General features: G+C 43.9%; 8 protein-coding genes across 14 annotated transcripts in view; 3 read left to right on the forward strand and 5 right to left on the reverse strand.

Annotated features, from left to right (window-relative positions):
- The first annotated feature begins 365 nt into the window (after window positions 1-365).
- On the forward strand, window positions 366-5837 carry fam124b (family with sequence similarity 124B). The gene is made up of 7 exons (XM_030108859.1): window positions 366-523; window positions 901-932; window positions 1957-2166; window positions 2460-2855; window positions 3070-3266; window positions 4055-4217; window positions 4316-5837. Exons 1-7 carry the CDS (start codon window positions 462-464, stop codon window positions 4909-4911), a joined length of 1656 nt encoding a protein of 551 aa, XP_029964719.1. The 5' UTR covers window positions 366-461; the 3' UTR covers window positions 4912-5837.
- On the reverse strand, window positions 5822-21124 carry mmp28 (matrix metallopeptidase 28). Its single transcript, XM_030108861.1, has 8 exons — window positions 20880-21124; window positions 19378-19454; window positions 18642-18829; window positions 11767-11988; window positions 11414-11659; window positions 7775-7924; window positions 7446-7613; window positions 5822-6719 (listed from the first exon to the last, which is right to left on the reverse strand). The coding sequence occupies exons 1-8, from the start codon at window positions 20961-20963 to the stop codon at window positions 6322-6324; spliced, it is 1533 nt and encodes a 510-aa protein (XP_029964721.1). The 5' UTR covers window positions 20964-21124; the 3' UTR covers window positions 5822-6321.
- Window positions 21125-21299: 175 nt separating this feature from the next.
- On the reverse strand, window positions 21300-30009 carry taf15 (TAF15 RNA polymerase II, TATA box binding protein (TBP)-associated factor). Of its 2 annotated transcripts, none has more exons than XM_030108862.1 (16): window positions 29915-30009; window positions 29203-29227; window positions 27940-27973; window positions 27773-27854; window positions 27600-27663; window positions 26685-26896; window positions 26379-26571; window positions 24614-24648; window positions 24023-24055; window positions 23793-23902; window positions 23550-23679; window positions 23271-23363; window positions 23118-23184; window positions 22903-22991; window positions 22576-22723; window positions 21300-21658 (listed from the first exon to the last, which is right to left on the reverse strand). In XM_030108862.1, the coding sequence occupies exons 1-16, from the start codon at window positions 29922-29924 to the stop codon at window positions 21619-21621; spliced, it is 1365 nt and encodes a 454-aa protein (XP_029964722.1). In that variant the 5' UTR covers window positions 29925-30009; the 3' UTR covers window positions 21300-21618. The 2 variants fall into 2 exon arrangements, with proteins under 2 accessions (XP_029964722.1, XP_029964723.1); XM_030108863.1 differs by having other exon boundaries at window positions 27773-27851; window positions 29915-29993.
- An 822-nt stretch (window positions 30010-30831) lies between these two features.
- On the reverse strand, window positions 30832-50334 carry porb (P450 (cytochrome) oxidoreductase b). 3 transcript variants are annotated; one of them, XM_030108852.1, is made up of 16 exons: window positions 50306-50334; window positions 45042-45233; window positions 39405-39453; window positions 38130-38258; window positions 37475-37627; window positions 36773-36897; window positions 36413-36502; window positions 36094-36192; window positions 35730-35846; window positions 35476-35594; window positions 34337-34518; window positions 34027-34176; window positions 33619-33886; window positions 33052-33197; window positions 32585-32670; window positions 30832-32342 (listed from the first exon to the last, which is right to left on the reverse strand). In XM_030108852.1, the coding sequence occupies exons 2-16, from the start codon at window positions 45209-45211 to the stop codon at window positions 32198-32200; spliced, it is 2028 nt and encodes a 675-aa protein (XP_029964712.1). In that variant the 5' UTR covers window positions 45212-45233; window positions 50306-50334; the 3' UTR covers window positions 30832-32197. The 3 variants fall into 3 exon arrangements, with proteins under 3 accessions (XP_029964712.1, XP_029964711.1, XP_029964713.1); XM_030108851.1 differs by lacking the exon at window positions 50306-50334 and adding an exon at window positions 49473-49572; XM_030108853.1 differs by lacking the exons at window positions 45042-45233; window positions 50306-50334 and adding an exon at window positions 42644-42962.
- Window positions 50335-52911: 2577 nt separating this feature from the next.
- Window positions 52912-56194, reverse strand: LOC115400824 (transmembrane protein 120A-like). Its single transcript, XM_030108874.1, has 12 exons — window positions 56126-56194; window positions 55788-55906; window positions 55484-55600; window positions 55000-55059; window positions 54690-54785; window positions 54477-54566; window positions 54107-54172; window positions 53962-54023; window positions 53790-53882; window positions 53579-53643; window positions 53256-53324; window positions 52912-53025 (listed from the first exon to the last, which is right to left on the reverse strand). The coding sequence occupies exons 1-12, from the start codon at window positions 56192-56194 to the stop codon at window positions 52912-52914; spliced, it is 1020 nt and encodes a 339-aa protein (XP_029964734.1).
- A 2520-nt stretch (window positions 56195-58714) lies between these two features.
- gdpd1 (glycerophosphodiester phosphodiesterase domain containing 1) lies at window positions 58715-67996 on the forward strand. 2 transcript variants are annotated; one of them, XM_030108870.1, is made up of 11 exons: window positions 58715-58852; window positions 59813-59962; window positions 60562-60604; window positions 60921-61056; window positions 61626-61671; window positions 62318-62439; window positions 63192-63281; window positions 63527-63660; window positions 65097-65156; window positions 65867-65918; window positions 66399-67996. In XM_030108870.1, the coding sequence occupies exons 2-11, from the start codon at window positions 59827-59829 to the stop codon at window positions 66531-66533; spliced, it is 954 nt and encodes a 317-aa protein (XP_029964730.1). In that variant the 5' UTR covers window positions 58715-58852; window positions 59813-59826; the 3' UTR covers window positions 66534-67996. The 2 variants fall into 2 exon arrangements, with proteins under 2 accessions (XP_029964730.1, XP_029964731.1); XM_030108871.1 differs by having other exon boundaries at window positions 58823-58852; window positions 59820-59962.
- A 1069-nt stretch (window positions 67997-69065) lies between these two features.
- On the forward strand, window positions 69066-84417 carry ypel2b (yippee-like 2b). The gene is made up of 5 exons (XM_030108886.1): window positions 69066-69262; window positions 78161-78392; window positions 80104-80147; window positions 80551-80659; window positions 84282-84417. The coding sequence occupies exons 2-5, from the start codon at window positions 78276-78278 to the stop codon at window positions 84369-84371; spliced, it is 360 nt and encodes a 119-aa protein (XP_029964746.1). The 5' UTR covers window positions 69066-69262; window positions 78161-78275; the 3' UTR covers window positions 84372-84417.
- An 11398-nt stretch (window positions 84418-95815) lies between these two features.
- The window catches only part of hip1 (huntingtin interacting protein 1), a 39477-nt gene continuing 1493 nt past the window's right edge, over window positions 95816-133799 (reverse strand). Inside the window, exons 1-32 of one of the 3 annotated variants that reach the window (XM_030108845.1) lie at window positions 126209-126534; window positions 117059-117122; window positions 116463-116605; window positions 116292-116348; window positions 114478-114558; window positions 113179-113255; window positions 112425-112486; window positions 110970-111110; window positions 109157-109214; window positions 108848-108923; window positions 108328-108471; window positions 108008-108105; window positions 107711-107783; window positions 107450-107633; window positions 107206-107294; window positions 106895-107011; window positions 106700-106801; window positions 104997-104999; window positions 104481-104675; window positions 104245-104392; window positions 104064-104150; window positions 103394-103501; window positions 102175-102311; window positions 101534-101644; window positions 101284-101342; window positions 100292-100385; window positions 99928-100028; window positions 99551-99656; window positions 99344-99467; window positions 99121-99182; window positions 98434-98551; window positions 95816-98350 (exon numbers count right to left, since the gene is read on the reverse strand). In XM_030108845.1, the coding sequence (XP_029964705.1) occupies window positions 98340-98350; window positions 98434-98551; window positions 99121-99182; window positions 99344-99467; window positions 99551-99656; window positions 99928-100028; window positions 100292-100385; window positions 101284-101342; window positions 101534-101644; window positions 102175-102311; window positions 103394-103501; window positions 104064-104150; window positions 104245-104392; window positions 104481-104675; window positions 104997-104999; window positions 106700-106801; window positions 106895-107011; window positions 107206-107294; window positions 107450-107633; window positions 107711-107783; window positions 108008-108105; window positions 108328-108471; window positions 108848-108923; window positions 109157-109214; window positions 110970-111110; window positions 112425-112486; window positions 113179-113255; window positions 114478-114558; window positions 116292-116348; window positions 116463-116605; window positions 117059-117122; window positions 126209-126226 (3048 nt within the window). In that variant the 5' untranslated portion in view covers window positions 126227-126534 and the 3' untranslated portion in view covers window positions 95816-98339. Of the gene's footprint in view, window positions 98351-98433; window positions 98552-99120; window positions 99183-99343; window positions 99468-99550; window positions 99657-99927; window positions 100029-100291; window positions 100386-101283; window positions 101343-101533; window positions 101645-102174; window positions 102312-103393; window positions 103502-104063; window positions 104151-104244; window positions 104393-104480; window positions 104676-104996; window positions 105000-106699; window positions 106802-106894; window positions 107012-107205; window positions 107295-107449; window positions 107634-107710; window positions 107784-108007; window positions 108106-108327; window positions 108472-108847; window positions 108924-109156; window positions 109215-110969; window positions 111111-112424; window positions 112487-113178; window positions 113256-114477; window positions 114559-116291; window positions 116349-116462; window positions 116606-117058; window positions 117123-126208; window positions 126535-133799 lie in introns of those variants that run through there. The other 2 variants (XM_030108843.1, XM_030108844.1) reach the window with 2 other exon arrangements.

Raw genomic sequence — 133799 nt, forward strand, 5'->3', positions numbered from 1 at the left:
GGTTTAGAGGCTCCCCTCCACACGTCCGCGGCACTTTTCAATCTGTCCGGGCCGTCTGGAGCGTCTCCTTTGTCTGCTCGTGCTGTTAGACGCACGCCATCTGCTCTCTGTTATTATAGGCGGCTTGAGATTTAGAGCTGCTCCCTTTCGCCCGCTGTTTAGTCTGTCCGCTAACTGCCTACAATTACTCTCTTCTCATCTGAAAAGCAGGGAATGATTTTGTTTTATGGTTAAATTTGAACCCAAACTATGATTTATTTCAGGGTTTTTTTTACATAACGGTGTATTGTAGTCCAGTGACGTCATCGTCCCAGTAAGAGTCCCGTCTTTTTTTTTTTTTTTCTTTTTTTGGGACAGAAACCAAACAGGATGCTTTTCACCGCGGGTCCGGACCGCTTCAAACTACGCTCAGACTTTCCGCCCGCAACACTTCACCTCATGTGAAAGTGTGCCGCCGGACGATGCTGCGGAGAGTCGAGCATGAAAGCCATGAAAACGTGGACTCCGGAGCCGAAACAGCCGAGTGAGTGACTCCTTTAGCTCGGGGCTAACGCTAGCTAGCCAACTTCGCTTTTCGGCCACAATGGAAATTAATTTTGCCCCAGAAAGTTAGAGGTAGAAGGAGCTGACACGTCACGTCAAGAGGGTGGACATTGTTTAAACAACTCGCGTATTCAGTGTGCGTTTTTTTGTCCCCATTTTTGTCGTTTCTGCTGTTTTCTCGGTTAATTGGACTTTTTAAGCTCGCGCTAGCTAACAACAGATAGAGTGTTGTCATGGTGACCGCAGGAGAAGGGCAGCTTTCCAAACCAGCGACCGCAAGATGGAGACAGATTTTTGCCTTTCCTCCAGGACAACAATCATCCATGTGCTTTGTATTTTGTGTCTTTTTATTTCCAGGTCTGACTGCAGCAGGATGTCCTCATCTGGCAGTGAGTATCCCTTCACTCAAACAGACATCAAAGAAACGATTTGTTTGTGTGAGATCAACAATAGAAATTATTCAGATCGATGCAACACAAACAACAAGTTTCTGCACCTGCAACTTGTTCTAGTCCAGTGTCATTTTTGTTTTGACCAAGCATGTCAAACTCGCATTCAGCAACATTTGATTCTGAATGAAGTGGACCAATATACTGATGATTGAACTGGAAGGTTTTATTGTCACTGTTACAAGAAGATAACAAGTAAAATGTATTTCATTCAGCTGCAATTGGCTTAGTTTTGTGGTTCTAGTCTTTATCAGTTATATCAGCTCATGTTTCTAAATCAATGCTCTCAAACTCTAACGATACCAACAATTTTGTCCACATCTGTGATAACCTTAATTAGAATAATTTCATTATTTCCTCAAGGTACTTTTTGTGTCCTTGAATCATAATAATGTGAAGCCTTCTTTTAAAATATATACAAATTGGAAATAATCACCCAAGATAATCAAAAAATCAACAGGTAACTCAGCTCAATTCATGTATCAATCAGCATGGGAGCAATCAAATTGGATAGCGAGGCCACCTTTCATTTAGATCTCATTAGTAATCAAAAGCCTCACGTAAGACGCTGCCAAAATGCAACATGTTATTTCGACTTTTCTCAGCAATAAGTTCAGTGTAGCCTCTTTGTTGAGTGAAGTTCCAGACAAAAGATGAGATTACGCAGCTTTATAAAGCTTGATTTTGTGACGATACTACATCAGCCTTCCCCTGGATGAAACTGCCTCTCTTAAGCTCTCATAAGTGGATCACTTTTTGTTTTGGCCCACTGAATCAAGAAGAAAGGGAAACTCTGGCTGCGACCGAAGCTGGCTGGACATTACTTCAAAACACATAGTTAATTCTGGAACTTTGTCTTTGTTGTGATGCAGGTTAGCCAGTTTTACTGTGTGTCGTGTATTTGCACGTTTGCACCTGTGTAAAGTATCTCGGCACAGCTCACACGTGGCCCTGTTCCTTTCAGTTGAGTTCATGACCAGGAGGGTGAGGCCGCAGCGGCAGCAGCAGTCCCTGCTGATAAACCTGCATCTGCTTGCAAATCCCGGAGACTCGCTGCTGTTACAGCACAGCCTGGACCGCCTGCTGCGCTGGCTGTGCCCAAGCCTCCGCATCTTCCACGTGTCAGAGCGGGCCTCCCCGTTCAGGAGTTACAAACGCGCCTGTCCCGTGGCAGGTAAATGAACCGTTCAGCCCTGATCAGACATAGTATGATGATATATTATGTGCAGGTTACTTTATTTTGTGTTATGGTGGTATTTCTGTTAAGTATTTAAATTCTTATATCCGTAATTTTAACTTTTCAAAGAATGTTTTTTGTTTTGTGTAATAAATCAAGGCATGCTTACAGAAATCAAATGCTGCTCTTAAACGGCTGTAAACATGTCATCCCAGAGTGAGTTCCTGCTAGACTTGTATCTGTTTTTTATTTAGAGCTGATTGGGAATGCATCTTTGCCAAAACTTCCAGGCTACCCGTCTGTGGCCATCACTTTTTTTCTCCACGAGGCCTACGGAGAGGAGCGGATCCTCAAAGTGCTGGACTTCTTCCAGCGGCCGCCCTGGCAGTACCACCACACGGAGAGCTGCGGCAGCAGGACCACAGGGATCCACATCACCTCCGGCGGCTCCCCGTCCAGCGCCCTGCTCAGGCCCTACCTCCTGCCCAGCAGGGACTTCTACAGTCTGGGGGCAGGAATGCCCGTGTGGGGGGTTAGGCCTGTGCACTGCGGAGGGGAAATCCTGCGCGTGACGCTGTACAGCGGATACGACAACTACGAGGACAGCGTGCGGCTCTATGAAACCGTGCTGCAGCGACAGGCGGAGGAGCAGAAGGCTGGCTTCTGCTGGTTCACCCTGCACTCAGGTGAGGCCCCACATCAGGGATTTGATGGAGCATTTTTTTAATAATTACCTAGGAATCCACAATCTAGTGTGTTTTACTCTGCAATCGTGAGGAAAGGGATAAGGGGAATGTTTTTTTGTTTGTTTTTTCATAACAATTTTAAACCTTCATCCAAAATGTTCTCAAACATTCTTGTGCTGTGATTGTGTTTTGCCCGCTGCTCCTCTGGGCTCAGAGCCCGGCCTCAGCCTCCAGCTGGCTTTGAAGCAGCTGTCTCCAGGGGTTCGGGTGGAGCCGTGCAACTCCGCCGTGCTGCAGTTCAGCGTGGAAGAAATCGGCCAGCTGGTCCCATTGCTGCCGAACCCCTGCACCCCCATCAGCGACTCACGCTGGCAGACAGAAGACCTGGATGGTAACAAAGTGCTATTTCAGGTGAGAGCAGCCTTAAGGGCCTTTAAATATGTCATGTTTCCTAAACTCCTTTTTGCCAGTCTGACCCTTGACAACTGAAGATGAGCGGAGACGTTTCGGTTTGATTTATGCAGCGGGACTACGCTTTAAGGTTCGTCATATATCAGTGGTGCTGTCAGACTGACGCAGCTTCATACCACTGCTGGAAGAGCTAACCTTCAATTACCAAACACAGTCAGAGAAGTGCGGCTTTGTTTTTCTTTCCATTAACATGATTTGTCAAACAGAAAACTTTGTCACATCAGGTAGATTGAAGATTGTTACCTGGCAGGTGTTCTTTGTTCAACATTGGCCTTGTTTTGAAGGTAAAACATCAATTTGCCAGATAATGTGTCGAAATGGCAGTGATTGGAATAACCCGGAATAAATCAGTGGGTTGTAGTCATCCTTTTACTCGCAGCTTTGCCAGTTGTTGTGGCAACTGATGAATTAAAAGTCACGGTCAGTTTCTTTAGTTGTGTAGCTTTCTGACTCACACCAGTCAATAAAAGAGTTTTCAATCAAAGTTTCCGAACCTGTTAGTGTTCCAATCATTTAGAATTGATTTTGTGAAGTGCTCCTCCATGTTCTTGGAAACATTAAAGAATGAAAATGTTATTTAACATGCTGCTGTTTGGTGAATGAATCCAGGGTGGTCAGAACAGCCATATGCTCGATGCGTGTATGGTAAGGATGGTGTACTTATCCAAGTAAATCTCTGCTCCTGTCGTAAATCATAATCCTGCGCCGCCTGTCCTTCTGTGGTGCAGGTGAAAACCCCGGCTCAGCCTCAGCGACCTCTGACCTGTGCCTTCCCCCTGACCTGCCCGAGCGTCTCCCCTCGAGGAATCCAGCTCCGGAGCCCGGTACAGGGCCACAGCCTGTCGCCCTGCAGCTTCACGACGCCCCCGCCCTGGCAAACGCACCGGCAAGGTCAGAGCAGAAAGAAGCACGCTGTGGTTTTAGAACTGGCATGTTTGAACACAAAGCATTTAATTAATAAAATAAGGATCGTGTTTGTTTGCTGGTAGCCCTCAGACCGCGCAGCGACCCCGTGTTGGACAAGCTCCACGTGGGAGCAGAAAGCCTGGGCTCGGGGAGCTGCTGCAGCACCCCACCCAGCAGCTCCTGCTACTCGTCGCAGCGCAGCAGTCCCGCTCCGCTCTCCACCTCCAACCACCCCGACTCTCCTCTGCGGCCCTCCGTCACCCGCTCCCGCTCCCGCCTCCTCCTGGAGGAGGACGAAGAGGAGTCCGAGACCAACGTGGACACGGGAGCGGCCGTCGCGCTGCGCCCGGACACAGTCGGCAATACGATCGGCCGCTCCTCTTCAGTGGACATCCTGACGAGTCTTCGCCCGGAAAGACCTGCAGCCGTCGGGGCTTCGGCTGTCGAGGAACTGGCCAAGGAGCTGAGTGAATGTCTGCCGCGAACTTACGCACACCTTCAGGGCTCCTCTGGGAAATGGGGTCCCGGTGCAGATGCAGCCAGGGAGGACTGCAGCAGCAGAACTGTGGCAGCAGGACAGAGTCCCTCCAACAGACCTCTGAGAGAGAGCAGGACTCCCGCCGGGCTGCTGCCGGCTCGGACCGACAGCCAGGAGCCAGTCGATGAGTTCTTCATCTGATCCTCTAGGACTGAAGCTGTGGTGATTATCACAGTGCAGCTAAAGTTAAAAAAAAAAACACACACCACAACCGAGGATGAGTAAGGTGAGTCCTGAAACTCAAATCAGAGCTTGAAGCAAGGCTGCGGGAACAAACGAGCGTTGCTGTGGAAGTCAAAGGAAAGTCCTGCAGCAGGCGACACTTTCCACCCAGCGCTCCAAATTCCTCCAGTGGTTTCACTTTAATTTCCACAATGTCAGAAAATAGCACAATTATCCACAAGTCTACCAGACGTCCAGTAAGAAGTGAGACGGTGCCGATAACAGTATTGAATGAATTATTTGTTTTAAATTAGATTCAGCTCATGATTTGTGCAGCTGTTTTAAAATGTAGCTCAGTGAAAAGAAAGTAACTTCTGTTTTAGTGCTACTTGATAATTTGGCCAGGTGAGCCGATGTTTTACGTTCAGGTACAGATCATCGTGATCTCAGTGTGAAGGTACTCTTTAATGCTCCTGTGGTTTGTTGTGATTAGCAGTTTGATTTTCACAGGCTGTAGTATCTGTTACAGCTCTGACAACAGGATTTATTTACTAAAAGGTTTTGCACATCAAATGATCACTTACTTACTCACTTGGATGAGAAAAAAAAACGTTGGACTGAAATATTTTTCAAAGACAGTTACAGTATTTTTTAAAGAGATTTGCCACTAATATACCCTGAAGCCTCAGAACTGTTTATGTCTGAGGAATCAGCAGACGGATTAACTGAAGTGAAAACTTAACAAGCCCTTCATTAAGTGGACTGATCACTGCAACAGATGGTTGTCAACCTCATGTCTTTGCACGTTACTAATGACCGTCATTGCTGCTTCTTAATAGACTTTGCAAAACAAATAATACCAAACGGCAACAAACACTTCCCTTTGTAGTTTTTTTTTTTTTTTTAGTTTTCTTTTTGTTGGCTCTGTGGTCGACCGAGGCAGCTCAGAGAAGGCAGCGTGTTTAACTGTTTACTGTAAATGGGATTTACTGGAGTGAGTTCAGTCAGGGAGCTTCAAACACGACCTCCAGTGTGTGAAATGATCAATGTATTGAAGGAAGGATGAATAAAATCATAAAAGAGCTCCGTTGTTAACACATTGCAAACGCCTGTGTTTCTTTCCGATTCAGTAATGCACGTTCACACACAGCGCTGTCATTTCATACATAGTGCATCGAACTCAGGCTCCTTTTAAAACACATCAGCTCACTGTGGGTTTATTCTGGGAATGTTTAGCACCTTTTTTGTTTGTCTCTGGAACATCAGTCCTCCTGCAGATGTTTTCAACACATCAGCTTCACATAAACAAGCTGTGCTGAACCCTGAAAACAATCCACTCCGTATGCATCGACCCGTTGCACTTTGCAGTCTTCTAGCTCCTCCTGCTGGTCAGAGGATTGTGTTGCTGTGACGAATGCTGCTGCTGCAGCCCGTCCAGCTCAGGTCTCCGGCCCACTGGCCCTCTCTGGTGACCCGAACCTTCACCGGATCGAACCTCCAGAACCGCTGCTCTCTGAACAGGTAAAGACGGCCGTCCGGACGAGTCAGCGCGCCGTTGGTGCCCTGCGGCACGCCCGTCCAGTCCGTCAGCCTGCGGGGGTAGTAGGGGACCTGGCGCAGGGTCTTGAGGTCCAGGACGGAGTAGCGGGAGCCCTTGAAGACGACCATGTGACCCAGCGGGCTGTAGTAGAAGGCGGTGTCGGGATGGTGCGGCAGCCCCATCTCGCTGCTCTTCCTGGGGAAGCCGGGGTCCAGCGAGTCGCCCGTGTAGCGCCACACCCGCTTCCCTGGAGGACACGAGGAAAGACGGGCTCATGCAACGCCTGCATGTCACGACTTCAGAAAACGAAAAACGATGACTTGAAGATTGTAGAACCTGATATTTTTACACTGATAGAACAAAAACAACAATTCAGATATTTCAGCATTGCATAGAAAATTTGAATATGATGGCAGGAACACATTAAAGTTGGGGTTTGAGGACTTAGAGTTATTGTGTGCTGTTATATTTACCCACTGTCACAGCTTTCTGAAATCGGGGTTGTTTGAAAATAAACCTTTAATCACCGTACTTCAGCTCATTAAAGTATTCATGTGCAGCTTTCCAGACGCTCCACTCAGCCTCAGAAAATATTTCCCAAGTTAATATTCAGCAAACTCTACTTATCTAAAAAGAAAGATTGCAGGTTCTTGGCAAATCACACTTTTAAGAGCAGGAAATCATTTCTGGAGCATTGAAGCCTCAGCAGGGAAACGGCGTTTCACATCAAAGTGCCTTGCATTAGCTGATAAGAGAAATGAAAGGTTTGGTTGTAATTTCAAACCGCTCATAAGAGGAAAAATTGCCGCTGAAGCTTGAGAGCTTCACGGTCTTTAAATAGCTCTTTCCTCATTAAAAGCCCCAAAATAGGCACCTAAGTGCTTTCTAACAGGGACGCGAAGTTGGCCCGTGGCTTCGGGAATGTCTTTAAAAGGAAGTGCGAGTCACGTTCGTGAGCTCGTCCAAGCAGCACCTTTGAAAAAATACCACTTGGAGTCGAGCGGTGAGAAAGCGGCAGCCTCGATGGCCGGGGGGAGGTCAGGCCAGCGCTGACGGAGAGGCAGCGGGCCGACGGCACCGCCGCCGGCCGACACCGTCCAGTACGCACCGCCCCGAAACACCAGCACCGTGTCGTTCTGGTCTGCAAACACAAGAGAAAAACACAGCATGAAGGTATTTTAAAGTTTCACTTGACTGATTTCATTACATGATACTTCGGCTTCTTTCTTACTTTATGAGATTTGACATCAAACACTTCCAGAGTCACATGGTAACCACAGATATATATTTTTTGGACCTCACCTATAGTGATGGCATCAAAGACGCCGCGGCAGTAGACAGGCTGGCCCGGGATCTCCTCCCTGCTCTGAAGCTCTGTGAACTCCCACTCCTGCAGCGCGGCGTGTAAAACCTGACCTGGCAACCTGACGGGACGGTCGCCTAACGGCTTACCTGAACACACAAACAGAGCAAAACAAGGAACTTAAAGACATCCGCAATGAGACAGAAACGTCTCAAATGTCTCACTCAACCTGACAACGAGGCTATATTAAGAGGATTTCTTATCCAAGCAGGAGGCGCCTGAGTCATTTTCTAAATGAACAGCATTGGGAATAACAGCAGACAAAACAGCGGAGAGCTCTTCTAAAAATGTGCCTGGGTAAATGTTAGCATTTAAATTGTCCTTGACAGGAAGCGGCTGGGTTGATGTATACGGATGAATGACGCAACGGCAAACAAGGCATAAACACGCGGCTCTGGACGCTGCACACAATGGAACCCTTCACACCAAGCACTACAGCTTTTTTTTTAACCAAGCAATCTGGATTCCAGGTATTGTTTGAGGCCCGTTCGGCCTCAGAAGTGCTCAGTGTTTACACACATTGTCAAAACCGACGCAGAAAACACACCGAAGCCAACAAGTAAACCACAGCACTCCTGATATGATTACAGCCATTTAGTTTGCAAGGGGCTGAACAAACATTTGTGCAGGAGGTGGATAAAATCAGCACACCCAAAAACAGGAGGAAGACTGCAGGATAAACACACACACACACACACATTACATTACATTACAGTGGATAACCAAACCTTAGTGAGTGTGTGGGAGCAGCACTGTGAGATAAGCGCTGGTTTTCTGACTTCACATTTCATGTCGGCGAGGATCAGAGCGGGTCGCGATCTGTGGAGACTGACATGTTCAATCTGCCTCGCATGTGCTTCCTATCAGATCACAACGCAAACGCCAGGAAGCGTTCACACGCGCGCTCGCGCGGCCTCCGCCCGGAGCTTTTATCTGTGAGCAGATGCGATGCTTTAGCGGCGCCGGCGGCCCTGTCAGTTGCTGTTCTCGTCTGCGTCCGTCTCTGGAGCGGCCTGACATTTACGTGGGAGCAGCTGCAGTCGGCAGAAATTACAGCCAGAGGGAAGAAATCAGGTTGATAAAGCAGGCGGCTCCACCTGACAGCCGACTGAGGAATCCTGCCGAAGCGATAACAACGAGCAGAAAGATCGATAAGAGGAGACTCCCAACATCTTCCATTAGTAAAAACAAAGCAAATACAGCTCAAGATCATTTAAAAATTAATTAAATGTTTTAATTGCTGCTCATTGGCAGCAGGTGAACCAATATATGGTGAAGTGATGCAGGTAGCGAGTTGATTATTAATGATGGAGCGACGTTCGGAGGCAGAAGGGATCAGATGCTGCTTTAGACATAAAATCCACAGCGAATAAGAGAAGCTCGCACATAACATTACAAGAGGCTGAGAAGAAGAAAAAAACACTTCCAGAGGCAGAGCAGATGGGACTCCTCAGATATGAGGCAGAGAAAGGAGGGCGAAGCTCGGCTGTAACCGTGGGCTGAGCTCAGATTCAAGTTCAGAGTTGAATAATGTAAATGAGTGTGTGACTGTCCTGCAGCCATGCGAACATTCCTGCACAGCCGCAGTCCCAGGTCAGAGCACTTTATGCTCTGATTCAGAAACGACTCCCTAAACATTTCTCTCTTCCCTCAGGGTGGGCCTGGTTTTCACTGAGGGTCACGTTTCATCATATTCAAGTGTGAAAACGCCAACATTTATTTTAAAATACTGCTAAAAATGATCCATCTCAGCTAGAAGCAGCAGTGTTTATCATTGACTTTTTAATACTTGCTATAACCATGACGACCGAGGAGGTTTGAGCAAATAAATCCCTAAATTGTCCAAAATTTAGCTCCAATTGGTCCAAAAAAAATAACATGACTCCTACATAAATTTATACAAACACTGATCAAATTCAGTTCAAGTCAGCTGTGAAAACTGCGGGCAGAGAGTACGAAACTATTACAGGAACACGACTGAGCAATAAGCCCTTTGAATATGTTGACAGTGCTTTCTGTGGCTCAGGTCTGTCATCAGGACCATAATCCACTGATTTACAAACCGACAAAGGAAGACTTTCAGAAAGCAAAAGATGGACGCTTGCAAACAGTCCTCAGAGTCTCTTTAAGAGAATTAACTGTACGTGTGTGTCAGACTTAAAACATCAGGCAATCGCTGAGGATCGATGAGAAGCTAAAACATGCTGTTGTGCAACTAAGTGGAATCAGTTTCTAAGCAACTCAAAAAAAAAAAAAAAAAAGCAAGCAATAAGAGAGGTGTGCGAAGCGGCACATGTGGAAACCTGCCTCACACACATGCCGGGAGTGACAACATACTCGCCGGCTGACGCTCTGTCACACAGAGTTACATGTAATGCTCCCACACCAGTAATCTATCACAACAGAGCTGACGACAGTAAACACCATCTGAAGCATGGAGACCCTGAACAACAACAACAATAATAATAATAACAATCCTCAAACAAGACGGAGCGGTGTTTGGAGGCTCGCGCCACCTCGGCTGCCCTCAGCTTAAACTCTCTGCTCCCAGAAGCGTCTGAAACCCACATTGCAGACTCCTCCTCCCGCTGAGGCTGATAAACTCAAGCCAAACACAAAGAGAGGATGTTGTTTCAGCTCCGTGCGATGCCGATTATATGTTCGGAGAGAATACAGGGAAACCTCATCAGCTGCTGCGGGCTTTGAGTCGCACTCGGAGCCGAGAGCGGCGTCACACCACAGCTCTGAGGGTGTCGGAGCTGTTATTTACTGAACTGTTTTCATGAGTAAGTTGGGAAAATGTATCTGGAGTGTGTAGCTGGGAAATTTCCACGATCATTTATCAATATATTTATATTTCCACACTTTGTTCCAGCAGTTCTCAATGCGCGAGATGTTTAAGTGTACAGAGGATTTATTGAGAGCTAGAACTCTTTCAGTCTGTCTTACTCATTCCACTTGTTCTTATGGTTTAAGTGTTTCATTTTTTTTTTTTTTATCATTTCAGCAACTAATTAAATTATTCCATCCTCGCGTTGTCGTATATGACTGATGTTATTTGTCTGCAGGCTTTCATTGGAGAAACTTGTTTTTCTGTTTCTTGGTGCTATTAAAAAGCCACCAACTGGAAAATCTGGTGACTTTATGAGCTCTCGTCCCAGGCGCTGCTGTTCTACATGTTCTCGCTGTGCGCCTGCAGCTGGTGGCCTTCTGGCCTTTTTCACAGCTCGCTGCCGCGACGCCCACTTTAACAGGCGTGACGCTGCGAGTCCAAATCTGGTTGCTCTGTCAAAGTGTGAATCAGTAGCGATCATCAATTCCTGCAGCAGCTTTTGCTCTCCAGTTATGTTCTATTCCAATCTGCTGCTTCGGGTCGCCGTCTGTACCCAGATCCTCCTGGGGGCCAGACACCGAGGCATCTGCCATCTGCTCTCCAAACTCCTTGAACTTTTTTTTTTTTTCCCCCAAAATCCTTCAAGACTTTAACCGGAAAAAAGTAAAAATATCTGAGTTCAGTGGCTGTCGTTGGAGCTGCAAACAGCCTGTCTGTATGCATCCAGATGTGCAGACGTTCTCACCGTACAGCTGCTGCACCGCCATGATGTCGTCCCAGCTCAGCACCAGGCTGCGGCCCAGCTTCCGGTAGTACGGCGACATGAGGGCGTGGCGCACGGGCGAGTGCTCCAGGCCCAGCGTGTGTCCCACCTCGTGGGCCGTCACCATGAACAGGTTGTGGCCCTTGTGTCCGTTCAGGGTCCACCTCTCCGCCATGTCGAAGTGGGCTTCGCCGCGGCGAGGCAGGAAGGCGTGAGCCAGAGTTCCTCCTGACGGTTCACACGGGAGACTGTGAGGCACCGGAACGGTTCATTCAACAGCAAAGTAAAATCAAGTCCCTCTCGGGGACGCCCTGATAAATTCTGTGAGGACTGACCTGGTCCATCGAAGGCGTTGCTGGAGCCGTCGTTGTGATCCCCCTCGTAAAAGGCCAGCCGGATGTCCGCGGGCCCCTCGGGGGCCTCCTGGAACACCAGGCCCGACACGTTGCTCCACAGCTGGAAGGCGGCGCGCACCGCCAGCCGCACCGAGCCCGGGGACAGGTGCTGGGGCCAGTTCACGATCTGGTAGGTCAGGTGGCGCTTGTACCACTTCTCAGCTGGAGAACACAGACATGAGGCCTGAGGGAGGACGTTCACAGTCCTCACAACCCTCCAGGACAACGCAGCTGCAGACTTTATAAGTCACCCGATTACTCACAGTAAAATAACTGCAGGGATTTTATAAACAATATAATTTCAGCTCTAACTGTGATGGATTTGACACTACATAAGACAAGTTAAACCAAGCCGAGCTATTATTATCTAGAACGGCTGTCTTGTGCTTGAATCAAAGCCAGTCGGCACAGTTTGTCTGGACTTGTGTAGAAATATGCAGTAAAGACATTTAAGCGAATCACTGAATCGTCTGTCGAGGTGTTCCTGACGCTTGACATTTAGAAAAATGGGAAAACTTAAGGTCACCGTGGCCTTTTGCCAGAAAATCTAATCAGGTTTTTCCTTGAGCGAGAGTGAACGTGAGCTCTAAATCTGAGGAAGTAAGATTGCGCCGAGAAGTTTGACGTAGAAATTCATACAAGCACCTTCAAACTCTGCTCCGAGGGCAGAGCCATAATAACAACACTTATACTCTGTCATACAAAATGAGACAGATGATAAGTAACTAAGCACTTTTGCCACATATTGAGCGACTATAACATCCAAATTTGGTTCCATTAAACCAATATGATGTTTTCTTGGAATTCATGACTTCATGTTTGGGGTATATTTTTACTGTAGACGGTTGTTTACACACTTAAAGCGCTCTTCAAGCAGTTATTCAAACCATCCACTAATGCAGCCGTGCATTTATCTCCCGTGTGTCCCTGTGTTGTGAACTGGGTCGGCAGATCTCCACATTCAGCCATGACGGTTTGAAGTTGAGCCTCGCTGGACGAGCAGCCTGCGCTGAAATGATAGGATGTTAACCATGTCAGCTTACAGCTGGGTAAACTAACAAGCGCTCAGCGCACATGCTCAACTAAACAATTTACTTCAACACGTGTCTGCGGTGTCTTTGCTTAGGTGTAATTACACGCGTAGCAAACTTCAAAATCGCACATTTGCTCTGGGTCGACGGGCAGCACCGAGTCAGATTCAGCCACGCTTTGCTCTGATTTACAAGACTCCAATTAGTTCATATGTAGAGAGGATTACACAGTGCGGCGATCTGAGCAGACACACACACACACACACACACACACACACACACACACACACACACACACACACACACACGCAGGCTTTGGGCTCGACCGTCCCACTACGAGCAGACAAAGAGTCTGAGGAAGCAATCATGAGATAATCTGAACCTTCAGGGTGAGTCAGCTGCAGAGTCTGGACGATCACTTTGAAAGCTCAAGTGCTGAGTGAACGCAGCCGATGGAGGACTGGAGGACTTTAACATGTGTGGAGGGAGTCCAGTCATCTGTATTTAAAGCAAAATCAGCACGCTGATCAAGTTCTTTCCATTAAATAGCTGGATTAAAACACAGATTCATATACAATGTATATGGACGACTTCAAACACAAATATGAACAAAGTATATGCGTGTTAACTTAGATAATTTAATGTTTCAACCACCTGAAAGCACTTGATTCGCTCATGCAGCCCATGCACAGTGCATTTTGTATTTTGTATTAATCTGACAGCTGATAACAACAAGTGTAGAAAAAAAAAACATTCAATCTTATTTGCTGTGTGTCGACGCTCCTGTGTGGGATGAATGTGTTGCTCTTGAGTTCTTGGGCAACCAAGGCACCAGGTGAAAACATTGTTTTTACATTCTAAACTTGGAATATTTGATTCATCATCCGTGACTTTGCCCTGCAGAGGAGCATCAACACGGCCGTTTTGGGTTTACACATACTTTCAGAAATGATGTATAACTGCAAAGAGGGGAAATAAATCAAGGGCTTTTACACTGTCAAAATATTTTAACACGGGCCAAATGTGAGTGGGAGGTCTGCAGGCATGCCTGCGTTACACATTACTGCTCAATCACACCGTTTTCTTCTGACCGGGGCAGCCAGGCTTGAGAATTTAAACCTGTGACTTTACTTTCAAGTTATTTGCACTCGATTTAATAACGCACAGAGACGATGGGAGCGATACACAAGCCGTATGTACTACATACTGTGAGCTGCTGTGAGACTTTAACAGCACCCCAGAGACGGGCCAATATCTGGATATCTGCAGTCATTAAGACATGGGTTTGGCAGTGTGTGTGTTTCTGTGAGAGTAAACACACAAAAGTGGAAGCTGGGCTTCAGCAGCAGCTCCAGTGTTAAGGGTTTTGGTTACACGGCGAGTAGAAGGTGAAACAGAAAGAATTTAAAATCAATATTAGACATTAAAGTACGAAAATGGATGTCCTTCAGATGCCAGATGTTTACAGGATTTGACAATTCAGTAGGTTCTCTGAATGATTTAAAAAATAAATAAACCCTGTAAGAATCATGAGCACTTTTCCCATCCGGGCTCCACTTTTCATTCCCATTAGTGCATGTATTCAACCTAATAACACATAATACACACACAAGTCCCATTCACCGCAGCGCTCCGGCGCCTTCGCTCCATCCCAGACCGCCACACAGTAAGAGGTCCCCCGAGGACGGCGGACAAGCCAGGAAGTTCCACACACAAGACATTCCAAGACTTCCCTTATGGAAGCAATTAACATGATGCCCCTCTATAGCGGCAGTGTGTGTGTGTGTGTGTGTGTGTGTGTGTGTGTGTGTGTGTGTGTGTGTGTGTGTCGCCAGCATTACGACGAGGCTCAGATCATCTGATAGCCAAGTTATTGTTTGTGGAGGTGCAGAGAGATTTAGTTTGTTGCTGGTGTTAGGAAGGCTGTGCGGCTCGCACACACACAAACACACACACACACACACAAGATGATTCCGTCTGTTAAGTTCACAAAAACTTTTTCACATTATACAAGGTCACAATGACCAGATGTGTTTTGTCTTGTGAGCAATCTAAAACCTTCATTTCAGATTAATATTAATTATATGAAACAACAAGCACTTGGGTACATTTACAACAGAGGATGTAACGTTACTTCAGGACTCTTCTCTGCAGGTCACACTGCATTTATTGCTGAAATGTCCACAGTCCATTTTCAGGAGCGAAGCGATCGGCTCCAGCGCCACGACGAGACCACAATCAGAAAAGAGAAGCATCCCTGATGGATGGGCTTCTTCATCACACCTCCTCTTAGAGTTACGTTTCTGTCAGAGTTGGATCAGCTACAAGAATCCCTTTCAACATATTTTAGAAGTAAAAGAGAGTGTAGACAATATTAGGTCATAATATTATGGCTGATGAGAGTTATTAATAACAGGTTTTTGAAAGGATCATGGGAACATGATCAGTCTCAGGAGGAGTTTTGTGCACCTGGTGCTCCGGGTCTCAGTGAGCCAACAAAAAGAAGTGTGATTAATCCCAGAAGGGAAAGTTCTGATCAACTACTGTACCTTGAACACATCTTTCAAGAACTATTACTGCGTAAAACTCGCATGAACTGTCTGTTGCTGCTTATCTTGAACGAAGCCAGAGGAATGTCAGTCCGCTAAATATCAGCGAGCGCCGCAAGTCAAGGTCCTCCTTCATCTGTCCAGGAAGCTGTGGGTGAATAGACGCGTTCCCACCAAACAAAATCACATTACACCACAGCTGAGAGGGAGAAGGAGCCCGACTCATCTCAGTGTTACTGGAGCCCAGGGCGTCGATCAGCCGCCAGAGGCGGCCGTCAAGGACAAACAGCTTAAACTGCTTTAAACAAGCTGGAATCACAGAGTAACAGGATCCTGATGGAACTGTTCTGTGTCTATAAACTTAGAATAAATGTAAAGTAGGATAGCTGTACATGTCAGAGGTCCTGGACCATGTGAACTAGTGTCTGAAGTGAAAATCTGTCAACAACAAAACTGTTGATATTGTTGATTGAAGCGCTGGATGATTCCCCCACAATGCCTGTGGTGTGTTCAATTACAAAACATCCAGAGAGGGAGGTGATGAAGTTTGGGGTGGATTTTCACGTAATTCATCCAACTGTTGTCAAAACCACAGTAAGATGTCATTATGAGAAACCGCTCTCTTCACAATAAAATCCCCTGATGATGTTTCAGTCTGCCATGAGTTTTCACAAAGGATGTTTGTGAGAAGAGCTGGGAGAGGCTGGTTTGATGAAGTGTTCCTGAAGAGCAGCGTTTATTCATTTTCTGTAATATTAGTTTAATGAAGGATGCTTTGAGAAAAACATCTGTTGATCTAGTTGAAACCTGTCTGGTTGTTCTCAGATATTCAAACTTTTATTTTAGTGTTATTTGTAGACAGCACTTGTGCAGTAGGACAAAGATATTTGTGATGAAAAAAGGACGCTGTTATGTGAATGTATCACTTTGAAACGATACTTTTTTTGTTCTTCAAAATTGTGACTGTCATGTGACCGCTGCTTGTTTTCATGATTTACTCTCAGATACTCATTGATGGGGAGCTGTTCGAACCTTGATAACGTGACTCATTACAGTCAATAAAACTGGCAGGATTGCGGCTCTCAAGGCTGAGTACTGGACATCGCTCCATTTAAGCCCAAAAGGCTCTCCGAAGTCCCAACATCATCTGTGTTTCTTTTGTTCTTTGCTATTCATCTCCTCTGTCATAAGGAAAACTACCACTGGAGTTTGCCACTGCATTTAAGTGTTACTATCCCATATCCGAGAAGCTGCCAAAGAACACACACAGTCATTCAGTTGGGTTAATAGCATCTGAATTTACAGTCCAGGAGCCAGAGTTACAGTAAAACAATGTATTTACAAAACTGTAGGTTTACACATCAAAGACCGGTCGGCGCGGAGGAATCCGTGATCCTGCAAAATGCATGTTTTGCTCCGACTGAATCAGACAGGCCAGAAGTCTCAACCAAACATGAAAAAAAGTCCTAATAAGCATTCTTCAAACCGCATGCAGAAACACATCTGCTGTTTCAGGAAAACAAAGCAATGCGGCGTCTGAGCTGAAGACAGCGGTTACACAGCAGCCCGATACAAAGTCTATCACGATCAGGCTGCGGATATAAATGGGTTTATGAAACCACATCTGTCAGATGTTTGACCCCAGGGTGTAAAAATATCTGCCGTTAACAATGCTCTTTGTGTAACAGTACCGCCGTCTGTCACATGACGCAAGTCTGGCTCATCAGTAATCACACACAGTGGTTTTCTCTCATGTGAAAAATCGAATTTCCGTTGAAAAAGTTTGTTTCACGTTCAAGCAGCAACATATGTGGCAACCGAGGTCGAAGGCAGGTTTGTCAAACAGTCCAGTGATCCAGTCAGTCAGTCGTGGATGTGTTTACCCAAAGGGGCACGTCAGGTACCGACACGAAGAGGCAGCGGCAAATATCAGCCGCCGCCGCATTCCCCGGACATGAACCAACCTCATCAGTGACAGGAAAGAATGCAGAGGCTTCACACATCGTGAGGCTGCAGGCGAGAGCGAGAGGGAGAGAGGGAGGGAGAGAGAGAGAGAGAGAGAGAGAGAGAGAGAGAGAGAGAGAGAGAGAGAGAGAGAGAGAGAGAGAGAGAGAGAGAGAGAGAATACCATGCTGCTGCCCCTCATTGATTACTGTGCCGGGACGATGGCACGACTACAGTGAGACAAAAGTTAACTGCTTCTTAAATTCACTGAATATTTATTGTTTATTGGAGTTTTGACATTTTCTGCTGAGCAGTTTTTGAAAACGGTATTAATGATATTTTTGCTCCTACTGAGTGTAAAACAGGGGTGTGAATGTCAGCTCATCTGCTCATAAACAGAACAAAACAACAACATACCAAAAATACCTTTGATCGAGAGAATAATTTATCTGACCAACTGTAAGATAAACAGAAACATTCTCTTTCCGGCAGTCACACAGCGAAATCAGCCAAGAACGATTCTGTAATATCACTGGATTCCTCCATGTTTCAATCAGGACACTGATCATCACTCTTCTTAGGAACAGAGATATTTCAAAGAGCACCCAAACGCTGTTGTTGTGCTCGATTCAAGGAATTTGCAGAAAACTGGCCAGCAGCACTCCTAACAACCCTTAAACACCTTAAATCCGTTGGTCTTTAGCCCTTTCAGACTGAAAATCTCCATCGTTAATGAGTATGCTCTGTGTATACAACAGAAACCTGCAGCAACACTCAAACAGGCTCTTTGTTATTCGCCCAGAGTCTTTCAGTAATGAACAGATGACAGCTCTGATCTAAATGTGGAATTACAGTATATTTCTAAAGGAAAGTGTTTATATGCTGAGAGCTCAATAGAAACTAGCTGTGGGATACCGGTGCTCTTATTTGGAAGACGTGTCTTCAGTCTTTTTAAGAGATGAAAAACCATCCAGAGGGTTAAAGGTGGTTTCTGACTGCAGACTGAAATGTGTAACTCAGACATCAAAAGGTCTTGTTCACTGAAGTTTCAACCCAGTAAGCAGGATGTAAATGATACGTGCACTTGTGTAATTGCAGCTGAAGCTCATTTATGCTGACGCGTGCTCCATCGGCTTTAATGACAACCCTCCACACCATTCGGTGCTTTGGTCTACAAAGGGCGGACCCTCCCAGTTAACAATGGGAAACAACACGCCCCTGTATCCAACAGCATCCTGGAAGAACAAACCAACAACTGCTGTCAGATCCACACACACATCAGCAATGATACCTGGAGCAGCCGATCGCCTGCTGCGGTTCGCCAGCCGACTTTTCCCAGTGAAGATGACATGAACTCTCTGAGCCCAGGTCTGCTGGCTGCCCTCGTCCGACACCCCACAGCGAGGCTCCGCCATCTGGCGCAGGGTGGGGCTGTCCAGCTCGCCGGTGACGGGCAAACGGGACAGCCACTGGAATTCACTGCAGACACAGGAAATGGAAGCAAGTGCTCTTCCTGCACTGGTTTTTCCAATCACAGTCGACGAGATATCTTGATTCCATCACGCAGAGAAGACATGCCGTTCCAACAATTGCTCTAAAGGGTTGTAGCTTGCTCTGACCAACTTAATTCCACACCAGACTGATCATGATTCTGCCGAATATAACACGATTTCTCACACGAAGTCATGTCAGCGGTGTCAGGGTTTGTTACGGGACACACAGGCGATGGCCCACAGGGTGCGGTTCTTTAAATTCCTGGATGGTTCAGAGAGGGTTCAGGAGAGGTTTCCCAGGTATGGATGAGTTTTACTGCCCTGCACTGAGGTTCAGCCCTCGGGCTTGTCACACACCGAGCTCACCCTTCCCCCTGATCAACACACTTCAATGCAAACTTCAACAATCCCATTCAGATCTTCCATATTTTTGCTGATTCCAACTTTATCTTTCATGCAGGTTTATACAAACCCGCTTCAGATGAGGTGATAATGGGACTCCTGTCATCCCTGCATCTCTGAGAAAAAGCTTACCGTATGGCCGCCTGCACTTCAACCGCATTGTGGATGTGGTGATCCTGATGGAGGTAGCCATATTTCTCCAGAAAGTCCTGCAACAGCAAACACACTGGCTCATACATTGTTGGAAATACTGAGAGGAAAAAGGTTGATTATTATGCATTCAGTTTGCTTCTCATCCACAATTAAAGTACATTTAAATGCATTCGCTGCAAAACTTGGATTTCACAGTTTTATCGTTTATGAGAACGGATTGTGGTAAATCCCCCAGCGATGCATACCTCGTAAAAGTGACAAGAAAATTTCCCTTTACATTATTGCTATCGGAACGCTCTTGTGCATGCATGCAGACCACCCAAAAGACAGCGAAACCCCCTCAGGTGTTGGTAAATTTATAGTTATATAGGAAGAACTTCATGTACACATGCAAGTTCAGTTCTGAGGATGTATACTTACATTTTTTTTTATATAATTTAACAGAGTACGTAACAGATGTTGCAACTTGGGTTCAGATTGACTGTAGCTTAATATTACCAACTCCCCATCACACGGTGTGTGTTCAGACACCAGCAGGCACGGCTATGATTACAGACGAGATGATGCCAGGATACAGGAATTGAAACAGAAGCGATGACAGAAAACCTTTCTGCGAATAAGAACATAGAAGAGAAGATGTTCCATTGTCTCATTACAGACAGTGAAAACGCCAGGAGGCTCCGCTTTTAATGCCAGAGCAGCTCTGAGGAAACAGCCTGATGATATATGGTCTCATGGCTTTCAGAAAGAGAGTGAAGCCTGTGGATGAGGGAGGACACAGCAGGAAGGTTCAGCTGGTGCTGTGCAAGAGAACCCAGAAAACACCCGGAAATAAATGAACTTTTTAGGTTTTAAAGCAGACTTCAATGTCACTTTCTGCAGCTGTAGCTCTGACTGACAGAACATTTATTTTACTCTGTTAACTGAGACAAACTCCTCAGTCGTTAAGGAGTGCAATATAGAATATGAGAATATAATCCCAAATGACTAACATATTTGGGGTAAAAGAGTCCTTTATCACAGCCGTCTGAAATATTTTGAGCATCTCAAATCATAAACATAGAATTGCACGTGCAGAAGCTGGGTTTAGTTTTAGTTTTTTAAAGCACCAAATGTTGCAAGTAAGTGTTTTAAACTGGAACAGTTCTTAGACTTCTTCCCGAATTAGATCTGTAACTCGGTGAAGGTGGCACCGCGTTTACTAGACACACGGCTGTCGCTGGTTCGATTCCCAACCTGCCCATACGTCAACGTGCTCTTGAACCAGACACGAGGGGTGAATGTCACACTATCAAGCTATTTAGAGTTCAATTAACTACCCTGTAGATAGCTTCGCTTAAAGAAAAACTTGAATATTAAACATTTTAAAAATAACAGTGCTTCTTCTTGCCTTCACCGTCGCGTGCTACCTTCAAAACTCAGCGGATTTAACCCTTCAGCTGCCTCCCTGTAAGAGGGTTAAAAGCCCCGACAGTCCGTACCTCGGGGTCCAGGGCGGGCGGAGGTCGCGCGGCTGCCCGCGCGCACACGAGCGCGCTCGCGGTGAGAATCCAGGCGGCCCTCATGGCCGCTCCGAGCCGCTCCACAGGCCGGCGGCTCCCTTCACCGTCGGCACGCGGTCGCCCGCTCCGGGCATCGCCGCTTCTCGGCACCTGACGCGGCTCTCATGTCGGAGTCCCGCCGCCGCGGACGTCCTGACATCTCCATCCCTGCCAGGAGCTCCGGAGCTCCTCCACAGGAGGAGGAGGAGGAGGAGGGCCGGCACCGCCCCCTCACTGTGCACGCGGCATGGCAGCTCCACCTCATCGCGTGCAGGAGGTAAGGTGTGTGCAGCATACAGAACAGTGTACAAACTCACAAAAGACAGTTTTGCATTTTTGGAGGGGGAAAAAAAAAATCAATCCAAGTAAAACATTTTTATTTCGTTGATACAAAACAATGATACGAAGTCTACCTCACAAAACATTTGCAGCTAGATTCTGAGAGGAAATCAAAAGATGTACAAGGAAATGAACAAAGAAAAACATTTGACAACATGCCAACCAGTCCAGAGCTTTCTTCACATTAGCCATCCGACTCTCAGCAACGCTTAGGGATGCAACAGCTGCAACAGCTGGCAGACAAATCCGAGCGCCCCCACTACCCCGTGCCCGAGCCCCCAAACTACCCCTTCCTCTGTGGCCAACGCGAAGGCTGGAATGGCTTCCTGGTGCACAACGCTTAGTATGGTCGCTCTCTCCTATCGTCTCTGCGGTCACCTCTGAGGAAGGAAAGACAAAGACGTCTGTTAAATCAGGACGACATTGGGCTAACCGCCGTCATCTGACAAATGGAGGCGAGACGTGACGTCCCGCTCTACTTCACGCAGCCGTCTGCATGCTAAATCCCTAAACGGATCATAGAACATGCTTCAATACGGGAAAAAACTCCATTAGGGGCCTTGCTTCTTTATGTGAATGTTTCACCTTCAGTGGAAAGCAATAAATAAGTTTGGCATCAAGGTGAACCGAAGCGGCAAGCTGTTCATGTAGCAGGAGCACTAGAGGATTTCCCTCACTGCTAAATACTGTGTACATGAAATACTGATATTCTGTTTCGATCTGGACAAAACTAAATTCAAAAGACAGCAGATCCTACAGATAAAGCATTAGCTCATATGTGAGAGGATTTCTTCAGGGTTCAGGTTTAATCCAGCGACCAACAGCTGGAGGAGTGACAAATCACAAGAGCACATCTCCTTATTTCAAAACCACCTCTAATTAATAATTCACATTTATGCTCATGGTGAAATCAAACTTGTTTAACAATTAGGACAGAACCGTATTCTTCAGACAACTATGTAGTTCTTTTTATATGAATCAATTTCAATTTATTTTACTTTTCCTTTAATGTCATGCGGCTCACGTTTATGGTTAATGGCTTCATTGAAAAACATGCATTCACATTGATGACTGCCATTACTTTGACTATGCATACTGTTTTGAAAGCTTTACACACTTCAGCTCACTCCTACACTCATTTCAGAAACAAATTAAAGCCGATCTGTCTGTATTAGTTGCAGTTTTCATAGCGCAAACATGCAATTTATCATTCTCAGGCAGAATCCGCCCCCTCCTGGTCAGACGATTAAACTACAACATAAGTGCAGAAAACATGACAAGAAACTCTTCTACCAACCTTCCTCCCATTTTGTAGCCGCCTCCAAATCCTCCTCCGCCGCCGCCACCGCCTCCGTAGCCGCCGCGGTCTCCGCCACGGAAACCTCCACGGCCTCTGAAGCCGCCGCCTCTGTCGCCGCCACCAAAACCGCCTCTGCCTCCACGATCTGCGAAACACACCATCACAATACATCAGCACGCAACACGTCACACACTTTAGGAGAGACACGAAAGGAGGGACTATTAGTTAATTATATATTTTTTTAAAATATGAAATTGCACTTCTGACATTACATTCAAAACTGTCCTTTAATCTTGTCGAATAAGAGCACACTCGTGCACTCACCTCCTCCTCCAAACCCGGCGTCTCCTGGTTTAGGTGCACCGCACTTGTTGCACTCCTGTCGCCGCGCAAAATTCATGTTGCCACAGGAGCTGATGAGAGAAAGCAGACGGATTTTAATGCAAACAGATGCAAAAATCAACCCATGAAAAGCCTTAAAAAAAAAAAAAAAAAAAAAAAAAAAAAAAAAACTGAAAACCAGTGTGTGTGTTCCTCACCTGTTGGGACAAGGCCAGTCTCCTCCCTTGATGTCAAAGTTGGGTCCTCCACCACGACCCCTGAAACCTGCGGAGCGAGAGTCAGAAACACAATGCAAACGTCAGTGCTAAGACAAAAGACTTTGAAAAGTGGAGCTCGGTGAGACGGCCCACCTCCTCGTCCCCCTCGTCCGCCTCCTCTCTGCGTGAATTCAGCTCTGCGAGTAGCGAACGACACTTTGATGGGTTTGCCATTGAATTCCTTTCCTGCAGATTGGGAACATGTCAGTAAGAAATATGTCCAACTATAAACACAAGGTAATCACCGTCTCCTGGTGACATTAATTCTGTATTCCCGTCCTTCACCAATGATATAAAGAAAAGTGACCTTGAGCAACAGAAAAATTCCTTCTCAAGTCAAAATGAACAAGCGACATGAGAATGAATGCTCACCATCAAACCAATCAATAGCGGCTTTGGCTGAGGGCGGGTCATCGAAGGACACCGTGGCTTCTCCTTTTGGCCGACCAGTGGCCTTGTCAGAGTAGATGTTGATCATAGGCTGGCCGGTCTTTTTATTGACCTACAAAGACAAGAACAACCTGTTGAACGCTGGGTAGTTGGGGTAAAGAAACCGCAACCGTCTCAGACCAGCTTCTTGTAGTTCAGTTTAAAGACGAGGGGCAGAATTGGTACCTTAATGATACCAATTTGTTTGAAGAAATCTCCAACTTCCTGAACTGTGGCGTCCTCTCCGAGCCCCTGCACAAATATGGTGTTGTTGTCAGAGTTGTCCGGTTCTCCACCTGTGGTAGAGGCAGGAGCGGGGACACCGTCAGGAATATTAACTGCCGTCGCTCATTGGAGCGGCCTTGATCGGCACTAATCCCCAACATTTAATCATGTCGATGTTTTCAAAGCCTCACCCGGTTCATCCCTTGAGCCGTAGTCTCGAGAGCCTATAAAACAGAAGAGAGGATGGAGGACAAAATTTAAATGGGGGCTTTTAGAAACCGCCCGATCAGTTTCATACAATGAATCAGTAACTTCATCCCTACCAATATGTAATGATGAGAAGAAACTTTAACCAAAGTCCTTGTTTACAGCTCTTTGCTGGGTGTTTCTCATACCGTTGCATCACATACCAACACCTTGCAACAACAACAGAATTGTTCTGTTTTGCTTTTTTTTGAGCTTACACCAGGAATGAAAACCACCAAAATTGTCTCCAGTTTTAGGAAGTTTTTCCTTCTTCGTCCTGGGAACACCTTTTACTTACAATCAGCCCTCATCTTCATGCAACAATACCATTATTTTACAGCATGTTCTTTACCATATCTGAGTCATTTATGAGAAATAGCAATAGGCGGAGTTCCTTGGGCTCTGGACATGGAAATGGTGGCATTCACTGAGATCTTTTTTTTTTCTTCCTTTTTTTTTTTAATCCCCATCTTTTCCTCCTGCTAACTCAAGTTCTTTCCTCCCCCACCGACACAGTTCTGATGCTCGTCACTTACCACCGTAATTTTTGTAGCCACCACGGTCACCACCTCTGCAGAGGAAAAATTGGAGATATGATGGCTTTTCCTTTGTCCCAACTGAGAGCTCAAAGCTCCCCTACATCCCCATCAGTTTGCACTCCTGCCAGCGTGTGCGACTATAGTGGGAATGTCTCACACGAGGAATGCATTAGTCTTTGACATTAGAGATCAATGAACAGACGACCAGGCAGCTCTTGACCGATCGATCAGGCGGACTTGTGAAGACAATCACCAAGTCAATGGGTGTCACCGTGTGACAAAAATGTAGCACCTTTTGGGAAATACATGGCCAGATTGGATATCAAGGGCTGGAAAAAAAAAAAGCTAAATTTATGAAATTGTTAAATGAGAGGCCAAAATATGGGGTGCAGAAACCAATGATCAATCTTCCACCGAGTGAATTTATGAGATCCTTTAAACTGTGGTCCAAGTTTTAGTTCTCTCACTCTGAACACCTGTAGTATAAAATGTAGATCCATGTTAACACAACACACACGATGGCCATTGTCAATTATACAACACTTGCATGAAACCTGTTGAATGTGAAGCAGCTGAAGATGTGGCTCCAGGTCTAAAAGGCATCATCTCAGGAATTTCCATGGTTTGAAATCTATCACGTGGTCTTCATAGCACAACAACATACCCAAGCTGAGCTTCAAGTGATGGCAAAAAGTGCAGTTACCTCAAGATGTAGGTGGAAAAACAAAACAAAAAAAAACCCTGGTTCTCTTTATTCAAAGCCAACCTATGAATGTGGACACATCAGTTGACCTCCCAGTGTTACTTAGTTGTCCAGAATGTGAGGTTTACGACTCAGAAAATAAAACAAAATGACATTAGCGCAACTGGTGGCAGTACGGAGTCACTTCAATTTCCACTTCGCCTTCAGGTCAGGCTTGGCTTGCTGGTTAGTTAACTTCAGCAATGATCCAGACACACACCAATGGAACAACGTGATGCATTTCCTCAAGAAATGACTCCAAGTGTTTCCAGTACCCACTTTTTAAAAGTCTCCCCTAAAAGATTCTCCCGTTTCATCAAGGGCAGCGTTAGAAAATCCCCCCCCCCAGCCATTTTTAAATTTGCATTGGCTTTAAAGGCCTGGTGTGAAAACAGGAACAGTGGTCTTTACTGGAATAGGACTGTTACCACAGATAATATTCCAACACATTTTAATTTGACCTCAAACATTTTCCAGAGGTTGCAACCAGTTTTGCTCCAGTTGATAGTCAACTGTTGGTGGACAACACTCGCCCCAACATCTGAAATCACATCGTCGCACAACCAAGTCTTTAGAAATCGCTGCAAGATGCGTTTTTACCTTCATTTTAATACCGAATTCATGGCGAATGGATCCTCATGGGGTCAAGACTCATCCAATGTTTATATAACCACCACTTCCCAGTGTCAGTAACTGAAGGCTAATTAACACACCACAAAGTTGCAAATGAAAAAAAGATTTCTAGGAAGAAAAAAAGGTCAGGTTCAGGCACCAGGAGCATAAAGTAGAGGGAGTTGGAAAATGTTCCCCGTGCGATCTGTGACATCTGATCCATTAAATTTTGAATGAAGATAACATAAAACCAGAGTTTGGACATCTGGAGCACAAAGCAGATGAAGTGAAAATTCCTTCTATGTGGATGGTTTGTGGTTGATGATTGGCTATGTGTGTGATGACAAGTTATTTCTTACATTTCAGAGTGAAGCTGTACCTTGAGGGCAGTGGCACTGTGCAACTTACCCCATACCAGGAGGTCCGCCTCTTCCACCGCGGTCATATCCACCCCGGTCGTATCCGCCACGGTCGTACCCGCCGCTGCGGTCATAACCGCCACGATCATAGCCACCGCGGCCTCGGCCTCTGTAGCCCCCTCCCTCTGAGCGGTCGCCTCCTTGGTCTCGACCGTACCGCCCGCCCTGACCACCACTTTCACCTGAACAAACAAAGCAAAGCGCCATCTAAAACCGGCCTGCTTAAACAGTGAGTGTGTTCAATGACAACTGGGACATCCAACGCTGCACAATTCCTTAAGATAAATATTCAAACCTTCACTCCATCTTCCGTAGCCGCCGCCGCCTCCACCGCCGCCACTGTCCCCTCCTTGGCTCTGGCTGCTATATCCACTGCCACCTCCTTGGCCTTGACCGCCATAGCCGGCGCTCTGTCCCTGACCGCCGTATGAGCTTTGCTGTCCATAACTGTTTCCTCCTTGGCCACCATAGGAGCCCTGCTGTCCATAAGATGACTTGTCGCCATACCTGGATTTTATACACAAAGAAGGAAAGAATAACTCTAAGTTACAATAATCAGTTGTTTTCAAGACCAATGACGTGAAGCAGGATTGTGTAAAGACAATCAGCTGCAAAATCTGGGTCAATTTACTGTCTCTATTTCAAGTTTTGATGCACTTCTTGAGATTGTTTTTTTTTTTTAAATCATTAAATATGAAAGCCTCACAGGAGACAAGGGCACCTGAATGTGTGGCCAATATGTGGTTCTCACATTGTCAGAATTGGTGGACCAAGATTAAAAATTCCCAAAATCCAGAAATGATCAGTTTAACACGTAATTGTAGTATGACGGTCACTTTAAACTGTAGAATTATTTGTACAGTGAATTAAAAATGATTAAAATGAGAGGAACACAATTACTTCTTTCAGTTATAAGTGGGGTTAGTAGCCCAGAATGTACGATGCCAGAGTTGGCTGGAAATGGCTCCTCCACCCTGAACAGGATGTTATGTATGTATGGGTGTTAACCATGTGGTTATTAGCTAAATAAATAAAACCCAGCTGGGGTTGGCTCTCCAGTATATGGCTACAATGTATGAAAGGCAGTGGGCAGACCAGACCTGTACATCAGAGGCCTCTCATGATATCTACCAGAGTTGTGGCTGACAGTGGTGCTGATTAACAACTGGATTGTTGCTATCACATTTTGAGCATTAGGGTTCCAACTCACCCCCCTGATGAGTCTTGTCCGTAGTTGCTGTAACTCTGTTGTGGAGACTGCTGGCTGTAACCATCTGTCAATTAGGAAAAAAGTAAACACTTTTAAGGTGCTTTCAATTCCAAAACATTTAGTTAAGCTCATTTAAACTCATTTAACAAATTACATATAGTTTTTCCTCATACCTTGTGAGGCAGGTTGCTGCCCATAGCCAGGATAACTCTGTCCACCATAGGTGCCACTGCCATTTCCTTGCCCATAACCCTGCTGAAGACACAGAGACAAACTAATGTCACAGCAGGAAAGGTTCATTTATAGTGCTTGTAACTAACAGCTCAGAGAAGCGTCTTACCTGACCACCTTGTTGGCCTCCGTATGATCCATAGCTGCAGACAAACATGACAAAAACACTTCAGCTTCAAATTTTGGCCGTATTTTATCAGGGTGATGTGACAAATAATTTTAGGTATAATGTACGCTAAAGAAAACAAACTGAGGAATGGAGGAGGTCTTATATATACTCCACTTTGTACTGCAGAGTGGTCGAATTACAGAAAAAGCTATTTTGCTCAGCCTGTGAATATGTTAAGATCCTAAAACAATTTACTGAGTTTACTCAAGAGCTTGAAAGTTCAGAGCCAAGACAACCACATGGGAATTTAATGTGTCGGGACTCATGTGATTCAAATGAACTGCTCTGTGCAGTTCCTAAGACAAAAACTCTGGTATCTGAGTGTCTAGTTTGGAGACAAGCAGGCTTGAGTGCACTTGAAAACTTGGGACCATAACCAGTTTTATTGCATGTCCAAAAAAAAAAAAAAAAAAAAAAGAAGACAGGGAGGCAAAGTAATTACAAGTCAAACCTGTTCTTCCAACTTTGAACCACAGCTAAAGTAAATATCACTGCAACACGCAAGTATGACACTCTCAGCAGAATAATGTTAACAGTGGCTTTAATACTGCAGGACTACTTTGTACAAGAAAACAGGGAAGAACTTTCAGCTGAAACAGCAGCGTCTAGTTTCAGATATAGAAGCTAAGAGAATTAAAAAAAGAAGAACAAAAAACACTTTGCATAGTTTCTGCTGGTCCATACACTTTCATAGGTTCACACTACTGGGAGACCTGAATAAGTACACAAAGCCTGTCTCCTTTCCTCACTCATCTTTATCCTTGACTGCATGATCTTTGTCCGTCTCTCCTGTACATTTACGTAGCAGAAAGTGGACTGGTTCACTTCTTCATTCTGTCTCCCATACAGCAGGTTTAATTGTACTGTCCATTTAGTTTTTCTCAGTGTAATGCTGTGAAATTGCTTTGTTGACATTGGCACTTTGTGAACAAAGGCAAAACGAAGAAGCAGGGCAACAGGAACTTGACTCGGAAGGATGACAAATCATCTACTTCCAGGTAAAGTAAAAGGTTACACATTAAACGGTATTAGGGCGCACAGTTTTTGCTATTGTGCTTTGTGCCTGGCACAAGTTGTTATGCAGTATGTATAAAATATGGCTACTTCTCTGGATCCTGATCCTTAAATGGACCTCCTACTCGAATTACAAAAACAAAAGAAATCAATGAGGCCGTGATGGTGTCGTCCTTCATTCAACATTACCTTTGTGAGCCACCGTAGCCTGAATCTGAAAAGAAAAATAATAACAGTAATCAGAGGTTAAACTTCCTTGCAAAAGGTCAGTGGAGATAACCAAAACACGTTTGCTTAGCACGTAAGTGAGTGAGCTGCTCGGGCAGCAGCAGAAGTAGGTTACTGAAGTAGGACAGCTGCAGGCCGATAGGCCTCGATCCAGGCCGAGCCTGAAAATGGCGCTCAATTCAGAGCTGGGACCGACTATGTGTTGGAAGCGACAGCTCGTGAATTACAAATTACTCAACTTCCCAAGTGCCAGCTCCACACAGGAAGATAAAAATGTGACACTTTATGAACACTCAAGCTCAAATGATATTCTTAGTGTAACTGGTTAGCCTGTAGACGAGTAAACAATAGCTCCAGTATAAACAAAGACGCACTCGCGCTAGCTAACAAGCGTCTCGGGTTAGATTGGCAAACCGCTGGAGGCCCTCGTGCACCACTCAGCTCCGATTAACCAGAGCGGCTCAGAATCTAATGTGAGAATGCGTGGATGTAATTATAAAAGAGTTACGTAAAAGTCCACTAAGGATTCTGCCCATGAAAGCTAAGTTACGCGCCCGTAATTTGACGGAGCCAATGCAAGTGCTAAGGTAGCAATGTAGCTCCTAAGCTAATTCAGGGTTTCGTTTTTGCTATAACGGAACAACAGCGACAATATTTAAACGTATAGACTCACCAGTGGCCATTGTACTCCGTTAGAGGTGCGTAACTAAAAAAAAAAAAAAAAGAAAAAAACAACAAACGGTCTCAGTCGGTTTGCTGATTTATTCTGCTAAAAGAGACCGCCGGGGATACATGTACGGAGCGAGCCGAGGTGAGCCGAGCACGCTGCAGCACTTCCCCGAGTCGAGCGGAGCGTCTTCTTCTCCCTCCTCCGCGCGCGCGCCCACATTCCGGAGCCAGTTATAGCACCGCCACCTACTGGTCGACTGTGGGATAACAGCATCATTTCATTTCATAGAATAATACATCTGTGTATGCACAACCTGCTGTGCCCAAAGCGGATCTTAAAGGAACTGAAAGCCCTGACAGCTTGAGGAAAGATTTCCTACATACTCCAAGGCCTCAAATATGACACTTAGCAGTTCTCCATGATCCCAATAACACTGTTTACCAATGAATGCCAATGAAGTAGCAGGTTTCTTAAGTACACTGTTATAATTTAGCTCTACATCACTATTGGGATATTTATTCTGATGGCATTATTATATCTCATTGTGCAAAGATGACAACTCAAACCAAACAAATAACTACATACAATCATCTGAAGTCAGCCTGGACCATCTTCTTCATTCCATGCATTGGCAACAGCATGTACAACACTTGCTTGCTTGCTTGCTGATGCTTTTACCACCATGTCCTAACACCAAGTCAAAGCAGACAATTGATCCTGGAGTTTTTTTTATTCTTCCATCACCTGTGCTCATTCATGATTCTTGGCCGTCAGAAGAATTTTCTTGTGAGAAAAACCACAAGCTGAATATGTGATCATACTATGAAATCCTTACTCAAACTTAATCAGTTGTGGAAAGATGCTTCGGACTGCCCTCCCTTCTCTCTCCCTGTCGCCCCCCCCAAAAAAAAGACATTTGCTGAACATTGTCATTATTGTTTATTTCAATTGAATTTATTACAAAATGCATGCCTCCATAAAAATCAAATAATTACACTTTAAAGAGAAATAAAAGTGACAGCGCCAGGTAAAGTGACTCCGATGATATCAGTTTCTATATTAGGCCTGGAGGGGGTGAAAAAACAACAATGAGACATCAGATCAAATGTTAACGTCACAAATAAGGCAGTGTCAGATCGGCACGAACTGACCAGAGGTACTGCGGAGAGCAGTGACAGACTGAGATGCTCAAAAACAAAACAAAACGAAAAAAAGAACTGATATCATTTTCTCCTTGTAGTGGTGCATATGCATTCAGATAAAAAGAAAAGCATAAGATAAAATATAGAAAAAAGCAAGGTGGTTGCATGAGAGATTTGCGACTGCATAACAAACCTCATCGGTGAGATGCATATAAAACATACAGTCGTCTGAGAGGGCAGAATATTCTGTCGCAGATATTAAAAGGAATTCATTTTCATTATGTTAAAAGGCAGGCAAAAAGTGGGAATAATCTCATGTTTGTGTATACTCACACAGCCCCTGCTGCATCGCTCTCTAAAACATTATCAGTACTGATTAAAATGAACCGTAACTTATGCATAAAAAGGCAAACTCCCTTGTCAAAACACAAAGGTAAACACGTTACTGTACCTATGCTGCCTGTTAATGACACCACATAACTTTTAAAAATGCTTCATACATTCCCAGTAATTCGAAAGCACGATTAGATCACTTCAGAGAAAAACTAAAGCCAGCATTGTTTCTTATCTGAATCTTCTGAGTGCTGCTGCAGCAACAGGAACACGTCACCCACGCAAACGACGCACTGTTGTCCACTATGATGGTTCCAGAAACATTTCCCTCAAAGTAAAATTAGCCAAAGTCTGTGCTGCGTGTGCGGCCGTCTCGTTTTATTTATTAAGTCAAGACATTCTGAGCATCTGCGGCCAGACTTCCAAACACCAAAGCACCAGGAATAACAGGAAAAACACCGACTCACACTGACTTTTGCACTTTCTGGGATCTAAAGTGGGAAACTGATAGTGTAGAATAACAACCACTTGCTATTCTCACAAAAAAGAGAACCTTTGAGTGCAGGTCCAGAAACAAAGTAGAATACTCAAGAAGGAAATACAGATTAAAACTGCTAGGTGACTTTTAAAAAGCCTGCTGAGGTCTGGTTTGCTTCATGATCTTCTGCTACCGGTAACTCACATGAAAGAGGGTAAGTGAGAAAAGTGTGGAATCCTTTAATATTCAGTCTTGAATAAGACAAACAATAGAAAAAAAAAACCTTCTGAACTACAACTTGTGTAGAAAAGAGAGGCGCGAGAGTCGAGCCTCTTAACTCCACACATCCTGTGAGTAGCGTCCCTTGGTCATGAGTTTCTTGATATAATCTGTGGCCTGGGTGCGCGTCATGCCTCCCAGCTCCTCTGCGATCTCGTGTAAAGCCGTCTGCACGTCTTTAGCCATGTTCCTTGCGTCCCTAAATAAGCACAGAGAAATCATCACAGATCTGTGGTTCAACCTGTTTTGGTGCTCAAAATAAGACTTGCGTTAATTCTTTACATTGTGGAAGACCACAGGTTTATCAGTCAGACTCTTAGCTATTAAACAGAGATGCACCAAAGCAACAACCTTTCAAGTCAAGTGTAGAAAAACCAATGAAACACAGAAAACAGAAATCTGAGACTTAAACACAGAACTTGAATGAGATTGTTTACTTACCCGCAGATGTAGATATGAGCGTTCTCTGAGTGAACCAGCTTCCATATGTTCTCTTTATTGTTCTTCAGAAGATGCTGCACGTAAATCTGCAATGAGAGAAACAGCATTTCATCAATTCACCACATGAGGCCCAAAACACACACAGAGCAGTGTTGTGCAGCGTAGTGTAAATTAGTACTCTATTACAGTTTGTATTTTTTTTTTTTTTGAAGTAGAAGACTTACTGATCAATTATTAAAAGTAAACTAACTAGTAGCTACCTAATTAGTGGCTAACTTTGCTAAAAGAGAGTAAAGACATGAATTCAGTGACAAAAATTTCAATCTGTGCTTGTCTGGGTTTTTTTTTTTTTTTTTTTAATAAATATGTATGCACTCCTCCCAACACAAATAATTGAGTGGATTTCACACGCGGTGGCACGACATCGCCTCTGTTCCAACTGGCCAGCAGCCAGGAATACTCTGTACCTTGTGTTCTTGGTCTCGGGAGAAAGCCACATTGAGCTGCGTTAAGACGTTGTTCTTCTCTGCCTCCTCCAGCTCCTCCTGGTAGATGTAGTCCTCATTCTTATGCCTGCAGCCAAAGTACAACACGGTCTCTCCAACCTCCTTCCCTGTGGAAGCCAAAGAAAACAACATTAAGTTTTCAACGGGAACCACCCAAACTTCATATTTGGACAGCTGAATGTTTCCGCCAATCAGAGGGAGCTGGAGCGGACTGCATGACAGAACGGGGTGAGTACAAGACACAACAAGCACTTATAATATCTAACACTTATCTAAAATGACATTTAACATTAATTTCTAAATAAATCAACAGTATACGACATCGAAAAGACCATTTTAACAATATTTTTCATTCATCTTTTACGTAACCCTATAAAACGACGCGTTCCCTGAATCACTGTGTGCTTCAGTTTGAACGCATTTGAAGGACTTTCCCCTTATTTTTCTCTCCTCATGAAATAATTTGGTTACCCAAAGGTCAGACAAACAGCGGGCCGCAGACACGTGGCACACGGTGTCCGTCGTTACCTTGCTCTTTGAGCCAGCCTCTCTCCTGAATGAAGCCCATGAAGGGGGCGATCCCGGTGCCGGGTCCGATCATGATGACGGGGCTGGTGGCCTTGAAGGGCAGGCGGAACTGGGACTTGCGGATGTACATGGGGACGGTGGACTTGTGGCCGTTGTCGGTCACCAGTTTGTTTTTCAACCAGTTGGTGGCAACCCCCTTGTTGAGTCGGCCCGTCTTGGTCGTGTACTCCACCACCACGGCGCAGATGTGGATGCTGTTGGGGTGAACCTACGTGAAAAGAGAGAAGCCGTCAGGACACACACACACACACACACAAATTTTCATGTGTCCGCAAAATAATCCATTAGTGCGGATGACAAATGAACAGTGTTGTTTAGGTTTTCTGTTCGTTTCAAAGGAATAATTACTTTAGAGGAGGAGGCGATGGAATAATAGCGAGCCTGGAGACGAGGCAGCAGCTCACACAGGTGGTCGATGGGAGGCCTTAAAGACGGCATATCCTCCAGGATGGCCAGAATATTTCTACAGGCGTCCAACACCCAGTTCTGGTAGAGAGCCTGTGAACAAATGAGGAACAAAATTCAGTAAATAATAGTGAAAATGCAGCTTTTGGTCACATTGGCTTCAGATCTGGAGAGGATTCACTGCAGCTCAACGTCTGTTGACAGAAATGTGAAACATCACGTGCGTCACATGATCACCACAGGTGTTACCGACCTTCCCTTCGGGGGAGGAGGAGGCCATCTTGCGCAGGGTTTCCTGGTGTTTGGGGTCGGAGGCGTATTGTGCCAGCTCGTACAGGACGTTGGTGCGAGGAGGGTGAGTGATGTCCAGGTAGTGTGTGAGGGCTGTGCGGTAGCTGGTTGGGCACGGGAACGGGTGCTTCTTGTTCGACTCCTCTGGAAAAACGCAATGGCAAAGAAATGTGTTTCAGCATCCCAACATCTAAATTCACAGATGACGAGAAACTGAAAAGAAAACGTCAGTCTAAAAATAACAAATATGAAATAGTCTAAACAGGACTGAATAATTCAGAGAAAACGCACAACTAGGAGGACGTCGTTTCACACAGTTCACAGATAACGTCAAATCTGCAGACTTCCTGTTGGGTTTACGTCTTGGGTCAAGGAGGCTTTTTTTTAGCAGAACAATGTGTTCCAGAGCCCTAGAAATTTCATAGATGTAAGTGAAATACGCCGCCCACAGCAGACATGACAAATCTGAAACATTGAAGGGGGCGCTATGGAGCCATTTTGGCACACACTTGTGTAACGTCAATGAAATATAAACATTTGTCCCACAGATGCAAATCAGTCATCAAAAATTAAGCTGTTTCTAGCAGAAAAAGAAAGAATAACAATAATAATAATAATAATAATAATAATAATTCCTTGTATTCCAATAGAGCTCTCAGGCTCAGACTCTAATAAGCGGGTGCTTATGCTCCTTTCGCAATGTGGCTCCACGTTTCAGTATCTGCTAGTTAATCGATAACATTGAGATGCCTGTGTGAGATATCTGTGATAAACTGGCAAAATATTCTCCGGCTGAACAATCACACTGCAGAATTCCTGGAGGCCTACGTAAAGACTAAACACGAAAGACTTCAGAAAAGTCTCAGATGTCATAAAGAATACATGATACGAATATCACTCCTGATGACAAAACTCAGGATAGTCAATAACAGAGATTTAATAACATGCAACTGAAAATATCTAAATTACAGTAATATAATATCTGATACGACATTAACAGGGTAGATAGTGCAGGTCTTGATAGGAGGGGAGGAGATTTCGTGAGAGTCCTGTGGGGACGAGCCTGTAAAGTCAAGGTGTGTTGGGCGGTCAATGCCATACCATCAAGGTTGTTGAGAGAGATAACAACATCAAGGTCCACTCCAAGGATTTGTCCCAGCTTGTTCACCAGCGCAGAGTCGTTTGTTGGGAAAACAGCAACGTGGTCGCCGGACTCGTACCTGGAAAAACAAGGCGCAATAAAATCAGACTTTGACTTGCGTGGGTAAAGAACGGCGTGCAATCGTTTGTAAAAGTTAAGAGTCTGAATTACACAGCAATCAACGGTGTATGTATACAGAAGCAATGTGTCCAACCTGATCTTGGAGCCCGTTATGTCCAGTTCAAGGTGCATGAGATGTCTGTCACCGGCCTTGTTGAGTTTGCGGTTGACCGTGACTGGGGCCAGGAAAGGATTTTTCGAATCAAAGGGCCTGTAAATCAAAAAACAACACTTCGATGTGAATAAGTCACTTTCAAAGAAGAGAAGTCTTTCATTTCTGGCTAGGGGAAAAGCAGTAGATATGCAGGTCCCATATCCACTAGGGGGCGCATCAATTCATTTCTGCACATGACCTGCAGTAAACTTAGGAGTGGGTGATAAATGAAGGAGAAAGCAGCGAACCCACAGAGCACGCGGCACTGTTAAGGACGAAGATGAAGTCTTTCTACGGCACTTACGGCTTCTGGATCTCAAAACTCTTCAGGCGACTGAACTCTCCAGTGAACACTTTGTTCATGTTGATGTCCGTGTGCTCCTGCAGCTCGTACTGCCGAATGCTGCGGGGGAGAAACGAAGTGAGGTTTACACACAGCTGGAGAGAAATCAGTCCAACACAGGAAAAGAAAGAAGGTCATTCTATTAGAAGGAGGCTGCTTTTCATGGAAATGAGACAACATTTTAAAGAAAGAGGGAATGAAGAGATAACTTCAGCGGGAAAAATGTGACGAGTTTCATGTTACATGAATTTCCTCATTTGTGAATCAACTATGAAAGCACCTGGATTCATCTCCCGAAGCTTCAACTCCAAAGTGCTCACAGACGGCCGGCCAGAACTGCTCTCTCCACGAGACGAAGTCCTCTTCCAAACTGAGAGACAAAACATCAGTTTATAATTTACACCAGTTCAAAGAGCTGTTCCAGTTTGTGTTCAGACTCAAAACAATGATTCTCTCGCCAAAGGCACCAAAAAACAGCCGTCTAAATCTGGGTTTTATTGAGTACATAGTTTCATTTCCAATTTTGGAAAAAAACAGAGAAATACCAATGTATGGCTCATTATCTACATATTGTATGCAGTACAAAAGAAAACCGAGGTCATGGTGTTTTTACGCTCCAGCGGTTTAATCGGTCACTTACTTGCCGTCATCGTCTCCCAAACCGAGATCAAAGATGCGAGTGGCTCCCAGCTCGGCCAGCCTTTTGTCCACATATTTTCCCATGGCGTTGTAGTGTTCGTACGTCTTATTGCCCAAAGCAAACACCTGAGGGCAGACGGCACACGGCCAATGCATGAATAACCGTGTCCAGGAATTAAGCCAGATTTCCCATCGTCGTGTCGGTCGCTGAGATAAGGCCACGGATGCTGCACCTCAACAATAGCAGACACAGATCAGACTTGGCGACACAACAAAGCTCTTTCTTTCTCAAGCCTCACGAAGCTTCGCCAAGCTCACGCGACTGAACCCCGCCGCTCTACGACAGACATGCAAACTTGATGAGTAACAACTACATGGGTCTGTAACAGTCTAACCTGCTGCTCCTCCGGTATCAAATGGCATTTTCAAAATTTGCTCTGTTTTTTTAATAGTCATATTACAGCTGTTGATAACATGAATATCTCAAAGATTTGTCTTTTTCCAATATTTGCTATTGTCATCTCAGCAACAAAACTCAAACGGAAAGATAATGAAATGCGACCGTTGACATTTTGCATCTTCCTGTTGATGCTGTGATTATCTTGATGACAACCCCAGCGCACCGTGGGTAAGATGACAGTCAAACTGTGGCTTTTATTTTTTTTTTTTTTCCTTTGCTAAAAACTTGCGCTCCTGTACTCACAGTGTAGTTTAGTTTGGAGAGGTCCTCGTCGTCGTTCTCCTGCAGCCAGTCGTAGAAGTCCTGAGCATTGTCTGTTGGATCTCCTTCGCCGTACGTGGCCATGCAGAATATGGCCAGGGAGTTCTCGATCTCAGACAGACGGGAGAGTTCCCCCTGTAGAGCGAGACGGCAAAATCAGAAACGCCGACAAAAGAGGTGCTAATAAAATGACTGCAGCGCATCTCGTGCATCAAACAAGTTGCTTCAAGATTTTAAGAGGGTGAACAAAAACTGGCCTGAGTGGTTAAAGTACTGAATGTCGGTTTTATTCTTCGGTATGTTCTGAGGTTGTAACATTGAGCAAAGTGTTTCACTAAGAGTCAAATACCTCACCAATTCCAATTTGAGGTGATGACAGACTTTTTTTTTTTTTTTTTTTAATTACTTCGATAAACACGATGAAATTATAAGAGCGGACATGCCCTGAGGGAACCTGAGGTCAAAATATTACATATCAGTTACATATTAAAAAAAAACTTGGCACACTGTGTGTTCTGGACTAAAGGTAAAATGAATAAACTCATGCAGGAACCAGGCAGAAAACATCTGAATGTGATCAGGTCGTCCTTATTATATTTAATTGATGTGAATGTTGGGTTTCTCTGCTGCTAATCACCATATCATACTCCTCTGGATCAGCAGCCATTCCTTTCATGCCGTAGCGCTGAGCGTCTTTGGACAGTCTGTTGGCGAACTCCTCTGCTGTGCCCGTCTGGGAGCCGTAGAACACAATGATGTTCTTTCCCTGCGCACAAAACAACATGCAACCGTTTACAGAGGAATGCGGAGGCTTTTTGTTCCGCTCACAGCAATAAGCTCATCGCAAATGTACGTTACAGAACAACCCATTGTACAGACAAATATATAAGGAACCCGATATGCTCCAAACGGTCACCTGCGAACAATCCTGATCTATTAAAAACCAAAGAGAGGAGAAGAGAGTAGAAACGGGAGCCAGCAGCTCTGCTGCCACGACAGAGCAAACTATTTGTCTGAATCGCAAACTTAGTGTAAGTTTCAACGGGGAGATTGGTGCTGAGCAAAAGAGCAAGCAAGAATCATTAAGAACAACAAAAATATCATAAATAGAACAGTTTTCAACACAGAAATTAAAGTCTAACCTACAGTTTGAATGAGATATAAACTAAAATGTAGGTGGACAGCATGTGTTTATGAAAAGGGAACCTATAACGCTGTTCGTCAGCAGTCATTATGGGTTTTACTTTGTATTTTGCTGAACACTTTTACACTACAAAGTAAATATTTGCGAAACTTTAGACCGGAATAAAAACTGAGATCATCATGAGGGCCATAAAAAGGAATTGCTCCAGGCAGAGGGTCAGACTGATACATAAGCATCGTGGCCAACAATAAAATGAGTCTGCAAAATGAGTCTTTTGAATCAAGATGCATGTTTCTGATATTCTTCACTTTATAGTTTATTCTCCTTTTTATATATCGAGTATGAGCTATAACAACAAATCACGAAGACCTCAAGGCCTTTTTGCGCAGAGTTTGCGTGTCGCTCACTCCCACATATCTGAAATATGTGTTTTAGGTCAAGCAGTGACTCTAAATTACATCATGTGAGTGTCTGTGACTGTCTGTGTCATAATAAGGACGTTATGGACTGGTGACTTGTGCAGGGTGTGCTCTGCAGTGGACGGAGCTTCGGCAGTCAAAGAACACTTTGGTCACATTCACACAGGACAAACAAAGGTCCTGCTCCAGGACTCACTGAAGATGGAGAGAGTGATTACATTAATTACACAGAATTACGATGATGCCCAAATTAGTTTATGTTAGTACATTCAGGCTAAAACATGAGCATTTCTACGCTGATCAATGCCTGATTTTTACAGCATGTTTTCTTCAAAGCAATGTCACTCACCGTTTTCTTCATTTTCTCAATGAAACTGGTCTCTCGTGTGGCAGGGGGTCTAAGGAAACAGAAGAGATTTGGTTCAACAATAACACACCATCGTTAAACAGATTGCACAATGCTGTTGCACTGTGCTTACAAATGACCGAGCAGCGACCACATTTCACCAATTATCAGCCGTGAGTTTCACAACGCCAATAAACCAAAGTAAACAAAATCCCAAATGTTAAAATGTTCTGCTTCTACTTTAGAATTAACTTTTTCCACACAAAAAAATATCCAAACAAAAAGTTTCATTACTAATTCAAGTCATTCTAGACTTATAATTTTTAAGTAGAAAAATAGAATACTTTATGTAAGTTTATTTAGATTTAAATGAAATGGGAAAAAAAACCCCCACTTAATTCTTGCCCTTTTTCAGATGTCTTACCAAATATGACATGTATGTAGATAAAAAAGTATTTTTAATTTAGGGAGAAAGAAATACTGAATAACAGTGAGAACAGGATGTCCTGAGTCGCCGTTTGAGGCTAAGTGGGTTCAGCAGACTTGATTAACCTCCTGCTGCACAGATCCGCTGCCGTCAGTCATCTGAGGAGTCTGATCAGATCCACGATCAAAGCCTGAATTTAAACGACACCACACCTATTATTAAAGAAATCTAAATACATATTCCCGTTTTTGCTGATGTGGTTCAGTTGTGTCACACAGCATGATGGGAAGTTTTAAATCAACAGCGTCAGGAAAAACTTGAGCAATGCCGACAACTTGTCGAGTCACGGTTACCATCATGAATCACGCTAAACTCTCAAAAGACGTCAGCGCAGAGCGTTTTGTGAGGAAGTGGCCGCTGTGTCATTTTTCACACATCTTGGCCAGAAAGTTTAAAAAAAAAAAATAAAAAAAAATCCAGATTTGCTCAGGAAGTAATCAAACCCTGAAATCACATCAAAAGGTGCACAAAACACAATGCGAGTCAAACGGGAAATACACCGAGCTGGATAGAAGCCAATACCGCTTTACTCGGCATCAAAAGCTTCGAGTATACAGCTGAAAGCCAGATGAATACGCTTCATACAATTCTACCGTTCAGCAGCACAAAACAACTGCTTAGTGACTAAAGCGGAGGGACAGGACTCTGACAAGCTGGATCTGAATTAATTACAGAAAACTAAGATGAAGCAGAGTCCATTTTGTGACCACAATACTTTTAGACAAAAACAATCCACAGGAGGAAAGCACTAAAAAAAGAAAAAAAGGAACACACAGAGGGCAGGCAAGCAAAACAGACAAAAGAGAGTAATCACTCATCGCCACAGGAAACGGGGATCTTGTGACTGTGATTAACATAAATTCAGCATTTCACAATAACCAGTTGTCATTTCTCACAATTGCCTGCCATTTCTAATGTTTCAGGGAGATCTCCTACCTCAACATAGGAAACCTGGGGGTAAAATAGCCTGAAGAAAAACTTATGAGTTCACAAACAAACACTAAAAGACTGTTCCAAAAGTTCCCAATTTATTAATATCTTTTATTTATTTATTTTTTTAATCAACACCAAAGGAAGTTGAAACTTTGTCCGAGGAGCAGTTTCTGCTGTGTCGCAGCACCGACACTTGTCCGCTAAAAGCAGCTAAAAATGGTATGATAGAGCAACTTCAGCAGGAACAAAGAAAAAAAAAGTCACTACGACTGTCAGCAATAAAACTGCAGTGAGCGCCAAAGAAAAAATAACAGACTGCGAAACTAAAAACATTAATCTTATGAGATTTCACAGTGTAAAGGAAACAATAAGATCAACTTACTTTAACAGCATTAAAGAAAGTTGCCGATTATCAAAGAAGAATAAAAGGACTGAAACATTTACAGCAAGTATTTACACGTCTACAGTTAGAGCAGGGGACAATTTAATTGTTCCTGAATTTAGAACACTTGCAAATATTTATTCCAAATTAAAAGACAAAAATACTGCAAAGTGTGTTTTCAGAAAATTGGCTACAATTTTTCTGCTTCTTTTTTTAAATGGTCAAAGAAATTGCTGTGAGACCCACAAAGGGCTGAAATCCTGGCTGCTGTGATTCATTCCAACTGTTCTTTGAAGCTCAAAGTGAATTCCTGCTCAGAACCTGAACCCATCCTTTGCCCCTGAGCGGAAGCATTCCTGACAGCTCCAGCAGGATCGCTCTGAAAAGCTACCAGACGGGACGCCCTGCCTCAGCGCTGCCGCCGTCACCAAACAGGGAGGATTTCTCCGTTTCTACCAGATAACCGCCATCCAAACTTCAGTTTCAAATTTTAGTTCATTTTGTCATAGTTTCCAACCAGAATAAATGGAGTCTTCAAACCAAAACCAAACCAAAGTTATTACAATTATCAGTGCAAATACTTGTATTGAAGAATAACGCTTTACAGGTTTCCTGGTTGTTATCCATTAAAACTGGGATGAAAAAACTAATCTTAATCAACAGGATCAAGAGTTTGGTAACAGCCCCCTGTGTTCATCTATTCTTGGGGAAGACAAACAAGAAGAAAGTAAATTCAATTTAGAAAATTAATCACTGTGGCACATTTACGGATGAAATCAAACTTCATGCATGCATTATTTATTAAAGTGGTTTTAAAAATGACACCGTGTGTTTAAGAGTCCCACCTATTCATTCATCCATCCACCAGCCCTTTTCAGACAGCCACAGTGCCTCAGTTTCTTCGTTCGGCTCTATTAACCATGAGAGATCCTCTGCTGGTACATTCAATCTTATGTGCTTCATGTTTGAGCCCTGATTGTTTATTCAAAGACAACAGGAGTGTTTTCTTGGAGAGCAGCCTGCTCATTTATCAACCGCATGTTAGAAGGGAAAAGGAGCCGATGAAAAAAAAGAAAGAAAGAAAAAAAAAACAAGAGGCTGCATACTAATCATGAAATTGCATTAGTATACAGATTTTATCTCCATATCTTACATAACCTCCTGGGAGCATTGTATGGTTTTGATACCGTTATCTGTCCAGCCTCGGGAAGAAAAACACATTACACTACATCCTGAGCCAACACTGGAAATGAACCACCGTTTTTCCAACATGTACTTACAAAAAAAGACTTTGTTGTAGTTCAATAACTTTATCTAAACCACCCAACTAAACAAAAACAAGTTGAAAAGGCAGCGCCAAACAGTTGAAGACATTTTCCTACAGTCGCGAAGAAAGTGCCTTTTTGAAGACTGCAGTATTAAACGCAGCACTTTACTGACCTTTCAGCAGCATCTATCCTGTCTTCTGGCAGAGAGAAGACACAGCCCATGGCATGCAGCCCTGTAGCTCACCACTGCCACTAGCACCAATGGCTAGGCCACGCCGGGAGCCGCCACGCTCAAAATCAGAAGCAGGACGTCAACACAGTGCGGCCGCAGGATGGAAAAGTAATACCCGTCCAGGAGAAGGCGGACCGGCGCACCAATTGTCACAAGCCGTCTGCTTTCACCCCAGAGGCTCCAGCACGATGTGAACTCTGCCTCTTCCTGTGCTGCTCCTCTGAAACCAGCAGCGTCTGATCTCCACACAGAGAGCCCCGCCACACACACACACACACACACACACACACACACACACACACACACACACACACACACACACACACACACACACAGCAGCCTCCAAGCTCTGTCAGTGTCGGCCAGCCACTGAGAACACAATGGTGGGAAACTGACTTTCCCATAAAATGTAGCTGAGCTGCAGACCCACACTTTTGACTCATGCAAACACACACTGAAATGATCTTGGGCAGAGAACGCCTTCCTCCTCATCCCCGCCCCCTTTCCTCTCTGTTCTGAAAGGTGTTGGGAACAAAAATGTCCACGAGATCCATGCTGAGAATTTGGCTGGTTATCAGGGCAACTCCTGCAGATCACTGAGGGGTGGGGGGGCTGTGAATGGTAGTTTTTTTTTTTTTCCTGAAGTATCCCCTACCCCCACCTCATTGGAGGAGAGAAGGGAATGTCATCGCTATGGCAACCTCATTTATCATAAAAGGATTCCATTTGTGACAGGGCTCTACTCCAATGGCAGCACCGCTCAGCCCCTATACACACACACGCACACACACACACTAAAAAGAAAAACAGGGGAGTGGGGAAAGAAGAATGAAAAAAAAAAAATGCAACTCAGAGCAAAGAAAGGGTTGCTTGTCTTTTGCCTCAACTTTCCACCTCTGCAGAAGGCTCACAAAAGGAACTTGGCTTGCACTCCTCGTTTGCTCTCCAGGGAACTTTCAAAATGGGTTCAGGGCCAAAAACAAAAGCGCAGGAAAGACATGGAGAGACTACAGCCACCCCCCCCCCAACCCCTCCTCGCAACAGTTAGGTAATCGCTGCCCCTTTAAGGGGAGGGGAGTCCAGCTCGGTGCTTGTGCTGCTCCCCGTGTTCCCTTCCTGTATCCCCGCCCTCCGCGGATACACACTCTTCCCCGAAGCAAAACACTGTTCTGCAGGGGTCTTCCTCTCTAACCAGCACATTTTCACACCAACTCTCAGGATCTCCCCCGTTTAAGCAAATCCCAATTTTCATGTATATCCAACCGCTGCTGGTCCTGCGGCTGGATGGGTGACTGAAGAAATGTAGAAGTAGAATCAATAGAAGCAAAGCAGAGTTCAGTGAATTCAAGCCAATTCAAAAGTGAACAGAGGGGAAGGGCTATAGGCACCGACACCAGATCAAGGATCCAGAGGGAGAGATAGGCTGCGTTAATGAGGGAGAGCAGACAGAAGCAAAGGTCAGCACTAGTGAAACATTGACAAGCATCTTCGGCTGTGCACTCTCACACGTTTGCCTCAAGGGTCTCTTGTATTGACGTGGAGAACGTCACTTCGACGGTGCAACTCCAGGACAATACTTGGTTATCAGAGGACGTGTGCAGATACTGTGACAACCACATTCCTCCCCTTTGTTTTTGTGATTCAAGGACCAGCAGGGAAAAAATAAAGGATGTTTTCATTAACACATGACAGGCATTTATCACTCCAGCTTATCTACTGATTTCTTTTATTTTGTTGTAAAGTAGTTATTCTGAGGTTATAAAAGGTCAACAAATCCATTATATTTAACCAAGAACTTTAAAGTTTTTACTCTTCATTTTTCTTCATGCCAATTTGCACTGGTTTTAACAGACCTATAGTAACCCTTGAGCTACACTGGCTGCGGCTGAAATGTCACATTACTTTCTTGGTAACAAGTTATCTGTACTGGAGTCATGGTGTTCCCTCTTTGAGAGCTCGGTTCAGCTCGTTTCTTCACGCTCTAAAACGCTTCCGAACTGCCAGGCAAGAAGAGCAACGGAGCTGCGAACAGGCAGGATTACAGGAAATTTACACCTCTCTGGTGATATGTTGCGAGAGATCCAGAAGTATTACAGGCGTGATTCCTCAAAGTAAACACTGAGCTATGCGATTACATAAGTGCGTATGCGTGTGTATTTTACAATACAGCAGCTGCAAGAGAACACTCAAAAGTAAATCTAAGCTTTTGAGAGATCATCTAAAGTTCAAAAATTTAATGACTGAATGAATTTTGTGATTTTTTTTTTTTTACTATCCACGGTTTTATTACAGAGCTGCGACACAAGTATGCTCTGTTAAAGCACAAATGGATACTCACGGTGTGTCAAGCTTCTTGAACTCAGGGAGGGGCTCAGGTTCCTTGCGGGGCATGAAATAATAAATGATAATGCCAACGATTAATGAGAAGAGAAAGAGGTCCAGGCTGGTAAAATAAGGCTCCCCCTCTTCCACCGGGGCCTCCGTGTGAGTGATGGTGTCTGCGTCCATGTCTGCCACGTTGAGACTCTCCCTGTGGAGGCAGAGCACACGGAATTTTAAAGACATTGAGGAAGAAAAAAAAAAAGTGTTGAAGATGCTTAAGGTACAGGAGAAACATCTGATGTAGTGGGCGATGAAGCCAGTCTTGAACTCAAACACGTGGACTTAAATTACTGAGGAAGTAATAAGGATATTGTTTGACCCGACTTCTTAAAAACAGTAATTTCACCATTTCAGATTATCTATAAATAATAATCAAACTGTCATCATCACTTTTTTCCTCTCAGGCTATTTATTTTGATGTCTATAAAACAGTTCATATACTATTTTGAACCAGCTCTGCTCTCCCCAGCAGATCCAACAGCAACCTGTCGACTGCGAACACACCAAAGCAATAAACTAATTACACACACCAATCAGTCTTAACGCCATGACAGCTCAAGCTAATAATGTCGACCATCTCTTTATCAAGATGCATATTAGTACATATATCTCGTAATAAATTAACATTTTACAACATCAATAGTATCATGGCTAAATACATAATCTGTATTAACCCCTGGCATCTTTTCACCATTTATACCCACAGGACTGGACCACTGCGTTACTTATGGGGATGTTTGTTTTTAATGTAATAGTAGAATATAATTAATACGCACTTGCATTATGATTTCTAAATTTAAAAAAATCATAAAGCAAACCCTGCCCCCCCCCCCCGTCTATTTCTCTTTGTGGTCACTTTGAGAACTTCGTGTGGCGTTCAGGGCTCACCTGACACATTTACCCAAACACCCAGGAGAGAACAACAACACAAGATTAGTAAATGCAACGCTATATTACACACAGGTCTCTTTGTGAACTCAGACTGCTTCGTTGCTGCACTGACAGTTGCACAGCATCTATTTTCTTCTCATTTACCCATTAGTAATCAACCAGATTTGTGGCGGTTAATGCTACATCTTGAGGTACACATTAAAATTACTCCTGAGCAAATTTATAAATGTGACTGAGCAAATAAGCAAATGTTATTTCAAAGTGCATAAGCACCAAATATGTGCATTTATCAATTTGTAAGTAACTAAACATATCTTCACTTGTGAGAAAAATGGGTCAGAGCATCTTGGAAACGGCAACTCTTGTGTCACGTTCCCATTCAGCAGTGATTGGTCTCTATCAAAGGAGAGGAAGAGAGGGAGAGACATGAAGCCATGAGAGGGTCAACGACATCCAGGGTTTAATGATGCGAGTCAAGGCTGACCTGTACGGACCGACCCAACAGACAAGGGACTGCAGCCAAACCAGCTGCAGGGGTTAATGCTGGTTCTGACAGAAGTACCACACAGTCAAAACACAATGACGCTGGAAATATTTCTTTTAAAAAAAAAAGGTCAACCTGGTAATGAGGTTACTCGTCTTGAGTTACTTTTATTGAGCTCCCTGGGTCAGCAAGTTCTCAGCATGTCGCCCATCCTGCTCGTAGTTGACACCAACTACACGTGCTGGGAGCAGAGGGCCGCCGCAGTGCAGCGTCCAGGGACAAGTCTTGCACAACGGTCCAGAGGTGGTGGTGAGGACATGTGGCGGCTTGAACGTTTTCCACCTGAATCTAACATGACGTTATTGTGTACATCACCGAGCTGACGGCTTATCGGTTGACCATCTGACTGGTGACTCTAAATTACGGCAGCTTCAGCGATAGTCCTGAAAACTCGCATTGTTTACAGCATTTAAATTATTGCAGACAACAGTGAATTGAAGATATAGAGTTTTTGTAGAGTCACTACAATCTCATTTTCCAGTGATCAGACAGTGCTGGATACTGGGTCCCTGGCCAATATTAAATTGTTCCAGACAGTCATACAGGGGATCCTTGAAAGGTGCACTTTCTTCTTGGCCATGTACATTATTCTTTCACAGCTTAAGAGAAAAAAAATTTGAAAAAAAAAAAAAAGAGTAATCCTTATAAAGTAATCATGAGCTACGGTTTCCCCCGACTGGTTTTGTACCCAATGGCCACATTTACATCAAACTTATAACTTCTCTTTAATTCCAAATGAAAGTTAATTCTGCTTTAAAATGACCTTGTAAACACCTAATTCTGAATTAAATATTTATTCCAAATCAAACTTAATTCCAACTAAAGTGGCCAGTTTATTCTCATTTTAAAACAGAATTAAATTATTTCTTGACCTTGTAAACTTTTTATTCCTCTTTAACTCAATTGGAATTGTTTTTCGTATGCTCGTTCCCGGAGATGCTCATAATCTAAGATGGCGACTCGGAGCAAGTGCTGGACTTGAACAGAGACGATTTATTTAATGGGAGTCTCAGAAGAAAATGGATATAAAGAATAGAATGGATAGACAGGAGCAGAAATATGTGGACCTTTTCAATGACGTAGCATCAAATTTAATTGAGAAAGAAATACAAAACCAAACACAGACCTGGAAATTCAGAACCTTTCCCAACTCCCAGAGATAAAGTAAAATTAAGTGGAGGCAAATAAACATGTTTCCCATGTAAAAGAGAATGAGAATTCTTCAATTCTCAATTGCTTAATTCTGAAAAAACTAATTCCAAATGACCATGTACCTGTGGCCATTATTAGAGGTACATACTGTAGGTATGTGCATAAAATGTGCTTCAGGTGTCGTGGATAACCTCAAGAACTGTTTAGACAGCTGCACAGAAAAGTACATTCATTAGGAAAAAGTCTGCATGCTGCATAACACAATGATAATTTTTGTTTCAGCATCATTAAGGGAACCGACTGTCAAAATGGCCTAATGTTCAACAACTGACTGACTCAGCGCAACCCAGCGATTCAGATGCGTAAGGAATTTTCTTGTCATGCTTAAACAACACCGGCCCTTTTCACAGTGAGCTCGGGGGGGAACTTGGTGTTCTGAGCACTCAGGTTTCAATTTGGTTCAAGGACTGAACACAATGAAATCAGGTTTTTCCTCTGATCCTGTCAGCAGGCGAGTCCACAGCTAGAGGACAATATGACAGCCATGCAAACTCTCATTTTACAGAGCTCAGCACACTATTAGGACCGGTGACTCACTGATGTAATCAAACCACTAGAGAGGCAGCTATGTGTCGATCCCTGTATGTACAAAAGTCACAGTGACTACAACTTACGTAATGCTGTCAGATGAAAACACGATATAGCTCAAACCACCGATAGACGCTTCAGAGGAGAATACTGTGTGTACATAGATGAAAACAGCATTTGTGTTGTTCTCTTTACCGGAATAATTTCAGGACTCAAATCAAACAAAACTCAAATTACCCAAACTGTTGAGATTAAAAAAGACCACCCCAACAAATTTAAATTATTAGAAACTACACTATTATTTTGTATTTTTTCAGCAAATCTACAAACTGACCAAGAGACTTCTCAGGAGGATGTGGATTCAAGTAAATGTCAAAGAATGTATTTTGGTGTATTCATAGGTAACTATTTGAAAACTGATTACTTGTATATTTATAGTTTCAGCATACGTTTGCTCAAAGTTTTGCTTCACAAACTTATTGTATGTACTGTATTTCAAAATGAGAAAGATAACATTAAATTGTTTGTTTTTCTTTCAAAAGAGTTCTTGTTTCAGATTCTCGTGTTCTGTTAATGATAACATGTTTGCCATTTTGACATTTTTATCTAATTGCTAAAGACAAATGCAATATTTAAATAATGACGGACATGACAATCTCAAATGACAGCATGGTATTAAAACAAATAAATAATCATAGTCTAACTATGTCTAACTGTTGTCTAATAGTCTATGTCTAATAGTCTAACTGTTACCGAGAGAAATTCAGTCTTGTTTAGCTGTTTGTGTCAAAGTTGTCAGATCATGCAAAGCGCCACATTTCACTGAACATGTTATGGACAAAGAACAAACAAACCTGTGTTGCCTGAAGCAATCTTTCACACTGTTCAGTAAACAAAGCAGTTGCACACAGATGATCTCAAACTGACCTTTAGGCAGTGACAGTCATATAACAACTTATATAGTGTCTCCTGCTGTATGTCACAGTAGGATATCCCTGCCAACTACTGAGTGATCTCCCAGCAGGACCAATTAGCAAGCTTAAGCTGAGATCACAACCAACCATAACAATGAGCAAACCCTTTACTACAGAGACACATGCAAACACTAACAATATTGCTTTCTACTGCTTTAACTTATAGTAGAAGAAAATCACAAACCTACTCAACTGAAAAGTGTCTCAGGAGAAGTGATGCATAATAAAGCAGAGTCACCTGAAGTGATGCCTGATGCCTTCTGCAGACCAGTCGCACAGTTCTGAGTGTCTTCGCCCCGGTTAAATACCTTCTCGACAGCAGATAAAATTCTCAAACTCGTTACGCAACTTACATCTGTCAGATTGTGTACGCCTACTGCCGGTCAACACGTGGTAAATTCAAATATCATGTGAGAACTGTCTGGTGTGCTATCTAATAAGAAAAAAAGAAGAGGAGCTTTATCGGCTCTTATTGGGGCTGTAAGCGATGAATGAATGAATGAGAAAGGCATGGACTTTTCACTCACCCCTGGAGTTCTGCTCTTCTGCTTTAAACAAATAGTTACGCAACGGTTTAGGAGTGCAGTATCTTGTTCCTCCTGGGGTTATGAACCACGACAAAACGTGAAACGTTATGAACTTATTCACGCTGTGCGGCAACTTTCACTGCACCAACACACAAACCTGAGCTAAAATTAGGAAAATGCCAGAAGTGAGGAGAACTGAACTGGACTGTGACAACAATGACCAAAACACCACACGGTTTAATCTATTCCAGAATTATTAAAGGGGACAGCCTCACGAGAAGCACTGAAATGTAAAAAGTGTAAAGAAACCTATGTGAAATTAAACGTGGGACGACAAAGAGCCCAGAGAAGTTAGCCAGAGTTTGCATAACACCGTACTTTTCTGAAGCTAATGCTGATTCCTAAATCCGTTAATATTTCTCCTTGTGGGTGAACTTTTCGGTCTCGTTGTGGTTTTATTGCGGATGAGCTGAAATCCCCACAGCCTGCCACAGACTATCACTCGACATAAAGCGTGTTGATAAGAGTTTGGAGTTCATCTTACCTCCGGCCTCTCCTCTTTGTGTCAGGCTCACACTGCGCTCAATGCGGAAGGAAACTTTACGCCATGGAGGGCCATACCAACTCCGGCCCATGGGCGGGGGGGGGGGAGCCTCCGGGACTTTCTTAGTTTAATTAGATGTGGTACAGTCGTAATATCGTTTTTATATGGTTGTTATTAGTTAGTTTTGAAACATGTAGTTGAACTCAAATCAGCTATAACACCAGAGTACTCATATATGTAATTTCTCCATCTCTTCGAATGGTATGGTCCGCAACGTCACCGCGCGCATGTAATCCGTGTAATAAACGCAGCCGAAGTGCAAAGGGTGAAGGGTCGTGGTTATGTAATGAAACCAGCAGACCCGATAAATCTTTGACAAGGTGAATGCTCACCAGACGTGTCCTCCTCAGTCCAACCGGTGTTTATGTTCACAGTGCAAAGGACACACACCAGCGATAGCGCTGTACTTTGAAATTCCACAGACTGAATCCACCACAGCCTTCAGTCTGTTAGGAGAAGCTCAGAAATTCCCCAGTGAGTTTATTTATCTCATTCAAAAATAATGATCCAATGATCACAGACTGAAGGACTTTTTATTAACAACATTCCGATCAGCAAAGCCCCCCAAACAGACTGCAACATTTTTATTCATGACACAAACATTTGTAATCAATCCTTTTTCATCACTCTCAGGTGATTTAAATACAAAAATAATCAATCATTTGATAGATGCAGCACTTTAAGGCTTATACAATAACCATCAAGCAGTTCCTGGACAAAATAGGCTGGGTGCCCACAGCTTCCAAATCCCAAAGAATATTCATTATTTTTCACCAGTTCTTCATCAGACCTCCTTCTGGTAAGCCGTTCAATCTCACAACATATCTCACATTCAAAATTTCACCCAAATACTAACAGTGATCATTGCTCCAGTAAACTTCACTTGGAATCCATCCAATGCACATAAATGAATACAAGGTGTTTCAACATTCTCTTCTTAAAACATGTAATTTAACAAGAGTGAGTGGGCTGCCTGTCCTGATAGTCTCCCCAGAGTACCTTCTCCACTCCACTTTTCATCAAAACAAGAATTTAAATATAATGAACAAAGGGAGTTTCAAGACACAAGATCACATAATTTCACTCCTACCAAAACCTAACAAAGATCCAAGTATGCAGTCAAATTACCTTCCCTACTTCACAAATCAATATTTACACAAACGTCATCATGGACGTTCGAAGCAATGGATCTCTTCTGGGTACCAAGGGTCCAGATCAAGGACCAAAACACACAGCTCCAGCACAGATGGGTTTAACAATGTATTCATCAATAACAGACAGGAAGAGATCAGTCACTGGAGGTCAGTCCAATCAGACATGCCACAAGGGAGAGAAATCAAGACACATGTCCAAAAGAAAACCATGACCAAGAAAAGGTACACTGTTGTATCAGTCTGAGATGAGAGACATGAGAGACAAACTGACACAGACAGGACGAAACCTTTAAGACGTATAGGACTCATATCTGACAACAGTTAATGGAGCTGCATGCAGAAGGAGCAGGACATCAAGGTGGGCTCAGACAATCACCTGAAACAAGAGGGGAGCTGGAGGGAAAACAGAGCCCAGCACAACATAAAACGTTCGTCTGAATTAAACACAAAAAAACCCTGATCCGAGACACTGAGGCTTTCTCAGGACTTTGAATTACGCAAACAGTTTTTGTCTTATTTCTTTTACATGCAATTTTACAGATATATATATTTTTTGTTTTTTTTCATGCTCATTGTCTTCATACTTAGTAGAACAAAAGACATGTTTAACCTTCATCCATAGTTATCTGGGATTGACTCCAACTTCCACATAAAGGTGGAAAGAGCAGCATTGAAGAATATACTGAGATTATTCATAAAATAGCAAAATAAAATGACTGAAATTAATCACACTGACTTGTATTTTGAAATTGGTCATATATTTATCACAACCAATTATTACCAAGTGAACACAGAGAAAACAAAATAACATGTCAAATAAGCAGCAGTTTATTAACCCCAATTCAGACCTCCCATTTTCAACTTTGACACAATCACAAGAGAGCAATAAAGCACTTGCATTTACAGATAGACATGGCAACAAGCCAAACTAAAGAAATCCGAGGCATGGTTCATACATTACAGTGTTCAAGTGCATACTTTTACATTTTTAAGAATTTTGTAAATGAAAATGAAAACAGATAATTATTGCTGAACTGAAACATAATTTTGAAGAAAACTGAAGTGTTTACTAAAAAAAAAAAAAAAAAAAAAGAAAGAAAGAAAATAAAGTCAGTTAAAAGGGAGTGAATTATCTGAAAAGTGATGTATTTTTTTTGGATTAAAAGTCTTTTATTATATTTAATTTTATCCCAATCACTTTACTCCTTATAGGTCTACATTTTTTTATCTGTCCTAACAGAAAAATGTAGTCAGATTTTTTTATCAGGACATTAACATGTGGTGACATTTTCCTCTAATTTTTTTTTACACGTTTTTATTATTATTATTATTATTATTATTATTATTATTATTATTATTATTATTATTATTATTATTATTATTATTATTATTTCACAGCCCCTTTGTTTTCTGATTCCTGCTTTTCTGCTTCTGATGAACTACTGCCAGTGTGGTGAAGAAGTTTCCCATGAACAGAATAAGGAAACAGAGACCACAAGTCGAGACCTGGCAACGAAGAGCATAAGTAAGCAAATTAGACAGCACTGTAAGCACATTTAATTCTTTCACATACAGAGTCATACAGGATGCGTTCATAATAGGTAGTAATGATTCCTCCATGGATTTCTAACAGGTGCATGACAGAGGAATAACTGTTCAACAGAGAGTACAATTTTCAAATATGATCAAATTCAAAGGGTGAAATGGGGAATTTTTGAGTGTGTGGAAGCACCGACCTGCCATTCTTTGCAGTCTGGGAGCTGAGTCATTCTGAAGAGACTCAGACTGTTGAAGAGCTGCCAGAACTGCAAGACAAAACATGAGACCTGAACGCTTCACCTTTCATTTTCAAGTGAAAAGATGTAGAGTACAAATAGGTATTCACACTGACGCACAGAAAATCTCAGTAAAACCTCAAATCATGCCCAAATGCAATTAGAAATTCTTAATTCAGAATGAGGTCAGCATTTGTGGGTGTTTACCAGTCAAAACCATGACAAGGCATGTAGCAAAAAAAAGCCACTGGGCGAAACCGTTCAGTGTCACAACGTGTACTCACATGACCAAAAAACAGGAAGGGTAAGAGAAATGTCAGCCCTTTCCACATCCACGATTGGAATCCCTCTAAAAACGGAGGGAAAAATGCATCTAGTCATTTTTCAACGTGTTAGTGTAAGAAATTAAAGATAGAGGCTCCGGACTTTTATTTCAGTCTTTGGTGTTTGTGCATTCACAGTCCACGCCCTTGGTGTTTTAACACTGCTACCCACCTACAGTCAGATCCATGTTGTGTCTTTCTCCCAGGGCCCGTAGTCTGTACAGACATCCACTCTGATAATAACACTGCAGACACTGAACGAAACCTGCCACAAGAAATGAACACTGACCACTCTTTGTTCAGAACTAAATGTTTGGACCACAAATGAAGAAGTCTGATCTTACTTTGATACAAGGAGTAGGCTAGAAACTGGTTCCTGAATATCTTGTACATGTTCCCCTCCGGCCTGGGTGAGCACAAGCATTTAAATGTAAACAAACTGTATTTTTTACATCAATATTTATCAACTTTTTGTCTTTGTCTATTTACCATGTCAGCATGACACCCGTCAAGAACGCTGATATGTAGTGGTGAAAGACCCACCATCCTTTGATTCTGCAGCATGGGACACACATTATTAGACACACGTGTTGGCGCTACACTTCTCTCCATACGCCATCTCAACCTCATATGTATTCCCAGCATGAGCTGTTCCTCTAAAAAAAAATCATTAATAATCCTGTCATTAACCCTGCATCATCTCCGGTTCAGTCTCCTGCTTTCTCACACGTCTCATTACAGTTCTGCACTTTTGTAGTCTTCACCTCTTTTTTTCTAGTCAAATGTTTTTGAAAGCAGGCAAACAAAAAGATGTGAACAATGCAAATGCTATTTTTTTTAAATGTATGTTTGATCTGACCTGGATCCATTGCTGATGAGGATACTCTCCCTGATAGTAAGAGTACAGTAGTACCACAACAGCAGGAAATTAAGGATAGCATCCAAAAATCTAAAAACAAGAGAACAAGTCATGTTAGATTTATGCATTACGGTCACAATGCACAGGAACAACCCCGTTGCAGGTGTTTGTTGCCCCAATACAGTATATTACATGTGTTTACTTGTACTTTACCTGTAGTTCACAAAGAAATAGCAGATGAAGGAGAGCAACAGCAGAATGATGGTGAGGCACAGCTTGAACTTCTCATATTCGTCTTTGTAGGCAAATCTGGTGGGGATTGAACATTTTCAGAGCTTCATGAATATATCAAGAGAAATGAATGAGATAAGGAAAGAGAGAACTTTCTTTTTTTTTAATTAACTTCTCATTGAAGTCTGAGTAACCATATCACCTCACCAAGATAAAATTTTAAAAGGCACACAAAGTGACAGAATGTGGACTTTATTTTCAGTGCACATCGACCTCGACCGTCATTGCTTACTTTGCCTGCTTGCTGAGAAGAGTGACATTGACATTTCCAAGAACCATCCCTAGGTATAACCTGCAATGTGAAACAATCATATTATTTTCTTGTTGGTCTTCATTTAAGGCTCACATACTTTACAAGTTTTTAGCAGTTTCTGCACACAGTGAGAACCGCGCCTGTTAGAGTTTGGTCAATAATGACTCCTCCTATTCTCTCCATATGTTCATTCTGGGTATGCTGGTTTCTTCACACAGTCTAAAAACATGCATTTGAGGCTAAGTGGCGACTCTTAAGTAAGACTGTGATTGTGAGTATTTTTAAGGGGTTGTGTGTGTTTGCCCTCTGATGAACTTGTGACCCGTCCAAGGTGTTTTCTGATTTTGTCCAATGTCAGATAAGATAGTTGGACCCTTATTCTCATACATTCAATTCATTAACTTAAGAACACTGTATATATTATATATTTTAAAAGAAAATGTAATCATAGAGAGGTCGTCACCCATTTTTCTTGGGAAGGAAAGCTTTCATTCCAAAGAAAGTATTCTGTCTTGTCTTGATTTTCTCTTTTATTTCATCCAACACCTTTGTGTCTTCTTCTGATGGTCCTTTGCTGCACCTGATTAAAATACAAGGGGTAAGATAGGATAAGATTGAACCATTGGTGCACAAAATCAATTTGTCTCATTGGAGCTGATGAGGACTCTTTCAGTCAGTACCGCTTAGTTTTTCTTCTCCCTGTTTCAATTTGTACACAATCTGAATTTATTATCCAGTCAAACTCCTGGATGTTTGCAGCTTCTTACTTTTTCATGGAGTATGATATATCGTCCAGTCGTTTCTGCTGGCGAGAAATTGAGGAAGAGCAGCTTTGTTGAAGTTTGGAAATTTCATCCAGTTTCTGTAAGTAGATTCTGTGGGTCTCCTGCATGTTAACAGAAAAAAATGATTAAGTTAGATTATTAAGCAAAGTAAAGGGAATACTTACAAAAAATTGCAGCAGGTTATGTAAAGTTAAAAAAATACTGATATAACAGGAAAATTACATGTTGCTCCATTTGTGTACTCAGCAGTTTTACTGTTAGCTGAATTCAACACTTGTTCCTCGAGCAGTTTGCTTTCTGCTGATTGTGGTTTGTCTTACCTGAAGCTGTTGAAACTCGTTCTCCAGGTATTTCCACTCCTCCAGAACTTCTGCCACGTTTTTAGACATCTTGTCAGAGTTTTTGCTGTTAAACCCACTGAATTAAAGACAGTGATTATTTTCAACAGTTTAATCACAACCACATGGTTTGAAATGCTTGAAGAATCTCCCAGGGTGTGCACTGCTCCTTCACAGGAGTTTATTGCTTGAAGTGAACTTTGACTGGTGCAAATGTTCAACATTTTGAATTGGACATTGTTCTGTAGAGAATGTCTGATTAGGATATCAGCCATTCATCACTTCCAGATATGAAAAATGAGGTTATAGTCAACTACATAATTCAGAGTGTGAAAACAGCAAGACTGCACTTGTTTGTCTGGCAGGGTGTCCTGCACAATTCAAAGTGTTGGAGTTGTATTTATAGCAGCACATCAGCAACATCTAGTGGATGAAGGCAGTCTCTTACTGACGGTGCAAAATGCTGCTTTTTGCCATTATAAGACAAGTTGAATAATTTTGAGAAGAAGAGAAACTATCAGGGCAAGTTATATGTGAAATGACCATAATGTCCATACCATGTTATCATAAAATCTATACTGTGGGAATGCACTTTTAATAATGAAGAAATTATCATATTATTCATTCAGAATGTAGTCACACTTCTTTCTGGCGATGCTTTATGGTATATGAAGTAAAAGAAGCCTGACACCATTGAGCTAAATGGTTTGTGATAAAAAGAAAAAAAAATACAACCTTTTTCTCATGCACGCTCTACAGTTCATTCATGAAGGACTGATTTAACAATTTCAAAATAAAGCAGACAGGAAGCAAACTAAAACAGGAATACAATGTAGTGATGTGTAAATCACAAAGTCGGAATGATTATTATCAGTTGTTGAAACTGTGACATGTAATTGTAGAAAGTCACAAGTCTATTTTTGATTTATATTCAAAACAAACAACCAAAAAAAGCTATGAATACTTTTTGTGGAGGTCTTTGTGAAACAGTTTGCAATGTGTACTTCTCCTCCAGCACCCACCCTGAACTGGATAAGGCTCTGAAGAAAATGGATGGACGGATGGATGGAGCCAGAAAATCTTTCAGAGATTTGCACCCCATCTTTTTAAAAATTTAGTTCCCCTAAGTTTTATTTTTTGGGTGTCTTTGACTTTTTTTTTTTTTTTTTAACTACTTTCTCCTTTTAATCTTTGCTGCTCCCTCCCTCATTTGTGACCTCCAAGATGCCCCTTTAATGGAAAAACGCTGTTTCCTGCATGCAAGAAATTACAATACTGCAGCTAAGTCATTAACTTTGGATGCAACCATATCAGCTTAAAAGGAACACACACAGTCATTTATAAAATGGTTGAGCAGCTTTATTTTGCACACAAATAAATATCTTTATAAATTAAAAACACTTCCTTTTTGCTGAAAAGCTGATTTTGAAGTGTCCCAGATACCTATAAAGTTCTCTGACTCCCACAAAAAGGCATTCATGTCTGGAAAAATAATCTTTACTCTCATCTATTCACCTCACAATTCAATGGAACAACAGAGTTATCACTATCAATAAAAAAAAAAAAAAAACTTTTTATTTAGCTGACTTGTTTAAAAATGGGGTTAATTTTGCTTTTGATTTATTACCTTAAATTCAGATTCTACTTTACTTTCCTTTAAAGACTTTTTCTGCAAGTACAAAATTACAGTTTCAAGGAAATTCCATAACAAAATTTGTTGTTCAATTCCAATCCCGTTTCTCCATATGATTCAAAGCACTATGCAATTTTCTTTAATTATCCTTTCCTTGCCTTCCTTAAAGTTTGGTGGTGTCAGTTTACTGGATAGAAATTCCCATCATAAAATTATTAGTACAACTTCTAAACAAAGAAATTGGTGAGACTATAATTCATGTTCTGTTAAAGATAATATTGGTTTACCTTTTAGGGGACACACACATTCCATATACTTAAATAGCAATGATTTTTTACATAGAAGATTAAAATGTGAGGTGGATCCTTGTAGCTTTTGTTTGGCCGGGAACTAATCTATTGATCATTTGTTTTACAATTGCCCCTACATAAACAAATTATGGTCTTATATTCATGACTGGGTGTCAATATCCTTTGACAACATTTCTCCTTTTACTTATATTACTGTTTATTTTGTGGATAACTTGAGTGAAAAAATGTCAGATATAATACATCTTGTGATTATTTGGGGAAAATATAATTTACAGACATGTAGGTGGAACCGAAGTACTCTCTCTTTCACTGTTTTTCTTCTCTCTTTTTTTTTTTTTTTTTTTTTTTTTTTGCCATTTTTTTAATTCCCTCAAGAAAATTGGTAATCCAAACAGAAAAGCCAAAATCCTTGCCATTTTGATGTATCCTAGTTTGCTCTCATATAAATTTTTGTATTTGTAGTCTTAAGTTCCCTTACCTGTGCTCTCATTTTGCTCTGTGATGTTGATTCATCTTTTGTTAATAAACTGTTATTTTAAAAAGAAAAGAAAACACCTCACAAACGTTGAGCACCACGTTTATATTATTTTGAAATCTTCGAGCGGAAGCGGATGTGCAGCTCCTGGAGGACGCGTCTGCGCATGCGCGTCCAGCTGTCAGGGGCCGGAGCGTTCAGTGTGTAGTGGAGGGGCTTCAGTCTGCCCTCTCTCTGGTCCACGGACGACAACATCATAGAAGATTAAATCAAACAAGTTGATGACAGAGGTGAGGGTTTATCTTTCTCATCTTCTCCGCTAGCGTTAGCCCTCGTTAGCCTCCAGAAGCTGCTGTCAGTCGGTGTAAATGTTTGCTCACTGATAAGGTGGTCGGCGAGTTCATCTCACCACAGAATCTGAATTTCTTCCTGTAACGCTAAAAAAAACAACGCAATCCAACCTGTTGTTCAATGACAGCACTTCAGTGAATCCTAAAACCCACAATATTTGCTGTTTGTGTAGCTAATGTCTACTTTGGTGAGTCATTCTACATTACCCTGCAGATGGTTTGATTGTAATTTCATTTATTTGTAGTTGTTGTGATGGGCATCACACCACAGCAATTTTAATGACTTAATAGGTGAAATTAGTTTATCGATGGTCCGATCATCACTTGATATTACTACTTCTGCTGCCAACAGTGATGATAGTTATTGATAGTTAGCCTGTCCTGAAAACAACCAGTGTACATCAACATGCTTCCCTGCTTCCCCTTTTAATATTTTAATATGAATTATCATGTAAGGTATGCTTAATTTTTTTTTTGACAGATTTCACCTGAATCACATTAAAAACACAGTAAAGATAAAGTAATCGTACACTTCATTCTCTCAACAAATTTCTCAATGACTATTTCTCTTTCTCCATTTCAGTCTCTCTAAACATACCACTTGTGAGCACACTTTCAAATAACTTTTAATCTGTTTATAATTTCAGCAATATATCAGTCATAATCATTCGTTCAAATGTTCAAATTGTGATGAGTTTTAACATTTGAACTTTGTGTTGACATGCTGAAAGCCTTGTATTTATTTGTGGTCTGTTGATCATTACCTGCTTATTCTATGTAAGAAAAATCTTGTAAAACTCCAGGAAACATTCACATGGACTATTTTATATTAGTATTTTTGTGTGCGTGTCTGCTCTCTTGCTTCACTTCTTTGTGTTTGTTGGCGTTTGCTTCCTGCAGCGGACGGACAGGAGATGTGTGCTGCCGTGTACGTCCTGTCAACGGTAACCGGCTACGTGCTCACCTCTGCCCTGCTGCTGAAATGTCCCACTCTGTTGCACCGGAAGAAGCGGGAGACCTTCCTCAGCAAACACATCTCCCACCGCGGAGGTAAAGTCTGAAGAGGCAGCGCAGCGTGGGATCAGTGTTTATCAAGGAAAACATTTCGGGGGAAGTTAGTTTCCACTGTGAGATCGATACCTTCAGTTCAGTGATCTCAATGAAATAATGAGACTTTCATTTAACAGCATTTTTCATTCATTCAGACTTTTTTGCCAACGTTAAACAAGGTGGTAATAATTCAAATAGAGGCAAGGCGAGTTAAAAACTAAGGTTTTAAAACTGATTGTATGTCAGTAAACTGAAGTACAATTATTTGATAAAAATATGCAGCTCATTCCATTTTCTCTGTGGGTGTGTTTTCATGGTTTTGTTTGCAGTTAATTAGACGGTGTGTTTTCATGTCACAGGTCACCATTCAGCGTTCTGGTGTTTGTCTTATGGGCAGGAGAATAAAACAAAAAAAACTTGATAAACTGAAGTTACTTGAGATAAACTTGTTCTGAAACCCACTCGTCCTGTTAATAGGAGGGTCAGTTATATAGAAACAAAAAATCCAGGAAGGGTTTTCCCCCCTGAAGGTTAAATCCATCATTTTTTGTCGTTAGTTAAAGTTATGCTGTACTAAGTTTTTCCACTTCACATTGCAGGTGCAGGCGAAAACCTGGAAAACACCATGGCAGCTTTCAAACAGTGAGTCATGATGACAAAGCTGTTTCTAGGAGTTACAGCATGGACGTGTTGTGTGTTGTTTGTGTGTGATACGCCGGATTATATCGGAGTCAATACAATCTTTGTTTTTATAATAATTGGATAAGGTTTTCTTTTAATGCTTTTCATTTTGGATACAGAACTTTTCAGTCTTATTGATGTATTTCTCATTTGAATAAATGTAATGTCAACACACTGCTGTTTTGCTCGCACCACTGTGGCCACAAAGCCGATATGAACTGAGTGAAGCCCAGCAGAATCTGCGTGTGCCTCATGTGTGGTGTGTCGGTGTGTGCAGCGCAGTGGACGTGGGCACAGACATGCTGGAGCTGGACTGCCACCTGACCAAAGATGAACAGGTTGTGGTTTCACATGATGCCAACTTGCAGCGAGCCTGTGGAATCAACGCTGACATCTCCAACATGACCTACGCTGTGAGTTCACGCGCCTCGCTATTTCCTCATTCATTTCAGTTCCATGTCTGTTAGTTTATCGTCCGTTTTCGACTGCAGCTCTCAACTACAGAAAAGTCTGAACGTAAAATTGAACTGGTAAGATACCTTTTGTTAAGGTGGTGATTCATAAGAAATCAGGATGAATTACATTTTTTTGAGAGTTCAAACAATCGTCGCGTGTGGGTTTTGCCCTCATGAGATGGATAATGTGAGCAGATCAGGTGAAGTTCAAACCAAATCACCTGATCGTGTCACATGATGATTAAAACAGTCAGACCAGGCAGGAAGTCTTTGTTGGTCAGGAGTTTCATTGAGGATTTCCTCTCTCCTTTCCTTTGATTTGTTTGGCCTTGCTGGCCTCTCCTCCTCCATATTTTAAATACTGTAAGATCTTTGTTTTCCTGAGGGTCACAGCTTAAATCTGAACATTTTATTGTGAAATAATTTCATAGCAAGCAGGTTCAGTCGTCGCCCCTTCCAGACCTCACCTCAGTTACAGTCTCTGTCTCGTCTCTCAGCTATTTAATGCTCTTTCTGTCTCTTTGCAGGAGCTCCCTTCATACCTCTGCAAGCTGGGCGTGACTTTCCAGAGAGGTGATCGTCGCATAGCCGTGACCGCTTTCCAGTTCAAGTCTCACACTTTCTCCCATCATCGCACAGAAGATCCTTGAGCCACAGTCTCACTGAGATGAGCATAGAGAATATCCTGAAACAGTAAAGGGGGAGCATACTTAACTGGAAATTGTGAGGCCTCACAACAGCACCGCTTGATTTTTTAACAAGTTAAAAAAAAGGTTAAGTAGCTTTGATGCAAGATGAGAAAATGGTATTTCTGTGATCAACATGCTCACTTGTTTTGAAGCTCTTGCACAATGTCTGTATGTCTGTAGTAAGATGGTCACGAGCCCCAGGAGTTCATTCTAACATCATGTGTGTGAACACCAAGCACCTGTTGATCCAAGAATCTTCAGGGAATCTTCAGGTCCAATAACAGCAGCAGGCTGATTTTTGTAGTTGGTGTTTTTATTCAGTTTGTATGGAAACCAACACTCAAATAAATGTTGGTACAATACAGCAACTCATCTGTAACAAGTGACCACATTCTAGGAAATGTGTACCACAGACAACATGTTACGTGAAGACATGTTTTTGTTTGTAAGCTGTGTGTTGACGGAGCAGTTTGTTGCGTTTCTTTTGACCTGAAGCTTTCTGTGTTTTCCGTTCACCGCTGTGTGTGCAGAGTGCGTCTGTGAGGGAGGGCAGGACAAACGCATCCCTCTCCTACGGGACGTTTTTGAAGCATTTCCAAACACCCCGGTCAACATCGACATCAAGGTCAACAACGACACTCTTATCAAGAAGGTCGGTGTGCGTCCTTTGTTTCTAAACCGAAATGCCTTTCTGTGAATCCCTGGATTTTAGGAAGTTCTGCATATATAAAAACATCTATTGTTATTTGCAAATACACACATTGCGAAAGCTGAATAATGAGTTTTTCGAAGTAAAGATTGAGTGAAAGTTCTGAAACTGATTAAAACAACAATTAATAACAATGAATCATATTGTTATCACAGTATGCACACGTCTTCCTAAAAACAACTGATTGTGTTTGTTGTACAGTCAAAAAAAAAAAAAAAAATTCAAGATGCAGCTCATGAATTTTTTAAAGATGTTTTTCTTACCAAACCAATCGATCTGTAGAGGTCATTTTATCATTCAAACTCCAGGTCAGGCGGTGGAGCTCTCACCGTCTCAAGCCTGAAACTTTATAACAGACTTCCCCTGCGTGTCAGACTGACTTACACACTGCTTGTTTCTTTTTTTTCTTTTTCTAAAGTCACTTCTACTGGCTTTCAACTCCCAGTGAGGATGGTTTAGCTATTGATTCATGTTTTGCTCGAGTGTAATCCCGCCTGTGTGTTTTAAAACCTGAAAACACTTTTGGTCAATGAGTTCATAAATACATTTCATTAGGTCTTCATCTATAGGAGGTAAAAACTGATTATTTCATGTCACCCAGAGAAGTGTCTCTACATCAGGTTTAGGCAAGTTTTAACTTCATATCAGTTGAAAATTGAAACTGTCTAGATTGTTCATGTGTTTTTTTGCTGCAGGTGTCTGAACTGGTGGTGAAGTATGACCGAGAGCGTCTGACGGTTTGGGGCAACGCGAGCAACAAGATAGTCAAGAAGTGTTATAAAGAGGTACAGTTGTAAACGATGGGAAACCTTTTTTTAACAGCTTTCATTCATTTGTGTGTTGATGTCCCATTTCTACTGAGTCATTTAGGTTTCTACTTCACCCATACTTTGACAAACATTTCTTTGCCTTGTAATTTAACTGTTATATGTGACATAAATAAGTGCTTTTAAAACTGAAGAATGATTTTTTTGGGGTTAAAAATCACTGGACCTGAACCAAAGCCATGCTCGTGTGTTTGTTTTCGCAGAACCCTCACATCCCGGTGTTGTTCAGCTTTCCCAGAGTGCTGCAGCTGCTGGGTCTCTTCTACACTGGCCTCCTGCCCTTTGTTCCCCTCAAGGAGCAGTTTCTGGAGATCCCCATGCCTTCCATTATCACCAAGTCAGTAAACACCGAATATGAAATGTTTTCTGCTGGTTGCTGTGCGGCCTGGTAAATAAAGAAGTCCTCTTGCAGCTCTTTGTTTATCCCAGAGATTAAACGCTATCACTCCTCTCTAAAACAATGTCACCAGAATCGGTCTACGAGTTCAAAACCTTTTATGAGATTTAGGTTAGAAGTTGTAGCTTTTTTTCCCCCACTTCATTTTCAGTTTATTCACTCCGGTCTTAAAATGGGGCTGTAGCCCAGTAGAAAATGACCTCTGTGTGACGGTGTCACATGCGTTACTGGGTCAAAGGAGGATTAAATTTGTCCCAAACTCTTAAGGGCAGCATTCATACCAAATTAGGCAACATGTCACCTTCTCACGGGGTTCGAACCGGAGCGCGAGTGTGTCTGTTTAGCTCCTTGTGTGAATTTTAGACTCATCGTTTCTCAAAAATATGATTGCAAAACATTTAATTGGGCAAGCAAAGGGACTTTAACGTCCCTCCAAAGAGACACAAAAGCATCAGGTTTGGTCGCAACAGAAGAGTTTCCCGGTTCATTATTTTCTCCAGGATGGCTGCAGACTCGGTTCAAATCAGTGGGAAGGCTGCAGTTTTTTAGACAGACAAATTGTGTGTCCTATTAAATGTTGCACTGCCAGCGTAGAAGATGGAGGGGTTCATGTGTGTGATATTTCAGGCCTCCACCAGACTCTTCGCTCACACAGTGCCGTCGTCACATTGTCAAACACCAGAGAACAGACTTTGAACCGAGACACGAGTGTGGCCGCCAAAGTTTTACGTATGAGCCAAATCGCACACTGACGAGCTCTGTGTCGTAAAGCTCAACAGAGCTTTCATTGTGCGATTGATGCAAATTTTTGTGAATGCGTTCCGGTTTGAATTTACCTTTTTCCTCAGCGCCTGACTGTCGCCCTCAGCTCGGTAGCCTCACCTCGTTTTGTTCTCTTAGCTCTGTGTCCTCTCTGCCTCTCTTATCTGGACCATAATCCGCTCTGAAGGATGCTGTTTGAAAGATGAGCCGTCTCACTGATTAGATCACTTGAAGAAACATTCACACCCCGCGCCTGGAAGCTGCTGCTGTTAGTGGATCGTAAGGATCAAGGTCAAACCGGCGGATTTCACATGCCGGACATTCAACAGGGATCAACTCATTTCTCCTGTTTCACTCTTGTTCCACTAAATACTTGCTTAAATGCACACTCCCCCCCCCCCAACCTCACTTAAATCTGTGTGTGACCGCTCCATGTGTGGTTTATACAGAAATCAATCACTTCATTTCTGAAGATGAAATCTCAACAGTTTCCCTTTGATTGATTTGTTCAGACGAGTGAATTTAGCTTCATTGTACCATATTTGCTCTCCAGTAGTCATACACTCCATCCTCGTTTTTTACGCTTTGTTTTACTGTTCCGTGTGATTTTGCAGACTGAGGGATCCTGACAGACTGACCAGGGGTCAGCGGCTGATCACCTGGGTGGCCGACACGTAAGTCATTAACTTATCTGGAAAATTAAAAAAAGTCTCTGGAGACGGAGGAGCTGCAGTGAAAGTCATTTATCTTACTGTTCATGAATTCTCGTCAGCATCAGGGCAACGCTGTGACAGTCTTTTAAAAGCAGGCATAACTGAAAACCTGCAAAATAATAGAGACGTTGGATAAATCTTTGTGGCATTTCACTGTATTTTACACTAGGATGTATCTTTTAAAATGATAATGTTGAAATATTGTACTGTATTTATTAAAAAAAATTGTTTCAATTTTGTAAAACAGAGCTAGAGCTTTACACCCGTACACTGCTCATTATTGTGGCTTCCAGGACTTCTCATTTCAACCGTATAATAAAACACAAGATTCACAAGTACTGGAAAATCTGCTTCACAGCACCAACAAAAGAACAGTAATATTGAAGAATTGCCACATGTTGAGAGTCGAAGCTATTTTTGAAAAAGGGGGCAGAGGCACTCACTCTTTGAACATTCTTTTTAACAATTCCATGAACTTAAAACCAAAATAAATCCAGGCAATAGTTCTCAGAGGTTTTAATCCCAGTTGTAAATGAGTGAGCCTTCACACAGGGTCTTTTTTTCTGTTCTTCTTTGGAATTTTTAAACTGCGATTTATGCTAAGCCGTTACAATTGCACAACTATGCTGCTCCACTTTCTCCCCGCTAACGAATATTTTTGTGTCTTGCAGCTTGCTAATGAGGAAAGTCCTTTTTCAGCATTTAACTGCCAGAGGAATTCAGGTAACACAGCGGTTACCATATCATGACCCTCACATTGAGGAACAAAAACTGCAATATAAGCGGTTGAATGTTTACTGGATGCAAACTGCTAAATATGTACGATGGGAACTGCTACCAGCTTCAGCAAAACTCCCAGTTTCAGACGCATTTTTGCAACTGGAAACTGGGCCTAGTTAGCAGTCAGTGCATTCATAGAAAGCAGCCTTCTCCTGTTTAGGCAGCATCATATCTGCATGTTGTCTTCATTGTACATCCATGATGCCCCAAACCAGTTTGTTGACATTGTGAGAGGATTATATTCATTGGCATGGACATTGTGAAACACTGCTATATTTACACTCACTCAGAAGTGTGTGAAGGTTAAGTACCAATCCATTTGCATGAGCTTCATTTCCGAGAAAATGCTTATAAATACAAGCTGGAGCGGCCACGAGCGAACGCGGCTAATGGCCTGCGGCGTGTGGACGCGTCTGGTTTCAGGTGTACGTCTGGGTGCTGAACGACGAGGAGGACTTCCAGAGGGCGTTCGACTTGGGAGCCACGGGAGTTATGACAGATTTTCCCACCAGGCTTAAAGATTTCATGGACAGGAATGGCATTTCTAAGCCCCAGTGACCTGCCAAAACCTACCTCACCCCGCCTCGCCAGCGATTATCCTTCAAGCTGACTGACCTGCCAAACCAGCCCCCCCCTCTCAACACACACACACACACACACACACACACACACACTCCCACTTTTAGTGCATGCATTCCAGCAGGGCTCCTCACACCCTGTTTTATAGCGAGTACGGATCCCCAATGTGATTCTACCAGTTGTTGTGTCGTTGAAACAAACTTTGCAGTGTGTCACTTCGAGGAATCATGGTACATATTCTTTACATCATTATCCTGTTCACGGTGTGTTCCTTGCTGTGCATTTACACCTCTGCACAAGTATTATATTAAAACCACTTCACGTTTAAAAGAGTTAGAAAAATAGGACAAATTACCCATTTGAATATCATCCTTGGTAGTGTTGCCACTGTTGAATATTATACGAAACCCCTAATTTTTAACTTGAAAATATATTTTTTCAAAAGATTTATTCATAAGAAAAAAAACTTATTTAAGCTTCTTTAATGCTTTAAAAGTATTTAAAATGTTGCTACCTTTTATTTAAGCATTGTGAGGAGACACCAGCAGACACAGCTTGATGTGTTGATTTCATTTAGCCGGTGGTTTCATGCTGCTCGTCTCCTGCTGCCACTTCGTTCTGTCGAATTCAGCCACAGATGCACTGAGCAGTGTTAACACGAAGCACACACAAGTCCACACACTGCTTCTGTCTAATGTAAACTGTGTATAACTACAAGAAGTTTGCACCATTTCTGCACTGTATTTCGTTTTAGTGTGTGTGAGGGTGTGTTTTGAGTCATTTCTAGGTTTGTCATCAAATCATGAAGTGATTAATGAATTGTGTGCCCATTCTGAAAGATTTTCTTTTGCACAAAATATTAAACTGAACTGAACTATAATTTCGAGGATCTTGAAAGCCTAGTAGGACTGATTTCTGTTGATCTTTTGTTTGGGAATCGACTGAAGACCAGCATCATTGAACTATCCTCACTTTGAGTGTTACAGTAACATTGATCATATAATCATACCAATGACATGGCCGCGCTGTGAGGGTTGATAATGAATGTAGATGTTGAATGTACTGTACATTGTTGGAACTTTCCCAGCCAGATGGTGTTCCTACATGTGTTTGTCGTATGGTGTTTTGTATCGGTACTGTCACTGAGTTACACCTGCAATCTGATCCCTGGTGTTTCATTTTCAGAACTCTCCATGCAAACATATTTAAAGACTTTCTCCAACAATCATATTTGGAATTTTGTGAATATATTTGATGACTTTGCTCTGTGTTGCATGCAGTGTTTTTATTTTGGCATGCTGTAGTGAAGCTGTTGAGTTTGAATATGTCCTAACAGAACCAGTTCATGCGTCTTGGCTTAAAGGAAGTGCACTGAGTTTCTTTTTTGATTCCCTTAAACATTAATTGTGGAAATGAACTGTCCTCAATAAACTCCAGATATGTTATTATTTCAGTGTTCTGTGATTATTTCGGTAAATTGTTCCTGAACCATGCTGCATACATGACAGGAGGTGGCGCTGCAGACTGAAGGACTCTGTGTGGTTTTCTTCATCAGGACCGCTTCACAGATGCTTCACATGTTTTACTACCTCAAAAAAATCCGACTGGGGAGATTTATTAATGTTAACGAGAAACGATTCCGTGCTTTACTTCTGGGTGCATTTTCTGTGGCGAGACTGATGCAGTTAAACTTTGAGTACTTCCTAAAGACTTCAGTGAAAAAAATGTTATCTACTGGCTACTCGTTTCCACTGTTGACCAATCAGCGTTGTGTTGCTATGCCCGATCCGTGTGCTGATTGGCTGATAGGACTGTCAATTAAGTAGAACGTTTTTGACAAAGAGTGTAAAATCAAAATTTACCTTAAGACTTTTTGGAATATGATGTTCACACAGTACACTACACTGTATATACACTATCAAACACTCAGAGGTTTAAGTTGTACTTTTTATGCAGACTGGCTTCCGTATCGTTGCCGTTTTTGTTATATAAACATGTGTAAGGTTTGTTAAAAGAAACATTTCATTTTATATAATTTTTTTCTATAGCACACATTTTCTTAGTAGTATTATTTAAAAAAAAAATAACATTTCAGGGTAAGCTTCATAAATTACCAAGTTATCGCATCATATTAATGGTATTTTACATTTTTAAACCATTTTTTTTTTCTCCAATCAGAAAAAAATAACATCTTTCACACAACCTTGTGTTATGTTGTTTAGTTTTCTACCGTTGACATTTTTTCCTGAGCAGTGGATGTCAACCTTTTAAATATATGAGTGAATATACATGTTAGTCGGAATTCATTTTTTGTGTAAGTAAATTTAATAACGTTGTTAAACGTTAATAAAGCCCTGCTGGTGTAGAATCAAAGAGTCTCCGGTGAAAAGAGGATTGGGTTCTGCTACGCAGAAGAAGCCGCTTGGAGCGCGTCGCCGTTCTGTGGGGGAGTGGGGGTGAACGCTCTCGCTCCGGCTGGTCGTGTCAGTACTCTCTGCAGCTCTCAGCCTTTTCTAAAACTCTGCTGGGCATCGTTGCGCGTCAAAACATTGCGTCTCTGCAGGACTTGCCAGGGCCGGAGAGCGGAGGAAATTTGCCTGGGAAGGAATGCCAGAGACGGTTTAGGACTGACGCTGGCACGAGGAAAACGAGGAGGTGCGACATTTTTCTAGTCTACGTGGAGACCCGTTTTTTTCTTCTTTTCAAAGGTAAATAATGATTTTCCTCTGTGATATCCCCCCCCCCTCCTCCTCCTCCTCTCGGGTGCATTTATTACGCACTCTTTCCATATCGCACTCACTTGAATGTACAGGCTGTTCAGCACTTTTCCATCGAGGCAACTTTCGAGTCAGCCTGCAGGTAAGCACGCTGCAATAATCCAGTGATAAACACAAGTTTAGGATTCATCAAGAACGCGCGTGGAAGAGCCGTGACATTATTACACGTATGAGCGTGATTGCGCGCGTGTGTGCGTATGTGTGCGTGCGTGTGTCAGATGCTCAGGTCCTCTTTACAGCGGACTGATTGTTATGAGGACGCATGCTGTTTCTGGTGGTAGCCCCCCCCCCCCTCCCCCCGTGCACGTCTGCGCCATCATCCGCTCGTGCACGCGCTCGACCGTCACTGTGCGCGTCAGCTCAGATCAATGCGGGTTATCGTGTAATAGGCTCACGTGATCACACGGTGACGGCAATCAAACCTGTCAAAGTCGCTGTGTGTGTGTGTGTGCGTGCGTGTGTGCGTTAAGTGCGCGTCCGTGCGCGCGTCTGTATTTTCTCAGCATTGCTGAGCTGAGGCATCCCCGCCATCTGTGCTCCGTGTGGTGGCTGAAGTTCTGCCCCAGATAAAGTGCGCCACTGCCTGTGACCTGATTCATACCAATAATCGCGCACACGCACACGCACGCACACACAGTCAGCCCTGCGTCTGAATGTGTCTGGGTTTTCATTGATGTGCCACAGGTTGTGAAAAAAAAAACAACAGCAGACGCATTTTTTTTTTAGAGGATGATTAAAAACTGATTTCTACCCATGTGTTCAGCATGTAAATGTGAAATTACACACGTACACATCACAACACGGTTTCCCAAGTTGTTTTATTCACGTCATTATTGTATTTCTTATTTCTAAAATGCTGTATTCATATACACAGGTAGTCTGTATCCCACGTGCTGCCTTCAGGAGTGACTGGGAAGTGGGAATGTTTGCTCTTCTCATGTGTCTAACTGGGAAATTCCCCCTGGGGCAGTGGGATGTTTATTAGAGCTCCACTGCCTTTGGTCATATGCTTGAAGAAAAGCATTTCTTAATGTTGTACTATGTAATAAACAGCGAAAACAAGTCATTACCATGCCATTCCTGGTAACTAGCTCATAAATGCAGCAGTATTTCTGAGTGTGCGTCAACCACGTAGATGATTTTACAAGCAGTGTTTCATCAGTGTGTTTTCTTGAATGGATGATGACGTTATATCCCAGTGATATGTTGATTTTCATGGAAAGAACTTGCTGGACTCTCCAGATGATAACTGACAAATTCCCAGCTGCCAGTACATTAAATAGACTTTATTCAGTATTGTGCCTCTTTGTATATTTCATACCATCATTTACAGACTTCTCACAACTTTTATTGATGAGGGTTTTGTTGTTGTTGTTGTATTTTTCGCACCAGAAAGGAATATCGAAACATGTGTGAATATTGATCATTTTGTTTGTGCACAGCCCGGCCCCGCTGAACATGCACACTCCAGCATGTTTTGAACAACGTGGCGCGGTCACAGAGATACGTCGCTCGTGTTTCGCTGTGTTCTCCGGCAGGAGTGAGCGTCCGCCCGGCGCTCTGCTTTCAGGCAGTTTTCATGAATTAGCTTAAAGAGGTCAGTCCACAGACGCTCTGCTGAGGACAGATGTGTGTTGAGGTTTGGCAGGCAGCGTGGCGAACCACTGAGCTCCATATGGACGTAGAGCTTCCCAAACAGTGTTTTGAATCTATAATTAGAAAATATATGACTGGAAAATGCCACTTTTTTTTTTTTTTTCTTTTTCAAAGGAGGGTTCAAAACCCCGCCTGTCCCCCACAAACCAGAACCACTCCCCCTCAAGCCTGAAATTAAAAGTCAGCATTTTACCCCCCAGATCAGCTAAACAAAGGCCACGTGAGTTCACGGCAGCCGAAAAGCAGACACCCTTATCAAGTCACAAGCTTTTCCACTCTTTCCAATCGGTTGTCATGCCAGTGCGTGCAGGCGGATGGTTATTGATCATGGAACCGGTCGATGTGCAGGGATCGAAGCTGAGGGTCAGAGAGCTGCGGCCCTTGAAAGGCGATTTCTAACCGGCGGTGCGCATAAACTAAAGTTCCATCCAGCATGATGTTTCAGTTTTAAGGTAAGAACCTGAACTGCCAGGCCAGGACCGGGAGGGAGCCAGCGCTCACCGTTCATCCTCTTCTAACTGATATATCTTTATGAAACACTTACACTGTACTAAACAACACTGCATTGTGTGGTTTGATTTTCTTTTCACAACATATGCTTTGAAATTAGTTCTTGAAATTTGATAAGACAGATACTACTTTTAATTTATTATTTTCTTAATTGTAATTCGACAGGATGTCATTTGATTTCTGCATTAAGAAAAAATGATCTGTTAGTGATAGATAACAAAATTACAGTTGCTTTTCTCCTCCTCGAGAATTAAAGAGGTGGAGGTGGAGGAGGAGGAGGGAGCAGATCGAGGCTCCAGTAACCAGAGACACAAACCCGAGAAGCGTCACTTCATCAGTGCGATCTGATATGAGTGGAGGGTTTTATTTATTTATTTGTTTATCTTATTCCTGGAGTTGTTGTGGTGATGTCATGCTGTTGTCTGCCTCCTCGGCGCGATGCTGAATGGAGCACAGGGATGAAAGTACATGAAGTACCGCAGCACGCCTCTCCTCTCTGCCTCTTCGTCTGTCCGTTAACCCCCCCCCCCCCCCCCCCCCCCCCCCCCGACACCGTCCCTGTCTGATTCTCATTTTCACCTCGCACCACTCCTCTCGCCCCCCCCCCCCCCCCCCTCCTCTCCTGTCTTCCTCCTGCCCTCGATCGTTGTCAGGAGCGCCATCAGCAGCGGCGGCACCAGTGCGTTACATAACAAAGGATTTTTTTGTGGGGACACAAGGGCCCTTTCGGCTGGCGAGGCTCGTGGCACGTAGCCTTTTGTGATGACACCCAGAAATGACCAGAACGGGCGGCTCGGTGACCTCAGACGACCCCCGGCAGGACTGATGAATAGACAGTGTGACAGCAGAGAAAATAAATACACAAGCGGGACGGAGGGGAGCAGAATGAGATAAATATGAAGGGAATAAAAAAACCGGACAAAGGCCGTGCAGTCGGTCTCGGTGCTGACTTGTTAGGCTTTGATGAAGTTTACCTCTGTTGGAGCTTGTTTATATCACAGCGATCAGCTTCTGCAGTCAACTGATGGTTTATGCAATTTGTTTATCTTTCTTCTTTCTTTCTTTTTTTTTTTTTGGAAAGCAGCTCTGACCGACTCTTTTGCGTCAGCTCCTTATGCCGCGTTCCAGAAAACAATGCTGCTTCACAAAATGATTTTCAAGCACGTCCACCACCCACAAAGAAGAGTGAGCGTCCTGATTTCTGAAACTGTTTGAAAATGTCAAACATCACTGTGGCGAGGACTCCCAACGCGTCCCGGTGATTTTCGTCTCCACAAAGTGCCTGAATTTCTCCTGAATCATTTATGGAAGACGTCCTTCCTGACTTTAGTAGCTGACTGAACAGAAGATCTTTGAATGCCACTCACTAAAGCGTATTCCAGTATAATGACGGAGAAACGAGCAGATCTTGACGCCCTCGGCCCTTCGTGGACCTGCTCAGCGCCACACGAGTTCACCAACAGCCGGAGCCCGTAGCAGGATGCGTTTGAAACGAGGTTAGCGCGACGCATCGGCTTTCATCCAAAGCCGCAGATATGAATCAACGCAGCCGATGCGAGTGACTCCTCCTCACTGAGTATTTACAGATAATACAGAGACGTGGATTATGTGTGACCCATGAGACGAGCGTAACACGTGCGATACTATAATCCCGTCCCGCTGCTGAATATTGCCGCGCTGGTATCGTGATTCTCTTTACATCGACACGCTGATAATTAACCCTAACAGCTTTACGCCGGACTCAGTTCTTTTTTTTTTCCCCCTCCAGCTGCTGTTTTGACGCGTTTGGCTCCGGCCGTGACGGCCAGGTTCTCGCCCATAGGTCACATTTATATTTTGTGCATTTCTCTGGTGCTTTCAGCCTGAGTGACTTGTTGTAAAAAGGCTGCTGCAGAGTCTGAGAAAGAAGAAGCTTAAATTGAATGGAATTAAATTTGCAGCATACTGTACAGTGGAGGCTTGCGTTCCTGAATTAGACACAGTTCCTACATCTAACTGCTTCGCTTTGTCCTGACGATCTTGATTACTTGATCAGCAGTTTGGGTCGATATTGGTTTGAAAATAGTTGCCGGTATCTTTATACCTTGAGTTTTTATCTCACGGGGCTCCAACAACTCATGACTGGTTCAACACGCAAAAATATATAAAAAAATACATACATTTTTACTGAAAAACACTCTGAATTGCTGCTCTGTGTATGATGTAATTCACATGCATAGAAGAAATATTAAACAGATCACATGTAACAGTTTTGTACCTTAATATTAAAACAAATCTGTAACATCTTCAAAGCTTCAAACAACCACCTAAATCGAAGCTAAAAAGGCAAAGACACATTAAAACTATGGAAAAGTTGTGAAAATACAGACAGTAAATAGTTAATTTATAATCATAAACAATGACAGAAAGCAGAGTCGGTCACACTCGTTGGTGAACTGTCTTTCTATGTTAATGTTATGTGTCGTGATTATTAAAGAGCTGGACGCCGCGTCCAGTCCGTCCTGAAACGACTGAGTGGACAGAAACCAGTTTTGGGTTAAACATCGGAGTGAGCGTGCGTCCGGGGTCAGATCTGACAACTGCACTGAGCGTGTCTTTGTGTACCGATCCTACGCCGCTGGCGCCGAGTCAGAAGGAGGGGAAAACAAGGCCACGTCTCACCGCCATGTTCCTGCGTATCCTCCTTTCTTCCCCATCGGCTCTGCAGCCTCCATCACCCTCCGTCCGACACTAAAAACAATCATATTGCAGAGCAGCACCCCCCCACCCCCCCACCCCCTCCTCTTTTGTTTGTCCTGTTCAGAGAGGCCTCCTGCTCCTAATCAGCATTTTATTAGCTTTTTCCAGATGGTTTAGTAAAGACAGACAGGAAGCGGAGGAGACGGAGCGAGACGCCATATTGAAAAGGTGAAGAACTCATAAAAATCCAGTTAACCAACTTATGAGAAAATCCTGTCGAATCACAGACCTTTAAATTGTATAAATTAGCATTTTTATTAAGTCAAGAAGGTTGCGCTTTTGATTTTTTTCCTACAAGACATTTATTAAAAACTGAAAAAAAGCTGTAAGTAGACAATAAAAACTGTTTTGTTGAGACTCAGAAAAAAAAAATTATTCAGAAAAGCAGACCAGAAGGAAAAAAGATTAATGCTGAAATCCAGTGTGATTAACAAAGCAATGCATGGCTGTAACACCACAGGAACACACTGTTAAACTGCTACTTTTAGAAAAATGAAAGAATTTGAGGTTTTTTGCTGTGTTTAGAAACAGTTGCTGTCGCTCTGCTATCCGAGTCGACTGTTGGCATTAGTGTTAGATTCACATTGAAAAGAGCTGTCCGTGTGCCTGTGGCTCATCTCAGCCCACATTTACACACAGCTGAGTATTTACAAAAACTGATTTTTTTCCCCCCCTGTACGTTAAAAAAAAAACTATTAAAAAAATTCATTCACACAGACCCGCGTAAGAACCTCATTAAGAGCTACTATGAACATGCCAGACCTGTAGGGGGCAGCGCAACGAGAAGCATCAAACCATTCAAAGCAATCAGAATCCTGGAAAACTGTAAACACAGGTCAAACCCTGACACACACTGTGACATCGAACAACCCTGTTGCCACACAAAGGTGAACACAAAGTTCGGGCCAAATCTCCACTTTGGCCCGAATTTTGTGAGACAACCGTTTTGACTTGTAGCTTAAAGGTGCTGTAGGCAGGATTCGGCATCTCCCTCATCTTGCTTAGGGTTACCTAAGCAAGATGGCGATTTGACCCATCTAAGATGGCGATTTGAAACCCAGCACAGCCAATCCTTTCCTGTTTTCTCTGACATCATGCCCTTACGCAAGTTAAGCCCCTCTCACAAGAACGTGCTACGAACGCCCCTCGACCAATCATGGTTAGAGCCTCAGGGGCTCTTCTGATTGGTCAAAGATACCTGGAGCTGTCGAGATTCCTTTTCAGCTCAGAACAGAGGCAGATGGAAACACTGCGCCCTCGCGGTAGTGCAATTATGCTACACTCCTAAAGGATTATCAATGGATACTCTAACATTTAATCCAAAGAAATCACAGAAAAATTAGCATTGACTAGCAAAATCCTGCCTACAGCACCTTTAACTTGCCTACTGAAGAAAACATAAAAGGGGGGGGGGGGGGGGGCGGCAAACAGACAATATGCTAGCCTCCAGGTCTCAGCTACACACACGGTCAGCAGTGTTGTTGCTAAAGGTTAGTGTTAGTTGTTTGTTGGAAAGGTGAAGTGAGCCCAGACTCCCGGCAGCTGGCGGCTTTAAATCCCTCTCTCTTCCAGTCTCCAGCCAATCAGCCGTCTTCTGCAGGCTCAAGCAGTCAATCAGCCAGGAGACTGCAGATTCATAGCAGTGTAAACGGGGTGTGTTTGATGCTTCTTCAACTCATCACTACTTTACATTCCACATTCTGCGTGATTTGCAGAAGTTTTCGCAGTTTGAAAGACCGATTGATTACACAGTAAGATTTGGTTTGTTCTCTATTTGAACTCTCTGGTGTTATGTCAGCTGATCTTGAGTGAATCACAGTAAAGTAAATACATTGACCTCCTGCTAAAACCACAGTCCAGGCTGCGTTAGGTGATAAAACCACACAGAGCGCCGGCCTCACACACTTCCTCCTGAACAGTCAGAATGTGAACCTGCCCTACTGGCCCCTGGCGCCCGGCCCTCAGGACGGACTCCCAGGCCGGCTCACTAATCTGCTCAGTCACCAGGGCACACCAGCAGAAGTATTTTAAGGCCTCGGTCCATTTGGATATCATGGAGCAGGCATGGCATGATCCTCGCAGTTGTGCTAGGCTAAGCAGATTATCCCTGCAGCCTCATAGACTTAAACACACAGCGAGCGAGCGCTGCTCAGTGTGTCGACTGGAAAAGCATGAGACCGGCACCACCAGCAGGCCGGACTGGGACCGCAGCGTTCCACCGCTGATTTGACGCCAGTACCTGCATGAGGCATTGATCATCCTGATCCAATCAGCTGCTTTAAAAGGCTGGCAAACAGAGAGAGTCGTTGAACATATGATAACAATATGGAGTTTGGAGCAGGTTTAAAGTGGTTTTTATGGACCTGTGTTGACATGCAGATGGAAAGATCCACTGTAATTAAAGCAGGAGTATTAAAACATAGATTAACAACATTAAGGAGCCAACGCAACAGCTGTGCAAATTTCACCTTTGCAAAGCAAATTTAGTTTACTTTGAGAACATTAGGATGATTACAGGGTATAACCCATCCACTTTTTTATGTTGATGTTGCTGTTTGCTGTGGACTTATCTGGATTACATTCATAGTTTTACCTCTCAATCCGTCAAAATGATTCGGGTGGAATAGAAACATCTTTCTCCTCGTGCACAACACCATCCATTCAACAATAAACACAAAGAACAGAAGTGTCAGAGGATGAAGACGGATGAGAGTTCCTCTGCATTTGTTTAGTTAAAGAGGAGGAATGTGGCAGTGAAGTGCAAGCCATGCAGACAGCTGCTCTCAATATTTCTGCCACATCTTTCTGTCTGCTGCTCCTTCTGCTGGGTGCTCCCAGCTTTGCAGCCGCTTATTGCTTCGTCGTAGTGCATAAAAGATCATCAAAGCCTTTTGTGAATGTCATTTTCTTCTTTACTGGAGGTCTGACACCCGGGGCTCTCAGACACTTTTTATTTATTTTTTTATTTTTTTATGTGCAAACCACATTCATTCATACAAAAAGACTCATCCCTGAACCGAAAAGAAATAATGAAGATAAAATAGCTACTGGAAAAACAACTAGAAACGGTAAAATTGGTTTAAATTGCTGGGAACTGCAAGAAAGGGACAATTTTCTACATTATGAAGTCTAAACTCAACGTGGATGGTTTGAAATGGTTAAAATTGATCAAATGTTTTTCATATGCAATTTGATATACTTTTATTTATGCATGAAAACATTATATAAACATTTCCCTTCATTTCAAAGGATAAACTTGGTTTGTGGCGTTGAAGGAACTCACATAGCAGTTGGGAAAAAATGCTACTTCCTATACAACTTCTCCCTGGGAAATTTAGATCATTCGAAGACCTGAGAGATCTCGCTTTTCAAGAAATGCTTCTTTTTTTTTTCTTTTTTTTTAACGTTTAACACAGTAACAGCGCTAATCTGAAAATGGCCTTTTGTAGAGTGCAGCATTTTCAAAACTCTGTCTGCGCAGGAAAAACGCAACTTTTCTGAAATGCACGTGGACACTGCGTTTGCAGTCAGTCATTGTTTGCACACGTGAACTAGTCCACAATCCATCAATCACCAGACTCCCTCTCGCCACTTTGAAAGTTATAGCACCATATCTCCATGGTTATAATGATTGCTGGATACGTCAAGAGAAGAAAACAATAACAGTTGCACATCAAATGCACATAAATGTAGTGTGAAGACAAATTGTTCCCCCTGAGGTTCATTTAATCTCCCGCTCGGTCTGTGAGTTTGATGATGAGCTTGTTTGTCTTTTTTCTGACTCTGACAGCAGCAATAAAGCGGCGCTGCTGGAGGCAGCCATGTTGCTCCTTTGCTATTTTTTTTTTGTGGAAGCTTTAAACTGGGAGTTAAACTGAGTTTTAATCCAGTTCTCAAGCTCATGAATCCTCCACCTGTGTGCAGGTGTTCGCCTCCCAACCCACCGCCCACCACGGCCCTCACCTGTGTGTTGCGGTGCTTCCCTTGTGAGCCGACCTGGGCTGGCAGTCCTTTCTTGCACCGCCCGCCAACCCCGCCCATGGTCAGAATGACGCGCTCCAAGACTTTCCAGGCGTACCTGCCGAGCTGCCATCGAACGTACAGCTGCATCCACTGCCGAGCTCACCTGGCCAACCACGACGAGCTCATCTCCAAGGTAAGAGGAGGGAGCAGCGGCGAGCAGAGATGAGTGTAGAACGCAGTTTTACTTTCACACCGCAACGCTAAATGTCATTTATGAGGTTTACAACAATTAAAGGAGTGATAACTGAAGACTGAAAGGAGGTGGAGAGGAATTACAAACGTACACAGCAGGCTGAACACCTGTGTGTCTGTCAGCCGCTGCCACAGTGTGAATGGATTACGTTATAAGCTGGATATGGGATTAGGAATACACTTTCACTTTTTCCACTTGTGATCATGAAAGCATAATTATCTGTGTACACAGACCGTATGTCAGCTGCAACACAGGCACAAGAAATCTGCTCATGTCCCTCCAGTCGAAGGTTTAGATAAAGCTCTCCAACAGGCAGCTCGAACACAATATTTCTAAACCGATACTTGAGGGCTATTTTGTATTTGTCCAACCAGTCCACACGTGTATTATGGATTTGGAGAAGGCGTTCGTCCACGTTTACTGGTCTCGATTTACCGGTCAATCGACGTTCTCACCCTCACCCATGGGTCATGACTGAAAGGACAAGTTTCTGGAGAGAAGCGTCCAAAATGAGGTTCCTCCATAGGGAGGCTGGCCTCAGGGAAGACCGAGGACACTCTGGAGGGTCGATGTCTCTGAGCCGGCATGGAAACGCCTCGGGATCTTCCTGAAGAGCTGGAGGAAATGTCCGGGGACAGGGAAGGCTGGGCGTCTCTGCTTAGACTGCTGCCCCCGCGACCCAGCCTCGGTTAAGCAGTTGAAGATGAGATGAGACAGCTAATATAGCTTATCCTGCTTAAATGGCTAAAACAGCTAACAGTAACAGCAACCCTCATTTAAAACTGACAAACTGCGGAAAAATGTCTGCAGTGCTTCAATTAAGTCTGATTGAAATTTCATAAATTCAGCGTCGACCACAGCTTTGGTGAATGTAACAAAATGCAAATAAACAAAGAAGTTTATCAGCTGTGTTATGTGTTTTGTCAGAACATAAAATAGGTGGCATAAATGCATTGCAGATCGAGAAGAGGTCCGTTTTAAAGGTGCTGTAGGCAGGATTCAGCATCTCCGCCATCTTGCTTAGGGTTACCTAAGCAAGATGGCAATTTGACCCATCTAAGATGGCGATTTGAAACCCAGCACAGCCAATCCTGTCCTGTTTTCTTTGACATCACGCCCTTGCAAGTTAAGCCCCTCCCACAGGAACGTGTGACGAACGCCCCTCGACCAATCACGGTTAGAGCCTCATGGGCTCTTCTGATTGGTCACAGATACCTGGAGCGGTCGAGACTCCTTTTCAGCTCAGAACAGAGGCAGATGGAAACGCTGCCCCTCGCGGTAGTGCAATTATGCTACACTCCTAAAGGAATATCAATGGATACTCTAACATTTAATCCAAATAAAACACAGAAAAATTAGCATTGACTAGCAAAATCCTGCCTTCAGCACCTTTAATTGAAAAAATAATGTATTGGCCAATGAGTGCCATCAGTCAAGGTAGATATGTAAATATGTTTAATGTTAAGATTTTGAAGTACAGTTAAGACTTGTCTCATCCCAACACATTTTGTAAAGAAACCAAAATCAAAAAGTTCTTGAATGATTCCTTGTAGTAGTGCAGCGATTAGACCTTGTGGAGTTGCTATTCGGCATTTTTGCAGGTATGAATACCTTTTAATGCTTGGTCTTTTTTTTGTGTGTGTGTCTGCAGTCGTTCCAGGGCAGCCAGGGCAGAGCCTACCTGTTCAACTCAGTGTGAGTATCTATCTGTAGGAGTCAAAACGCCTCCTGTCCTTTTCACTGACTTTTTTTGGTTGGAGAAGTTTTTGCTTTTCAAAGCCCCTTTAATAGAGAGGCTGTCTGTAGCTCGTGGCATTTACTGAAATCCATCTATCCATCTTTTATCATCTTAGTGTAGCTGTGAGTTTCAGGCAGACTGGGTCTGAGTCTAGTTAACTTTATTTGCGGGGCAGATCACAGGTCCATTACAGGATAAAGAGAAAGGAAGAGGCACCATCTCTGTACCTGGATAAATGCCATTAAAACACACACATAATGAGAATGAGTTAGTCATCCTCTCCTGTCTGCCCTGTGTGAGGCAGCAGTCTTCATTCAGCACTTTGCGTTTCTGAACTTTTCCCTCTCCGTCCTCTCTCAGGGTGAACGTTGGGTGCGGCCCTGCAGAGGAGAGAGTTCTGCTGACAGGCCTGCATGCTGTAGCAGATATCTACTGTGAGAACTGCAAGACGACCCTGGGCTGGAAATACGTAAGCATCTCTGCCTTGCCTCTGGCCTGGACGGATAGCATCACAAAGTGCATCCAAATTTAGAGGGCTCGAAACGGAGAGGCTGTTATTACAACATACCCTAATTTTATTTGTGCCCTAATTACATTTGGACTCCTCTTCACTCAGAGTCATCGCAGCAGAACAGCTGTAGGCTCATGTAATAACGAGATCAGCTTGTCAGAGCAAATGGAGACATGAAGGAGAAGTCTTTATTTACATTGAGTGACATGATGAGCTTTTCATGTTTGGAGGGATCAGTGGGTTCAGCGGGGGGGGGGGATTTATTTCTTTGGTCACTCAAACATTCCTCGTAAAATATATGTTAACTCAAAACAGAATAGAATAGAATAAACATGCTTTATTAGTACCTGGTGGAAATTATTCAATCTTATCATACCTTGTTAATTTGTTGTCATTAGCTGCAGGAAAAATTAACACATTTAATGATGTTATTTTGATATTTCAACACAGAACATATTTGTCAATGCGCCCGAAAAAGTTGCGTTCAGCTCCATACTGATCATAGTGATACACAACATAAACACAATAGAAGTAGACACCTTGTTCACTGCTGGAGCGCGTTCAGTATGGCTGCCATCTTGGATGAGGACCTGCTTCGGAATAATCTGAACACACCTAAATTTGAAACTATTTTTCTCACAGTGTTTTTTTTTTCCTTGGTCCAAACTCCAGACATTTAACTGGGATTGACATGTAGAATCATCTATTTTTTAAAGAGCTGTGTTTTTATTTGTATAACTAACATCACCAGTATTATAATATAAAACCACATTTTTAATGTACAAAAGCATCCCACATCACACACTGCTGCCATTTGTAACAAATCAAAACACATAAAAAGATGTGTTAGAAATTCAATAAATTGTCTGGAGATGAAGCGGGTCCTCATCCAAGATGGCGGCTATAGCCACTGCTAGCGATACATGTTTGTGTTTCCATTGTATGTTTATGACAGCAAACCCCTGTGCAGAAATAGGCTGAGAGCATGTTGCTGTGGGAGGAAAACATGGATAACAGCATGGCTGTGTCCAAAATATGCATTTCTTATATTATTCATTCATTGACCAATATCATGTTTGAACTGAAAGTTTCTTTATGGAAAAAAGTGAAACACAATTACAATGTGATTTTTTTGTGAATAATGAATTATTCACAAAAAAAACGATTGCGTTAATAGTTTAAATTGCGTCCCATGGCGAGTTTCTTCCACTGCTATAGCTTCGATTTTAAACACACTAGTTGTAGCGACGGTGTAGCTGTGCAGGTAAACAGGTCCTGAGTTGAATCGGTATCGATTGCAACTCTGTGCAGTTCTTGGCTAACGCTGCGAGCATGTCAGGACACACGTGCAGCGTGCATTTAGTGCAAGCGGTATTTTAGGTCCCAGCCGAGGTTGAACCAAACAGGACCCTCACATGTTAGCGGTCTTCATATATCAACAGAGCCGAGCATGTGCAGCTGTCACCGGTGAACTCTGTCGGCAGGGAAGTGAGAGTTTACTCTGTCGGCATGTGACTTGAAGGGTTAACACACACACACACACACACACACACACACACACACACACACACACACACACACACACACACACACACACACACACACACACACACACACACACACACACACACACACACACACACACACAGAGTCTCCTTGTTGTTTGACTCCTCTGAAGGCTCTATTGACCAGGAGAACCTTCCTTTTCCTCTCACTGTATTCACAGCTGCTTTAAACTGTATTCTTTAACCTCTCGTCCCAAAAATAGCTCTCTGCCTCGTGGCAGCGCTAAACACCTGGTGAACCCGCTAAAGAAGTAGCTTCTTTTCTCAGTACTTTCTATTCCCATCCAGACCCCACAAGGCAGAGAAAAACAGAGGTCACCGGCGCGCACAAGCACACGGGCACTGGAGAGGGCCTAATGGAGGCCTGCCATTAATATCAGTTGCAGCAGTGTAGATTTTCTGCACTCGTCAGAGTTCTATTGAGAGGCTTGACCTACTGCACTTCTGCACCGAGAAATCTGATAGCATGCTTCTGCAGCTCCGAACCAAAATAGACAAAAGACAAAACTAGGTGCAGGCACTCCGCAGTGAAAGAACGTTTGTATTGGCCGACTCGGCGGCCGCTTTGAGCGTCTCGCAGTGAGCCAGAGGGCTTCGAGCTGGAGCACAAAGCCGCTAATGGACTCGGAGGGCTAGCAGGGGCGGCCCGCTGAGTCGCTGCCATTCGTCGCGAAACTGGTTAATGTCGCTTGTTCATTTTGTTCGCAACCATGAAAGGGAAGAATAGACTAAATGTGGAATCTAAAACTACTGCAGGTTTTGTGACGGATGCGCCATTGAGTAAAGCGGTCATGCTAGCAACAGGCTACAGGGAAGTGCGCTTCTTGTGTGTTTAACACCAGTTTGGACATCAGTAACTGCGTTGTCAGAGAGATAGACTCATATTAACCTCCAGCTCAGCAATAACCTTTACATGAAGAAGAAAGCACAGTTGCTTTCCAGCATTCCTTCAAGTAGAGTCAGACAGTCAGATGAAATAATTATCTTTATATAAATAAATACGTGTTTTGACAGCAAATATAATATTTTCTTGAAAGCTGCTTCAGAGAATACCCTTGAGAGTTGACTGGCAGTGTGCACAGGTTCATAAAAATAGTGTTCTGATTCCTATAAAAACACAAAAAAAGGAAAACATCCTCATAAAGTGCAAGACCACAAGCTAAATGCTGGAAAAATGCAACGTGTGCGATGTTACATACGCAACATCGGCTCCTTAATGAATCAACTTCGCATGCAATGACCAGCACTAATGTGAAGTGAAATATTTTATTTTCCAAAACAAGACGCAGCCTCGAGATACTTAAATTATACTCAATATTTACTTAATGATGTGTTAAGTCCCATAATGCAGATGAAATATTCTGTTATCAATAAATTTGTAACAATTTTCTGTTTCTGTTCTGAAAAGAAAAAATAGCTATCATCTGAAATAAAATGCTTGTAACTCCTTTCTTTTACCTGTTTTATGCAGTGTCTGATCAGAAAAGAGATCATTGGTATCACACATCACTGCTTCACTTTCTGTAATGTGGTTTAGGCTCTGGTGGTGTTATTTTTTTATAACATCCCATTCATTTTTTTTCTCAGAAGAATTTGGATTACACACCTCGGAGTGGAAATTCACGTCCGTGCTTGCAGAACCAGATCTCCGTCGGCTGTTATGAGGCTGAAAAACGTAGCCTTTGGGGCTTTGGCATACCTTTAGTCATTAGAGACACATTTCCTGCCAATATAAGATATGACGATCCGATGTGGCTGGAGTGTTTTGGTTGCGCTCCTCTGCAGTGTTTAGTGAATGATGGTTATATAACCAGCCTCCACAGAGCCAGGAGCAGAAACGGGCCAGGACTGAGTGAAGGATTTTAACGCACAGCTGAGAACACGGTCCTGTGTAGTGGGCTTTTTCTCTTGTTTTTTATTCAGCCTCTGCGTTTGCCAGCATGCTCTTTCCCAGCGTTGTTTTGGAACTGAAGCATCCCCCCTTGTCCTGTCCTGTCCTCCGCTTCTGCCTCCAGGAACACGCGTTCGAGAGCAGTCAGAAATACAAAGAGGGCAAGTTCATCATCGAGCTGGCCCACATGATCAAGGACAACGGCTGGGACTGAGCGGCGCACGGCCCGGTGACAACTGCAGTGGAGGAGCGAAGGGGAGGGAGGGATGGGGGGACGGGGAGGGAGGGAGGGAGGGAGGGAGGGATGGGGTGGGAGCAAGTCGTGAGCGGGGGGGGGCAAGTGTGTGACTATGGTTTGGCTGATTTACCATTAACCTCCGTAACTTGCTGCCCATCCCTTCCTACTACACCTCTCAGTGTAAACACACTCATGCACTCAAACACACCAAGGTCTCAGACATCCCAGTTCGATAGAGAGGATCAGGCAGGCTTGTGCGCAGCTAGCAGGACTAGGTGACTGGCCGGCAACAGTAGAGCAGACGATATGACTCATTGTTGTGTGTGTGTGTGTGTGTTTTTTTTCTGTTTACTGAAATATATTTTGACGAAAAACGCTGGTAACACTCCTTCTATACTCACTAAAAACAAAACTCCTTTATCGTGCAAAGTATGCTCTTTTTTCGTTGATCAATACTGGTAAAATCTGTGGTTTAACTGGTCATTGAGTGGAAAGGAGCCCGGCTGGTGGGGCGCCTCGGCCCCAGGTGACGGGGCTGATGGGAACTCACCCTGTACCCGGCGTGAATGAGATGGCCTAAGATGATTATAGCAAATCCAGCTGATCGGGGCCGTGCCAGTTGGGCCAGTGATGAGGCCTGGCGCTGCGGCTTGGCACGGAGGCCCGAGCACATGGTCGAGGTGGAAAAGAGTGGGGGGGGAGTGCAGGGATCGTCACCCACCAGGCTGCTCACTCGACACGGCGGGGAGGGGAGAGGAGGGGAGGATCCTGATCCAGTTATGTAGTAGCTCTGATGGCTTCTGGCTGGGATCCACGCCGTGTCTTGCCAGCGATGCAGCTCAGGATGGGCAGGGTGGGCCGGCAGCGAAAGAGATACAGACGGACAGACACCAGCTTCCCTAAAACCTCGCAGGAATTTGCCCCCGCAGCAGCAGCAAAGCAGACCCCCCTCTGGGTCTCCTTACATCCTTCGGCACCCCGGGTGGCGTAAGGCGATCTGCTGATCCTGCTCGAGTTCGTCTGGTGTCGGCTGGTGCATTTGCCGCGTCCGCCTTTGTTCAATTGCTCGATAGAATTACAAAACACAAACATGTCTCAGGTCATCCGCTTTGGCTGGGATTCCCAAAGATTGGCGAGTGCCGTGTGCGTCTTCCTGCCGCCGTAGGCTGACGGAACAAATTTAACCAGAGACACAAACACAACCGTCTCATCTGCAGGATCTGACGGAAACGTACGAGGATCCAGGGGTGGAAATACTCTCAGAAATATTGCTTTTAGTGAAGTTATACACTTGCTGAGATGTTTGGTTGTAGATTTTGTTCTTTTCGGGTGGCTGTTCAGATCTGCTGTGTAACTGCTGTTACTTTGATTTTCACCCACAAAGCCTGCAGAATGGACTCAGTTCTTTGGTTTTTGTTTTTTTTTTTTTTTCTTCCTCGTGCACTAAACTGTCTTCTAATGAGGTCTTTATTGCACTTCTAAATATTCTTCATGCGTGAGGGTCTTTGTCCAGGTGTGACACCTTGCTCATGTGGATCAACGCTAGCTTTTCTTTGCTAAGGCCAGGATCCTACTTAACGTGCTGGACGTGCCAGTCTCTAATGGGAAAGCCATGTTTTCAGATGAGAGAATCTGTTACAGCTGCTTCCATTCCTTGCAAATGCAACATTAATGCATGCTTGATATAACACCAGTTTTCCGACGAGTTTTTTAATCGGTCCTAACCGCGGTTTTTTTTTGTGTGGGAAAAGAACAGTTTGTGTGGATTAGAGTTGCAATGAAAACCTTGTGCTGCAACATCTGACCAGTTCCATCGTGGTCCAGTTGGAGCTGTGAGATCCTCTTTCAGAGGCACAGAACAGCCAAAAGATTAAATGTGATCCTGGTTTAGAAAAGTAAAATTAGTAGCCGGTCTCTCTCTCTCTGTCTCTCACGCAGTATTCTGCAAACGTTTCCCTCTGTATGGCGAGTCCTTTCCACTTAAACCCGAACCCGAACAGATGCCCGTCTGCAGCTGACCGCTCAGCAACTTCAAACCCAGCACAACCAAAGAACCCACCCATCAACAATAGATTGACCAAACAAAAGATTTTATTTTGCTTGGGCAAAGTGTTGCAAACCAAGGGGTGTGTGTGTGTGTGTACAGCTGAAAGCCAAGGTTGTGGATAGCCTTTCTCTGTGATATATATATAAAATGCATTACTATGATTTTGTAAACAAAAGATCTTAATATATGAATATATTCTATTTACTGTACTCATCAGGAGGATCACCATTCACGTCAACCTCTGTGTTACAGACTGTAAATAGTGTTAATGTATTGTGTTTTATCTATGATCCATACGATGATGATGAATGAATATGATTTAGGTCATGTCATGCTTTCTCTCTGGTACCCCACATTGGCTGTACGATAATACTTTTTTACTGAAAATGTTTCAATTTTATTGTCTTTTGTAAAGGAGGATGCTGATGTTGACTATATATCATTGGATCTTCATCTAATAAAATGCACCTTGATATCTGGAGCTGTTAAATGGTTTGATTCATGCCACCCCGGATGTGATTAGCGGGTCTTCTGAGACCAGGAGAGGGACTGACAGCAAAATAGAAATATAGTAAAGAGTAACATCACCTTTAGAGGAGGCACTACTTGTGTTAGTGGAGGTAAATGATTTAGGAAATAAACCACAGTTTTCTTTTCTATTGTTGTGAACCAAGTGTGACTACCATTTCGAAACAGTTCAGTCAGGATTTGGTAATCAGTCGGTATCGTGTCTGGACATCCCTGCAGGGTGTGTCTTCCAAACTGACTCAACAACAGAGATTTAAGACAAATTCAATGTAACGTTAGAGGTGTTTCACATTTAAAAGACAGAATAATGCTGTCCGGTTGGATTCTGGGCACTGTGGTTAGTTACCGAAGGTCCCATTGTCCACTTTACAGCTTTCTTTCAGATGACAATAACAAAAGAACCATCTCAGCTTTATTGCAGCTTTATTGCAGCAATCAGACTCAGAAACAACACAAACAGGTTCATCATCTGAAATATAAACCAAGAGGGAAATGAACAGAAGTTCAGGAGGTGCAATATATTTTGCTGCTGGCTTATCTCACATTATATAAACACTGCTGTAACACTTTATTGCCTAAAGCAGGGTATGTATGTACGCCACTGAAGGGATGAGAAGGAACCTCAGAAGATTAAAAAAAATGGTTCATTTTAGTGAGTTAATTTCATTATATTTCTCCGACTTCATATGTAAATTGATGAAAGTCTTATTGAAAAAAAGAACCTGAAATAGTTAATTTTGTTGAGGCAAGTGTATTTAGTCAGAGTGCTGGAGGCAACAGGTGAGAAGGACGACGATCTGCGCGATTCTGTGACCTGAGCAGCGTCACCCGAGGACGACGGCAACAGTCTGCAGCTGAGACCGAGCGCCGATATCTGGAGGTGACATTTTCTCGTCCCCATGGTAACCAGAGCATCATCTGTTGCTCTCACTGAACTGATGATGAGCGGCAACAACAACAACAACTACAACGGCTTGATTCCACCACCTCCGGTGTTTATGACTTCAGTACAGAAAATATTGTGCGGGTGATGCTCGTGATGTTTGTTCTGCGGGCTTGAAGTCGTGTTTCAGTACGTGTGTGTGTGCGTGCGCGTAGGAGGCGTATGAGTGGGTGGCGTAAGAGTCACACCTGTTAGTCACACATAAATCAAGCTCCTCGTCACGCCTGCGTTCCTCTCCTCCCGTTGCCTCCCTCGATTGCTCGTTCCGGTCCTCCATCAACAGAACACATCCTGCCCGGTGCTGCGTCTCGTCTCCCTCTCCGACTCTCCCCGGAGCGTTTTCAACGAGCCTCCCGGGCCGATCCCTCTCCGACTTGGCTAACCCCCTCCAAATCTCACTGCAGCAGATGGTGCTGTGTTTGCACTGGGCCGGGTCTCCTAGCAACCTCGTCTCTCCCGGCCTCTCCTTCCTGAAGCAGAGCGGTGGAGGAGTCGGTGTCATGCACTGTCTGGGTGCGCTGTGCCCACCCCTCCTCCGTCTCTCCCACTGACCCAGCTGCCTCCCTGTGTTGCTGTCTATGTTTACGTCTCTCGCTCTCTCTCTCTCTCGCTGTCTGTCTGTCTCACTTTCTTTTTCGCTCACATGCAAAAAGTAGGGCATTAATGGACCGTCTGGATTACTACGATATGTGTGTAATGATCGCGTTTCATGAGCAAACTGGGCAAAGCGGGACACAACAATCAATGTGCCCTACCCCTTTCCCCGCAGACAAAATGTGATTTGTAACCATAGGTGACCCAGTTTTTGTTTTTGTTTTTTTTTAATACAGATGTTCACATATGGCGGGGAAAGATCACATCTGGGTCATGCTGGGTTTAAAGACATTTTTAAACCACGTGTGTCACGTTTTCAGCTCCTGACACTAAAGAAAACTAATATTTTAATTTTGTATCCTGTTAAAGAGGTGTACAACACACACACACACAACTTCACAAAGATAGAAGGGCAAATAAGGCCTTGCATCCCAATATGGCCTTGGTGTTTTAATGCCGCCTCTAGCCAACACACACACACACACACACACACACACACACACACACACACACACACACACACACACACACACACACACACACACACACACACAGCTGTTTAGGCAGACCAGACGATCATTTATTCTCCGTCCCTTTACTAAGTGTGCTACTTTCGTTTAGGGAAATTAAAAAAAAAAAAAAAAACACATAAAAATGTAAATAAGAGCTGCCAATAGTAAACCCAATTTTCAAGACCAGAGAATTTTATGAATGCCCATCTGTTACCCAAACATTAATTTGCCTTCTGTTGAATAAATCAGGAGTGTAAGTCATTCAGAGCGTTTCAAAGCGTGGCTCATTTCAGAGAAATCGGTCTCTTCCAGTCCCCAATCTTTGATTGCTCCTCTCTCAGTATCCCGGGGCAGAATATTAAGCCTGAGTTTTCTCCTGGTAGTGTGTGAACACCTTGCATGGCAGCCATTTTCATTGTGATAATGTGTATGTTCTCAGTGAAGTCCAACATATTTCCTACTTTTAATTGTCTCCCTTATCAACAAGTGTTTCACGGCTCGCTCCCCCAGGAGGGGGACAGCGTGTTGAGCAGTCAAGCAGAACTCGGCGTAACACCTGCTCTTGATGAATATACATCGACGAGTAGAGGCAGCAACAGAGCAGCTGAAATAAGTTAGAAACTACCAGTCAATGTTTAATTCAGGCAAAAACTACTTCACAGCAGAGGACAGAGAGACAGCAGCTCTACGCCAGGTTTCAAGTACCGTAAAGTAACAAGCTGATGGAGGCGTCATTCATTTATTTGCATTATCAGTGTCATAACAGTACGGTAGCTTGCTATGTCTTGCAAAAGTTGTTGAAAATGTAAAAAAACTGTTATTTTATTTTATTTGAAAATGTGTATTAATTTGTTTGGTCCCTCAAATTTGATATTTGTCCCATGTTGCTTTTGAGCAAAACTAAGAACCATGCAAAACCGTTTCCTCTCCTCACACGAAAGCGGTACTTATTTTATCATCTTGCTCTCACTGAGCTCCTCTTCAGACACTGTTTCTTTAAGACACTTTACCTTTTTTTAAAATCGCTGTGGTTACATTCAGTCCTCACAGATGCTGCAGTTTGTTGCCACTCTTACCGCAAAGCCTCTAAAGTCCTGAAGTAATCATCCAATCATGCACGGACCTGCGAACAGTCGCATGGACAGACACACACACACACACACACACACACACACACACTTGAGTACCATCAGGGGACAACACACAACGCGATTCATGTTATGATGCTGCTCTCTCTGATTAATTGCTTTAATTTGTTTTTCCAGCTGCAGCCCGCCGACGACACCAACGCTCACTCTTCCTCCGTCTGAATAACGACCCACAGCCTGAATGACTTTTGAGTACTTTCACTGAAAACAAAAACAAAAAAAGAGATGCTGGCTCAGGTCTAAAAGGTGCAGATATGGATAATCGATAAGGCGTCATGAACTGATCGCAGGGGGATCATCTGCACCAGCGTCTGAAAGCTGCCTCTGTGGCTCTTCCCGCTTTTCCAGGGGAATCATTGGCCCCAGAGGGAAGCAGAGTGCTGCCTGCTGCCTATTTGTTTACCGAGGTAGAAGAACCCACAGGCCTCAGCCAAAAGGGAAAGACTTTTTTATGGTCTCCTCTGACTTCAAGTCCGCATCAGACTGTCGAGAAATGGTTCGAATCGGGTGGAAATGAGCTGAAAACGATGCGTTGAAAGCTGACCTTCCTTTCTTATTGTTTTGTCTTTTTAATTTTCTTAAATCAGCCAGAGATATTTCAGGCACAAAACAGCAATGTTTCTTTTCTGTGAAGTCAAAACAGGTTAAAAAAAAGTTTCAAACGGCAAAAAGGAAGAAGCACACTGCAGACTGAACCTGTTGTAGATATAACGCTGCTTTCACACCAAAGCAGCTGTCAGCCTTTATAATTTATGAGTGACTTCCCAGGTCACAGCAGCTAAATCAATCACAGGTCGGTCAAAGGTCAGCCTAGGGTTCTACAGTTTTATTTAGCACATACATATGCTGAAAAAAAACTAAATCTGAGAACCTACGCAACGCAACACCAGCAGCCTGTTAACAACCACGTGTGGAGGAGTGATTTACTACAAAACAAATCCTGGAAAATCTTTTCACCGACAAGAAAAAGTCATCTGGATGCAGCTTTCCTTTTTTATCCAAACTGGATTCAGTGTATCTTTATGTTTTATGCAAAGTCTCAGGACAGCAGCATCAACCTTATTTTGGTTAAAGACCCACAAACAGAATGTGGGTCAGAGTAGAAAAAAGGAAATATAATGTTTAAATACTTGTGTTTTGTTGTTTTTCTTTGGTACAAGTATAATGAAAGAATGCAAACGTGGGAACATTTTCACACATTGTCACAGATTTTCTTAATGATATATAAAGAAGGTAGAATCAGTTGATCTCAGCAGACTCGTCCACAGATTTTGTAGAAACCTGCTGGAACGTTTTAAACAAACATCTTGGTGAACTAATCCCAGACCTTCTGCTTCATGCTCATCTGTCTCTCTCTATGTAAATGAAGACAGGCGTCCAGATCGGGCTTCTTTTTCCATTTCCCTCCTGCGTTCTTGGGTTTCCTGCTTGAGATGTGAATCAATCAGGGGACGCAAAGCGGCAGGAACAATGAAACGCGCGGCGCACAGATTAGATCTGTTTGAACGTCGAGTTCAGGAACAAACAGCAGCGTCTCGTGACGACGGGGGAATAATTTCATTTGAAAAGACAGACATGTTTCCATTTCTGCCCGTTTCACTGGAGCCGCCAGAATCAACATCAGCGAGCTCCTAATGACGGCGTCCAAACTGATATCCACAGAAATAGCGCCGCTTTGTAAATAATCATGTCTGTGTGATACTGATGTTATTGCTGGAACAAGGCACCTGGAATGTTTTCTTGGCAGGCTGTTTCCATGACAACATCACCCTCTTTTATCATGCAAACCACACAAATCAGGAAAATAAAGATTTAAAAAAAAATATCCATTCTGACTCAGCAAAAAATACTGTTTGGCTGAATTGTTCTGGAGGATGTGTAAATGACTGTTTTGATAGGGGTCAAAGGTGACACGTGGACTGCTTGGAAAGGTGTATATCTAATCATGCACAGTCCGTCTCCACTCGTCAGTTAAAATACAATGACATACAAGGTTTCACGATCTTGATCTCTGCAAGCTGCGAGAGAGGTTCAACAAGAAAAAAGAAACAACTTAATAATAGATTGAAAGAAGAAAAGCAGCCCACTCGGGGGAGACGTGAACGCGGCGTGTTGCTGTCGTGGTTCCGGGTTCGGACGGGGTCACTCGGACTGCAGTGGAGAACTGGGCCAGCCGACAACTGTAACGCTGGCTGTCGTCCACACAAATAAATCACATGACAGATTTGTTTGGGGAATTTTGACGATAAGCAGAGGCTGTTTTTATATCAACAGCTATTTTTAAAAATGCCCCCCCCACCCCCCAAAAGCTGTTAGTGTTCTATGACATTTCATTCCATTTGACATACATTGTTAACTCAGATCTCTACTGTAGACTGTATATTACGTAGATTCCTCACACAGAAAACACACGTTTTGTGAGGAAATAGTGGCGGACCGCTGGATTCCACACCTTGTGCTTAAAGCCGTGTTCTTCATCTAATCCAGGGCGACCAGAGACAGTGCGGCTGACAGCAGGCGGCCTGGTCTGACCTCGGTTCTCCTGCTTAACAGCTTTGTCTTTAGTCCGTTAGGAAAAGCCCAAGCAGAGAGAAACTCTCAGAATTTCCATTAAAAACTAATCTGTCTCTCCTCACTTATCTTCGCCGCTGTGAATATCTCACATTTTTGTCAGTAATTAATAATAACAATAATAAAAAGGTCTTACTTGGAAGCAAGCTGGAAACCGGCTTGTACTCGATACACGCTGACTTTCTGCATTCGGTTATTTAGAAAAATGAAGATTTTTGCGGTGAAATCATGTTCGTGTCAGAAGCAACATTTGGACGATGAAAGACAAACAAGTTAGCTCACGCGCTGCGATCGCTGAGGGAACGGTCTCTGTTGCATGAGGCCTCCAAATGAGAAACATGTTGGTAAAATAAACACACAAAAGCACTCAGAGGTGATTAAATAAGTGAAGAGAAGGAGAAGAAACCCGACATGCGCTCAGTCGACTGGACGGATTGGCTGTTTTGTCAAGTCAGTAACGTTTCTCAGTTGAATAAGAGAAACATGAATCTTGACTCATGGATTGTTTGTTTTCAGGATGGAACAGTTTTACCGTGTGTGACCAGTGTTGTGTTTTCTCACACACACCAGACCTTCGTGACCACCTCCTCTAGGTGAATCTCTGAAGATGTATTTGCGCTGCTCCCCTGTCGGGTCCGCAGACACCGGGAGACTTGACTGCTGCTGCCAGGAGACCTGCTGTAAGGCAGCCCAGCTCAGGACTGCAGAGGCTATAAATAGCTCGGCCTGTGTTTCTCTCAAGCGCCACCCACCACATTAACCCGATGCGAGGGGAAGAGCGGCACGGAGCACAACATCACAGCGCCGCAGTCAACTGTACCACATTTTAATGAGTTCAGAGGTAAACCTACTCACCGCTGATGGAAGTGAGTCACTGAGTGAGAGACCAGCACAACAACAGGCACTGATTGATGGAGGGATCCTCCAGTAACCAACACAGATGTTCTCCAAACTGGTTCATCTGAATGCAATTTTTGTTTCAGGCTTTAGTCCTGGAGGTCTGTTTTTATTGTGGCATGACGGCAGCCCACAGTTCAATAAAGAAGTGAACAGCAGGAGATTTAGATATAAAAGATTCCCAGTGTAATCCCAAACAAGATTCCCGTAATCTGTCCCTAAATGGAAGCCTCTCATTATACTAAAGTGTGTTCCTTCCATCCCAGCAGAGGGTTGGAACCAAGTTCCTTTATCTAGGTAGAACATGCAAACTCAGCATGAAAAGACATCCAAGCTTGGAATCAAACCAGAGATAGAGGGGGCAAACCATAAATCCACCGTAGCCAGAGAAATACTTTTTCTTCTTTTAAGCAATGCAACTAAATCATTGTTACTGTTTAGTTAAATGCACAAACTCTGAATGACAAGTTTTATCATCAACCTCTACAGACCGACTGTTTTGAATGAGGAGTCTTCCAGCATCCATCCATCCACTGAAGCGCTTCAGGGTGCGCTCGTCTGTGACCCACACTGTAATGTTTCATAACACCGTTTCTAAAAACGTGACCACCGTTAATCGTCCGTTCACCAGGCCCGACTGTCCGACCTTGGACGTTACTACGATCAGCTGTCTGGTTCACCGCTGCCTGTCCTCTCGTGCTCTCAGCGCAGGGTGTGAGCCTGAGTCCGATCTGTTTTCTGTCCTCTGCTGGCAGCGAGAGCGACGCTGCACACCCGCCTGGTCTGTTTGTACCCGGCAGCAGGTGCGTTTCTGCAGCGCACCTGCTCACTTGAACGGATATGAAGGGATAAAATCGCGCTGGAAGCTGATATGAAGCATCTTTTAGATCCCAGGTTTTGTTTGTTTACAACCTGCTGATCCTGGTTACATTTCAACACGTTAGATAAGTTTTAGCTGAATATGCCTGCGGCGAGAAAACGATGTAGGGATGCATAAACACAACATCCTCCTCCTCATCAGAGGATAAAAATAACCTGCTGTCATTAAGTGCTGCTTCTATTTTCTGTGCTGCTGTCTCAGTCGTCCCCTCCCCTACTGCAGTTAAGACTCTTATCAGGAGATGTTTTTGATCCTGAAGCACACTTTAGCCCAGTTTAAGGATTTCTGTAATCTCAGCACAGTGGTTTCAGATCACACTTTATTCATCGGTCAGTGTGTGTGTGTGTGTGTGTGTGTGTGTGTGTGTGCGCGCCCGCCTTAGCTCACCAGTGCAAGAATTAGGTGAAAATAAGGAACCAAAATTAGTACAGAGCTCATCTTTAGCATCTCATTTGTCAATCATTTTATTCTACGATCAGTGCCAACAAAGCACTTTAAATTGCACAAGTCAACCCTTTTACTGGAACTGAATCTGCCTCCACCCAAAAAAAAAAAAAAATCAATTAGTGCATTAGGATTTCAGCTGGGCTCTTATGTGAGGCTATTGCTGCTGTAAAAGACAGTTATTGAGCTATCACACACACACACAGCCTTTCTCCTCTCTCACTGACCTGACACACACACACACACACACACACACACACACACACACAGGTCCTCTTTTGTTTGTGCTAACCTCCAAGTGTGTGAAACCCAAATCTTTTCCTGGAAATCCTGGAGGTTTGACACCGAGCAGCACATCGGCAGTGAAAAAGGATTAATGCACCAGTCGCTGAAGCAATCGTAGCATTAACTTATTCTAATAATAACTACTTTTGCAGAGGCAAAAAATAGAGAGGAGCAGACGTGACGACTCTCTCTACCGGTCAAATGATCTGAAAATAACCGGCTTCATCAGCGCCGCCTCCGACTTCACCCACAGCATCTCACGACGTGTTACAGGAGAACCAGAGCTCAGAACATGACTGCTCTGTAGTGAAGACAGTCAATCTGACAGTCAGCAAATAAAAAACAAAGTATTTCAATCTCTGTCGAGGTAAAATCCACTACAAAACACACCACACGCGCACAAATGGCACTACACTCGCGGATCTCATTACACACACACACACACACACACACACGCACAATGGAAAAAGTGCACGGTGGATCCATACTGCCTCTCTAAGAGGCCCATAAGGAGGCTTGATGCGGCGGCTTCCTGCGGCGCCACGCGAGAAATCAGAAACCACAGCCGGGCCTCGATTCTGTAATTAATGAGTTCAAATATTTATTTTTAGAAACTGGAAAAATAAAAACAAACCCACCAACATAGTTTTAGTATATCATACAGAGACATATTTCAATGTTGCTATGTGAGTTATTTGTTTCTCTCTGACTACAGTGTGAGGCAGTTTGAAAGGCTGGCTGAGCTGGTAGGACGACAGACACGAACCCCAGAGACACAGACGGACAGGCGGGAGGTTAATAAAGAGAAAAACCAAACATCACTCCAGGTGCGTTCATCTCATCTCTCAAGACACTTGAAATACCATAATGGGACTGAGTGTTTCCTTCCTAAAAAAAAAAAAATCGTTTTTTTTTCCCTAATTTCTAAATGAAACCAGTTTGGCCACATGTGGAAGAAGTGACGGACCACAGCTAGAAATCAAACACAAAGACGTGCAGTCAGATAATACTTGCTGGTTTTTACTAAAGCAGAAAACAGGTGGTTTAGTATTTGTTGAAAGAAACATCTCCCTGGTTTAAATCCCTCTGACTCATCAGCAAGTACTATTTGACCGACGTCCGATACGACGAACTACCCAGTGTCACAACTTTTTAGAGACACACAGCTGAAGCAGAGCATCGAAACGATGTTAAGACACGGAGAAAGAGAGAGAGAGAGAGAGAGAGAGAGAGAGAGACCATCAATCAAACACAGAAGGTAAGAAGGTGTGTGTGGGGTTTGAAAATGAGTGCCTGACTTGTCTCACTGTTCCCACGGAAGGCATCATGGAGTCCTCTGACCGGGTCCGCCGGCAGCAACTCATCCCGGAAAACGCCGTTAAATAACATCCGCTTACAAAAAGCAAAGACTTATATTAGTTATCCGCACCATTTTGGAATCTCAATTCAATTAAACTGAATTTGTACTTTGTCGAGAGGCAAAATGAGATGCTTTGAGATTAGAAAGAAAAAGCACAAGAATATTTCCATCGATTTTAAAAAGGCTTGTAAGTTTATATATACACAGCGACTTGGTCTTGAGGAAGCCATGAGAGACGCTGTGCACGGAGTCCGCCGCGGTCCGAGGATTCCAGAATGCAGTCAGTCCGAAGCCGGCGGGTCACGAAACCGTGAAATCCTGCAGTCCAGTCAGGCTGCGTCTAAAAAAAAAAAACTGAATACCATCGAAAACTTTCCGCAAAAAAATCAAATTGTGAAGCTTTGAGTTATTAAAGTGAAAATTAGAAAAGCAGAGTCATGAAATATCTTACAAAGGCCAACATTTTAAAAGGAAAAAGAAAGAAAAAAAAAGTGACTTTTTGATGAGATTCAAATTTCCTGGAGGCCTCTGCAAAGTTTTGTTCTTCTGCACATTTATCAGAGATAAATCCGCATTTCCCTTTCAGTGATCCTGCTCGCCAAGTCGTGACCCTGTCCCGGTCACAGCGACGCTCGCTCTCCGACCGAAAACAACAGTATTAACAGGTTAAAAAGCATCTGGCTCTGGATCCACCTGCCAAACAAATACATCAAACCAAGGCTCGTCCGCTTTATTAAACAAGGCCGGAAATTAAAAATGTCAAATTTGTATTAATGAACATGAAACGCAGCAGGTTGTAGCTTATTTCTAGATTTTTAAAAACAAACTGAGGGTGGCTTCTTGCTCCCCTTGTTTCCTAATAGGCTTCAAATAAAAAAAAAAAAAAAAAATCTCAAAACTGAATCCCTTCTTGACCGAGCTCGTCGAGCTTTCCCATGATGCCGCAGCCGTTTCTTGTGCTACTGTCCCGTTCTGAGAACTTGTGACACTTCGGGGTCGATTTAAGAGTTTCCGAGTGTTTGCTGAATAAAATCCAAAAACCAGGTGAAGGGGGTGTTTAAGTTAACAGTCACGGTCGTTACAATGATGAGGAGGTGAAAGGCAGAAAGTCCAGAGAGCCGGCTGGCGATGCGGCGGCGGCGTGGACTTAACGTGGTGAAAACTCACAGTGAGAAAAAGAAGAGGAAGAAACTAAGGTGAGAACGGCGCCGACGCACCGAGCGGCTCGCCTCGCGCCGCAGACACTGGTTTCCGCTGCCGTCGACGTGACTGCGGGGCGGCGCCGGCGGCCGAGTTTGGCCCTTGTGCAGTGCATCCTGGGATGTCTTGGGCAGACCCTGTGCTTGCTGCGGCTCCTCGGCGGAGCGGCGTTTTGTTACGAATGGGGCGGAGGATGGATAATAAATATCGGGTGGAACAGACAGACTTGGACGCTGCTCTTCGTTCGGCGCCGTGACGCCGGGGTTTTGACCCCTCCCCATTTCCGTGTCCGTTCCTCGCCCCGGTGCCGATGATCGCCCCGCCCTTTATGGAAGCTTATGGACTCGGGTGGAGAAGCGGGTCTAGAAAAGAAGCACCTTTTCATTTGGCTTTGAGATAAACGTAGAAACAAAAAGAAAACAAAAGGAGGGAGAGAGAGACTGAAAAGTGAGTCTATAAATAGGAAAGAGGCAGACAGAAGCTGGTCGCTCTTCTGTTGAGGAGGAGGAGGAGGGGCTGACGGCGGCGCCAGGTCTCACCCCGTGCCTGTGGAGGAGGAGAAACCATTCAGCCGCTTCACCTCAGATTATCACGATATTCAGAATAACCGAGCGGCCGCCGGTCCTCACCCTCCTCTTCCTCGCCCCAGCCTTCCGCCACGCCGGCCAGCTCGTAGTGCTTCTTCCTCAGCTCGCCCAGTCGCTCTCGCTCCTTCTGCAGACGAGTCTCCAGCTCCAGAACCAGGACCTGGCCAGACAGGAGGACACACACTTAACCTGCCTCATCGTGGAGGGAGCTCACGTTCCTGTTGAAAGGATGACTGACTGCTTCTCCTCCTTTTTCTTGTGATCACTGGTTGTTTTATTTTAAGAATATAACCCAAATTGGGGTTTATTTGATTTATCTTCAAAACACACGGACCCATCCCTCAATGGGAGCTCTGTGTGCTTCGACAACAATGAGGCGTGTGTGTGCGAGAGCGCCCAGGCCTCCTGGTGTTTTCCTTCCACAGAGGGTGAGGCAGGGTCACAGCACACAGCCCAGAGTTCACACAAGACTGAAATTCGGCTTCAGAGAGGATAAAACAACAATGTACCTTCAGAGCGACAAACAACAGACAACTGAACCATTCATCCCCGAAACAAGTTTGTCATCTTAAGGCTCCGAAGGGAGGAGGGACTATTTCTCTGCAGAACCCAGTGAAAGGCACCTTGTGAGAACCCCTCTTGAATTAAACCACAGTCAGGTTTTGATCTAAAGTCAGGAAACTAGTCCGAGAGCTAACAGGGCTTCTAAAGAGGAGGGCTGCAGCTCACCTGGGCGTCCATCTCCTGTCGTTTGATCTGTGTGAGAGTCATGCTGGAGAAGTCCATCGTGTCTGGAGGATGAGTTAAAACACAGAGCAGAAAGGTCAGGCTGTGAGGTGACAACTTTTACAACTATTATAGAAATGAATGTGAGGAAAACCTGAAATCTAACAAACACAAAACAAACCATGCCGTGAAAACTCGGGCTGGTCTCCACTGAGAATGCGCTCACCTCTGTCTTCGATCTGGGACTTCCCGGACTTGGTGGAGGCCACGACGGTCGCCGTGGCTTGTGTGACGCCGCGGGACGCCTGCTGCAGGCGATGCAGGTTGGCGCTGTCTTTGTCCGCCTTCACCTGCGAGGACGAAACGGACGCGCGATCAGGGACACGGGAGCCGTGCTTTCCGAGTTCCTTCCTCCGGCTTTCAATCCGCTCACCTTGGAAGCAGCCACCAGCTGCGCGGTGCTGGCGGCGATCTCGTGGGAACACACCATCAGCTCCTCGAACTTCCCTTTGCCCTGCACCACCATGTCAGCGGCATCCCTGCAACGACGCAACGCAAAGCAGAACAAACTCTGGAGGGCTTTTTTAAAAAAAAAAAAAAAAAAGGCAGAAGTGAGGAGATTTACGACTCTCCTCACATGGCAAAAGATTTACTGCTTTGTTTGTTCCTTTATTTATTTCCCTGTAAAGGTCACCCCCTTTGGTTCTTTGGGACGCTGAGGATGCAGAGAGCAAACACAGCTGCCGACTCTCGGCTTTATGGACGCCGGCGCTTTGTGAGTGAGAGCCACTCCGGACGAGGCACACTTACACCATCACCGTGGCTCCCCATCCCACCGCCTTGGAGGCAGAGATCAGGCCCTCAGTCCAGCGCGAGTTCTTGGCATAAAATTCCTTCATCGAGGCTGCCCCCTGGTGGACAGAAGGCCAAACACCACCACATGTTTCGTAAGGCAATTTGGAAACTCCCCAAATATAGAAATAAAGGTTATCAGCTGATGGATGTTTTTTTTTGGTTTTTTTTTTAATTATTATTTCCAATTTCCTATTAACATATGAGAATTCATCCACTTCAGTCCAAACAGACTAGAGTTGTGATTTGCCCAGATCGTCTCCGGTTCGTCAAGCTGTAAATAACCGCGCCGTAAACCGCCTCCTCGCCGTTCATAACGTACCCTGCCACTCTCCACAATCTCCCTTTGCAAGTCTTTGGAAGACAGAATCAGCATCTTGATGGCCTGCATCAGCTCCGTGCAGGAACCCAGAATCCTGCAGGGGGCGACAGAGAAGAGGAAACGAACATGAGAAACGCAGCTCAGCAGAACTCAACAGGAAGCAGAGCATCAGATTCGGAGGTGTGTCTCCAGACATGGACTGACCTGCTCAGCTGCTGTCACACAGAAAATCATATAGATACACTGTATATGTCAGTTTTATTTGAAATTGTTTTGTAAGACGTCTAGCCAGAAGTTATTCAAGATTCTTCTTGTTTTAACTGGGAAAATGATTCATTTCAGGTGATTAAGCTGATTGTTGTGATCATTTCTGTGATACAAAGCAAAAATTCTCAGCCTGCTGATGTAACAGACATTTCTGTAGTTAATTTAACAGTTAGTGACCCAACAAACAAACAAACAAACAAAAACAAAAGCCACTTAGTTTGATAGCTTTCTGGGGCTGCTTTAAAAAGAAGAGTGAGGAAACTCACTCGAGGCGTGTGTGGACGCCAAAAACCCGAGACTATGTGACAAACTCGTTTCAGCCGTCACAGGCTGCAGAGGCTCCGTGGCTGATTTGATGAAATTCTGTGCACATCAGCGCTCCGTGCGCGACTGTCTGACACTCTGCTGGAATCACCATGACGCTCAGGCACTCGTCTCGTCGAGAAGCTTCTCTATTCATTTATTTCAGTTCATCGGCTGCATTAGACTCTGGAGCAGATATGCGGAGAAAGCGTGGGCTTGTTTACGGATGAACGAGTTCCTCAATCTTGGAGGTGCATTTGTTTTCAGTTCCGCTTTATCAAAGAGGAGATTTCTGGTTTTAAAAGTTGGTTTCGGCTTTTCTACCGCAACTCAGTGCAGTGGACAGGAGAGACGTTGTGGAGCAGCAGAGGAGAGGACAGAAAGTGATGTATTCAGCTCAAATCTCACTCTCGGAGCTTTACCTCTCGTTGACCTCCATCTTGATCCCCGTATCGACGGCCCGGGACTTGTTGAGCATTTCCTGCCGGGATACACAAGGACAAGGAGAAACCGTTGAAGATAAAACTGCAGTGGAGTGGAACAGAGGAGAAACGCTTCCAGACGCAGCGAGAGGACACTGATGAACGCGTCCTGTCAGATGAGTGGAGCTCAACACACACGCGCGCGCGCGCGCGCGCACACACACACACACACACACACACACTTCTTCACCTCGATCCTGGCAGCCGCCGACTCCACAGCGGCGGATGTGGCGGCCATTTCCTGCTCCACCAGGTCTCCCAGCTCGCCCTGCTGCAGCTCCAAACCCCGGGGACGCAGTTTCTGGAGGAGCCCAGGAAACATGGAGGGTTTCAAATCGGTGAACAGACCGAAGAAAACACCGAAAACGATCAAGCGGAGAACAATTAGTCTTGAATAAATTGAATCTCTTTTGTCCTCATTGTGCGTTTCCGCCTACTGAAACCGCCACTCTCGCTAGAAAATGGGACTGTCAAGTATTTTTCATTTAGTGTAGAAAAGAGACAAAACAATTTACTTCTCAATGAAAATCATCTCTTTTTGAGATGAAGCTGCGCTCCGGCAAATACGCAACATCTCACACTCAATTTAAAAGGTATTCTTTAAAAAAAATAAAAAAATAAATAAATTCAGTTTATATCAAATAAAAAAAGTGTTGATATTCAGTCCCTCGTCTCTCTGAAATCTTTTTTTTTTTTACATTAGGTGTGAGCTGGAATGTGTTTCTGCAGGGCATGTCAATAATTAAACATTCTCCCCCTGGAGCCACAGCGGCTGGCTGCGCCGCTCGCCACCGTCGGGATTCAGACACTGTTACCAGGTGAGGTGCGGACCTCTGCGGTGGCCAGGACGGCCTCGAGCGCCGCCTTCAGTTTGCCGTGGTCTGCTGCAGGAAGGCCGTCTCTGTGCTTCATGTGTCCCAGCAGAGCCAGCGCTTCAGCCCCGCACGTCTTCACACTCTCTGACAGGGCTGACAAGAACACAGCGGGGGCGACTGATCAGCTCCAAACACAAACACACGCGCTCACCGAGCAGGGAAGGGTCCGGACTTCCGCTTGAAAACTACCGTTCTGATTGACAGTGTGGGCGAAAGAATGTTTGTGTTAATGATGATGATAAGTTTTGTTATTATACAGCGATTATGGTTACTACTGCTAAATGTTGTAAATTATTTGGAAAAATGCGTGTTATGTGGTTCGGATCGGCTTTTTGTTGGATCTTATTTTAAACTTCTCAACGTTTCAGTATTTCTTTGCACAACTTGATGTTCTCTGACAAGAAGTTCAACTAAAAAACATTTCCAACAAGTGTTTGATCCATGAATTTATCCACAGATTTCCTGGTTGGAATAAATGGAATTTAATCGTCAGCCCCATCATGCATCATGACACCAAGACGACGCCAAACAACTGATTAATAGCACTTCACCATCAGAGGCCTCAGAAAGACGGTCTCAGATGGAAGAGTCCACTGAGCTCAGAGCGTCGATGCTCTACTGTCATAGTGTAAAACCACTGGAGCATGAACTTGTAACATCTTCCATGAATTTCACCAAAAGTGTTTGCACAAACACATGGTTGGTGAACGAACGGTGCACGCAGCGCTTGTGGCAGTAACACATCTGTCCATCAGAGCTCCATTATATTTAGGCATGCTTAGACTCCGCATTTCCCGAGAGAGAAAGAAACATGAGTTCGGCGTGACGTCGGCTGCCTTCTTCCTCTCGTTGCCTGTTTTGGATGATATCCTGCCCTTAATTCCCATTTCTGGTAGTAATGTGAACGCTCATATCATGCATTCTCAGGCATTGGAACAGCCTGTGCAGAGCTCCGTTTCATAATACTGGCATCAACGTACATCCCAGTCAATTACCGCACGGCTCTAACATCGGCCAGCCTGACGGAAAGCTCCTCACAGACATGTTGGGACAAGGAGACGTCTGAGGACGACCGACTCACCCACAGCTTTATGTCAGGAGAGGAACGGAGACGGCAATCTATTCATCACTCGTTCTGCCTGCGTCTCACACACAACACACACACAGAGGCTTACCGTCGGCTTGCTCCACAGGCACCATGTGGGAGGTGGCACTCCCCTGAACGATGGTGTCGCCCACCAGGTGGCCACACTGGGTCACCGCTCGTACCAGCTCAGACACGCCTACAACAGCAGAAAGCAAGGAGTACGGATTTGGACCAGACACCAAGAAAACCAACTGCACTAAAAGCTTCAACGTGTCACTCTGCAGCATGCTGTATCCAATTTATATTTGCCTTTATTGGGATCATTTTTTTTTTACACTCAAAGCTGTCCTTGTTCATGTTTATGTGTTAATAACGTAAATAATAGAGAATCTGAAGCCATTGTACTGTCTCTCACACAGTCAATTTTCCAGAGAGTTATTCACATTTAGTAACATCGATCCAGATATTTATTTTAAATAAAAACATGGGAATAAGTTAGATTTCTGCTAGAAATAACTTTTGTGTGTGAATGTGTTTTTACACAGCACATTATCTGTATGTCAACAATTCTGAAATATATTTTAGTCTTTTCGATCGAAAGCATGAGGTCTCAAAGTTCCCTGAACTCATAACAACGATGACTGTCCTGAAACACTATTTTCATGGACGAAGCTATAAATATAAGTATTATGAATTGGATTGTGATGTGAGACGTCTCTGTTTTCGGTGATTATATTGTTCTTTTGTGTGCGTCCCACCTGTGTCGTCTGCCAAGAAGGCGTCTTTGGCAGACTGTAACCGGTCCATACAGTCCAACGAGGCTTGACATCTTGATGCAAGGTAATCTGAAGGGACAAACGGACACATGAGAGCTTTCACACAAACAGCGTTCGACTCTTCGCTGATGAGCGCTCCTTCATCTGAAGGCGAGCGTCTGACCGGCGGAGCTGGTGCAGCTGATGTGCGCCGGGTCGTCGATCTGAGCCAGCGAGTCCTGGATGATCTTCTCGGCCTCCTCGACGGCTCCCTGCAGGCTGGACCAGCGGGCCGCCACCAGCTGGCTCTCCAGGGCCTGCTCCCTGCTCGCCTGTCATGGCATCAAAACACACTGAACTCTCTACGGGCTTCATTTACTGCGGATACAGTATACATAAACGGGAAGAACAACTCTTCACCTTCTCATTGAGCTGATTCTGCAGGCTCTCTGCCGCCTTCACCCCCGTCTCTCTCTCGGCGGCCAGGGAGCTCTGGACTCTCTCGAGCTCCTCCCCCCGGACCACCAGCTCCGCCTCCACCTTCGACAGCGTCTGAGCCAGCTCGGCTTTCTCAGACTCCAGGGTGGCGACCTGACCGCTGAGCACCTCAGCAGACTGAATCAAGGAAATGACAGAGACAAGAGGATTGAAAATAAAACCACGTCAGGATACGATTTGATGCAAAAGATGTGACCTTGCAATAAAAAAGTAAAGATGTTGTGTCGTTTTTGTTAATGGCGATGAAAACACCGTCTCGATTTAGGACCGTGGAGAGCGACACAGTCTCCAGACCGCGGCTGCTTTAGTGAGTTTGGATTGAAGTCAAACAATACAGTGAAGTTACAGCCGGTGTGTAGTGGAGCTCTGTGCATCAAATCAGAAAGCCTGGTTAATGTTGAGGTTCATGTAAAAAAAAGAAAGGAGTAAAAGACTTACAGCCTGGGAGCCAGCAGGTCCAGTCAGACAGGAAGAAAATTGAGGAGAGAGAGAACTATTAAAAATGCGAATAATCTGAAGAATTTGAGCTCTGGAAACGCGTGATGGGAGCGACACGACGTGGGCTGTGTGTGAAAAGGACTATGGGGATTGGAGGAAGACGGAGGAGGACAGGAAGAGTGATAAGTGGTAGCTACAAAAATAGGATGTGATGGGCGTGGGAGGCTGAGGAACAGATGAGAGGTAAAGGGAACGGTGTGTGTGCAGGAAACCATCGGTGGAGCACATTAGAGAGAGAATCCCCTCGAAACCCCCCCCCCCAATGCAAACATCGGCCCGACAGCTGCAGGTTTGACTCGGCTCAGCAGTGACGAAGAAAACAAAGAAGATGAGGAGAATATTATCTTGATCACTGAAACTATTTCACACCGTCAGAGAAACGCATTGGCACATCGGCTCCATCGGATGTTGCTGAACAAGAAAAAAAAAAGTGATGAAAAGGGAAGTGGATGCAGAACAGGAACAGGGAAATGGAGGGAGTGACAGAAGATGACAAGCAGGGAGTTTTCTCAGACGAGTTTGGCACAAAAAGAAACTTTGTCATTGAAAAGTAGTGTGGGGAAACGATCACTTTCTTCAGCACCGACAAACTTTTCACAATAAACCAGAGAATCTGCTGCTACCCTTTAAAAGTCAGCATGTAGACGGATCTCTCCTCTATTCGTACAACAGAAAGCACTTTAAGAAGGGAGTGGGGTGTGTGTGTGCTCACTTTCTTGTGGGTTTACTGTTTTTTAAGATTAAATCAGTTTTAACAACAGGAAAACATGCATAAATTAATGTGAAATACTCCATGACAGTGCTACGAAGCACTAATAAATATTTACTGCAGACAAAAAAAAAAACAAAACTTCGTATTAAAAGTGCACGTGTTCAATAGGATCTGCTGGTGAGGCAGCATTAGTGACTGCGAGATGGATTTTGCTGAAGGAGGGGACGCATAGATCAGCGGGGCGGCGCTGATCCGCCTAATCCTCCTGTCAGATATTACCACCATATGTAAAAGAATTAAGGTTTAAAAACGGAGGAGCTTTTTATAACGTAGACCCCGGCGAGCCGCACATTAATATTACCAACTGTGCTCAAGCGGCGTGTGAGTGAGATCGCTAAATTATTAACGATGGGAATGAGGAGGCGCTCTGATTAGCTTTTCTCGGACTGCGCTCCATTAGGATCTCTGCTCCGTCGGTGTGAAGAAAGTGGCATCAATCATTTTCAAACCTCCTGATACAAGCAGTTTTTCTCTTAATGACTGTGCTAAAAATGAGTTTTCATGAAAAAAAAAAAAGTTTGTGTGTATGGAAGGTTTTCACAGTGAGATTGAGGAAAGGGGAACTAAGAGAGAAAAAAGGAAACCAAATAAAAGAAGGAAATGGGCGATTGGTAAATTTAGGAGTGGTTACTCAGCTGGAGGGCGTGGGATACCTCGCAGAGGGACATTAATAACTACAGATAGTCCCTCTCTTTGGCATCATAAAACATGTTTCCAGTGTTTATTACTCCAGTGATTTCCGTGACTGGTGAGAGGAATGTTGCCAAAAGACTTGCAGCTTTTTCACAGTATTGCAATTTACTTTTGGAGCCGGTGAAGAGATTTCTGGAGTGATTAAAATGTAACCGGTGGAAGCTGAGAGGAGAGTTACCTCTTGAGACGAGGACACGGTGGACTTCAGGGAGTCCAGCTCCGCCCGGCTGGACAGCAGCTCCCTCTGCAGCTCCTGGAGCTGATCGAGCTGCTCCTTCTCCTGAGCGACACAAGGACAACAGATGGATACACACTCTGGGCGCGCGGGGCTCAGACTGTGTCTTGGCGGCGATACGACCCGTCTCTATCTCACCTGCCTGTCCGCAGCGTCCTGGGCAGCCTTCACCTTCTCCTGCATCTCCCTCCTCACCACCTCCACCTCGTCCTGCGCCGCCCGGGCCACCGTCATCTGCCGGGTCACCTCAGCGTTCTGCAACACAGACACACACACACACACTCAGAAACGGCGAGGAGGCAGGCCAGATCCTCAGCAGGCGGGAGATAAAAGGGCGGCGTGAAGGACGGCATGTAATCCGACTTGGCGTATTTGGGTTTTGGAGCTGAACACAAGGACACAGGTGGCCTCATGCATACAGAGAAACGAGTTTTTTTTCCTCGCCTCACCTTCCTTAATAAGTCTGCATGACTCTGAACCAGCTCGGTGTACTTCTCTTTGAGCTTGGTGTAGCGCTGCTCATTGGCCTGAGCTTTTCCTGGATGGAAACACAGACAGACAAACTGCAGATGAGAAGATGTGAAGAAATCACTGCTGCAATAAACTCTCCAGCTTTTTTATTTGACGGCTGCAGGCTTCCACTTATAGCATATTCCTTTTCTCTCAAAGCGCTTTTGTTTTTAAAGCACTGACTCTCGATCTCCGTCAGGCTCCGCTGCTCCTTCTCCGTGTCCTCTCGGACCCGCCGCAGGTCGTCCAGCTCGGCCTTCAGGAACTCGCTCTCTCCGGCGGCCTGCAGCCTCAGGTGGCTCTGCTCTGCGAGCTCCGCCTCCAGCTCGCTGATTCGCCCGCTCAGCGCCTGACGCAGCCGGTCGCTCTGACGGTGGACGAAGAAAAGTCTTTGAAAAAAAAACACGACGCAGAGAAGATTCCGGCGGTTCTGCTGGTCCTTACCTCCAGCCTGAAGGACTCCAGCTCTTCTTTGAGGGCCTGGATCTCCCTCGTCAGCTGCTCGATCAGACGGTCTCTGATGAAAACATCCGTCCGTCAATAAAACAAATGGAAGCACTGCTCACTCATTCAACTGTAGCTTTAGCTGCTGGCCGTCTTTCAATCAAAGCAGGGTTTCTTTAAATGTGGCCTTTTATCCATTTATAGTCGGGAATCTGAAGCTGGAGAGAACTCCAGAGGTCACAGATCGGTGACTTTTTTATTTATTCGACGTGGGTACGTTTCTGCTCTGGGGCTTACTTGTCGTCCTTGCGCATGCCGTTCTGGCTGTTGAAGTTGAACGGGTCGATGGCCGCTGAGGTGCCAAACAGGTCATCAAACTTGGTTTCCACTGGAGGCTTTAATGAGGGGGGAAAAAAAAAGCCAGTCTTATTTTTAAAGGCTACTTTTAAAACATTTTAGAGGTGGAATCAAACAGCCACTGAATCAACATGAATGTGACGCCCTGGACAAAATGTCATTTCACATCCAAATGACCAGAGGAGGCGTCCAGCTCCAGGAACTCAGAGATGCTGGACGTGTGTGTGTGTGTGTGTGTGTGTGTGTGTGTGTGTGATTACCGGCAGGACTGGGACGTCCATGTCCACCAGGTCGTCGGTTTCCACCACGTGCTCCGACTCGGGGGACGACGACTCGGCGGGGATCACGACCACGGGGCTGATGTGTTCCGACAGGGCCGACGCACGCAGGAAGTTTGGTGGGTTCTGCGGGGGCCACAAAATACAAACAATCGGTTTAGTAAATACAAAACTGGATATTTTTCCCATTTAAATCTCATCACACATTTTCTCCTGTCTGCATTTTCGTCTGAGATCTCGATAATTTAGTTTTAAACGTGGGGTAAAAACACGTACAAGGTTCTGCTATTTGGCAACATGTTGGAAATCAAAGAAAAATAAATCTGATACTGTTTGAGAAAGATGAAAAAGACTGACTAGCAGTGTAATAGTTTAGAAGTTTCAGAAAGCACCATATGTTCATTCAGGAAACGGAGCCCTGGAGTTGCTGTCACGGGTCGACTTGTTGCTTTGCCGTGGCCAACACGTGGCGAATGCACAACTTACTGGGGTCGGATCTCACCTCAGGCAACTGCGGGATTTGAATCAGCCTCTTGAAATACTGCAAGTTACTGGAGCGATAGAACAGACTCTTTAGCCTGGAAGAGAGACGAGGACAGACGTGAAGAGAAAGACGATGAGCGAGAGCGAGAGAGAGGACCAGACAGAAGATCAAGGAGGACAGAGCTGAGCGGTTTGATGGAGAAAAATTCAATCATGACGGCGCTGAAAGATCAGTCTCCGGGGTCACGATCAGTCGGTGAGCAGAGGGACTGTGGCCGACTGGTTTTCTGTCTGTCTGTCTGTGAGAGAGACTGAAGGAGCTTCATACTTTTTAAACTGTTCCTGGAAGCGATCTCTGTGGCCCTGCAGAGTGTCAGCTGGAAGGCCTGCAAACACACACACACACACATACACACACACATCAGTACTGGAAGAGCGTCCAGAAATCCTTTAATATGAAGGTGCACATCAGTATAATGTGATTTTATGTAAAACACTTCAACTGAGACATTTCAAGAAGACAAATTGTGTGGCGCGGATCTCTCCAGAGAGCCGAAATCGCTTTATGTTTGATTATTTGAGATGTGATCATGACAATGGAAAAAAAAAAAATCACTACAGAGGGGAAGGTAAAATGATTTCATAATCATTCACATTTAGAAGAGCGTGTTTCAAATGTATAATTTTTCATTAAGTGTACTAGAGATGAACTAAAATCATAAAAAAGCCTTTGTGTAAAACCTCAGTAATGGCAGTGGCCTACATAACACACAGATTTTAAATAAAAAGTGTCAAACTGGCAACAGGAGAGTCGAGCTTCCAACAGCCAGCAACAATAATTTTGGATGATGTGAAAAACTCAAGTGGTGCTTCAAACCAAAAATTAAGATGTCATGAAACAAAAGCATGTGTGGTGTGAGAGTTGGAGGGGGCGCAGTGTGTGTGTGTGTGTGTGTGTGTGTGGCATTATGCTTCCATCGAAGACTGTGAAGACGAAAGATAAAAACTGAACAGAATTAAATGCGGCTCGGGACTTGGAGGCAGCATGAAAGAAGCTGCAGTGTGAAATATAATTCGTATATTATTAGTGACTCATCCGCCTTCTATAGATCAAACTATGAAGATGATTGGTTAACTGCAGCCAGGCTGGCCGGGCTGACTTCCGGCAGCAGGGTTCAGGAACGTCTTCTGTGAACTTCTTGAATGTTAATTTTACGGATAAGCCCCGTCAACAACGAGCTTGTCTTGATTAGTAATTTACAAGCGTTGATTATGCTTCAGTAATCATGGATGTAATGAGTTGAGTCAAGGAAACTTTCAAAACAGAGCTGTGATGATAATTCTTCAATTCCCTCATGGACTGTGGCTGATTAATCGAATATCATCAACGTCTTGCTAAGAAGATAAAGCTCCTGCAAATTAGAAATACATTTTAAGATACTATCAAATGTTTGATGATTCATCCGGTGGCGATCAGTCTCCGATGTCGGATCAGAATCAGAATTCACCACGTGTCGGATCAAACCCGTCACGAGACAGGCCGGTTTCACCCTGCTGACGACGTGTTGTTGCAATAGGAACCCTTTGAGGATAACAGCATCCTGCTCAAATGTTGTCAAATGATAATTATTGGTCAAATCATATTATTAATTTTGATTTGTGCCAGTTACACTCTGAGCCTTTTGTTGCTGCCATTTCTCAGTGTCAGACTCTGTTGCTTTGTTCCTGTTCCTCCGGGACCAACATGTGGGCTTGATGGGATTTGCATTAGCTTTGTAATCTGACACCCTTTCACGCCATATGCTGGTTTGGAGAGAGAGTGTGTGTGTGTGCGTGTGTGTGTGTGTGTGCGTAGGTTGTACCATGTGCCTGTTGCTTGCATTCTACAACTACAATGTTGAATTTGGCTTTATTTTATCTGCTTTGGGACATTGTTGTTTTTTCACCGGTGTATCCGTTTACTGAGACAACAAAGAAACAAGCATGTTCATCAAAAAGCATCAGGCCGAGCTGGTTGATAGGAGATGTCCACTTTGAGTAAACAAACCAGGAGCTAACAAGGTTTCCCGTCACGACAAACATCATTTCACTGGAAACCGTGAGTGCTGCTGGATCAGGTGTGCCGGAGGCCAGGGACTCACATGAGTGCAGCTTAAACAGAAGCTTGACGGTGTAGTCGTACAGGTGGCTGCAGTCCAGGATGACTTGGATGAGCGGGGCCAGACGGCACTGACCGGCGGCGGTCACCGAAACCGACCGGGACATGTCAAGAGAGCTGAACACTGAGGAGAGGGAGGGGGAGGGAGGGAGAGAGACCAACCTCATCAACACGCTACTTAAATCAATACGCACAAATAAACTGCATGTGTGTGTGTAAACTCAAGTGGTGTCATTATGAACGCAGCGGGAGCCACACACACACCCATTCCCACATTTAATTCAAACACCGAGAGACAATCGCACACGAGACTCAGCCGTCATGAATCTTTCATGAGTCAATCAAGCTGAGCTGCGGCGTTCCCCATTAACTTCAATTCCTCGGACTCGATTCACCCAAAAGGGTTGGAAAACAAGGCCCTGCTCAACTTATATTTCGTATTAATATCTAAAAGCAGGAAATACGTTTAACGCAGAACAGCAACCCAAACACTAACAGGATTGTGTGAAGTCGGCCTCTGTCGTCACAGCCGTCTTTCATTTCCTCTGCCAGCCTGCTCACACCATCCGAAACAGACCCTGGGAGCCAGTAGAGTGCAGAGGCGTGGTTTCCTCTCCAGCTAACACACACACACACACACACACACACACACACACACACACACACACACACACACACACACACACACACACACACACTCACACACACCTCATGCCTGGCCTCCTCACCCCTCAATGACGTGATACTTCTAAAATACACCAGACCAGACCAGAGGCGGAAGCTGTCACAGGCTTTGACATTTGGGTGTGAAAAGCTCAAACAACTGATGTGAGGTACTTCTTTCTTTTTTTTTTTTTGGTTCAGGGGTTAAAAAAGAAATGTTCCAACAGCGGAAATAATAGAAAGCAGCGAACTCACAAAGACATAAAGTTGAACGCAGAGTGTGAGTTATCTAGAGAGGATGGGGTGACAGGAGGAGGAGGAGGAGGAGGATGAGGAGGAGACGTCTTCATCAGCACGCAGACTGAAGGGCAGGATAAATAAAGAGCCGAATGTAATTTCCTCCTGATCACTCATGAATGAAAGCACACAGCTTTTCCCGCATTTCTCCTGAGCTCCTGGTCACATCCCAGCCGTCTATTTTTAGCCCGGCCCATACTTTAAGACACATTAACCCAGGATGACTCACCCAGACAACAACGGGGCTACAGTACACCGTGTAACGGCCTCACCGAGGCAGGCGAGGCGAGGCGAGGCGAGGCTCTGATGAAACGCTTCATATCGTCACTTCACGTCTGTGATTAAATTACATCCTCCTGTCCACTGTACCACCGTGTTCAGCAATACGTGTGTGTGTGTGTGTGTGTGTGTGTGTGTGTGTGTGTGTGTGTGTGTGTGTGTGTGGTTGCATGAGCACAGCTGGGTCAGAATAACTCACCACCCAGGAAGAGGTTGAGCTCACACTCCAGGTAATCGAACATCTCCACCGTCAACTGGAAGCTGCAAGAAAGCACAATAAGAAGAAAGGCGTAAACAGGAGACGTGAAAAAGGTAAGGCAGACCGATGGCACTGATAGCATATGGAAGCATAGATGTCAGCAGAAACTCAAACTTTTCTGGTGCTTGTGTTCATTAAAAAGTGATTTACTTGAAGTTCTCAACATTCACAGGTTGATTTGATGGTGCCGAGAAGCTCGTCTTCCAGATTTGAGACTCACTGGTCAACCGTGTGACTGGACTGTATGATGGAATCACTCTAAGGGGACATTTGTCTCTTTTTCTTTAATTTTTCCACTTTCTAGTAATCTGTCAGAATCATATAGGAGAAGAGAAGAATAATATACTGTCAAAAGTCAGTTACTGAACAGATCACTGCAGCCTCGCTGATTAATGATGCAGGCAAAGAGAATAAAACCCACTGATGTAAGAAACCAGTGTTCAGCCTTTTTGCTTTTTAATCGGAAAGAAACACAAGCTCTGTCACCATAATCTAAACTTTTAGGTCGTTTCACTTTCAGCTCCATGAAAAGCTTCATTTGGCTGATTCATGTCTGAATGTCAGGAAGTGTTTCAGCTCATTCCACCCCTGTGTCCCCCGACTACAGAGAACCAGACTGAAACTCTGAAACCGGGCCAGACCCGTCGCCCCTCCTCGATAACAGCAGCAGCAGCAGCTGCAAGGCCACACTTACAAGTTGTTAACGTCGTTCTCTCCCGCCTCGTCAAGCTGTCTGTTGGACATCTGAAGGTTCCCAGGAAAACGGGGGTTCTGAAAACAAGACGAGAGGAAAACATGACGTTTAGACGTCCTGACGTCAGTCTGAGGGAACACGATCTCCGTTTATAACTACTGACTTTTAATTTCAGATTATTAATAACTTTTATGAGTCAGTCGACAGAAATGATTAAAGGCAACTCATTAGATTTATGATGAATGGGCTTCATTTACATCACATTTCATTTAATCACCGCTGAATTGAGGTTTAACAAAACACAATCTCATGGCTCTGCCATAAAAGAAACGACACTAAAACAAGCATTTAAAGTTACATTGTAGTTCAATTTTGACAGGTTTTCTTGCCATACTTGAGTTAAATTTCTTGCTTGGGAAAAAAAAACAGAGGGATTTTTTTTCATCTTTTTTTTGTGCACAGCTTGAAGCTGAAACAATCAAATCTGGGAATTTAGTCCAAAGAGCAGAATGAAATGAAAAAGTTTCAGCTATCAACAGGAGTCAAGAGATCACCCTGTTTCAAAAGAACGCAAGCAGTCACGTCAGTCATTCTGAAAACTGGAACATAATTTGAGACACTTCAAGTAAATTCTGTGATTTTTTTTTCCTTGGTAAACTTATTGTGCGGACCCCCGGCTGCTCTCAGACTTTGCCCTTGTTGATCACGGTGTGTTTTCTGCCTCCACATGAAGGAGACGTCAACAAATCTCTGGATCAAACACTGGAGGCTTGTTCGCGTCAAAAACAACCTGCTTGTCTGCTCCCTGGAAGGTTAATTATCAATTACCTGGCAAACATATCCTGAGTTCATAGAGGACAAAACGTGGATTTAATACGGTGCCGTGTTTCTGTCGGAAAATACAGGTTTAAATGTACGTTCGTATAATGCTCCTTGGTTATAGGAAAACGAACAAATACAACAAATTACATATTGTTCATGTTCACAAATTGAACACATCTTGGCCCAGCGTCCTCAGACGACCCCGGACCTTCCGGTAAGATATCACTGCGCGGTGATTCACTCCAAACTGCTTCCTCCAGCACGAACAGACACGCTGCCTCTCTGTCCCTGCACAGCTCCGCCGTCTCATAAAAAGGTTACATTACAGATTCTTGAGAGGCCATTAGCGCAGAAGCAGGAATTTTCTACGAGGCCCCCCCGCAGAGACGCGCTGGCACTAAAAGGAGAGTCTAAGACAAAAGATAATGAGGGATGAGGGAGGCCGCCGCTGGGTTTTTATAGGCCAGGCAGACTCACTTTGATGTGAAACTCCATTTTGGTGATGAGCAGTTTGAGGTAGATGCTGCACAGCTTCCCATAGCCTTCACTGAGGTGACCCTGAGGGGGAGAGAGAGGGCGGAGAAACACAAAGGAATGACGATCAAAGGCAGAATATAACAACACTTTAATAAAAGTAACAGCAATGCAAAGGAGTATTATTTGATATTTTTAAGGAAAACACGTGAACGGTTCTGCCGCCACGCCGAGCTCGATCGCAGCAGCAAGGATACCGTCTTCCTATTGTTTTGAGAGAAAAGCAGCAGAAACCAGCTGAGTTTACAGGTTCAGAGCGGTGAGAATGTCTTCGTTCTGCTTGGAAGGCAAAAGCGGAATATCAGCAGCTATTTGGCCGATGGCTTCTCGCTTCCTCTCCCGTGGAGCCCGGGAGTGTTGGCGGTCATGACACGACAGGATAGGGAGGCCTCAACCCCGATCACAGTCACCAAACTTCCTGTATCCTCCTGCTCAGTGGCATCAGCAAAAAAAAAAAAAAAAACACCCAAAAACCCGAGGGACTGAGCCTCCACCCAGCCTCCACCACAGAAGCTTCAGACGCGGAGCGTAAAACCACAAGCTGTGACGAAACGGAGTGCGGTCGAAACATCTCATCACAAGGGTGGACCGGGTGAAGAAACATCCTCACTTGCATCAACGTGCTCAACATGTTTGTTACGGAGCAGCTCCTCCAGGAAGTTGCAACATTTTTTTTGTTAAGATCAAAACAGAACAACTACATTCCAGCCAGGGTTTTTCTTTTTTTATGAGAAAAATGGGTTAATTGGTGACGACCGTATATAAAGTTCATTGCTCAGCTGCTGATTATTTGCAACAGGCTTATTCGATTGTAATTGTTTGAGGCTTTTTCGGCCTGATAATGCGCTTTTAATGAGCTAACGACCCACTGTGAATCGCAGCTGAGCTGAAAACGACATGTTCGGTCACCAGGAGGCGGGGCTCACTGCTTAAAACGTTACAGGTCTACTTAGTCCAGTCAGTTTACGACTTCCTTCATGCAACACCAACACCTCTACGATGCATTTCTGGACAGCCTGATGCGAGTTTGTTAAAGGCAGCAGTGTGATGAATTATTCATCCTCCGGCCATGCAGCAAAACCGGTGATCCAGTCAGTCAGTTCAACCGAGAGCAAAGTATTGGGGCAGGGTTTGGAATTGATAACGATACTGTGACATAAAACAATGAAACTAATTAACTACCAGAAGCAAAATTTTCAATTGTTACAACTTACTGAAATTCATTTGATATGGTTTAATACAGGATTTTTTTTTTTTTTTTTTAAACACTTCAAAATGTTCACAATGAAATCAAGGTTTGTTACAACAAGAAGAGATCTGTAGAATCTCCTTTAGGGGAATGTCATTCACTGTACAAAATGTCTGTTTGGTCGTGCTCTTTGTAGATTGTACAGCAGCAACAGAATGAACAGAACAAAAGTTGTGATAAAGTGTCTTTTTTCCAGTGGGTATCAAAACAGACAAAAGAAATACAGCTATCAGTACAACAACAACAAAAAAAAATCAGGACAGTTCCCGATTTTATCTGCATTCGGCACAATTCATCATCTTTGTTAAGTATCTTGGGAAATGTAGTGCTATATGCAGGGGTCCATTAAAGAAAATGTAAAATCACATTGAACTCAGCTCTAAAGGAAGAAAGGAAATATAAAAAGCCATAAAGGCGCTCAGGAAAATATTACTTCTTAATGGACTAAATATGTCATTTACTGACTGTGCTGTGCTGCAGCTCTGTAATAATGGGCTTTCTTCCTTACCCACATCCTGCTCATGTCCGTTAAATCTGCTTTGTTCCTCATGGAGTCCTTTATCACCTGCAAGACAACAGAGTGAAAACAAAAAGTCAAGATCAGGAAGGAAAATGTTGAAAAGATGGAAGATTGAGTGTTCAGTATTTTTTTGGATCAGGTGGGGTCACGGTGGCGTACGTTTGGGTGTCCGTCTCGCAGCAGCTTGTGGAAGACGTGGCAGAACTTCCAGCAGAGCACGGCGTTGCTGGACAGAGGGAGTCTGTTGACTGCGGCCCAGAAGGTGTGGGCGCCTTTCTCATGATGGGTCCCCAAGATGCAAGGTGGCGGGGACGGTCAAGGTCCACTGCGAGGACGGTTTTTTTTTTAGATATAGTAATAAGTGCAGGAGTTACGATTATGACAACTATGAGTGAAAACTGTTGCATCTCTTACAGCAGGTGAAACCCTGGTGATCATGTTGACGTTTTGACAACTCAAATGGTTGTTTAATATAGAAGAGATTAAAAGAAGAAGTATAATCCGTCTCTTTAGGATTTCAAATTGGTGTTTTGTGTTTTTAATTAAATAAGAAGGGGAAAAAAAGCCTCTTCACATGACTAAACCAGCCCAGCAGCAGACACGTTACACTGAGCTTGTTGTTTGGATTTTGCACTAACATAACCCTCCAGCCGAGGAGGGACACGTGCTAATGAAAATAAACATTTCTTCTCCTATCACTTCTTTTTTTTTTCCTCTCACACACACACACACACACTCGGACAATATGAGGATATTCCTGGCATGCTTCTCTTTGACAGCGACCTCCTGTGTGTTGATGGCCTTATTGATGCTGACAGCCTGTGAAGAGAAGGAGAGGAAGAGAAACAGAAATCAGCCCACAAATCCGTCAAATGTTTCTTTTTTTAAAACACGACAACCTTCCACCTGTCTCAAACTAGGATTTTCCTTCACCGACCACGTGAAGAGCGGCGCAGACTGTGGAGAAGGGCGAATGACCCATTTTCTGCTGTTAGTATTCAAGGCCAGCAGCAGCAGCTGAGAGGACCGAGCACCTCGCTGCTTTTGAGGAGCTCCGCAGCCTCAAAGGCAAACAACTGTCAGTTCAAGCCACGTCTCGGCTGCAAGTACCTTAAAGACGGGATGGAACACTTTGACACATGAGAAATGCTGAGGAGATTTTAAAAAAGCGGGGGCATTCATGTAAAAAAAGAAAATGACCACGATCACCAAGTTCTGCTCAACATCTGACAAAGACTTAAGCTTCAGCTCGTTCTGATGAGCTGCAGTGGACGAGCAGGAAAATGCTGGACAGGAAATGCAACCTCATGAGAGACTTTGAGAAAATTTCTGCTAGTATGGCAGCTAACAAAAACTGGTGGTAATTTACACGTTTCGGATTCTGAAATGTGGAAAAATCAGTCCTGATCCTCTTTCAGGGATCACTGAAGTCACTTCATTGGAAACGATCTAATATAAAGCATATAATTAGTACAGAAGAAGATAATGAAAATTAAATCAACTGTGAAATGCAATGCACTGTGGAATTAACCAAAATGTGCTCTCAGCTCACAATAATAAACTGTTTACCTGTCATTAAAAGGGGAAAAAAAAAAGACTTGTTTCACTTCAACATCTTGGCTGAATGACCAGAAACACACCTTTTAAAATGAATACTCTGTAAAATTTGAAAGTAAAACACAAGGGTTCAAAATCATCTATTTAAAAAAAAAAAAAAAAAAAAAGCCACTGAAAACAAAGAGCTCATAATTCTTTCTTGGGAACAATAAATGTCTGCAGAGGAGACAACAGCAATATATCCACTTGTGAGGTATTCTAATCTGGACCAAAAACAGCTCCAGTTCTAGGAGAAAGGCGTCAAAGAGTTTCTTTATGTGCCTTCAAGAAGCCAAACAGGAAGTTAGAAGATGAAATCTATATGAACGAGTCCACAAAACGTTCCTGCTTCGCGTTCCAGACGTTCAGAGTTTAAGTCGTTTCAGATGGTTTTCAAAACAAGATGCTGTGAAGCAACATCTGTCCGACGTATCACATCTCACACGAGGAGGAAATCGCACATCTCCACCGGCCAAGCCAAACGGCGCCCGAAACGCCGGCGCTCAGTAAATACACCAACGTGGTGACGGCCGAGCGTGGCGGTCGAGGTCAGCGGAGGACGGGAGGCCCGTTTCGAAATCTCACTTCCTACAGATGTCCAGGGCGTGCTCCTCCTCTTCCAGTATGTGAGCAGTCGGGCCTGGAAGTTCACCGGGAGGAGGAGCAGCGGAGGACAGGGATGAGGCAGAGAAGATAAGACGGAGAGATCAGGAGTACAATGGTTATTCAGATCCCTCAGCAAGAACATCTGCAGTGGACAAACAGATTCTCTGGCAGGTCTCGTCTGTTGTGCTCACAATAACATGTCTGTAAACTAACAAATACTTGGCCTAAATATGTATTTTGTCCAGAAAGAAACATTAACCGCACCGACAACAGACCTAGTCTGACACACAATCGCTCCAAGAGAACAAACAAGTGTTCTGCTCACAGAAATCTAATTTATGAGCAACATTTTGGAAAAGTAATGTGAATAATTAACTACCAGCGGTGCAGAGCAGCGTGCTGCGAGGGTGATAAATGAGCAACGTTAGTGATGCTTTCTGTACACAAAACGCTGCGTTTTCAGGTCAACACCTGTTCTTTCGCATCAGGAGCCAAGACTGCAAGTGTGTGTGTGTGTGTGTGTGTGTGTGTGTGTGTGTTTGGTAAAGGTCAAACACAGTGAGGCTCACACACTCCAGCTCAGAGGAGAGCTGAATGAAGACGATGCTCAGACCTTCAGGCTGTTTCCCCAGTCAAAGCCGAGCGTCGCCCGTCTGTATTTACTACAGCGTCAGTGACGCCTGGTTTGTTGTATCCGTGCACATGGCGCTGTTTCTCTGCCTCTCTCTGAAGGATGCAACGACAGCGATGGTTTTAAGGCGCTCGTGACAGCGAGGTCTACTATTACCGGCTTCAGTGAACGTCATGTCACGATGAGCTTCCTGTACGAGCTCATTCTGCATGAAGTCGCATGACGTAATGACTGGAAGAGGAAGAGGCCCCCATATTTTGTAAGGTTAAAAATGCTCCACTGTGTCACACACCTGTTGTGCAACTGTTATCCGGCTTCTGAGTGTTTGGTGCAGAAGTGTCACAAGTGCCAAAACTGAGTCATTTTCATGTTGTGCCGGTTTTTAAACGGTAATGAATGACTTACATGTGAACTACAGACGAGTTTTAGCCATAAATTTGCCAAGAGTTCAAGCAACATTTTTTTATTTTTGCAGTATTTGTGGAAACTAATTCAGTGACTCAACAGGAAGAAGTGTCTCAAAATAGCATAATTTTGCAGATTTCTGTGTCTTCAGCTAATACTTATTTGCCACATCATTGAGAAAGGCGCTTTAACAAAAACTTAAATGATCAATTCTTGTATCATTTCATCAGTGGAAATCTAACTGCATGAGCAGACATAATTGTCCATTGAAGATTTTAAAATTACAAATCACCTAATTGTGATCATTTGATTTCAAAAAGGATATCGTCAGCTACTCCAAAAGTCCTTTTCTCATTTCAACCGACAAAGAACTCTCACCACTTGAGTTTTACATTTGCATTTAGTATTTCATATCATACCTGTCCTCCAGACATAAGGCTTCTTCCAGTTTTCCAACGTAATTCACATATAATCCACTTAGCAATCCAGAGACTCAATGCAACTAACTACCACTGCTTCCCTTTTCGATAATGCAAAGGTTTTTCAGTTTGACTCTGTTGCAGCATCTATTTTAATGTCAGCTCACACAAAACGTCATATGTACACTGACCACATCTGCCCTACATCGCCAATGAAGGAAGTGACATTTGTGTCATTTCCTGTTTATCGGCTACAACAACAAATCATGACTCTGTTGTTCTCTCAAAGTGGAGACCAGAAAAAAAAAACAACACAGAACTGGTGTACATGTTGATGTCCCACTCACGTGCTTTCTGAGAGCGCTCCATTCAAATTCACCTTTCCTTTACTTCACTCAAACAGCAACTCTAAGAAAATCAAGGGATGATTGAGAGAACGCCAGTGCAACCAGTTCCCACATGAGGATGACCCAATTAGGCCACAGTGAGACGTTGTACTTTGTGCCGGGGTTGAATGAGAGTGCCAGCTGCCTCGGACTCCTGGCGTTGGCCGTAGCCGCTCGCTGGCATCGGTAAATCAATGGCCTATTAGCTGCTCGCAGCGCGTCTGCACGGACTGGCTGACGAAGTCAGACGACGGGAAATCAAATCAGAGGTGAGAGGCAGGTGATTATGAGGAAGGAGGGAATAGATCAACCCAGGGGAAAGGCCTCCTTAGTGAGGTCAGTGTGGACAGACACGCATGACGCCGCGTCCACAAGGGGCTCTCAACATCTATTTTCTGGCTCGTCTCAGACATAATAAGGATTCAATTAATTAGAGGCCAGTTCAATTCAATAATTTCTATTGCTTCTTGGCATCGGCAGAAGGATCCTGCAGGCCACAGCTTTGCCTTTGAACAAAGAGTTATTGATACAGTGCTGGAAGCATGTAAAGTTAAGCCTGGCAAGCCCCAGTCAGGCCCTCTGTCGGGAGCGCGATTGATATTCTGATCGCAGCCTGGCTGTGTCCACTGAAGGGCCAAAGCACTGCACACATACACACACACGTGTGTGTGCGTGCGCAGACACTTCTGCTTGCTAAATGAGAGAGCTTTCACTATTTCAGTCACTTCTCCATCCTCAGTGGCTCCTCGGACCGATTCATGTGACTAATGGACGCAATTCGATTGACATGTTCGTCCTGAAGGCACATCGGCTCAGCGCGGCCACGCAATGATGGCGGCGGAGAAAACAAGCAGCCACTGATGGTAATTGTCACAGTTTAACAGTGCTGTGGTTATGTGATCCTGAATTTTTAAGTGTGGACGGAGGAGGACAGAGCCGGGAGAATCCGTTCATCAATGACTGTTCAGCGCTTTAAAGCTTCACATGTGTCAAATCCCCCTATTTTCTCATCTCCATCTTATTGATGAGAAGAACAAGTCAACCCTTCAGCATCAAGGCGTTTATCTCAGTCAATGTTTGACTGAGGCACATCTGATTGTGTGCTGACATTAATTAAACACACATTCGATCATTGAGATTTGATCTATATTATTAGACCTTAATGATGAAGCCTCTAGATTAAATCTATACTGCACTAATATGGACAGAGATTAAACAGTGACAAAGTGAACATAAGAAAAAAAAAAGGATTAGGAATATAAGAAAGCATTAAACTCAACAGTTAAAAAGCCTGAGTACTGACGCATATCTCAGGCTGTTCGGACAGTATTATAAGTCCAGAAAATAATCTTGTCAGACATTTGCACTGATGCAGAGTTTTGGTATCTTACACAAATATAACTCCTTAGCACTGAGCTCCAAGTGTGGTGATTTCACCCTTTCAATCGACCAGGTGTTATTATCTTTAGAAATCTCACCAAACCCAACAGGAGACAAGAACATTTTCTCTTGAGTCCATTTTACAGTGAAAACTGACGCCATCTGTCAATGCTCAATTCCGTGTCTACTTCTCCCAGCAGCAGAGATTACATAAAACCATGCTTCACACTTCTGCTTCAGACACCAGGAGGAACGCCTGATGGTTTGGATGTCACAACACGGAGGAGGGTGTCGCCGCCGCCGAGACCTGTCCGGCACCACAGTACAGTGCACGGTGACGAGACTGGAGGCAGGAATGAAAACAGGAAACGTGCCGTCTGTGAACGCAGCAGCACCGTAAAATAACCAAGATGCAGCAGCAGCAGCAGCAGCAGCAGCAGCAGCAGCAGCGTGGCTTCAGAGTGGCTGAAGCGCTGGCAGCGGAGGGGATGGGGGTACGGGCGATCAGTCGGGCTTCCTGTCTTGGCACACCCTGCACTGCCCATTTCCTGCATGCTGAAAAATGCCCAGCTCCACTCCTCCCTCGCCTTCAGCGAGGAACTTTGCTCAGTGGAGCCAGACAGCCAGCAGCTGAGACCAAACACTCGATTCTGTCTGCCCCGCTCACATTTCCGGCCGGACCCTTTAAGGTGTCTTTGTGTGAACTCTTGCAGAGCCCGCGAGAGACACGAGGGTTGATAATTAAAAGCCTCAATCTGCGATGCAAATTCATCATCAAAGAGTAACCTACAGACTGTAAACCACAAATTATTCTTCTCTCTGTGATACAGATCCTTTATCAACCCATTAAGACCTGGATCAACCTGTTGACAGTCCAGGAATGAATTTGCAGGTGTTTATCAAAAACTGAAGACTGCTTTTATTCCCTAAAATGTAATGCAATTTGTGAAATTATACCACATAAATTGAAATATCTATCCATCTCTCTTATGTACCGTTTCATTAAATTCAGTTCAAGTCTATGATAGACATAAGGATTAACCCATTTTTAAACAATCCAACTTTCAGATGCAGCTGTATGAGATACGTCAGATGTCAGACCACACTGAAACCATGCAGCTCTCCAGGACCAGGAGGGCAGAAACCTCGTGCTTCTGATGCCAGCTGGAAAAAGAGCAACAATAACATTTCGTTCAGCCTTAAATGGTAAAGTAACACGAACGCAAATCTGCCACCAAGGAAGAGATGCTGTTGTGGCCTCAGGTCTTAAGAGATTAAACGAGCTTGGACCCATCTGATGAACAGAAGTCGAGCTTTTCCTCCCCACCAGCTCCTGAGATAAACCCCTCACTAACTTCACAAGCTACTCTGTCACTGCATTACATACGTAGTCAAAACTTCTGTGGTAATAAAGTTTTGTTTTCTGAAAATCAGAGGTGCAGATGAGTGATAATCTGTATGGGTTTGTAATCAGAATCAAGCACTTATTGAATATAATCAAGAAGTTCATCTAAAAGACAGACTACAGGAGAAAAAGAGGCAAAGTCCAAGAATAACAGCTTGGGAATGTAACGTCTGTGTTCCCTGTAGACTGGGCATTCAGCCTTTCCTTGAAAATAACTTTACTGACACTTACAACCAAATAATAACACTTGATACTGAAAAGCGAGCAACACCCATGATGCTCTTCACACAAACACCTTCCCTCTCTTCACCACAGGCCACGCCAACACGAAACTGCACTTTGCACAGATTCATTCAAGAATCAGATAATAAGTGGAAAAGCTTTTGGGCCCAAACATTTTCCCAAGCGCGACTCCACCCGATTCTAAAGGTCAGCGCTATGAACAGAGCCTTCTGTTGCTCGTTTAAGGACCACTTCGAGCGCTGCGTCCGACATGAACATTCGCTCCAGCCACTCCACATCCCTCTGAGGACGGCCGCACTTCCACTGACCGGAAGAACGCAGAGAAAACAGGAGCCATTTGTTTTCCTGTTTGTTGGCATGTGCTGAAAGGGAGACGTGGGAGGTAAATTTACAAACTTACTGCAGTCATGTTTTAACAGCCTTACTAGAAGTACATTGATTTGAAACCATTATGTCGTCACGTGTCGTTAAGCTGTGGAGAAAGATCACAACAAGTCGAGGGGATCTGTCCGTCACATTCAAGACTCTGAGACATTAAGCTCCCTACCTCAAATACAACAGAGCATCGAATGATGCAGATAAACCCAGGGGGGAGACGACGTCTCTGAAGAGCCCATTAAAAAGGCATGAAAACATGGAGCTCCAGGATGTTAGGAGTGTGTGTGCATATGTGTGTGTGTGTGTGTGTGTGTGTGTGTGTGTGACCTCGCAGCAATGGGCTCCTGTTGCTGAAGGCAGAGGTGGAGGGCAGCAGCTGGTTAAAGTCGCACACACACAAAGGCATGCTCCAGGATAATTAACCTCTCGGACTCGCACCCCCACGGCAGGTTTATGAGCTTCTCCCAACAGGAAGGCTTTCTGCAGCCCTGTGTGAAGGACCTTCGGCTCTGAAGCCGCGCATCCTGGCGGGCTGATGTCATGACGGCGCATCATAAAAGAAACATCTGTGGGGCTGAGCGCGCTCGCTCACATCTCCCCTGCACTGGAAACAACAGAACATCATAGAGGTTCCCTGTGTGTGTGTGTGTGTGTGTGTGTGTGTGTGTGTGTGTGTGTGTGTGTTCCTTGATGATGGCTGAGTGATCCCACAGCAATAAAACAGTAAATCTCTCACACCGGCTCAGCTGTCAGCTATTTCTGCCAGCGCTGGCTACATCTCATTGTGCGTCTCTTTTAGGATCGCGTGGAGTTGCATGATTGTTAAGCATCATTTAGGAAACTAGCCTGACAAATTAACTGTCGACTTGTGTTGTGATGAACTGTAACAAAGTCAGCTCAAAAAGATAAAAAAAAAAAAAAAAAAAAAAGGCCTTCAATGCAATCAAAGTCCTCAACAAGTCTCATTCTCCAGTGCTCGCCGCTGATCCTGCAGCAGTTATCGGACAGTGGAGTCAGCCCACTGTAAGTGCAGAATCAAGCAGCACTTTGTTTCTGATTCTACTTCAGGCCCAAAAAAAGCTACGGAGGCAGGTAGGAAAGGTCAAAAGCCATGCCGACGGGGCCCAGAGGTTTCACAATAGTTGCTGTGTCCTCTTGAACATCAGTACTTCTTTCTGAAAAGACCTGTGGCGTGCCGGTGAATGGACTTCCACTAGAGGAGAGTTTTCCAGCACTACACCTACGCCATGTCTGCACTACACGGCCCGGCTGACTTCATGTGGGCAGCAGCTTCATTTCACAGCACAGGGAGCGATTCTCCTGTTTTGGTTATGAAAGGGGGCGATCACTGATGGACCATCTCTTATTATTCCTTTCTGGATTTACCAACAAACTTGTCAGACCACTGTATTTTTTTTTTTTAAGGATTACCGGAATGAGGACTGTGGGTGTGCTTTCATCGCCCCCCCCCCCAAGACCTATACCAGGGCCATTAAAGTACACCCACCCATCCGTGCTGGCAGTGAAAGGCCGGTCTGACGTGCACCTGCTCCAGCAGCACACTCCGGACACTCAGCCCGTCTGTTGGCCTCTATCGCAGCATTCACAGCACTCCGGCTCCAAGGAAGACAGATGCACAGTTTGTCCAGCCTTCAAAAGTGAAATAAAGTCCACATTGTTTTACCGGTGTCCGTCGGCCTGCTTTCAACCTCGGCTGCACGCCGGCTCTTAAAATTCATAACACCGACTGGTGAATCTGTGCAATAAAACGATAATCACACACTAAAACAGAGTTTGAGCTGCCTTCTCGGTCTGTCTCCAGCAAACTTCAATACAAGCCGTAATTGGCATTCAAGGCACATGTAAACTGTCCTTGCAGAAGTTTTTTTTTTTTTTTTCCCCTTTTTCTCCCACATACCTGCTTCCTGAAATTATTTCCCCACGGATCTGCGTTCTTACTTGACCCAGACAAAACATTTTTTTTTTGTGTGTGGAAGCACAATAAACAAACTTGGAATACCATGTCCCCAAAAATAGAAGTGTTTAGTTGAAGCTGCCTTGTGAGATAACTTGGATGTTGCTCACTGAGGATTTGTCAGATCTGGATTATTTGCACCAAAATGTAGCAGCGTTAGGAGGAATCCTGTGGACCAAAACACTGCTTCACCGCTGGAATGACTGTCTGCTTCACTTCCCACGACCACATCAGCACACAACAAGTCCCTGCTCGCACTCAGTGTGTGTGTGTGAGAGTGTGTGTGTGTGTGTGTGTGTGTGTGTGTGTGTGTGTGTGTGTGTGTGTGTGTCTCTCAGCACTCCTTGGACACCACCCCCACCCCCAAACCCGCCGGGTATCTGTTGATCTCGGTGAATTTCCCTTCCATTCTAGGAAATAAAAACGGGAAAACAAAAACGGGCAGACAAACGCCAAGCAGGCGTCGCTCCCCGGAACTTACTATTTTGCTCAGATCCATGATGCCGGATCCGGTCGGGCGGTCGGAGCCGGAGAGGAGATCCGCTGCCTTTAAATCCGACCGCGGAGTAATTAGTAACGGGAAAGCGGCTGAGGCAACAAACGCATCTGGGAGGAGAAGAGGGGGAGGTGGAGGTGGAGGTGGAGCGGGCTCTCAGCTCAACATGTGTCCCGATTTGGTCCTAAAACGCTCCTCTGTGCCTTTCTCCTTCCTTCCTTCCTCCCCTCCCTCCGCGCGGCGTCCCTTCTCCCTTTGCTCTCGCCGCCGTCACGCGCTCGCTGGTCGGCGAGGACTTCCAGCATCCGACCGCCGAGGAGCGCGAGAGGGGAGAGAGAGGGGAGAGAGAGGGGAGAGAGAGGGGGGGTCTACCGCGGAGAGGAGCCGCTCATCCTCCCGCTGCCGCACGGATAAAACCACCCGGCTCTGCCCACACACACCATTATTTTGCAAATCGCCCGCTCTCTCAGGCGGACAATAGTAGCATGGAGCCTGCAGGGTGGGATGGCTCAGACCCCGGCGGTTCCCAATCTAGGGAGTGGGGACCCCCGGGAGGTCCTGAAAATAAAGAACAGGCTGAGGAGGTCTAAACTGTTTTATTCTTTTTATAAGTTCTCCATCACCTGTCATTAACAACACAATGAGGTCAGCCCTAAAAAACCAGCTCAAGAGGACGACTGACAAAAATAATCACTAAACTCTAAAGTATCCACAATCACAGAAGTTCTCCAAGCAACACCTAAAAATGCTGAAATGCCACACAAGAAATATGATTATCCTTATCCTTGCTGCATTCAAGTCACAGCATTCAAAAGAGCAACTTCCAATGGTGTAAAAGAGGAAAAAAAGAAAAAGAAAGCCCAGTCTTCACTGTGAGAGCAATTCTAGGTAAGTGATGCCCCCATCTGGCTCCTCCTGGACTATCAACCCAAAAACCTTCACTTTCTGACAGCAGCCTGGTGGATGAAGTACGGAATACAACAGCCTTCAGTATTATTCCAAAACATTTTAGTGTGCCACGGTGCAACATACTGCTCATCAATCAATACAAAGTACAGTAGTTTGATTGGGTTCTGATCAACCACAATATTTCCTGTGAACCACTGACCTGTCAGAAGATTTTTTTTTCTCTCTGCTGCTCATTGACAACCTGGACAATTGTCTTTTTTTTTTTTAACCCAATTCTCTGTTTTTTGTTTTTTAGCTGTACAGCAGAGAACAGGAAAGACTTGAAACAGGTGGCAAGGACACAAACAAACCAATACAACCCACAATGACGCTTGTATTGACTACAAAAGAAGTCCTGCTGCAGAGGAAGAGTTTTTAGTTAGTAAAAACAGGTGCGTCTCGCACTGTCTGGCTCCACTGTAATATTTGGGGTAAACAGATTGGGCAATGGGTCTGCATCTTTCCAAGAAGGCAAAATAGGAGAAGGAGGAGGAGGCTCCAAGGAATCAAAGCACAAATGTGAACCAGTCAGAAGAGTAGCAGAGGCATCTCTGTTGAACATATCAACAAACATGGAGTAGAAAGAGTTCAGTTTCAACACCTGTGTCAGTTTGGATTTGGTCCATTAGAACATGTTCCCTGCATTGGCCCTAGTACGAGTAATAGCTAGAAATTGTACATTTTAGTTCAAGGATGTTGTCAAGGACTATTTGTACATTTAGCTTTTAAACTTTTACAAACTTTCATGACATTTTAAAGAATGAAGAAATTAAACATAAAATCTATGAAACTGACAAACAGATGTGATTTACATTTTGTCTTCATTTTTTTTTTTTCTAAATTAGATGAATTTGTCCTGTAATAAAACATGAAACAATGTATGTCGAACTGAGTTTGGTGAATTATTTGTTTATTGTAACAACGCTTCTTGAAAAATAAATGTCATGCTTTCAGAACACTTATTTCTTCCCCAAACAAATGGTGGTATATTCGGAATATGCATTTGTAGCCGAGCTGGGAAGCTATTGTGGACGGCATGAAGCACTGTGACGCCGTTATGTGCAACATTGTATTGAAAAGAAAGAGAGAAGAAATAAACAGTTCTGCTGTCGCATGCACGACTCGGTTTTTGTTTACCGTGTATACGATCCAGCATGGTGTCAGAATGTGTGTTGAATGCCTCAGCCATTTACACTGGCTGGTTGTAAGTAAACCAAGGGGCTAAAGCATCAGCATTTGTAGACGCCTAAGAAGAAATGTGTACGTGACCATTCAGACCAACCGGCACTAGAATCCATCTGGAAGAGGGTTTATTACATGTTCGGTTTCAGACGGCGGTGCTTATCAGCCAGAGAGCAACTGCTTGAAATCAATCCAAACCTCTCCCTTGTGAACACACCTGCAGAGACACGGTGACTAATGTGGCAGCCAGATAGTTCATCTCTTCAGGATCGGTGCATTTTCTTGTATGAGAAGATTAAAGCTGTTTTACAATCTGGTGCTTCTATGTCAAGAACAGTATGATTAAATGGTTTAAGGTGCAAAGTGGTAAAGACTATACTAACAGTAAATGTGGGCAAAATCAATTGTAATTAAGTGTAAATATACAGTACTGTGGATCTAATTTCTAATTAAGCACAAGAACTCTGCAATTATTGATCCGACAGGCACTACTTTTAGTGTGCATATTGTAAAAAACTCTGTCTTCAGTGCAAAGCAATAATGGCCTCAGAGGACCCTGATCTCAACATCAGCCTGCCAGTTACAAAGGCAGACAGAACTGACTGAGACGGTTCACAGCCACAGAAGAACAATGAGCCCACAAGATCCACTTTTAAAATGCAGGCCAGGCTTTTCTGTACAATCACAGGACATCAGCTGACCGGCCGAGTCCAGGCCAGCCGCGACAATCAATATGCTTCTCATTAGACCGCTGGGGCTGCACGTTATACCTCCAGGCTGCTCAGTCTGCTTCAAAACAATGCCTGCTATTTTCCAGCAAGTCTCTTCACTTCCTGGTACGGCGTGGGCCCTTCGCCGAGGGCTGAGCATTTCTCGCATACAGCAGTCCCACTCTGTCACAGTCTGGATTTTTCGCTCAGAAACACTCTTTTCCTTTTCCTTAAGCCTTCCCCGTTGTTATAAAGAATAGCTTTGCATGTCAGTTATTGTCTTGATGCAGGTTAATATGTACTATGAAGTAAAGTAGGACAATAAATTACTGTTAAGGGTGTGATACTAAATAGCGGTTGGCTGCCGTCACAGTCAAAACTTGCCATACCATCCATAAAATCCAATTAACTTCAGAAGAACAACAAACATAAATGTCATTTAGTACAATGTACTTTAAAGTGTTCATGGGAGCATGCCAAGCCATCAGAGTCAGATTAAAAACACAAACTAACAGAGACAGGAAGCAAATCAGATCCTGCCGGATTTTTTCATTGGATTAATGTGGCTCTAAAGAGAATACGGAGCCATTTCATTTTCCTATTTTCTGATTGAAACAACACGGTAAAACTGTAAATGTAAAGCAGTATGAAAGTGATATTGATATTTCTTAAGCGGGCCCTCTGTTCAGTGGTTACAGCCCATGTAGTTGCACTCATGCTTCTCGACTCGAGAACGACGGCCTGCCAACTTCCATGTCGAACAAATGTCAATAAGTTACTTCAGTGTCCCCAGTACAACTACTCCAAAATATTTCTCGAGGTTAATAAACTAAATTTTTATTTCCACAAACTGGAGAGTTACAGTTTGTACGTGAATTGACTCTGCTTGCGATTGGGAAAACCCCCTGGATCACTTTAGTTCAGCTGTGAGTGCTGACAGAAGGTGTTAAAACTGTGTTCACTAACAAGAATAAAGATGCCAAAATCATGAGGTTATTCCATTCTCCTTATAAATAAAGGAGGAGATACTTCAGTAAAACTGAAATCCAGCGAACACGTCTTGGTCACTCATAAAGCAGTCAATCATCCAGCAATGAGCAATGAGTAACATTATATCACTCAAAAAAACCTTTTGCACGTTACCATAAATGTTATCCTTTAGATTGCATTAAGGGGTGTTTTCATACACTTATTGTGCAACATGTGCACGGGAGACCTTTGTGTCACTACATGCACTTCCCCCCCCCCCTCTAACAGGTCAAATCAGGCACAAATTAACTCTACAAGTTCACCGATTGTGTAAGCAGGATGACAAATTGGCGTAGGTGGAATTATCACAATCACGTGTTTGAGAGCCTTCAGCTCAAAAGTGTCGTCATTCAAATATGTTTTTATAATGTAAGGTGGAGTCACTCGTGCTAATTCGTATACCACATCAATGATCTGGGTTTCAGTCTGACTTCTGACCAATGTGGCACGTGAAAATAAAAGCTCCATCGCACCATCTCCGTCTTCCTCACTTCCTGCTTCACTGTGCTGCAAAACACTGACGAGAGCTCCAAAACAATCTGTGATTCAAAGCCATTGTCGATGCCGCCAGGAACTCATCAGTGCACTTTGTTCCACTTACGAACCTGTCACTCATGTCCAGCTCTATTATTCTACACACAGCCAGTGCAATGAGGCCACAAACCACCGCCTGCTGTTTCTGCTGCCTCAGTGCTTTCAGTGGTCTCACTCCCATGCTTGCATGCTCGTCTGCCTGTGCGCCTCGTGCTATGCGGATATCCCTCTATGACTTCCCTGCATTTTCAATTGCAGGATGTAAAACAAGGCAGTGTGGACTCAAGACAATGACAAGCGGAGAGGTTAGAAGTGGGCAAGGAGAGGGACAAAAGCTAGAGAGGAAGAATTCAGGGTGTTCAGGAAAAAAAAAACAACCCCAAAAATGCTTGTCTACATCCGCACTGCTGAGTCCTGCTTGTGACTGAGGGCCACGGAGCAGCTTCTCCCTCCAGGGAGGGTGCAGGGCAGGGAGACCAGGGGTGTCCAAGACAGCTGCTTTAGAAAAACCCGTACATGATTGGGTTCTAATCAGGGGTCCATGTTTTCCTGTCTGCATTCCACAGTTGTTATGACGTAATCCTGGTTTTGCTTAACAACTACAAATAAAAAGACAAAATAGATAAAACTAACAGGATGCAAAGGCATTTTAAATCAAGCAACTTCCAGTCAAAGCATGCAACGCAAACAGTGAGGCGGAAGATTGAGGAGTTTAAAAACTGCAGATTAGCCAGTGGCGAACATTAGAAGTGTGTAATTAGATAGGAAGGGTTAAAAAAACAAAAAACAAAAAAAAAAAAAAACACTGCCATTCACAGTCCCAGCAACAGTCTGACACATGTGCACTCACATCCAGACACAAAGAGAGGTGATTCAGTGTGGACCCAGAGAAGGGCAGGAAGGAGGAGGCTGGCAGCCAGTCTTATTTTAAGGCTTTAATTATGTAACATACAATGTGGTGTCACTCAGAGCCTCGCGTTGCAGATCCCAGCTGAGGAACTGCTGCCCCAGAAGTTTTCCACAAGTGCTAATTATGGCTCATATGGGTCCAGAGATTACTACCTACACTAGCATTCAGAGGAAAACCTCCTCTGGCCTCTGACAGCTCAGAGACAGCAGGCTGGCATCTCTGACATTCTGGAGGCTGGCGATAAAGATTAGTTAAAAAAAAAACATGTTATGTTCTGTGCTGCCTTGTTATTTACACACTGGTTTTGTTACAGACCTTGAGAATTCACTTCTACAGAAAACCAAAATACGCCATGACGTCTGCGAAAACACAGCAGAATTTAAATCCCCCTAACCTCTAAATTAAAGAGTCAGCTGCTATTATGAGGCTAAACATGTCATTAAAGGCAAGTGCTGTGTTCTATCTGGCTGCCCCAGTTCAGGCTTTTTATAACCTGGTATGGACCTTATGACAGAGAGGATTTTCAACACAAAACACAGATGGGCGAGCAGCTTTCAGAACGAGCAACTCGGGCTTGAAAAGTCAAGACGAGTATACATATCAACAGAGAACTGCTGTTGACAGATATGACTCCATGGATTAAATTACAAAATAAAGAAATTACTAAGAAAGGTTAACTTGAAACTTAACAGAAGTAACTACCACTTCTCCATTATTTACAGAGGGTGGCACTGTAAATGCTAGCACTCTTATTGCTAACGAAGCATACAGTGAGGTGCAATTTCTAAAAAAACATACAGATGGGCTTTTGCAAAAAATATTCTGAAGAAAAATATAGTCGAAGAGAAGATTTAGGATCTTAAGAGTCAAGAAAAGGGCGTATTCAATCCTTTTGTTTTATTTTTTGGCTGCAGCAAATTATAAATAAAAAAAAAAGAAAGCACTGAAGATTATCTTGGGCTCCATTTGGCCCCTGAACATCCCTACTCTAGTCATTACAAGTAGGGGAGGATAAGAGCCCCATTACAGAGTTTAAATCTCACCACTTCCTCCCGACTCTCATGCCACACATGCTTGGCCTCGCACCAAGTAAATCATTTTTTTGGTTGAATGCTGGAGTTTGTTATGTTTCTCGCAAAATATTTCTGGCAACATAATCCAAAAGGAAATGAAAATCAATCACACTTTTTCTGCAATTCATCTCCCTTACACTAACCAGTAAAGTTCAAAACATGTATTTCAATTAAAATAATGTGTAGTTTTTGTGCTCTTCAGAACCTTTTTGTTTTCTCAAAGGCCAATCAGGCTGACTAATCCTTATATCTAATGTTAACTGATCAGTAGAAACATTTCAGAATTTACCCAGAGTACTTTAAAGCAAAAAGATCTAAAAAAAAATCCCAGAGAGACAGACAGGCAGGCAGACGGGCGCTGGGTTTTCTGCAGAGGAGGAGAAAGTCAGGCAACCAGCAGATTTAGGCAGCTTTAGAGCACAACAGATCAGATGAGATTATCTCCTGTTGATCCCCTGTAAAGTAGACAGCAGATTCATTGATTCCTGCACCTCCTGCCACAGCTCGGGATCCACAGTCAAAAATCAACCCACAGCACATGTGCATGGAGGTAATAAATCCTGGTTAGTGGCACCAACTCAAACAAAACTGTAGATACAGCATTAGAGCTTAATAAAGAGCAAGCCGTTCGTGAGAAGGACAAAAAAAAAAACCCCTGATATCACGCTGCAGGCTAGTTATGCTAGAAGACTGGTGACTCCTAATAACCAATCAAACACGGGCTTGTCTCGTCTTGCCTGAATATCTTCACCCTCCCTATAACAGCAAAAGGGAAGCTGATGAACTGTGAAGCAATTTGCTTTGTCTAAATGGTCTCAGATGCTTAGAAGCTTTAATAAAACACGAGAGGCATAAAACTATCAAACCGGGACGAAACTCAGATTCCATTCTGAATACTTCTGGCCTTGGCATGTCGGCAGCACCGTGTTTTGACTCGGCTCACGGCCCCTTGTGTAATTAATGTGATCCAGTACAGCAGCTCTGCAGAAAATTCAGCCTTCACACAGGTAGTTATGCAAGTTTCGGATAAAATTCTCTCGCTGAGCTTGGGGGCATTTCTGAAATGTTCTACTTGTGCAAACATGGATGTTCTCCATGAGTAAGTGAGTAAATGCCCTGTTGAACCATCCAGTGTGAACCCTGCTTTTGCCGATCGTTAGCTGGGATCGGGGCCAACACCCTGCAATCCC

The sequence above is a fragment of the Salarias fasciatus genome, chromosome 14, assembly GCF_902148845.1.
Source record: "Salarias fasciatus chromosome 14, fSalaFa1.1, whole genome shotgun sequence".
Taxonomy (NCBI): domain Eukaryota; kingdom Metazoa; phylum Chordata; class Actinopteri; order Blenniiformes; family Blenniidae; genus Salarias; species Salarias fasciatus.

Bases quoted from the DNA above. Each gene is read 5' to 3' on its own strand.
- fam124b (XM_030108859.1), top strand. From the start codon at position 462: ATGCTGCGGAGAGTCGAGCATGAAAGCCATGAAAACGTGGACTCCGGA. The intron at 933-1,956 runs GTGAGTATCCCT...TGTTCCTTTCAG, and splicing joins CAGGATGTCCTCATCTGGCA to TTGAGTTCATGACCAGGAGG. The intron at 3,267-4,054 runs GTGAGAGCAGCC...TCTGTGGTGCAG, and splicing joins GTAACAAAGTGCTATTTCAG to GTGAAAACCCCGGCTCAGCC.
- LOC115400824 (XM_030108874.1), bottom strand. From the start codon at position 56,194: ATGTCTAAAAACGTGGCAGAAGTTCTGGAGGAGTGGAAATACCTGGAG. The intron at 54,567-54,689 runs GTAAAGTACAAG...TCTTGTTTTTAG, and splicing joins TATTTCTTTGTGAACTACAG to ATTTTTGGATGCTATCCTTA. The intron at 54,024-54,106 runs GTAAATAGACAA...GTGCTCACCCAG, and splicing joins ACGGGTGTCATGCTGACATG to GCCGGAGGGGAACATGTACA.
- mmp28 (XM_030108861.1), bottom strand. From the start codon at position 20,963: ATGAGGGCCGCCTGGATTCTCACCGCGAGCGCGCTCGTGTGCGCGCGG. The intron at 19,455-20,879 runs GTACGGACTGTC...TTGCTGTTGCAG, and splicing joins CGCCCGCCCTGGACCCCGAG to GACTTTCTGGAGAAATATGG. The intron at 6,720-7,445 runs GTGCTGCTTGGA...CGTGTCCTCCAG, and splicing joins CAAGTGGTATTTTTTCAAAG to GGAAGCGGGTGTGGCGCTAC.
- taf15 (XM_030108862.1), bottom strand. The intron at 27,664-27,772 runs GTATGAGGAAAA...CCTAATTGACAG, and splicing joins GCAGCAACCTGCCTCACAAG to ATGGTTACAGCCAGCAGTCT. The intron at 26,572-26,684 runs GTTTGAATATTT...TTGTTTGTTCAG, and splicing joins CTACGGAAGATGGAGTGAAG to GTGAAAGTGGTGGTCAGGGC.
- porb (XM_030108852.1), bottom strand. From the start codon at position 45,211: ATGGACGCAGACACCATCACTCACACGGAGGCCCCGGTGGAAGAGGGG. The intron at 35,847-36,093 runs GTAAGTGCCGTA...TTTGATTTACAG, and splicing joins AGTTTTGAGATCCAGAAGCC to GCCCTTTGATTCGAAAAATC. The intron at 33,198-33,618 runs GTAACGACGGAC...TGGCTTCCACAG, and splicing joins AGGCTGGCTCAAAGAGCAAG to GGAAGGAGGTTGGAGAGACC.
- gdpd1 (XM_030108870.1), top strand. From the start codon at position 59,827: ATGTGTGCTGCCGTGTACGTCCTGTCAACGGTAACCGGCTACGTGCTC. The intron at 61,672-62,317 runs GTGATCGTCGCA...CTGTGTGTGCAG, and splicing joins GGGCGTGACTTTCCAGAGAG to AGTGCGTCTGTGAGGGAGGG. The intron at 62,440-63,191 runs GTCGGTGTGCGT...TTTTTGCTGCAG, and splicing joins ACGACACTCTTATCAAGAAG to GTGTCTGAACTGGTGGTGAA.
- ypel2b (XM_030108886.1), top strand. From the start codon at position 78,276: ATGGTCAGAATGACGCGCTCCAAGACTTTCCAGGCGTACCTGCCGAGC. The intron at 78,393-80,103 runs GTAAGAGGAGGG...GTGTGTCTGCAG, and splicing joins ACGACGAGCTCATCTCCAAG to TCGTTCCAGGGCAGCCAGGG. The intron at 80,660-84,281 runs GTAAGCATCTCT...TTCTGCCTCCAG, and splicing joins CGACCCTGGGCTGGAAATAC to GAACACGCGTTCGAGAGCAG.